General features: G+C 34.2%; 15 protein-coding genes, 3 long non-coding RNA genes and 2 pseudogenes across 27 annotated transcripts in view; 10 read left to right on the top strand and 10 right to left on the bottom strand.

The window, feature by feature from the left end:
- Positions 1-1,903, top strand: part of LOC125848438 (probable LRR receptor-like serine/threonine-protein kinase At4g36180) — a 3,856-nt gene extending 1,953 nt beyond the window's left edge. Inside the window, exon 1 of the mRNA XM_049528299.1 lies at positions 1-1,903. This exon is cut by the window's left edge and continues 1,953 nt beyond it. Within this exon, the coding sequence (XP_049384256.1) occupies positions 1-1,619 (1,619 nt within the window). The 3' untranslated portion in view covers positions 1,620-1,903.
- Positions 1,904-3,903: 2,000 nt separating this feature from the next.
- LOC125848445 (V-type proton ATPase subunit c2) lies at positions 3,904-6,735 on the bottom strand. Its single transcript, XM_049528308.1, has 3 exons — positions 6,480-6,735; positions 6,108-6,393; positions 3,904-4,416 (listed from the first exon to the last, which is right to left on the bottom strand). Exons 1-3 carry the CDS (start codon positions 6,556-6,558, stop codon positions 4,284-4,286), a joined length of 498 nt encoding a protein of 165 aa, XP_049384265.1. The 5' UTR covers positions 6,559-6,735; the 3' UTR covers positions 3,904-4,283.
- A 12,774-nt stretch (positions 6,736-19,509) lies between these two features.
- Positions 19,510-22,444, top strand: LOC125848442 (NAC domain-containing protein 37-like). 2 transcript variants are annotated; one of them, XM_049528305.1, is made up of 3 exons: positions 19,510-19,784; positions 20,205-20,480; positions 21,619-22,444. In XM_049528305.1, the coding sequence occupies exons 1-3, from the start codon at positions 19,622-19,624 to the stop codon at positions 22,212-22,214; spliced, it is 1,035 nt and encodes a 344-aa protein (XP_049384262.1). In that variant the 5' UTR covers positions 19,510-19,621; the 3' UTR covers positions 22,215-22,444. The 2 variants fall into 2 exon arrangements, with proteins under 2 accessions (XP_049384262.1, XP_049384261.1); XM_049528304.1 differs by having other exon boundaries at positions 19,512-19,784; positions 20,205-20,476; positions 21,615-22,443.
- A 5,938-nt stretch (positions 22,445-28,382) lies between these two features.
- On the bottom strand, positions 28,383-30,816 carry LOC125847863 (uncharacterized). Of its 3 annotated transcripts, XM_049527579.1 has the most exons (3): positions 30,692-30,816; positions 29,079-30,044; positions 28,383-28,991 (listed from the first exon to the last, which is right to left on the bottom strand). In XM_049527579.1, the coding sequence occupies exons 2-3, from the start codon at positions 29,951-29,953 to the stop codon at positions 28,571-28,573; spliced, it is 1,296 nt and encodes a 431-aa protein (XP_049383536.1). In that variant the 5' UTR covers positions 29,954-30,044; positions 30,692-30,816; the 3' UTR covers positions 28,383-28,570. The 3 variants fall into 3 exon arrangements, with proteins under 3 accessions (XP_049383536.1, XP_049383534.1, XP_049383535.1); XM_049527577.1 differs by having other exon boundaries at positions 28,383-30,044; XM_049527578.1 differs by having other exon boundaries at positions 28,383-30,044; positions 30,703-30,810.
- A 3,492-nt stretch (positions 30,817-34,308) lies between these two features.
- Positions 34,309-38,388, bottom strand: LOC125849433 (DNA mismatch repair protein MLH3-like). Of its 4 annotated transcripts, XR_007444628.1 has the most exons (7): positions 38,180-38,388; positions 38,023-38,089; positions 37,734-37,899; positions 37,583-37,642; positions 37,137-37,289; positions 34,643-34,725; positions 34,309-34,535 (listed from the first exon to the last, which is right to left on the bottom strand). XR_007444628.1 is itself a non-coding variant. In XM_049529516.1 (4 exons), exons 1-4 carry the CDS (start codon positions 38,147-38,149, stop codon positions 37,214-37,216), a joined length of 423 nt encoding a protein of 140 aa, XP_049385473.1. In that variant the 5' UTR covers positions 38,150-38,169; the 3' UTR covers positions 36,931-37,213. The 4 variants fall into 4 exon arrangements, 3 of the variants coding, with proteins under 3 accessions (XP_049385473.1, XP_049385475.1, XP_049385474.1); XM_049529516.1 differs by lacking the exons at positions 34,309-34,535; positions 34,643-34,725; positions 38,180-38,388 and having other exon boundaries at positions 36,931-37,289; positions 37,575-37,642; positions 37,748-37,899; positions 38,023-38,169; XM_049529518.1 differs by lacking the exons at positions 34,309-34,535; positions 34,643-34,725; positions 37,137-37,289; positions 38,180-38,388 and having other exon boundaries at positions 37,331-37,642; positions 37,743-37,899; positions 38,023-38,169.
- A 1,362-nt stretch (positions 38,389-39,750) lies between these two features.
- Positions 39,751-41,382, bottom strand: LOC125849434 (uncharacterized). The gene is made up of 6 exons (XR_007444629.1): positions 41,130-41,382; positions 40,800-40,936; positions 40,598-40,710; positions 40,296-40,390; positions 39,967-40,220; positions 39,751-39,824 (listed from the first exon to the last, which is right to left on the bottom strand). It is a non-coding gene; the product is annotated as an uncharacterized LOC125849434 (long non-coding RNA).
- Positions 41,383-43,820: 2,438 nt separating this feature from the next.
- LOC125848341 (histone H1) lies at positions 43,821-44,839 on the bottom strand. Its single transcript, XM_049528192.1, has 2 exons — positions 44,601-44,839; positions 43,821-44,485 (listed from the first exon to the last, which is right to left on the bottom strand). The coding sequence occupies exons 1-2, from the start codon at positions 44,775-44,777 to the stop codon at positions 44,039-44,041; spliced, it is 624 nt and encodes a 207-aa protein (XP_049384149.1). The 5' UTR covers positions 44,778-44,839; the 3' UTR covers positions 43,821-44,038.
- Positions 44,840-48,346: 3,507 nt separating this feature from the next.
- LOC125847442 (uncharacterized) lies at positions 48,347-48,724 on the bottom strand. Its single transcript, XM_049527059.1, has one exon. It carries the CDS (start codon positions 48,722-48,724, stop codon positions 48,347-48,349), a length of 378 nt encoding a protein of 125 aa, XP_049383016.1.
- Positions 48,725-54,105: 5,381 nt separating this feature from the next.
- LOC125848025 (barley B recombinant-like protein D) lies at positions 54,106-59,845 on the top strand. Its single transcript, XM_049527801.1, has 3 exons — positions 54,106-54,264; positions 57,648-57,702; positions 58,730-59,845. The coding sequence occupies exons 2-3, from the start codon at positions 57,697-57,699 to the stop codon at positions 59,624-59,626; spliced, it is 903 nt and encodes a 300-aa protein (XP_049383758.1). The 5' UTR covers positions 54,106-54,264; positions 57,648-57,696; the 3' UTR covers positions 59,627-59,845.
- Positions 59,846-60,254: 409 nt separating this feature from the next.
- LOC125848811 (uncharacterized) lies at positions 60,255-66,826 on the top strand. Its single transcript, XM_049528750.1, has 6 exons — positions 60,255-60,507; positions 60,600-60,683; positions 60,769-60,853; positions 64,783-64,871; positions 66,004-66,115; positions 66,303-66,826. The coding sequence occupies exons 1-6, from the start codon at positions 60,472-60,474 to the stop codon at positions 66,509-66,511; spliced, it is 615 nt and encodes a 204-aa protein (XP_049384707.1). The 5' UTR covers positions 60,255-60,471; the 3' UTR covers positions 66,512-66,826.
- Positions 66,827-68,196: 1,370 nt separating this feature from the next.
- On the bottom strand, positions 68,197-69,374 carry LOC125848810 (GDP-mannose 4,6 dehydratase 1-like). The gene has a single exon (XM_049528749.1). The coding sequence runs from the start codon at positions 69,325-69,327 to the stop codon at positions 68,245-68,247; it is 1,083 nt and encodes a 360-aa protein (XP_049384706.1). The 5' UTR covers positions 69,328-69,374; the 3' UTR covers positions 68,197-68,244.
- A 1,546-nt stretch (positions 69,375-70,920) lies between these two features.
- On the top strand, positions 70,921-77,701 carry LOC125847991 (zinc finger CCCH domain-containing protein 45-like). The gene is made up of 4 exons (XM_049527764.1): positions 70,921-71,206; positions 75,479-75,598; positions 75,691-75,815; positions 75,907-77,701. Exons 1-4 carry the CDS (start codon positions 71,150-71,152, stop codon positions 77,408-77,410), a joined length of 1,806 nt encoding a protein of 601 aa, XP_049383721.1. The 5' UTR covers positions 70,921-71,149; the 3' UTR covers positions 77,411-77,701.
- Positions 77,702-82,751: 5,050 nt separating this feature from the next.
- On the top strand, positions 82,752-85,833 carry LOC125849147 (uncharacterized). 3 transcript variants are annotated; one of them, XR_007444590.1, is made up of 4 exons: positions 82,752-83,245; positions 83,451-83,573; positions 85,383-85,551; positions 85,659-85,833. It is a non-coding gene; the product is annotated as an uncharacterized LOC125849147 (long non-coding RNA). The 3 variants fall into 3 exon arrangements; XR_007444589.1 differs by lacking the exon at positions 82,752-83,245 and having other exon boundaries at positions 83,343-83,573; positions 85,677-85,833; XR_007444588.1 differs by lacking the exon at positions 82,752-83,245 and having other exon boundaries at positions 83,343-83,573.
- Positions 85,834-88,113: 2,280 nt separating this feature from the next.
- Positions 88,114-89,423, bottom strand: LOC125847441 (zinc finger protein CONSTANS-LIKE 4-like; annotated as a pseudogene).
- Positions 89,424-89,608: 185 nt separating this feature from the next.
- Positions 89,609-94,101, top strand: LOC125847440 (uncharacterized). Its single transcript, XM_049527057.1, has 5 exons — positions 89,609-89,665; positions 92,149-92,201; positions 92,250-92,319; positions 92,412-92,536; positions 92,637-94,101. Exons 1-5 carry the CDS (start codon positions 89,609-89,611, stop codon positions 94,099-94,101), a joined length of 1,770 nt encoding a protein of 589 aa, XP_049383014.1.
- Positions 94,102-101,054: 6,953 nt separating this feature from the next.
- Positions 101,055-105,074, top strand: LOC125849148 (uncharacterized). The gene is made up of 4 exons (XR_007444591.1): positions 101,055-102,453; positions 102,593-102,751; positions 104,171-104,241; positions 104,329-105,074. It is a non-coding gene; the product is annotated as an uncharacterized LOC125849148 (long non-coding RNA).
- A 3,629-nt stretch (positions 105,075-108,703) lies between these two features.
- On the bottom strand, positions 108,704-111,001 carry LOC125847439 (probable polygalacturonase; annotated as a pseudogene).
- A 10,450-nt stretch (positions 111,002-121,451) lies between these two features.
- Positions 121,452-122,101, top strand: LOC125847438 (putative Peroxidase 48). The gene is made up of 2 exons (XM_049527056.1): positions 121,452-121,548; positions 121,624-122,101. Exons 1-2 carry the CDS (start codon positions 121,452-121,454, stop codon positions 122,073-122,075), a joined length of 549 nt encoding a protein of 182 aa, XP_049383013.1. The 3' UTR covers positions 122,076-122,101.
- Positions 122,102-124,628: 2,527 nt separating this feature from the next.
- LOC125847437 (zinc finger CCCH domain-containing protein 45-like) lies at positions 124,629-134,743 on the top strand. The gene is made up of 5 exons (XM_049527055.1): positions 124,629-124,685; positions 132,731-132,815; positions 132,867-132,913; positions 133,010-133,134; positions 133,234-134,743. Exons 1-5 carry the CDS (start codon positions 124,629-124,631, stop codon positions 134,741-134,743), a joined length of 1,824 nt encoding a protein of 607 aa, XP_049383012.1.
- Positions 134,744-137,305: 2,562 nt separating this feature from the next.
- Positions 137,306-142,129, bottom strand: part of LOC125849023 (peptide methionine sulfoxide reductase A5) — a 5,311-nt gene continuing 487 nt past the window's right edge. Inside the window, exons 2-5 of one of the 2 annotated variants that reach the window (XM_049529000.1) lie at positions 140,742-140,854; positions 140,506-140,650; positions 137,727-137,924; positions 137,306-137,650 (exon numbers count right to left, since the gene is read on the bottom strand). In XM_049529000.1, the coding sequence (XP_049384957.1) occupies positions 137,727-137,924; positions 140,506-140,650; positions 140,742-140,854 (456 nt within the window). In that variant the 3' untranslated portion in view covers positions 137,306-137,650. The remainder of the gene's footprint in view (positions 137,651-137,726; positions 137,925-140,505; positions 140,651-140,741; positions 140,855-142,129) is intronic. The other variant, XM_049529002.1, reaches the window with a different exon arrangement.

Genomic DNA, 142,129 nt, shown 5'->3' with positions numbered 1-142,129 from the left:
GTTCGATTCCTCCCGACTTGGGCAACTGCTCTGCTCTGGAGAATTTGAATCTTCACTCAAATTCATTGAGTGGCCAAATACCTGCTGATCTCGGGCGTCTTTCCCACTTGAGTGTGCTAGATTTGGGTAGAAACAACTTAACAGGTGAAGTCCCAGTGGATATTTCCAATTGTTCATCCTTGACATCACTCGTGCTCGACTTGAACCATCTTTCAGGGAACATACCAGAGTCACTATCCAGGTTATCAAACCTAACTGTCCTTGACCTCTCTACTAACAACTTCACTGGAGAAATCCCAGCTAATCTTACCATGCTCTCTAGCTTGGTGAGTTTCAACGTGTCAAACAATAATTTGGGCGGCCAGATTCCGGAGATGTTGGGCTCCCGTTTTAATAACTCATTGGATTATGCTGGCAACCAAGGTTTGTGTGGGGAGCCATTGGAAAGAAGATGTGAGACATCTGGTGATGGTGGGAATAAATTGATTATGTTCATTGCTGTGGCTGCCAGTGGAGCTCTTCTCCTTTTATCATGCTGCTGCTTATATACTTACAACTTCTTGAGGTGGCGCAGGAAGCTCAAAGAGAAAGCAGCTGGAGAAAAGAAGCATAGTCCTGCAAGGGCTAGTTCAAGGACCAGTGGTGGTCGTGGCAGTGGTGAGAATGGTGGACCCAAACTTGTTATGTTCAATAACAAAATCACACTCGCTGAAACAATTGAAGCAACTAGAGAATTTGACGAGGAACATGTGCTAAGCAGAACACATTATGGGGTGGTCTACAAGGCCTGTTACAATGATGGAATGGTGCTCTCAATTCGTAGACTTTCAAATGGAACACTAGGTGAGAACATGTTCAGAAAAGAGGCAGAATCACTTGGCAGGGTGAAGCACAGGAACCTAACAGTTCTGCGTGGGTACTATGCTGGCCCGCCTAACCTCAGACTACTTGTCCATGATTACATGCCTAACGGGAACCTTGCAACACTGCTCCAAGAAGCATCCCACCAAGATGGTCATGTCCTCAACTGGCCAATGCGCCACCTCATTGCACTTGGCATTGCTCGTGGTCTGGCTTTCCTTCACTCATCCTCAATGGTCCACGGAGATGTTAAGCCGCAGAATGTCCTATTCGATGCAGACTTTGAAGCCCATCTTTCAGAATTTGGCCTAGGCAAGCTTGTAGTAGCCACACCAACCGAGCCCTCCACATCAACTTCAGTTGGTACCCTAGGCTATATATCTCCAGAAGTAGCATTAACCGGAGAAACCACAAGAGAATCAGATGCTTATAGCTTTGGCATTGTTTTGCTGGAACTGCTAACAGGAAAAAGACCCCTAATGTTCACACAAGATGAGGACATAGTGAAATGGGTGAAGAGGCAATTGCAAAGAGGGCAAATTTCCGAACTATTAGAGCCAGGATTGCTCGAACTGGACCCTGAATCATCAGAATGGGAAGAGTTCTTGCTAGGAATTAAAGTAGGCTTGCTATGCACAGCACCTGACCCACTTGATCGTCCCACCATGGCCGACATTGTGTTCATGCTCGAAGGCTGTCGTGTGGGACCTGATATCGCGTCTTCAGCTGATCCCACATGCCAACCTTCACCCGCCTGAATCCCCCGAGATCCATTCTAATTCTTTTCCCTTTTTTATTATTAGCTCTGTATAAGTTGTGAGAGTAAATTTGCAATGCAATGCAACGCAGCAGTAGCTAGCTAGCAACTTAGTCGTTCAATTTCATGCTTTTTTTTTTCCTGTAGATTTTTTTAAGGTAAAAGAGAAACAACATTTCTCTTTTATTGATTCTTGTTTTATGCTATTATTCAAACACCTCACTCCCCATGGTGCCGGGATTTTTCTCCTTTGGCGTGGGGACCAAAATGTAGTGCTATCAATAAGTCAAAGAAAGCTAAAAAAGAAGTGTGTTTGTTGAGTTAATTCATTTGGACTGTTGTGCAAGTTGAATATTAAGGGCCGGCCCACAACATGGCCTCTCCCGCCCAAAACCAACAAAAAAAACCAGGAAATACCAGTCTGGTTCAATCACGTGACTGCAAACTACTTAAAAGGTATCTCTTGGGTTACTGAAAATGTAGCCGTTGAATGTATAAAATATTACTACTAGCTAAGTTTCTTGGTCTCTTCACTTTCGGTATCACAATTCATGGAATTCATATCCGATTTGGTCAACTGATTTTTGATATATTGATCGACAGACAAATTCAATTATTTACGTAATAAAAACAAAAGTAAAGGTGAACTTGAAGAAAAGAGAATATTTTGTATGTAGAAATTTCTATGTCATCTTTTTATCTCCTTCAAGAATTCTCCTTTTCTTCTGGAGCTTTCCATATATAATTTAGGTTTTATAACTATTTTTCAAATATTTGAATTATATTTAGTTGAATCTCTGCACGCGTTCCATGCATGAATCCATAATTTGAAAATTTAGATCATGTAAGGCCTGATCTCTAAATCTGCACCGTATTGGATACACGCACTTAAGTCCAAACAACTAAGATTACTAGTATATGTAAATTCTGGCAAAAATAAGAACAAATACTACTTCCAAGAATTACCTTAAATTGTGTGCATTTTATTTGACTCATCTTTCTCTCCAGTTGCATTAATGAAGTTTGAATACTACTACGACTTTGGGTAGTTGTTTTCTGTGGAGTAATAAAAAAGGAAGGAAGCTGACAAATAAATTCCTCTACCCTACCTACAGTTTAATGGCCAAGGATGATGAGGGATCAAAAGGTCAAGGGTTCTGGGATTTTGTGGGGTGATGAATCCTTTTGAATATGGCCAGGCTGAAAGAGACTAAAGGAAGAAAATGATTGGCATGGTGACCCACTAATCAATTCATTTCCAACATTTTGTGGGGTGTTTTGTTTTTATGTCTTCCCCCGTAACATAGACAAGTTTTTTCGCCAAGAGGATTCATCATCTATTATAATTTCTGGTGAATTTCCCCACAAGAGTCAAGACTATGGTAGAGGCGGACATAAAAATGATTCCCGATCAATCATAATAAAATAAAGTAGCATGCTTATGTTCGCACGAGGTTGAGATCTGTGTTAATTATATTGTTATCACTAAATCAGCTGCAGTGACCGTTAAGGCATCATCTATTTGTTTTTTTATTGTATACTATTTCTTTTACAGCAGAGAGCTACAGTAACTTTTTCAATGCTGGGAGTGCTACATATTGCAATAATGTTTATAATTACATGTTTTAGCTGATTGATCCTAACTTGCCGACATTCTGAATTTTAACATTGGGTAAAAACAATGGGGCTAAAAACTCAACAGAGACAAAAAATATGTTGCATCTGTAAGGCCAGTGTTTTCCCCAATGAAGAGCAATAAAATAAGCCATTCAATCTAGTTCGTTATTGAAATGCAAGTAACAAATTCACACAAAATATCCCTAACCTTCATGCACTGCTGCCCGCGAGTAACAGGCCTTCTGAGAACATATTCCTCGGTGTTCTTGGTTAAGATCCATCAGAGAAGCTATATGCAAAATTAACAAAATGAAGATGCCTATAGTGCAATCATGTCAATCATACACGTTGTGTCTGTCATTGCAAATATGCATATTTACACTCAGAGCTCCACTAGTGAACCAAAATAGAACACATGCAATGCAGCAAATTTCATTAAAAATTGCAAAGACAATGCTAACACTGTGCTTAGCAGGTAAAGAAAACATGAAAAGGAAAAGATGTTTTCTAAAGAAGCAATCCCAACTCGAGTTGTACAACGTCTATTCCAATGCTCTTCCCGTTTTCCATCAGACCCACACTCCACTACATCAAAACTCTGTATGCAATATTTAAAGATTCTTTCACTTGCACAGCTCATTCTACCATTTTTTATATGTAAAAGTCAAAAGTCATACACAAGAAAAGCAAAAAAGCATTATACTGCTCAGGCAGTTATACCAATGATCAAGGTGGATTTCATATATTCAGGAGGTATCAATACATTCCACCAATAATAATACAATTGTATCAGCATTCAAGCAACAAGATGCTCCTCATTATTGCAAAATACAGTAATGGAAAAATTGAGAGAACGTTCTCTTGGTCACATACAGGGAAAAGGCAGTTCCCAAATCTACAAACACCAGTGGAACACACAATGTGTGATGGAAAAGAAAAATGAAAAGGAAAAAGAGAAGATGCACCTAACAACTAGCATCGATTATCAAGCTGCAAGCACAGTGATGAAAAAGATTCCATCATAAACCTGAAAACACATCATTTTCTTCTATTCTGCTCTAGATTGGCCAGCACGGGAAGAAAGGATGATGCCGACAATCAGTCCATACAAAGCCAACGCCTCAGCAAAAATAAGAATCAAGATCATACCAACAAAGAGTTTTGGTTGTTGTGCATTTGCTCTGTGCGAAATTATAATAATGTTAGTATATAGGACTTGGAGACATTAAATATTGCATATGAGAAAGATGCAACTACTTTAAATCATCACTTTAGATCAAGCGATGACAGGTACGAGATCTAGCAATCAAATAAACGGTACTCCCCTGCTAAGAGCATTATATATAGCAGCAATGATGGAAATACGAACAAAGAAGCATTTTGTTTTACAAATTACAATGATACTAAACTGTTTAGAGTCGATGCTTTTCACCTTCCTAAACATTTCTGAATGACAATAATAGTTTGCTATGCCAAAACTGATTTCATGATGACATCATATTTATGTTGCACACTCATTTCATAATGACGGTCATATATATATACCTTGATTTCACATCAAGAATAAATTCTGCAGCTTTTATTTCCTAATAAAAATAGTATCTACTAGTTCTAGAAAAAGTGGAAACAAAATCATGTGCAATTCCTTTAATGGAAAGAGATCAGCATATGTGGGGAAAATGGAGTGATATCTTCCTAAAGGAACTGGTAACAGTAAATTATGTTTTTCCAATTGCGCTAAATATTTCATATGAAGGCAATAAAAGGGTCCTCCACTTCATATAAGTTAACGGCCTGCTTTTTGGCATGCTACAATGTCATCTCAGAATCAATTTCATCTCAAATAGGTGGTAAATTTATGCTAGTTTTAGGATTTCACACTTCAAATTTGAAACATCCAAGCTATAGGGTTAATCCTTCTAATGTCACTACCGCAGAAATTAGTATTAGGTTGCAATTTGATTTATCAAATTTATTCAGTGAAGTCAAAACCACTTATCAAGAAAAGAAGAAAAAAAATCAGAGAACACAAAATTTTTTGCTTGAATTGGAAGTTCCAACTAAATTCGTTGGTGCAACTATGTGTAAAGTAGAACGATTATTATTGACTACATTCAGTATTTTAAAAGCAATAAGCAAAAAAGTGACAAGACTTAAGAGTCTTTAAGCGAGACACGGGACGAGAGAAGGAGAAGGGAAGCGTTTACTTCTTAGAAGTAAAACACATAATTTATTTTACAAATACAAAAAATTACCTAACACGTGAGGTCCTTATTTGAGAGATAATAGTAGAGTATGCATTTTCCATACGGATACTAAGTAAGCAAAGAGATTGATGTTTTCTGGTTGCACCATCTTGAAGTAGAAAGTTGACTCATAAACAGATACAGCTTTCACACAACAAAGTCACTCTTTTTGAAATGCTAAAAAAAATTGTTTCTGTTCTTACAACAAAGCGTTTACTCAACTAACACGGAAGAAGAATCAGATAACATTCAAAGTTCAGACTTTTCTATGAAAACCAAGCACTTTAAGCAGCAATAGCGACAAAGAGAATCTAATGTAAAAGGTAGAGCGCCTCGACAAACATCCCTAAACAGAGTCAATTTACTACACAGTCAAATAAGATGACATTCATCTAAGTTCTAAAATTCTTAGATGACATTGGAGGTGACAATTATTTCATTTAAGGAAAGATCCAAATCAATTCACGTCAGTTGGGATGAACTTACCATGAAAAAGTTTCTATAGTAGTATAATTTTGCACAAAATACATTACAGAAGCCAATCAGTTCCCAATCCATTCAGGTGCAAACTAAGGAAAAGTTTGTAATAAGTTATCTATCAAAGAACCAGGAGACTGAGAATTTACCTAACACCAGCATCACCAACAATTCCAATAGCCATTCCAGCGGAAAGTCCAGCGAGACCACAAGCCAGACCGGAAGAAAGGTGCGCATATCCATCAAAAAGGTAATACGATTTGGTCTTGGGGTTAATCCCGGTACTGATAATGACTGCAATAATCAATCCATAAATACCTAACACACCAGCCATAACAACCGGCACAATTGACTTCATCACAAGCTCTGGCCTCATTACTCCCATGGACGCCACTCCCACACCGCTCTTCGCCGTTCCATAAGCAGCTCCCATACCTACAACGAATCCACAATTTTCTATTACTTCCTATTCATTGAATCGGAATAATAAACGAAAAGTTTGATTTTCATATGAAACTTACATGAGAAAACTAGCGCTGCAGCGGCGCCAAGGAAACCGAAGAAAGGCGCAGTTTCATCGCCACTGAAAGTTGACGCCATTGTTTACTCCCACACAGATTTCAGCGGTAACCGATCGGAATTTGGAAGAACAACTTTCTGATTGGCGAGAGAGAATTATTGTTTTTGGATTGTCTGGTTCTTTGTAGTCGCTCTCGATCACACGTTCTAATTTCTCAATTCACTGGACACGTCGTGCTGGCAACTTCTTCGAAGCTTCCATATTATGGGCTTTATGTTCATGGGCCAGATCTATGAATGACTTTAATTGGGCCGTCCGCTGAAATCTGGACCTTGTTCTTCTGTTAGTTGAATGGGCTAAACTTGTTGTTCATAGAGGCTTGGGCTGTTAGCTTGTGAATAGTTGGCGAATTGTAAATAAAAAACAGTTCTATATTTATTTATTTTTACAAAATAATGGTTGAAATGTTTAAATCAGAAAAAAAAAACTAATCAATTGGCAATGGGTACTGGAGACTGGAGAGAGGGTTAGAACTTAGAAGTGATAGAGAGAGAAAAGTGAACGTAAAGAATCATTTTATTCGATAAAAGAATATGAAATTAACATAACATAACATAAAAGAAGATCGAAAGCTATCGTGAGGAAGACAAATGAATACTAATCTCTTTCCTAAAATTTATGACCTACTAAGTTATACGCACATCAGTATAATAACTTGTTTACACTATCAAGTTAGACATTTACAAGCAAACTTTGTTATATATAATGTTGATTTGAAAATTTAAAAATGAGACAGGTTATCCGCTATAACAAATCAGTATTATCTAATTAGTATTCAAATATTCAATTGTGGTAAAATAATTAGTAGCGAGGAATGCATGGTTGAAAAAGCAATTGGAAACTCATCATCAACACAATTTAAATTAATACGCGCTTTTATATACGTGAAAACTATAATCGAGTGCTAAACACCACATAGTTTAGTTTTAGTTTTATCATTTTTATAAATTATTGTATACGTACATTACCACAATATATAGCATCGTCTTATAGTTGATTAAAAAATTGACAATTTTGAATAGGAAGAAGAAGTTAGTGAATTAAACACTTGAGAGAATTTGAAACCTTTGCTTGACATGCAAAACATTGCATTGCAGTAATTAATAAGTGGTGGATAAAAAAGGCATGCATATATCCCACTTAATTATTTTATCACTTTTCATCATTAATGTATTTATTACAAAAGCTCCACCCGCACGGCCAATATGAAAAGCTTCTATATTACTCACATTTTTCCCCATTAACACCAAAGATTAATTGTAACAACCAGCACTTGAAGGTAATTGATGAATATTCTCATGCAACTTATGTAAGACAACATACAGAAACTAGTCTAAAATAATGCAAGAATTTAATATTAACATAGCCGAAATTAGAATTTCAAACTATATGAATTCTAAATTTTATAATGAATATATTTTTAAATAAGTTCTAAATTTAATATTTATATTAACAAATTTATTAATATAAATATATTATTTAATAAAATCTATGATCGAATTCACATGTGGACTACTAGCTCCCTTGTGATCTGTTGATATTATAGCAGAAGTATACAGAAGAAGCATCACACCCACGTTCAACTGAGATCATGAAGTGCTTCTCAAGTCATTTTTGTGGGGGGCTGGCCTGGCAATATTAGAATCTCTCAAAAGGACATTAATCAGCATCACTAACAAATAATTTAATCATAAATTGCACAGTGGCATATACAAAATTTTATGCGAGCAGTATCGTATCAGACAATTGGATTATTATCAGTTATCACCACTAGATTATACTAATTCATAGTTTTAAAAAAAAATTATATAATGATGTACATTTAATTAAATTTTTCCACGACGACGAAGCAATGTCGGATGACAAACGATCCATATTATGTGTCTCCGCCCTTATTGCCAAATTACAATTGGTTTTTTTTTTAAAAAAAAAACAAATTAGTGTTGGTGTAGAATCTAACGAGAAAAGCGAAATTGAAGACAATAACAATAAATTTATAGTCAAAATTAAGATTTTTAATTTATGAATTCTGAATCACAATATTATATTTATTTATTGGGTTTAGGGTTTGAGTCAAAGCTATAAGTTGGCTCCACCTCTAAAATAAGGAATGACTATTAATACATTATTTTTTTTTGAATTTAAATTTTTTGTTTTAGTTATAACTTTTGGTAACTAGAATTTCAATTATATATCCTACTAAAAGAGTATAAAATCTTTGATATTAATTGAAGTTAGGTTTTCCAAAAATGGTCCATGAAAATGCCAGCCAAATGGTTCACAAAAATCATGGGTAATAATACTAAAGATACCTTATCGACCAACCTAGATATACTTGGCAAATGGCAAGTTTAAGTAAGTAAAGATTAAGATAGAAAGTTAAAAAAGAATCACAACTTTTGACAAAAAAAAAAACAGGAGAGAATAAAACATGGATTTGTGAAGGTGCAAAAGAGAAATGTACGTATCTACAAACCAAAAAACAATAAAGTAGTAATAAAGAAAAAGAGAGAAACACATTTCTGTCTGATCAATGCAAGCAAAAGAAGAAAATAGATGTAATTAGTCAATTGGGAAGTGCTATCATTGAGGAACAATCATTTTTTAGTTTTGTTTTTTGTTTTTTTGGACCCCCCACTTATAATCTTGAAAGAAACTCTCATTAACACGGGGCAGTGTTCGAGCCATATAACCATACTGTAATCAACAACGACATTCATCATTATATTGTTTATCGGAGAACAAACGAATCTATGATTTTGAGTTTATAAATTTCAAATTATATAGAATGCAGTTTATTGCATTTCAAATAAATTAGTTATAAATACTACATACATAAATTATTTTATACAAATATGCACTATCTAAATTAAAGTTATTAGGTTTAAGCAAACTGTTAGCTCTTATTTCACCCTAATTTTATACACGATGGAAAGAAGAAAAAATAGCTCTCATATGACCATCAATGCTTTCTTTCAATTCTTTCTCATTCAGAATTGGCCCAATTCCCAACACTTTGTGTCAGGACATTCCCCCTCGAAAAGAAAAACATAAAAAAATTACCTTGTTTGTTCTTTGAATCTTCTTTTTTATTATAAATAAATAAAAAATATCACTCCCACAAATTTTTCAAATTGACAATATGTATTGTTCCATCAAAATAGGTAATATGGAACATTCCTTGTTGAAAGTGACAAGTGACGAAATCCAATTTTTTAAAAGGATTTCTTAAAATTTCCCTTTCTACTACTAGGTTGTACCTACCTAGCTATATAATAATCACATTAGTTCTCAATTAGAATTAAAAAGAATAAAGGAAAAGAAGTAATTAAAATTTGAACAACTTTCATTTCTTTTTACAGAGGTCTACCACCCAAAAAAGAAAAGAAAAGAAGAGCTCTGCTGAATACGTATAGGAGTTACGTCTAATCGTATACCATTTCGACGAATATCATATCTAAGTTAGAAAAAAAATTATTACATGTTTTTTCACTAATTGCCTATTTACGAAATGCATGCTCACTTGTTAAGACTTTATTTTCTTTTCATTTTGTGATAGGAATCAAAACGTAATATCAAAATATTTTCAAGGAAGTTTGGCTTGTGCTTCTATATACAGTGATGATATACACATGACAACATCTATATGGTTATCAATCAATCAGTCACTAACAGTAACTTGGTAACTTTTAAATACTATTATGGTCCATTAATTAGGCACAGGATTTGTCCACTTTAATTTTTAACATGATGGTCAATCATCAACATCTCATTTCTAGAGGAGGCAAGTAACTCCAAAATATAAATTCAATATATTTTATATCAAAATTAATTCTAGTGATGCTAAAAAGACTACTCTCTAACAATTACTACTAATTATAAGGTGGTAAAAAGTGCTTAAATATTTAATTATGAGTTTTATGGTAAGATGTTATAATCGCGAAAAGTGATATGTAACAATTCTTTTGTAAAATGACATATGTAGTATTTGCTACCTAGAAGAGTTATGTAATCATAATGCATATGCTCCCCCCATCCCCCCTAACCCACCCACCCCAACAATGAAAAGAATCTTGTTTTTCACACATCTAAATATAATAATTTACAAGTATAGTGAAGAGGGAATGGTCGACCAACCTGGTTTATGGTGTTGTAGTGGGACTACTCTGGATCACTTTTAACCAGAGGTCTCGGGTTCGAGCCTTGAGTATGAAGGTTGGGGCGCCACCCCCGAATGAGACCTATAGTGTGCAATTCAGATTTAGTTAGGACTTCAATTCAAACTTTGAACACCGGATTTAATTTTTTTATATTTTTTTTAAAAAAAGGGAATGATCATGGAAATAATGGTGAAGTTTGTTAGGACCATTGATTTAGAGATTGATTTAGAGACAAATAGAGTTTTTAGGAGAGTGATTTTTCTTCTTCACCAACCACCAAGTAACCATAAGTCAATAATTTCACTTAACTAAAGGGTAAGATGTTATGTTCTTAATTAGTACAACTTCATTAATTTATTAAATCCCATTATATTATCCCTAAGGGGGGGGGGGGGGGGGGGGGGTTTGGAGGAAAGTCAATGTCAAATGTATGTCTAAAATCTTGAGAGGACCCCTCTCAAGGATATTCCTTTTGCTCTTTACGCTAACGGGTATTTTTGCATCATAGCTACTTACTTTTTTATACACTTTGTATTGTTATCGAACAGATGTTTGACAGAGAAATGTTAAATTTTAAGTATGTGTTTATTTCATTTAAAAAGTTTAAAATTTTAGATGACATATTTTTAATTAATTAATTACAATTTCAAGATGACTCATGTAGGTTTGATTTTTTTTTTTATGAGTTAAGTATGTGTTTTTTTAAAAATATAATAGGTGACAATAAAATTCGAATTTAGAACCTTTGTTTACTTTGATATCAGACTACGTACCTCGTCTAATAAAAAAATAAGAAACTAGAGAAATCACATTTATTTACTTAATTAATTAAGATTATCAATAAGAAAGGGAAATTTTAAGGTTCAATACATGTGGACAAATAATAATAAGGAGTCGTTTGGTGTAAGATATAAGGTATAATAATCTCAAGATAAAATATAAAATTATTTTATCATGTACTTAATTGGAGATATTAGATTGTCCTCGAATTATTTATCCCATTATTTCCACCATAATGATGTGATACGTTATTACATATTCATGATAGCATAACTTATCTCGAAATTACCTATGCTGAAATAACTTATTTCAGACCAAATGACTTAAGATCGAAGAAGAATAATGTGACATGAAAGTTGATGAAATAAGTGAAAAATATATAAAATTGAAATATTAATTATATAAAAATAAAAAATATTAATTTTTTTTTTATTGATCTAAAATTTAGTTTTAAAATTATTCGATATTTATACGGATGAACGTAGAGAAGAGGGAGAAAGAGAATTGGGTTTTGAGGTGGGGATGTTGTGGACCATGGAGTCGAATGGGGTGAATGATGAGGTCCGCCGAATGATGGGAGGTCACCGCCGACCGAACCCCTTTGACGTCAACAACCAATTAGTCCACATCACATACTAGCCGCCCGATTACTTCTTTCCCTTCTCCTATCCTAATTACAAAAATAATTAGTAAATACATAATTATTAATTTTTAATATATAAATTTGTAACTTTTTCGATTAAATTTTCTACTGGTTTATCTGAATTCAATATATTTTTTATGTGAATCAAATATTTATATATAAAATTTATAATAATAAATAATAGATATGAATCGATACTTTTACTTAAAAATCTTAGAGATTTAACTCACAAAGATCGAATTTTGAATATATATGATTGTCAATAAAAGTAGAGGTGACAATTTCTTTTTTGGTTTTCCACCCGATATTCAATGTTTGCATTAGAATTCTGACTAAATTTGAATTGCGCACTGCAGAGCTTAATCGGGGGTCTCCATAACCGATGTTCGAATTAGAAACCTTTAGTTAAGAGTAAAATAGTCTCACCACCTGCACCACAAATTATATTTGTATAGAGGTGACATAATCATTCTTAACCTCGGACCTCTAGAGCAACACCTAGCGCCGTCCTAATTAAGGAAATTTGGTTAATTTTAAAGTGCGATTATACTTTAGCCACAAACTCTACGTTAATGGAAGCCAGCTCATATGATTTTCAACTCCTAATTGCTTCTGTACAAGTACCACAAACAACCAACAATATACAACAGTACTATTGACAACCGGGAAAAAAATATTTTTTTTCTTTAGTTTACTATAATACTTTACTTGTTGACTTGTTACTTTCTAATGGAAACTTTGGCCGACCATATATATAGATTGATAGATATTGCTTATCATCCTTTATCCTAACAGTAGAAATCTATTTTACCTTTCTTCATCAAAGCTCATGCTCTACTATTTAAGGATACTGATTTAGAATTTCAAATCAGGCAGTATGTAAAATTATTATAATACATAAAAATTTATTTTTTATAATTTATCACCGTATGATGGTGTGATCGTTATATTAATGAATAAAATTACAAAGCTGAGGGGAGCTTAAGCTCGACCTACGGTTCTAGATCACCACCAATAATAGATGCATAGCAAAATATAAGGCTCAGATAAGAATTATACAAGTCTAGCGTGAGACAAAAAAATTAATACCTATAACATCTCTACCGAATCAAGTCTACACAAAATAATTCTTCCTCCGCTTATGCCCTAGGAATTCCATTTGTATGAGATTAAGTCTGTAAGGTCCAATGACTACCATTGATGGAATAATAAATGAAACTTAGTAGTAAAAGCTTATATTATTTCAAATCTAGAAAAATGGGTATGATTATATACCAGCTACGGTTGATATACTATTTACTTCAGCACTTGTTCTTGCGTTTCATTTGGTGTACTAGCTACGGTTGATATACTATTTACTGTTAACGTTTTTTCTAGCGTCTCATTTGGTACGAATCCAAATTAGTTTAACAAAAATATAGAAACGAAAAAAAAATCAGTTGGCCTTTATCACTCGAGTTTCCATCAAGTTATTCTAAGGAGCACCTTATTAAAAGTAGATTGAAAAAAAAAGCAAACAAGTTTTTCAAATATCTCAAAGATATATACTCGGATTAATTATTTTCAAATATTTTTTTTTTATATATATATATATTTAGACTGGAGTAGCTAGCATAGGGAGCTAAGTTATTTTCCTTGTATGTTCCTGGGAATTACCAAACAGTTAGCCTATACTTATTAGCTATGCTGTTTAAGAAAGTCAAAAGGTTAATAAGCCGAGTAAATGGACAAAAAGTGGTCCACCAATCTATATGTATATAATAATAAAGCTGAATATGAAAATAGTGACGTGACGCTCTCTAAGGACTTAAATCGTATTTATCTTTTTCTTTGTGTTTTTTTTGTCATTTTTTAATTTTAAAAGACATAAAATTTTACTTCAATATTCTACCAAACATTAAAGTGCCATTTCTAATTTCTATCGTCATTAAGGCTATTAATATCTTTTCCTAAAATGGAGATTTACATAATGTTGGAAGTCAGCCATATTTACTTTGTTTCATTACGTTATCTTCCCTTTTTTATAATAGATTTCTTAATTTCGTCTTTTACGCTTTATTTATAGTATTTATATCATTTCCTTAAATCACTTCTTTTTCTTTATTTTGTTTATGTTATTTATCATATTATTTTCTTAAATCACTTCAATTTTTTTTTATATTTTTATTTATTCAATGTAAGAATTCTTTATATAGTATAAAGTTATTTCTTTTATCTTCTTCATTTTTTTCATTTATTTATTTTTTATGTATCATCTCCATAACTTATATCTATTAAACTTCTTCTCTTAATAATATCATTAATTCCATGATTTTTAAGTTTTCATATTCATAACCCCCAACTATTAAATTATATAATTTAAGATATCTTATGATATTTCTTCATTTTTTGTCTATATAAATTCACAACTTTATGTTTCATGAAATTCTAACTCAAAATTATTCTTTGTATTTCATTGTTTTTGTATAATACTATTACACTATCAAATTCATGTTTTAGCTTAACACGATGAAGAAGTCTCTTGGATGTTGATTAGTTTGTCAAAGGAGGTGTCGGATAAGAGCTAAAAAAAATTGTGCACTAATTTTGTATTCTTATTTTCATCTATTTTCTTATGATTATGGTTCAAAAAACGATGTGTATGTTTGTGTTATCTCCATCTAACTTCTTTAGTTTGGAATTTAGTAAAAAAAATTTATCATTGTAAGCATGTATTTTTATTTAGATGCCAATTAGTTATTGTAACTTTGTGGGGAATAATACTAACTACTAACCAAGGTTCAAGAATACTATTGTACGGTGAATTATTTATGTTTTCTTTAAAGATTCATCCATCTTTGATAGTATAAATTTATAATGTTGTATTTCATGAAACCCTTCGTCAAGATTATTCTTTTTATTTCATATTTGAAGTAGTGTTTCCTTATGTTACTATTATAGTATCAAATTCATGCTTAAGCATAACTCTCTGAAATAGACTCTCGGATGTTTATGTAGTTAGCTAGAGAAAATATAGACATGAAGAGCTAAGAAATTGTGCATTGATTCATTATTTTTTTTTCATGTATTTTCTCATGATCATGGTTATAAGAAAGGTATGTACATTGTGTTCTTTCTATGTAATTTCTTAAATTTGAATTTTTATAATTTTTGGATTTTCGCAAGTTTATACCTTCATTATACAAAATTAGTTATTCTAACTTTGTCAGTAATATGCTAATTATTAATCAAATGCTACTATTAATAAAGATTAAATATACATTAAAAATTGAAATACAAATTTTTTAATGATGTTTTCTATGATATGAAGAACCATTTATGATTTCCTTAAAGATTTGTTCTTTCTAAAATTAAAATTAAAATTAAAAAAAAAGATAGTAAAAGAATTGACAAGGATAAATATATATTGTACTCTAATTTTGTATTTTTTACAATCAAGAATTATTCATAAATAGAATAAAGGAAAGAAAAGAGAAAGATTAAAAAAAAAAACAATAAAAACGTATAAAACAAATATTACTACAATAAATCGTAGAGATAAAAATATGTTTACTTATAATGAATGGATAAAATATCAAAACGAAAATGTTTCTAATTTTTTTCTCTCCTAAGAAACTTGCATAAAATTAAGTTACATCTCCTTTTCTTTGGCCTGATATTTGACCTAAAATAAATTTAAATATTAAAAAAATAATCCCCCTTAAATTATATAACACAAATAATACACATTTAAAAACAAATAAAAAGTTATATATTTTTGTGAAAACTTATATTTGTTATATACATGTACATACTTATATGAGTATATTTTTTTTAAAAAAATTATATATATATATATATATATATATATAAAATAAAGAAATCATGTATATATACTCTCACTAAAGGCTCAACCCTAAAAAATAAAACTATTTTTTCTTATCCAAAAAGAAAAGAGAATAGTTTTACCAATATAAGAAACATATTCAGAGATGATTTAAAATTGCAAAAAATATAAAATTAAGATTCTTTGTAATAAAATTTAACACTCAATAATTTTAAAAAATATTTTATTAAATTAATGAGGTATTTTATAATCGCGCGAAGCACAATCAAATTCACTAGTATATATTAGTATAAAATAAAACACTGAGTTGCTTGTAATTTTGTATTGTTATTGGTAGAATAATAACATATTTAATGTAATTTCGTATTATAAGCAGTTTTATATCTATCTTTTGGCTCAAGTAAAGCACAATAAAATCACATTTGAAAAAGAATGTGAATAATAATAAGAATGAGTAGATATCGCTGGACTATCTACTAACTTTCTACCTTAATTCTCGGTTTAATTGGTGTATAGTATAAGTATTCTTGCAATATAATGTCAGTGCATACAATGATACAATAAATCAATTAGTATGATTTATCTATTTTTGGAGTATTTATGCAAGAGGAAATGGGAAGTGGAGTCCAACCTTTGAGTATAGTTGTTCATGATATATGAGTAAAGGCTGTTGCTGTGCATAAGATTTTTTTGGAATATTATACATTATGATATCGTATTCCTTTGTTTATCTTCTACGGAAAGTAGAACAACTTATACGCATTCTGACTAATGGGTGATAGCCACTTTGATTTTCTCCAAAAGCCTATTTCTCTGCTTTCCCTTTTTCCTTATAGTTCCTTCCTCAAAATACTTGTCCATTTTAATCATTTGGTGGAAAGAAAATGCCCCTTGATAGTGACAGCAGTGAGGAGTCACGGGTCGCCAAGTCAAAAATTTCGTTAAGATTGTCCAAAATTTAATACTTGACCTATATATTTTAGGGAAAAAGGTCTGAAAAATACTCTAACTTTGGTCGAAATTATTGTTATGATACCAAACTTTATGGAAGACCTTTTACCCCTGCACTATTTAATAGTGTATTTAAAAGGTATATATATGTTCTCACGTGGACACATTATTATTTAAAATGATGCAATATTTATTGATGTCCACGTAGGCACATATATTAAATAGTACAAGAGATAAAAGGTCCTTTCCAAAGTTTAGTATCGTAACAACAATTTCGACCAAAGTTGGAATATTTTTCAAACCATTTTCTCTATATTTTATATAATTTTTTGATGAACGATGTTCAATTGGCCACTCTAGACTATATATTGCTACGCCACACCACTCTTTGATCACCATTTTCATGAGAATATTTATGGAGCAATTCAGTGAACTCAACGCGGCTGCAAAATTATTCATCAAGTCACATATTACAAAATTAATCAAACTCATTGCACTGACTATACCGTTTCTACGTACTAGAAGACTAATTGGTTGGTCGGTTAATTATTAATTGCCTATCAAATTCTCAATCTCCTGAAAATGACCCCCCTTCTTTTATAATAAAATTATGCTCCATGAATTTGAATTAATCGAATGGTTTTCAAATAAGGAGTTTGTGACATGAAATTAGCTACACAATATATCGATAATCCTTATTTAATTTATTACAAAATATCTCCTAGCTATTTGAATTTTAAGATTATTTATAGCTAAATAAGATTAACATGAAATTTTTACTATTTAACTACAAAATTCTGTCCCTAGCTAATTGCTTGTTGCTTTTCCTACGGTACCAAATTAAAATCTTAAATTACAAATAATAATAATATTGCCTCCACCTGAATTTATGTAGTTATATTTGGCATAAAACTTTTTTTTAAAAAAAAACCTTTTAAACTAATTGTAATCTTAATAAACAAGTTATAAATATTTTTGTGACTATTTTCATTTCATTAAAAGACGAAGGATCGTTTGGTATGCATGATTATACTCTATTTTGTTGACAAAAAATTACAGTCCATAAACTATAAACTCAAAATAATTTAATCTCCGTATCAAAAGAGAAATTAAGGAGGTTTTTTTCTCTGTGGGAAGATAGGCAATGACGTCAACAATGGGGACAACTTTCAACCCATGCGCAATTAAGCGGTCCACCCCTCTAATCCCCCACCCCCTCCCCCCACCCTCCTCCCTCTTCTCCTTCTCTTTTAATACAGTACTTGCTTTTATTTCAATCTGTGGAAACTTCACTTCTCTCTGTCTAGCTCTCTCTTACAATATTCTTTCAGTTTTTTCTGTCTTCTTCTCCATTTCCTTAACCCAATCATTAGCTACTACCTTCGCACTGATCAAGCTAACAAAAAAAAAAAACACTGCAGGTATATATAAAAGCTTTTTACATCACTTATATATATGCATTTCATGCAAACATTAAAGTAGAGTCCGAATCAATTTACGTATAAATTGAATCCCCTATCTTGCATCATGGACTACTATAGTTAGGATTGCATTATTTGTAAAAAAAATATTGTCAGCGTTATGTTCTTGTGTTGTGTGACTCTGCCAAGTTTTGTTGTCACGATACATTGAGATTTTCGCTCTAACTCTTCGAAATTGCTTAAGTTAATGAAAAATATGGTCCTGCGTATTAGAGTGCACCTATCAAAGAAATGAGTCAGAAAGGTGTCAAGTTCATTCTAGACAAACAGACAAGTGGCTCAGATTATTCCTTCTTTGGGATGATACATTATTTTCTTCCTTCAAACATTCAAAATTTTCACACACTACCTATATAGCTAGTGGCTTTTCGTCTTTTTTTTTCCCCCTTTCTTTACATGCCCTTTTTTGGCAAGCTTGAATATATCCCATAATACACACTATTCCTTTTTGCCTCCTACTCTTTTTTTTCTCCTTTCAAACCAAAGCGTGCCTAATATTAGTATTGTTTAAAGTCATCCGATTGTTTATATCCAACCAGATAATAAACACTTCATATAAAGTGAAACGAAAGAAGTATTATTACATGTTTTTTTCTTTGACAAGCAATTTAATTTTGACGACTTTTTTGTTTATCCTGTAATTGATGTGAACCATTTTGTAGGGTAACGGTGTTATATTTTTATACTAATATATATATGTAGAGGCCGTTTTTGATCCATCATTCAACTAGACAAGACAGCATCATTAGCTCAAACTTTCACTTGTCCCGTTTCCTTCAATTCTAATGAAACGTGAAATATACCAAGAGAAAAAGAGTGACTCTTCATCTCCCTCGACAGCAAAGCTTCATCATTTCGTTTTCTTTTCTTTCCTTTTCATCTCTTCTTCTTTAACCCCACCATTAAATTAAAATCATATCATCCTCAGAAAAAAAAATATTTTTTAAAAAATAGTACTAGTAACTTAGTAGGTTTTATTAGTCTAACACGCGCTCATTTGACCACCAAATGGTTTGATGATTACATTTGTAGGGTTCATAATATGCTACATTTAAATAGCTTTTCATAGATGTTACATTTATATGGTGGCTAGTGTTACTATTTGTTTCATGTCCCATGGGTTATTATTGGCTATGACTTTGTAGTAAAAGAGGTGTAATTATATAGATATATTCATGTGTTTAATGATCTTGTCTTTTGGTGCTGAATTTTATGCAGAAGTTATAAATTAAAAGAGTGATCATGGATACAAACGAATCATGCGTTCCACCTGGATTTCGATTTCATCCAACAGATGAAGAACTTGTTGGATACTATCTTAGAAAGAAAATTGCATCACAAAAGATTGATCTTGATGTTATTAGAGATATTGATCTCTACAGAATTGAACCATGGGATCTTCAAGGTATGGTCTTCTTCTTCTTCTTCTTCTTTTTTCATGTTAGGGTTTTTTACACCACAAATCTAAAACAAAACTGAAATGAACCGTACGGTTGGATTTTCACTAGAAGCTCAGTTTAGAGTTGATCGATGAATTCCCTTGAGCTAGCCTTAGTGGTCAATAAATATAAATAGTGAATCTAAGCGGCGCTCTCCCTTCTATCTATCTTTAGTTGAATGAATGAACTTTTGGATTCATTTATGTCCAATAAACTTCAAATAAAAAGACATTAAGATACCAGAGTACTTGAACAAACAAGTGCGTAAATATCACAAGATATATACGGTTTTTGCTAACAGTTTAAACTTTTAGATAAGAAAGTCGTATACTAGCTCAACAATACGACTACATAATATTTAAAATTATATTTTTGATTGTGAGCAGATAAATGCCGGATTGGGTATGAAGAGCAGAATGAGTGGTATTTCTTCAGCCACAAGGATAAGAAGTATCCAACAGGGACCAGAACTAATAGGGCAACAATGGCTGGATTTTGGAAGGCAACAGGAAGAGACAAAGCTGTATACAATAAATCAAAACTTATAGGCATGAGAAAAACACTTGTCTTCTATAAGGGTAGGGCACCTAATGGACAGAAATCTGATTGGATCATGCATGAATATCGTCTCGAATCTGAAGAGAATGGTCCTCCACAGGCAAGTTCTTCATCTAATATTCTTTCTTACTAATTCAATTTCAACTTCTCTTCTTACTATAAGTTATATACACTGTCATTGCTCATAACATGATAGTAAATTAGTAATCTGTCTTATTTTCAAGCTTACAAATTCCACATTTTAAAGAAGTTTACATGTACTCTCTTCATATCTTTTTGAAGGATCTGATCATGATAGTGTGAAAAGAATTTTATACTGACGATATATATAACTTAAATTTTTTTTATGGAAAAGCAAATTTTATAATGACAATTCATTAAACAAAAAGATTACACAGTCAAAAACAGCAACAAGAATTAATCCTTTGTTCTTTACATGCACACCACTTTTATTTAGTGATCTAACTATAGTAGAGTACATACTAAAGATAATTTCCAACACCTTCAAAAGTCAAAAGACATAACTTTTTGAAGCAAATTACAAGTGTGCTTTCCTTATTAGTCCCTTTTTGTTAGGTCATTGAGCTTTCACTCTTCCAAAAGAGATTTTCCCATATATATATATATATATATATATCTTATTACCTACAACCCCTTTGACTAACTTCTTATATCTTTACCACACAATTCAGATATGTACTCCACTAAAACAAAGAAAAAGGAAAAAAGAAAAAGAAACCTTTAGATATAAACTTTACGAACCTTCTTATAACCACCTAGTTAAAAGGAAATCACATAGAAAGATAATTAGATGAACTATCATATCACTGCTAATTACTATAATTAACTGAGTTTAACTTTTTTACACAAATTGAGGTTAACTAATTTAAATTATAGGTGTTAGAGAATATAATTAAGTAATGAATTAATTAGTGTGCTCTCTACAATAATAGGTAACCCATCCACAAAAATGGAAGTAGTAACCTTGAAAATGAGATAAGTTATAACTTGTTACTCTCTCCGTTCATCTTTATTTGTTCAATATACTAAAAATAGTTGTCCAACTTTACTTGTTCAGTTTGAAAAATCAAGAGATAACTAAGTATAATTAATAGGGATGATATATATCAGATCAAACATGGATAAGTAAAGATAGATGAAGCGAGTATAGCAAATTAAAATGCATTGATATAGTATGCAAGTTATTAAATCCAATATACTTTATTGAACTGTTGCAGGAAGAAGGATGGGTGGTTTGTAGAGCATTTAAGAAAAAAATTACAGGACAAACAAAGACTAATAATATGGTTGAAGGATGGGAATCAAATTATTTCTATGATGAAGCAACTACTTCAGTAAGCTCAATAGTGGATCCTCTTGAATACATCACAAGACAACCTCCTCTTCTTTCAAATAATAATTTCAACATGCTACAAAATAATCTACTATGCAAACAAGAAACATCAATGGAAGCTGCCGAAAACAATCTCAACTTTTCTTATACAAATTCAGATCAATTCATACAGCTTCCACAGCTCGAAAGCCCTTCACTACCACTCCTAAAAAGGCCAATTAGCTCCATGTCTCTCGTCTCCGATAATAATCATGAAGAAGATGGAAGCAAAAATGTAACGGCTGATTGGAGAGCACTTGACAAATTTGTAGCGTCTCAATTGAGTCATGAAGAGACAACGTTATACGAAGATGATCAGCACAATTGTTCCGATTTGGGAATGTTGCTATTGCTGAGTGATAGAGGAGAAGGGCCTAAGCTGAATGAGATCTTGAGTTCGAGCTCTGAGGATTGTGATATTGGCTTTTGTTTATTTGATAAATGAAGAAGAAAAATGATCCATTTGAAACTATTATACATATATATATATATTATATTATTATATATATTATGTAAGTAAAAGTTATTATTTGTGAAATTATTAATGAGTGAAGAGAATTAATCATCCATTGTACGTATTGGAGTTGATTATATATAGAATTGCTAGGAGTTAAGAACTAGTACAACTAATAAAAAACTTTATACGTGCATGTGATATTTATGAATTTCGATCGTGTTTAACCATATTTTTACCATATTGGTATTCTACTTCTTCTTGTTTGCTTTTTTACATCTTCCTGTCACGTAAAAGATAATTACAAGTAATTATTTTGCAAAAACTCTCACTTCAACTTTCTGTTGACCCTCAAAACTAGTGTATTTATCACACCTTTCTAGTTTTGCAACTCAAGTTAGCTACCCTCAATCGATCGAGTTAGTCACATCTGTTTTAGGAGTAGAGTTAGAAGTCTGGATATTGGTTAGGCCGAACGCAATAATTTTACTCAAATATTATTTTTGTATGATGAAATTTCTCAAATATGTACAAACATTAAGTTTAGAGTTCAATTATTAACACTTGAGTCATAGTTTTAAAATTTGAAACTCGTGAAATTAAAATCATAGCTCCGCCCGCTCGGCGCTCCGCATCTGATCTATATACCATATACGTTTAGAATAAATCCAAAGATTCCATCTTTAAAAAAGGAATTGGAGAACATAAAGTAGTATCCTTCTTCATTTTTTCTTCTTATTTGAGGAAACTATTTCATGCAAAGGAATAAAAGAGAAAAGAATATTTGACAAATGTATGAGAATGGTAGGACTATTGAAAATTGACCAATGGGGAAATGTTTTGTAATGGTTTAAAGGGGATATTAGATTGATCATGAAAAAGAGAAAAGCATAATAATAAACATGGCATGTAGTAGAAAATATTACCAAAGGCAAATAAGAAGAAGAAAATATATGCTATAGTGGGCCAATGTGTTGGCTAGCATGCGTTGTATGCACCATCGCAATGGCTTCTATTTTGGCATGCTTTGTCTCTTCTCAAAAGTAACTATTTGGACAATAGTTGATTGAAATACAAATAGTATAAAATGTAGTAACCAAGTTCAAAAAATAAAAAGTACTCCCATTTTCTAATTTATGTCATAATGTTTGACTGCTCACGAAGATCAAAGAGAAATCAAACTTTCAAAATTTATGATATTGAAGGATAAAATTATAAAATAATTATTTATCATTTTTTCTGATCAATTTAAAAAGAAAGATTGTCACATAAATTGTCTTCGCGGGTTGTTTCTTGTGTTGTCCTGCTAGTGACGTACACATGCCAAGTCCAAACTTAAAATTTTGGCATTTACTAGTTTGATACCAATCAGTCTTTTTATCATGGAAATTGGTGTCCGACAATAAAGTTTAGAACAGATTTTGTATTTGTCGAAATCTAACCAATTAGTTCAGGCCCTAAATTTTTCTTCTAGTTTTTGTTTCATTCTTTTTGTTAGAGGTGGAGAATTCAAACTTTTTTAAAAAAAAAATATGTTCATGATCATATTAGGCTTGATAGTCGTAAAAGTTACAAATATTTACATTTTTCGAAACGTTATTTTAAAATATCTCAGATGTTTGGTTACTGCTCATGAACATATTGGACAAATAATTAAGTTGTTTGTCAATCAAACTCAATTAAAAACATCCACATAAAAAGGTAATTACCGTAGAAAATGATTTATCCCACACAAATTAAATTCTTATCAATTCACCACAAGCTTGTTGATCCGTGAGTAGTTAGCTTCCTCTAAATATCAAGTAAATAATAATAAATAAATAAAAAAACAAATAAAAATAATAGAATAACTACTAATCTCAATCCAAATAAGTTGGATGAACTATATAAATCCTTACAACCATGTCTCTCTCTATTCAAGTAGTAACTAAAAGACAGAATATTCACCTTTCGTTTTTCCTTTTTGTTTCTTTCAAGGCTACTTTTAAAGTTTTTATTTTTATTTTTATTTTCTGATATCCTCATTAAAATTTAATTAATTTAAATTCGAACCGTTTAAAACTCCATTCAGAGGAAAACGTTCCCTACCAAAAAAAATCTATATTCAGAGATTGAGTCCAAAATATCTAATTAAAGAAAGGAACAAATTCATCAACTACATCACATCTTTTAATGGTACTACTTAGAGAGTTACATTTCAGCTAGGTATACTTTTCTTTTTCTTTTACAAATCCTCACATTGGGGGGGNGGGGGGGGGGGGGGGGGGGGGGGGGGGGAGACCAGAAACAGTAACGTATGATAATGCCTCCTTCAACGGGGTACAAAAAGTAGTCACGCCACAGGTGAGATGGAGAGGTATGTTTTATCATATAGTACTAATGCTTCCCTAATTAATTAATCAAATGGGACACATTACAGCTTTTCTTTTTTTCCCGTAGAAAACCCAATTGCAATCATGAGTTACCCTAAATACTATATGAATATCTAAATAATTTTATTACTATATATTAAACTGCTCTATCATATGTTGAACAATGGGGAGGAAAGCATGCCTTATTAACAATTTATATCTGTACATTAGTTATCTAAATTACTCAGACAGGTACCCTACTTTTTATCATTAATTATTTAGTATATGTGCATAATAATTTCACCATCTTCCACGCCGTCCTCTACATAGCTATCTTGCATCTCCAAAACTGTCACAGAAATGGTTAATAAACAATTGAGAATTTGTTTAACACATGTTCAGTTTTCCACATGTTGTGTGGTCCAAATATCATCACCTTCAGTCCTGCAAAAAATGACAATCACTCATGGTGACATAAGTTAGGCAATAAAACAAGTAATATTTTGACCTAAAATGGGCATTGCTTCAGCGGCGGAGTTACTATGCATTGCAATGTAAGCTATAATGACAACTAGTAATTGAGCCAGGATTTTCACTAAAGGGACCCAAAAAAACAAAGTAACAACACGAAGAAACCAAAGAAAAGCACCATACACAATAAAATAATTCGATAGGGAGTTTGGATAACCCCTTTAGCTCCGACCCCTGATGGCATTCCCTTAGCTATAAGTCTATAACCATACACGTAGATAAAATTTTAAGTAGCAGCAAAGGAATAGTAATATAATCAAAAACTTGAAGGGGAGAAAAGTGGAATAGCATGACAAATAGGGCATAGAGTGTAAGGGTGATTGAAATTTACAGGTTCTAATGGGGGAAACAAGTACAGTGGTCATTCAATTAAAACTTTAGCTCATTTAGCATTTTGAGTGGGTCATTAGCATAAATGAGTGCTCAGGAGCTTATGTTAATGAACAAAGATCAAGAACCAGGAAAAGATGCATCAAAATATTCCTATCTCAAGGAAAAGAAAAGCCATCCAAACTAACTCTAAAATCCATAGGGCCAACATATAATCAACTATTTATATTTTTGTACAACTCAAACTTCATCACTGGAGGGCTGTAATGTTTTCATAATTGTCAGTAGAAAAACATGTCACACTACTATCAACCATCAAAGAAACATGCAGCAATCAATCTATGAATTGCACATGAAACATGAAGGAAGTGGGGAACAAGCTGTGGTGATAGTTAAAAGGGATATTGGCACTTTGCAAAGTGACTAGCTACCAACCATACTAAGATGCAGGCATAATGAAACTAATCAATGCAATCCGTTCCAAGTATACAATTACCGGAGAGTGGTTAACATTACCGCTTCAAACAAAACAAAACTCTACCAGGGGATACATGGCAATCCAAGCCAAAACACAAATACTTGAAAAACCAATGCCTGCAAAAAATTCCACATTACTTGAATCGTCAATGCATTAAATGTTACTCGACACACTTTCCATTTTAGTCCGTCCCAAAAAGAATGACACTTTTTCTTATTTAACAAATATTTAATAACACTGTTAGCATTTTACCCATGTTGAATCCCATTTATTTGGCAAAGAAGTCCACAAAAATGTTTTCTTTTAAAAAAAAATCATATATTTTAAAGAGTAGTTTTGAAACATTGCAAAGTCTCCCCATATTTCTTTAACTTTATTCCTAGTCACACTACATCACATAAATTGGGGTGGAGGGAGTAGTACTCAGCCACCAACAGCTTATTTGTAAGAATAAAAAAAAACACTTCCATTCCAAAAAACTTAGAAACTTCACACCAAATTAGAATTGAATAGTTTAGGGAGTGGGTTGGAGTGTGGGGGTTACATGCTTTACAAGCATCCAAAGTAATTGTTCAGCATTGTAACAAGTCTTATCCCAGTTATGGTCTGTCCCTATTCACTAACCTTAACCATCAAGCTTCAGGTGAGCAACAAAATAGATGGGGTTAGGCCTCCATCCACATATGCAGTTGGACCACTAGTGTAGAAGAGATCCCTAGCACTTGAGATGTTTGGCCAAATCACCAGTAGCATGTGACTTCCACTAGTCCTTCGGAGTGCAGGAATAGAAAACAGAGTAGATCTCTTTATCGAGGCACCAAACCGTTGGTCCCAATTTATGTCAAATAAGAATACCTGCAAAGTACATTGGATTTTTCTCCACAGCTAAAAGAAACACATCAATGGAAACAACAAACAAGATGAAAAGACAGAAAAATAATACACAAAATACAGAGAAAAACTAAAACAATCTGACAGCAACATAAATCCAACTTTTAAGCCCAAATAGATGATGTGACATAGTTAACAGACATACTGAAAAGTAAATTACCATCACAAAAGGATCAATGGATGCAAATTCATCTAGTTTTTATCCTAAAGAAAGACATTGATGATTCAATCGATGTAATAAGATTCCCAATAACCAAATTCATCTGTTATTCTAGTGATATTTTTTTCAACTTTTCTTTGTCCTCTTACAGATTGATCCTTTCTTGTGATCTTGCTGCAAAGTTCAACACTTTCAAGTGTTCCAATTCCAAGAACCTTAAATTTAGTAACAGTGAGCAACTACAAATAATATCTTCATCGTTTTCAGTTCAAGCAACTCAGATATTTCAACTAACATGAAAATATTATAAGTTCATAAGACCTACAATCAAATGGAAGAAAATTATCTCAAAAGACCTACAATCTCTTCGAATCCTTGCAGATTTGGCTAAAAATAGATCCTGATAAAATAAAAAGATCCATGTAGACAACAGAAATTAGTAGAAAATGTAGAGAACTTGTAATGTTAGAATCTAGGTTATTGAACATTGGCATGAAACAGGTGCAGATGAAACAAAGTAGAAAGTGGGGATTCATATAACCAAAACCAACCAGTTTGGGATTGAGGTGTAGTAGTTGTTTATAAAGAAAAAGGGGAAGCATCAAAGCAACTATGAAAAAAAAAACCAGTCAAAGGCACAAACAAATACCTTTCAAAAAGATCAAAGGCACTAAAAGAAATCTAACATTCATATGAAAAGAGGGCCCCAAAAAACCATATACATACAAAAGCTAAAAATTGCACCACATATATGCACCACGTGCTTGATTCAGCTCCTGAGTTTTCAATGTCAAGCATTAATTGATATATAAACGTGAGAAAACTGAAGTCAACAATTTGATTTTTTTTCAGATGTATCAACAATGACATAGAACCCTACTCATCAAGGACAACCAGTATATCGCCAAGGTTGCGCTCTCAAACAGAACAAGTAAAGGCCTCTTTGTGGCACTTGAATTGCACAAACCAATTAATGAGTAACCTCAAATCTACCAAAAAAATGGAAATTGAAGAAATCCCTATTGCCATCAAACTTCAAAAATAGAACAGAGGAAGCTGGATGACAATGGTGAACGGAATTAAGCAAATAAGATAAAGAGGATTAACAGGCACGAACAAATAAGTTACCTTAAAGGGTTCCACAGACCAGGCACTAAAAGTAAGCCTGAGGATCATAAGCTTAGTGCAACATTTGGAACTATTGGGTTTAATTTACTCCTGACAGGTGAATGAGGAATCTATAACTATGATATCCAGATTCTTCCAGTGGTTGGTGCAGACTTCCTTACAGCCGTGTGAACCAACAGTGATATCACAATACAAAATTAATCAGATCAAAAGCTAACAGCACAAACTCACAGCTCAAATAATTAGCCAGCCACCTTAAAAACATTTTTTTGCACATAACAAATTCACGATTTCAGTTACACCAAGTATATTTGTGGCGAGATGAACACCAACATACTTAATCTGACCTTGATCCCACAATAATCGCTCAGTATGATAATAGATAAACAGTGTGATCAAAATGAAATACATGTGGATTACATAAAGTGATTCATTATGGAAAAACTCTGCAGGAACTTCATTAATTTTTTCAACCATTTTATCGCCGAAAAGCATTGCCTTCTGAAGCTTCAGCTCTCTGTGAATAATGTGTTCGGCGACGAACACTTTCCTCAATTGTGGAGCTTCCTCCCTTTCCAGCACCATAAACACTTCTTTGAGCAGCATCCAGAAAATTCCTACCACCAGACGAGCCAGCATGTACAGCTTCCTTAGCATCTTTTTCCTCTGCCTTCTTAAGTCTTTTCCATCTTTGCTCCTCATGGACCTCAGCATCTTTCTGCATCTCCCGTAGACGGGCAGCTCTCTCTTCTTCAGAAAGCCTAACAGGCTTGCGAGAGTTATGACGCGACTCGTGCCTTGGAGGATCGGATCTTGGCTGCTCACGAGAGTTACGAGGGGATTCGTCCCTTGGTATATCAGATCTTGTCTGCTCACGAGAGTTACGATGGGATTCGTCCCTTGGTATATCACGAGAGTTACGATGGGATTTGTCCCTTGGTATATCAGATCTTGTCTGCTCACGAGAGTTACGGTGGGATTCATGCCTTGGTATATCAGATCTTGTCTGCTCACGAGAGTTACGATGGGATTCTTGCCTTGGAAGATCAGATCTTGCCTGCCTCTCATGTTTCACAGCTTCATTATCATTCCTAATCTTAGTTTTTTCTTTGTCAAAATCATTGCCTCCTTCAGGATCTCGTAAGAGAGACAATTTCTGATCATTAATCCTCTTGTCCCTGCGAGACTCTCTCTTTCTCCTGGAATCATCTTCGCTCGAGTATTCATCTGGATCAAAGGTTTGTCTAGGTGAAGAATTCCTCAAATGCTTCGATTTCGAGTGGTGATGCTTTGATTTCTTGTCTCGATGTTTATGTCTGCGTTCATCCTTCTCTTTCTCATCATGCATCTTATCCTTATTTTTCATTGTTTCAACAGATTTACGAATCATGGCCATCTGGACAGGGTTGTTCTTCACACGTGCCAGGGCTTCTTGCTCTCGCTGACGAATCATAAGCAGGGGATCAGAATGGAGTTTTCTCCAAGCATCATTGGAAGATTGTGGCTTGTCCTCAAATAGAGCTCCTGGCACAGATGCTTGCGGTTTGGCAGAAGAATCGGAATCAGCAGCTGTTACAGGTTCAGCCGGCTTGGACAAAGATTCAAACCCACTAGAACTTCCCTTTCCAACAGCTAATCCAGAATCATAAAGAAATTCCAGCCTCTCTTGCCTGGTAACCAAGCCAGCTTGTTCCTGGAGTTGGCGAAATTCACTGCGCTCACGCTCCTCGTGGATCTGCTTGCGGAGCTCCTCCAACTTCCTCTGTTCGGCGTCATGCTTCTGCTCTGCTTTCCATACATTTTCAATGTTCCGAAGACTCCCCGTGTGCCATCCCTTCTTATTCAGAAACTTCAGAGCCATCAAAAATCCACAAAACTTAACACTGATTCCAACTCCCAAATAAGACACACTATCAAAGGACGGAAATTTCTCTCTTGCTTACCCTTAATACCTGCAAATAAAAGCAACCAAATGGGAGAGTAAGTCAGGAATGAAAATAAGTACAAACAAATTTCGTTACCAATTTGTCTAAATCAACTAAAGAGGCGATCTGGAAGCTAAATAATAGTTTGGATTTCCTAGATAGATAGATAGATAGATAGATAAGAGATTCGTTTTAAATTCTTAGTTGTTAGTTGCAGTACATCAGTAATCAAAATTGTTAACTTGAATAATTAGAAGGATTTGACAAATACTTAGATCTGTGACTTCCCCAAAGTGCTGAAACTCCACAACCCCAAATGAAAACACTCCATCTTTTAGCCTCTGATTTCACGTTTTCTGATTTAAAAATCCGCAGAAAGTTTATTGGTAATACTTCAAGGGAAGATTAGTACCCACAAACCCGCCTTGAAGCAATTACAACATCGAAAGCATATAAGAACCCAAAATCAACTTGAAAATAAAAAAAGCACTGTAGAAAACGGATTGAAGAATTTCTATCTACGATAAGAGTTGACAAAGAAAAAAAAGCATTAGAAACAATTCAAACCTAGATAAACTTTACCAATTAACATAAAGAAATCTATTTGAGTTAGGGTTTTGGAGAATATCTAGAATAGGAGATGAAAAAAGGGAGAGGGAGATGAAGAAACTTACAGGTCGATTACCGCCGAGAAAGAGATTCGTACGTCGCCGGTGGAAATTTGACGCCGCCGGATATAATAATAGTCTATCGAATCAACCCGTCTGATATTTTCTTGATATTTCCTTTTCCTAAACTATTTATTAGTTATTACTACTGTATTATCTTACTACAAAATAATAATTGCATTAAATTTGCAATAATCATTTACTAATATCCATATATTATAAATAATAATAAAAAATAGGTTCTTAAAAAAAGAAGAAGAAAAAGTTCAGAATTTTTGTTGTTTTAAAATGAAAGAAAATCTCTATATTTATAGACAACAAAGGGTAGTGTGAACAAATGTTTATTGTGCCTTATTGAAGAGGTCACAACTCTTTGGAAAAGTCACAACACTTCAGAAAGGTCATGATTTTTCATAAACATCACAACCTTTCATAAAAGTCGCAACTCTTCATAAAAGTCACAACTCTTCATAATATTCACAACTTTTCATGAAAGGAGAAGGCTAGTTTTGGAAACAAATTAATTAAAAGGGAATCATAATTTGTGGTGGTGCCACGTATGCGGATTTAGGGTTCTCTTTCATATATATATATATATATATATATATATGATTACTCTCTCCGTCATTTATATTAAAAAAAATAATTTCTCAAATTACTTTTCAATTTGAAACATCAAAATACAATTAATTATATTCTATAATTTATTTTTTTAATTATAAATAAATTTGTCAAGTTAAAAAAAAAATCTCAACATGTAAATTAGTAAAATAAATAAATAAATTAAAGTTGATGACTTTTAGGAAGGATGTAAAAAAATGGATTAATAATATAAAGTAAAGAGGCTGCTATTAATATGTTGGATTTTTAGATGTTATTATAACTTATAAAGACAAATTATTCCTTAAAAAAAGATTAAACTTTACCTAACCATTGGATGTGCATAACAAGATTCCCTTCATAAAATGAGCAAGACAATTAACCCCTTGAATTCAAATCAACAACCAAAATATTTTGTAATTATTTCAAAAAGAAAAAAAAAATACTATTTCTCAATCCAAAAATAACAAAGCAGTTTGGACATAATTTCAGATTATATCAGCGATTTAAACATTGATTTAAAATTGAAATTTTATTTGCCTGTGCAACCTAAATTGCTTAAAACTACCCACGGTAGGATTGTGCAAAAATCGAACCGATCAATAAACCGAACCGGAAAAGGTGTTATTGATTTATGTTGGGTTATGAAGGGTGATTAGGGCGTCATGCGGAAGCTTACAATTGCAAATAATATGATTGATAAATTAGATGACAAAAACTTATACTAAAAACTAATATTATTATATGAAAACTAATATAAATAAAAAATATTATAATTGTTGAGAGAATAAATCTCCCCATAAACAAGACTCTTAAACGACTACATTGTGAATTCTATTGTTATGTGTTAGAAGAAAACAAACCTATATTTATAGAGTCCTAAAACCTTTTTTTACTAGAAAAAGAGTCCTAAAACCTAAGAAAAGGAGTCCTAAAAGGAGAGAATAAGCCAAATATAAAATAATATTAATATTTTCCTTTCAAGAAAAGTAAAAACATTTATTGTAATGTTTTGTTTTTTCTTTAAGGAAAAATAAATCTTAAATTATGGTAAGAAAATAAGGACAAAACCCTAACAAATCTCCCCTTTTGGCTTGAACTTTCTTGCATCATAATCTTGATCCTCTTTCTTCACACAATCTTTATGTATCACTGCTGCTTACCATGATTTAAAAATTGATATGGGTTAAAATTGAAGCCCTGTGTTAAAAGTGATGAACAGGGTTGAAAGTGGAGCTCATGCGTTAAAAGTAATATGCATGAGTTGAAAGTGGAGCTCATGCGTTAAAAATAAGATGCATGAGTTAAAAGTGGAGCTCATGCGTTAAAAGTAAAGATACATGAGTTAAAAGTGGAGCCCGAGCATTAAAGTTTGCAGGGGTTGAAAGTTGGAGCCCATGCTCTAAAATAAGCATAAGTTGAAAATTGATTTTGTTTTAAACGATGGAGCAGCAGGATATTATTGAAAATATATTTGAATTTTTCTCCACATGTAGTAGCACAAAAATCTTCATTATCATCACGTTGATTACAAATTGATTTGAAACCATCTTGAGCCTGTCTTCAACCTCATTCCATTGGACCATTGAACCATGTGATCTTTGAACCAGGTGCTCTGATACCACTTGTTGGTTATGAAGGGTGATTAGGGCGTCATGCGGAAGCTTACAATTGCAAATAATATGATTGATAAATTAGATGACAAAAACTTATACTAAAAACTAATATTTTTATATGAAAACTAATATAAATAAAAAATATTATAATTGTTGAGAGAATAAATCTCCCCATAAACAAGACTCTTAAACGACTACATTGTGAATTCTATTGTTATGTGTTAGAAGAAAACAAACCTATATTTATAGAGTCCTAAAATCTTTTCTTACTAGAAAAAGAGTCCTAAAACCTAAGAAAAGGAGTCCTAAAAGGAGAGAATAAGCCAAATATAAAATAATATTATATTTTCCTTTCAAGAAAAGTAAAAACATTTATAGTAATGTTTTGTTTTTTCTTTAAAGAAAAATAAATCTTAAATTATGGTAAGAAAATCACAACAAAACCCTAACAATTTATTGTTATTGGATTATTGGAATAACGGACTTTTAATGGTTTTATAAAAAAAAAATTATTGGGTTATCGGTTCTGTATTGGTTTTTAATATTGAATTATTGGGTAAACCGATAACCCATTAAGCCTAGTAATTTACTACATTTACTTGTACATAAATATTATATATTAATCTCAAAACTTTACTAGTTACGGTCTTTATCCTTTAGTAAGAACTCTATTCCTCTTAATTTCTCTTTGTGTTACATTTGTATAGTTTTTTACTTACATTATTGTGTTGTTGCGTCAAATTTATTAGAGAAGTCATATATTTATTTTATAAGTATCTTCTTATTGGTTAAACCGAAAACTGAACCATTAAGGACCAAAACAGATAAAAATATCTTATTGGTTTGACGTATTTAAAAATCAAAAACCAATAAACTTAACTGATAATACATAAAACCGAACCGAACTGACCGATGCACACCAGAGTAAGAATAATTTCCTACTCATTTATTGTTCAAAGAGATTTTTAAAAGAAAAGAAACAAAAAATGAACTTTTAAATAGCGATATTTTTATTAGGAATAGAATATGTTTATAAAAAAGGAAATAAAAATACTGGTACTGTAATATTTTTATTAGGAATTCAAAAGTATGGATCACGTAATTCTTAAGATTATAGAATTCAAAAGTACCTGAACTATAATCATATCCTCTCTAAAAAGAGCATTAACAATTACATCAAACTATGCAGGATTTGGGAACAAGAGATTATGTTCCACGTTTCAAAACTTAATACTGACAACTTCATGTTTAAGAGAAGTTTCAATCCCAAGTAAGGATTAACATCTTGAAACCTGGTCCCGAGCAAAGGATCTGGTGGCAGAGGAGACTGGACTAAAAGATGGCATAATTTTCTATCTGTTTAACAGAATACATAAGATTTTTCTGACCTGAAAATTTTTTTAACCTTGCTCTGAGTTTTACACCTGGAGAAGTTTCTCAAAATATATTTCCATTTCCATGCCTCTAGGAGACCTATGATTTAAGACATGGTTGCTGCTACTTCAAATTCAACACTCTAATCATCTTCAAGGCCATTTTGTTTATTTCTGCAGTTACTTTTTTCAAACTTAATATCTTCATCACTATCAAAAGATGATCCATCATAAATCAGGCTTCTGTGCATAGAAAAGCTCCTGCATAAATGGTTTGAAACCCAGCATGGCTGCAAGCATCAGTTTGCCAATGACAGAGAGAAGAAAGACCAAAAAATGGAACTTCACACAAAATCTGATAGACCCACCTGAATCACCGTGCCAATCAACAGTTCTTTAGCTCAACAGGTAACATGTTTGATTGAACATCGATGGATGAAAACCTTCAAATCTTCATTGTATATAAAACAGAGCAGAGTGAGTACTAGGAAAAACAAAAGAGGGAGTACACATGTAACCTGTCAAAAGCTTAGAAACCAGTCATGGCTGCAAGCACTAGTTAGCCTTGTGATATAGAGAAAAAACACCAAGAAATTGAACTTAATCCAAAATCTGACAGACCCACGTGATGCCATGCCAAGCAACAGTTTTCAGCTCAAGAGAAAACATGTTTGATTGCCATTTTGAGTTAATATCAGAAATAGTACTAAAAATAAGAAAAATGAAAGGTAAAGTGTAAATTCACCAAAAGGGTGGTTTGGTAAGAAAAAAAATTGAACTTTGCGAGGCAAAAACACAATTAGCTCAAAAGCATTGAAATCAGTCGTGGCTACAAGCATCAGGTAGTCGTATGAGATGGAGAAGAAACACCATGAAATGGAAATTTAATTTCAAAATTTCATAGACCCACTTGAGGTGTCGTGCCAAGCAACAGTTTATTCAGCTCGGGAGAAAACAAGTTCTACTAATTTCCACGGAAGACAAAACCTCCACTTCCTCATGGTTTATAAATGGAGCGAAAAAGAGTAATAAGAATAAGAAAAGAGGAGGTCATGTGAAGTTTCACAAAAGTGTGGTTTGGGGAGAGGAAAAGGAAACTGAACTTTGCCAAGCCAAAACACGAATCAACTCGAAAGCTATGAAATATGTCATGGCAGTAAGCATCAGTTAGCCTTATGAGACAGAGAAGATGCACCATGAAATGGTACTTACTCCTAAATCTCATATATCCACCTGAAGTGCAATGCCAAGCAACAATTTTCAGCTCAAGAGAGAACATGTTAAATTGCTTTTGTTGAATTTTACAAGAGTGAGTAATAAGAACAAGAAAAGTAAAAGGTCGTGTAGTTTCACCAAATGGATGATTTACCAACCCAAAAGAATGAACTTTGCGAAGCCCAAACACGTTAGCTCAAAATCTTTGAAACCCAACATGGCTGCAAGCAGCAGTTTGCCTAGGAAACTTTTCACAAAATCTTATAGACCCATGAAGTACCGTGCCAAGCAACAATTCTTTAACACGATAGACAACATGTTTGATTGAACATTGATGGATGAAAACCTCCTAATCTTCATTGTGTATAAAACGGAGCAGAGAAAGCACTAAGAATATGTTAGCATCCCTTTAGTCTACCAACGGTTTACACATGGGAGATTTAAGGAAACTAGAAAGTAGATTACTTTAGCTTATAAGTTAATTAGTTGTTCGCAGTAGATTACTACAGCTTTTAAGTATTTATGTTTTCATTTTCTGTGTAGCAGTTGATGCAGTAAGGAGGTTATTCCTTGTTTTAGGCAGTAGGCAGTTATTTTCCTTGTTTTCAGTGTTGTATTTAATGTATTTGAATTCAGTGAAATGTAGTGCAATGTTATGCAGAAATTACCAAGTCTTTGAGTATTTCAAACTCAAGAGATTGCAGGTTCCCTCTTAATGAACCATCACCATAGGTCATAGGGAAGAAAACATTCGATTTCACACTACAACGCCCCATAACCAGATGACCCATATCAGGGGCCATAACAACTTGGTATCAGAGACGGGTGTTATGGGAGATCAAATTCAACATCAACTAACACAATTGGTGAACTTATTTCAAGAGGAACGTGCAACAAATATAGCGAGACAGGAAGCAATAAATGCTCGCTTAGATGCACTCGCAAAGGATCTAGCGAATTCGAAGGTTAATTCTGAATCAAATACCAATCAGAATCGAAGTTGGAAAGGTAAAAGTGGAGTGGTAGAAAGGTCAAAATCAGATGCAGGAGGAAGTTCCATCATTCTTAGGTATACAAAGTTGGATTTTCCACGGTTTACTGGCCAAGGGGACCCTTTGGGATGGCTGAACAGATGTGACCACTTCTTTCAACACCAACAAACTTGTGACATGTTCACAATCCTATTTTGAGTCCTCATCACTAACCAAAGCCTCGGGATAGTACAACACAAAACTGATACTTAAAGAAACAATATAAATCCCATGATTGCCCCCAAGGCCTAGCTCGGGTTGCAAATACAGGTTCAAGCCCCACACCATGTAAAGCAAAGCCCGTTATTTAAGTGGAGAAGGGTAAAGGGGCAGGCCCATTATCCACCGAGTTTAGAAGGTTGTTATTGGTCCAAAGGTGGGTCATAGACGGATTTCTCGATTATAAAAAAAAATATACATCCCATGACTGTGAATAGACAAATATTCTTCTCGTGGTGCAATGGAAAAAATATCACAAACTTATTAACAACCGTGACCGATGTATGCAAAAAGTTTCTATTAGGAATTTCAAGAAAATCAGAGAGGAACAAGTAAGTGTAGAAAAGATGGTTCATCACATCTCTTTATATATCAATTTGGGCATGTATACCTTCACTGTCTTCACTGTGTAAACATCAGGACCAGAGATATATCCTAAAAGCTTGAATGCACCAACGCTTTTGTTAAGGGAACTCAGATGAATCCCAAACCCACTGGACAACAGCAGCAAGGAGAGGGAGAAGCACGTGTGCAAAGCAGGTCATCTTCACTGCTGGCTTTTGACTTATTTTTAAACTTTTTGGCCTAAAAATGAGTGCTTAAAAGCACTTCTTAACCTTTCCAAACACATCCAAAAATAAAAAAGTGCTTAAAAGTCAAAAGCGCCTAAAAATAAGCTAATCCAAACGGCACTGAAAGTACTTGAAGTGCAATTGCTTCCTTCGAGCTGGTTAGTTGTAAAATACATCACAAAAAATTACTTCAAAAAGGAAAAAAACCAAGAATTTCCTTATTAGGAAACAGCAGTCAACTCCTGTATCAGGTAGGGTTATACATAATTACATGTTGTACAATCATCTTGTCTACACTCATCAATTCCAAGGTACAAAAACACTTGCCGTCCTGTAAATAATGGCCAGAACAAAGACCAGGTTAGTAATTTTATACCCATCCTAATGGATACTATACTTACTAAAACTCTAAAGAACTTAACCTTCAAAACCTTACGATATCCATTTGGCCTCTCATGAGTTTTGGTATCAATTCCAACAAATAAACATCAGAAATAGAGCTCGGAGCCTCTCCTTTAAAGCCAAAGCTTGCTGGGAAAGCATGCATATCATCTGAAATGGCTGTATTTTGATGTCGCTGATGTAAAGCTAGCATACAAAACCATAGTTAAAATGGTCAGACAAGTAAAACCACAAAATAATAAAATAAAACAAATCTGTAAAAGGATATTAATGAAAACAAACTGTCACTACATTTTGCAAAAAGATTACCATATCTTTCTCCCATCAGCAGCACCAGTCCATCTCGTGAGACACCAGATCCCAAAAGAAAGTACAACTTCATGTGATGAAGTAAAATAACAAAATTGAGCAGAACTTTTTGCACATCAAAATGCATTATATCAATGTCAAAGAAACTAATACTTACCATTGTCATCCACCTTAATATAGCAGGTCCCAATGCCTATAGTAACAGATACCTGGTGGAAACTGGAAACTGGATTAAAGTTCAAACTAGGAGTACACAACTTATAAGAATAACAAACATATATGGAAGTAAATCTCATGGAGAGAAGAAATATTGGTTGTGTTATAATAATATTCATTTGGAAGAAAAAATTATGCTACTAGAATTGAGAATCAATTTTAATATAAAGCATATGCCCTCGTCATCAGAAGTAGCAAAGAAATGAACATAAGAATCTATTAAAGAGCCTCACTGGTCACTGCCGTTTATGAGGAGGGACACTATCTTGGAGGAAAAGGATGGGAGGAATATGTAGCTAAGCACAAGTTGTTAATTCTTGACACCATCTGTATTGACAAGGTAACCGTGAACGACAATGAGTTAAACTCATGTGCAGAATGTATTTGGATAAAGGTCACTGATCTAAAAGGCAAATTAGATGTTCAGTTTGTCAATAACTCCTATTACTATGAAATCACTCATCAGAGAAGAACCATTAAACCCCAAAAGAGACCAGTACTGTTATACAAGGCGACGGAGGATAGTCGGCACCTGACTCTACTACACCAATTGGCAAAAGTAACAACAAAGGTAAAGGTGTAGCCATTCAAGAATATGATAGTGATGACGACTACTGGCTCTCATACGACGATTGATTGTAATACATTCTCACCCATCAAACAAAGCAGCAGTTTCATAGTCATGCTCAAGTTTTACATGTTAATCAGCTGTACTCTCATTTTTGTCATGTTCTTGTACCTTATCCTCTAAAACGTTTCTGCAATATCAGGGACCATGCAATTAACATCTATTATATTTTCTCCATTCTTTTTGATAGATCGCAGAGCTTCACTTGGGAGAAAGTTTAATTTGTAGCTGAAACCTTGCTCTCTTGAAATGTTTATTGTTAGTGTTTAATGAAGCGAATTCAAGATTTAAAACTTTATGAATTCAACTTCTAAGGTTACTAAGTAATGAATTTTTACATGTAAATTGATACTCCGTGTGGGGTATATTGGATTCAGGTAAACTTGACTCTATAACTCTAAATACATCAGGTCAGGAATAATTGGGTAAGTAAAAAATCAGAAGACTAAGTTCAAGTTGGGAGAATTGTCAGTCTTAGAAGCAGCAAACACATTGTAATAAGAAATATGTACAACATGTCCTTGTTAACATTGGCCTGTTTGGTTTTGCAACCAAAAGAAGCTAGAAATGTGGTTTTGCATTGTTGTCAGATAACAAACGGAATATTATTTTGATCTCTGGGAACAGCTGTGACACAAGGGCATTGCCAAACCAAGTCTTACAAAACAATCTCTAACACAAACTCAATTCTACAACAATAAATTCAAAGACTCACACTCGTTTCCCAACCCCAAAAAAACTAAATAATAAATGCCAACAAAAAATTCACCTTAAATTCCACAGAGTACATTGAAGGCTCCAACGTCAAATCATATAACGATATTGGGCAGTTTAGGTTCAACAAAAACAGTGGATATATCTGAGATCGACTTCGCTGCTCATAGACTGCCAAAAGTCATTGCGATCTTATTAAGTAATTTATGTCTTGGTCCTTTGGAAACAAATCTTGAATTGATATCTGCATTATGAGGGTCAAAGAAAACAAAAACGCTGTCAAAAACAAGCATCCGATATAGAAAATGCTAATCTAAGATTAGTTTTCCATTTTCTTTGTTCAGGAAAATATACTGAAATAAGTGGATACAAAAATATTCAAGGACCTGCAAATTAAATAGTGGTTGTAAGGGAACCAAAGTATAGAAAAGATAACTTATCACACCTCCTATCCATCAATTTGGGCCTGTATAGCTTTCACTGTGTAAACATCAGGCCCTGACCTGAGATGTATCCTGATAGTTTGAATAAGCCATCACTTGCATTCAATTTTATAAGGGAACTTAGATGAATCCCAAAACCACTGGACAATAGCGGCAACGGAGGAGGAGAAACACGTGTGCAAAGCAGGTCATCTTCACTGCATGCAAATGAACAAAATCATAAAAAACCAGACAGGAATATCCTTAAGTTAGCTGGAATAACAAAGGCGGACCTTTCAATATCAACAAAACTGCAGGAGACATTGGGATGCACAAGGGCTATTCTTAGTAGGGACTTTTTCAGAGAATGCAAGACACCCACTTTGGGCTTCCAGATTATATATGCAAACCAAAAGATCAATCAGGACAGAGTACAGCTTTAGAAGTAAAGTATGTAAATCAATATTTTTTATTCGTTTGAATTGTGAGAGAACTAGAAGTACTTGGAGTGCATTTGTTTCCTTCGAACTGGCTGGTTGTAAAATACATCAAGAACAACAAATGTAAAAAGAAAAATCCCAACAAATTTCCTTACTAGCAAACAGCAGTCAAACTAGTCAACTCTTGTCTCAAGTAGCCTTATACAGAACTACCTGTTGTACTAACATCTTGTCTACAATCATCAATTCCAAGGTGCAAACACTTGCCCTGTGAACAATGGGAAGAACAAAGACCAAGTTAGTAGTTTTATACTAATCCTAATGGATACTACCAACTAAAACTCGAAAGAACTTTACCATCAAAATTTTCCCATGAGTTTTAGTAACAATTTTCAACAAGGAAACGTTAGAAGTAGAACTCAGAGCCTCTCCTTTAAGGCCAAAGCTTGCTGGGAAAGCATGCATATCATCTGAATGGCAGTATTTTGATGTCGCTGGTGTTAAGCAAGCATACCAAACCATAGTTAAAATGGCCAGATGAAAAGGAAGCATTACAGAATAATAAATAAGAGAGCATCTTTAAGAAGATACATGCAATCCTATAGACTACAACAACCACTCCAAGTTATGAACATCTAATTTGTCTTTTAAATCTACAAAAGAAATTATGTACAGTAGCATCAATACAATAGAAAAGATGATGTCAGTCCAGCATTTTGCACAAAGATTACCATATCTTTTCTCCCATCAGCACCAGTCCATTTTGTGGGACACCAGATCCTTCAAAAGAAAGTACAACTTTCAAGTGATGAAATAAAATAAAAAATTGAGCAGAACTATCTGCACACCAAAACGCATTGGATCAATGTCAAAGAAATTACAATACTTACCATTGCCATCCACCTTAATATAACAACAGATACCTGGTGGAAGTGGGAAGTGGGAAGTGGAAACTGGAAACTGGAAACTGGAAACTGGGTTAAAGTTCAAACTAGGAGTACACAATTTCCATGAAATTTTGCACCCATTTTTCTGCATTTTATGTAATGCTTTTCCGTTTCTGTTTTTGGGCGTTCAACAGGGCATGGACAGCTTCAAAAAGGCATCAAAAAACCAGTTATTTCAGGCCTGAAACAGCCTTGAAAATGATCCACCACCAACCTTCTTGACCTCTCCAGTGACTTCGCTGAAGAAAAAATTGAGCAATTAGACGAACACCCAAATGGATTTAACACCCCAAACCCATCCTCTGTTTCAACCCAGAAGAAAATGGAGGCTGAAAATAAAGAGTCTCACCGGTCACTGCCTTTTGTGCAAGCCACAGACAAATTCACAGGTGCAATCAGTCTAAATGATTAAAACTGCATGAAAGCACGGCTTGTTAACTATGATGTTCTCGGCAGAGCAGACCACCTTTACTGATCCTCAAATGAAAACATTAACAAAATCAGAAACAATCAAAGTCGAAAAGTCTAGACCATGTAAAGGAAAATGGTCAGTGAGGGCGTTTACAAAGTCTGTCTGTCTGTCTTATAATTAAACTACTTAATTCAAAATACTACAAATACTACTAATCACAACTTCTTATAATTAGAGTTGTGCGAAGAACAACTCCACATCTTTCCATAAAGAGTATTGAAACTTTGAAAGGGTAAAGAATAACTTTGTGGCACCAGCATAGAGCTGTTGAAAACCAACTCCGCACCAACCCTTGTGAAATCATACAAGATAACAACATATCACATTGAACTCCAAATAGCCTTAGGCATTCGCTTAGAAAAGTAAAAACAAATTCTTGAACAACCTTAACACACACGGCGAGAATAATAACATAATTTTTTTTTGAAAAAGAAAAGATTTCTTGAAGATCCTTGATATTTGTAATACCAATATATTCTTGAAAACTTCAATTTCTTTGATTTCCTTAAAATATACGTTAAAGAATACCAATGTAGTAATTTTAGAAAGCCAACAAGTTCTTGATTTTTCTTAAATCAAGAATTCCAATTTAACTTCAAAAAGACAACAATTTCTTGGTTTTTTTTTTCTTAAAAGAATGTATGCAAGAATTCAAAGATAATCGGATAATTAAGTTCTCGAATTTTCCTTGTCTCCTTTTTCAATAGATAGAAGGATACCGGAATCATCGGGGATTCTAAAATTGATTTGGGGTTTAGGGTTTTGATCGGAATCGTCACTGGGACAGCAATCCAGTGGAGAATTCTTGATCTTGATCGGCCATCGTCACCGGGACAGCATGCGTGAATTCCAATAAACTAGAGTTCTCGAGATTTTATGGATGGAAGAATACCAAGATCCGCCATCGTCACCGGAGAGCAGTGACGCGGAGTAGTCTATGTTACGCTGTGAGTTCTAAAATGAGCGACTACCTTTATTTATAGTTTTCATAAACGCGGGAAAAAAAACCTACGTATAGTTAATACAAAATATATTATTTTTGTTTTAATAATAATAAAAAAAAAAGTTACTATTTCTCAATCCAAAAATATTAAAACGATTTGGACATATTTCAAATCGTAACTTTGAATTAGTAATTTAAATGTTGATTTTGATTTGCATGGCCAAAATTTCACAATTTATGAAAATTATCAAAAATTCTTCCATGCTTATACATTCTCAACAAATAAGTAAATTACAGTTGATACAGGGTATCAAAATATTTAAGACACTATATTAATTATCACACATCTCAATATTTTGTATATCAATAATTATTTGTGATAATATATTACTATTAAAAAAAATTAAATACACATAATTTTATAAAAAATTATTAATCCAAAAAATCAACAACAGTTCCAACCCGTGATTATTTACATAAAATACGGATAATCTAATCACTTTAATTATAAATACTTTTTAAGCAAAACTTAAAATTATGAGTCTTTTTCTATACAATATAAAATAAACTTAGAGATTTAAGTTGTACATTTTATAAAATTTTGAGATCAACTTCCAACTTTTTGGGATATGAAATTAAAGTTAAAAATTTGTGTACGTATCATAAGTAAGCCTTGAATTCAAATTACATATTTTAAAATTGGGATTGTAAATTTTGTGATCAAAATGAATTACTTAAAAGGAATTACAGGCTTTCGTATGGTGAACTATTTTTGAGTTTGCGTCTCTTACCACCGATAAAAAAAAATTATATACATTATAAATCAATTATGAAACTTGAAAAATGTATTAATAAATATATTTTTTATCATTCTTCAATGGAATTGCTCGTGTAAAGTTCACAAAATCTTGAATTTGTTATACAGGCAATTGATTATCATCGATCAACCAATGATAATACAACGCCATTAATGATCATTAGAGAAGTAACTCGGCAAATTGGGAAAAAGTGTTGCAGATTATTAACAGAACAACGCCTTAATTTGCAGAGACACAGAGCGTTCATTAACCAAACTTCAGTAAACCCAAGAAGGGGTTGTGATCCAACCTACACTACGGTCTACGAGCTAGATGACTGAAAGTAAAAGCTAAGCTTCATTTTTCCTATTCACAGAACTACAAGAAGCAAACCATTATTCCTCCTATATACACACTGTATTATCCCACCGCCATACTTAGACTGCAATCTTCTTGGCCCTTTTAGCAGCAGGAGACTTGATAGACTTTGGCTGCTTTGCCTTCGCCGGAGTGGACTTCCTTGTCCTCTTGGCTCCAACCTTCTTCGGTTTTGGCGTCGCTTTTGCTTTCTTCGGCACCTCTGTTTTCTTCGCTGCAGTTGCAGTGGCCCTGGTGCTTCTAGGTTTCTTCTTAGAATCGGCCTTGGGGAGCTTTTTGGTAGATGTTTTTGTTGTAGTCTCCTTCTTTCCAGCCTCAGATAGTTTGTATGAAGCCTTGATTTTGATTAGCTTCCCCTTTGCTGCAGAATTCTTCAATTGAAGACCTAGAATTTTCCTGAAATTTGCTGGTAATTCATCCTTGTGTTTGTCTTCCATGTATTTAGCAATTGCATACGGACTCGATCCACCTTTCTCGTTCAGAGCCAACAAAGCTTCCTTAATCATCTGCAAGAATTCCATACCAAAAACTTAATCAAGTTGAAATTTGCAAGTTAAATGAATATCGGCAAAATAATAATGAAAAGCACAGCCATATAGATCGATGAATTGATAAAAATACCTGAAAATAAGGAGGATGAGTAACAGCCTTGGCAGATTTAGGCTTCTTCTCTTTGGGAACCCTAGGTTTCTTCTCCTTAACAGGCTTCTTCGTCGCCGGAGCCTGCTCCTTAACCTTGACAGCCTCTGTCGATGGCTGCACAACGGCGGGGTTCTCAACTTCTCCGATTGCCATCATCTTCTCTATTCTCACAATCCTCAAAAATATCTCAATAACCGTTTGCTGTGATCATTCTGTAATGCAACTTACGCAATTTATATTAGAGTAACGATCCTGGTTTCACAACTCTCTGCATTTTGATTGGTCAATTTAAGGGGACACGGATCGAACTTTTCTGAAGAATTAATCAGATGCTCACACGTGGATATTATCTAGACGTTGATTTAATTTGTATTGGATTAAGAGCTGTTATTCTTATCGTCTAGTATAGAAAGAAAATACTGTGTGCTGTTTTTCTTTACTTCATTTTTATTGTGTGTATATTAGGGGATGTGTTTTCTATTTAAACTTGGGATTAAAATTTTAATCATAAAGTTTAAATCCTGACATGGAACATTTTTGGGGATTGAAATTAAGAAAATGCTGAATCTAATGTGGCTGGAAATAGGCAAAATGAAGGTCATTTGCATGTATTTTAAAGTCATTAAAGAAATATAATAATCATGCCATTTTCTTTCACTTGTTTACTTTAAATTTTACACTCTCCTTAATAAATAATTACTACTCTTTTTGTCCATCAATATTTGTCCACTGTAATTTTACCATATCACCATTTTTTAGTAATAAATATAATGTCTTGAAAAATGTAATAAAGAAATAACTATAATTAACGACAAGAATAAATTATGAATTAAGTGTAAAATTATCCATTGATTTCAAAAAGTGTCAAGTATTGTTAGACATCCCAAAATAGTATGGTGGACAACTATTATTGAACGAGGGGAGTAATTAATATAAATACTTTATACCAATATCCAAAATAATTAACATAAAAATTTAAAAGAATAATTACTTTTAAAAATAATTTTGAACATTTTTTAACATAATACACAAACAGGCATTGCCAAGCATTTTTTTTTTACTATAATTAATCTAAATAGTAAAATACTGGTAAAGACAATGGACAAATTATAATTAATTTATCTTGATGATAAGTAGCTTAAAGTAATTATAACAAAAGAAAATTTAAATAAAAGAGATATAGATGTAATTTAATATCACAAATACAAAGAATGTTGGTGTTATGAAATCAAATTTAGAAGGAGATTTTTGAAACTATTCATATATACTTTCTTACAAGATTTTTTTAGTTTAAATGTCTTGTATTATCTATATTTTATTGTATATACCAAAGTTTCAACGGATCGTTCAGTTTTACTCAAGGTGCCTTTACAAGTATAAACAATCCTAGCAAGAATAATGAAAGCTTTTACTATCTGGGACCGCCTTAAACGCCCTCCTGGCTAACGGGTAATTCAACGGATTCCTTCATCAGCCTTTCAAAAATCTGCCTAGATCATTTTAACTTGACCTTAGTAGAACTATTTGATTTGTTCAAACAATAGACATAATCGCCATTTCTTGTAGTAACTTAGTATGTTATAGTTCAACACAAATAGTCTAGCCTATCATTTAGGCTAATCACATAAAGAAAAAACAAGAATTAAAATAGTACCTGGAGTAGAACTCCACACAGGATGATGTACAAACCAAGCTGAAGACTTTTTATTATTCAAACTCAAAAATTTACAGAAGAAATATTACAATACTAAAGAGAGAGATAGAGAGAGAGGGATTCTAAGGCCTGCCTCACTAAAGAAAGTTTCGCCTCTTTATATAGAGGTCGAGAAATCTAAAATGATAAGATAAGGTGGCCCACACAATTTACAATGGCAAGTAAAAAAATGATAAGACCGACAAATAGACGTGATCTTTCCACTACGAAATATGGCCGACATATTATCCTGGCCTGCTTTATTAAAAAAAATTGACTTATTACCCTAATTATTTAATTTGTGGGGCCTTCTTGCCTTACGTCTTTCCTTTTCCTTTGCAAGCAGCAACTAGAAGATTCTTCCACTTGGTCTTGGAGTCTTTGGAGAAGAGTATCAATGTCAATCTCTTCATTGCTATTAGCACTCCGTGCTTCTCCTGCCATGCATGATTCTTCATATCATTGGTGTGGCTAGCTGAGGTCATGGATATATCATCTCTTATATCTATATCGAGATTTTTCATTAAATCACTGATGATTTATGAAGTTTTAATGATAGAAACATCTTGATATGCAATCCGATTTCAAAAGGAGTTCAAAAAGAAGAGTCAAAGAAGGAAAACTTTGAAGCAAGAAAGCAAAGCTAAACAAGGGAACAAATAAAAGAGGAAGTTGTGTACTAACAGGATTTGTAATAAAAGGTCAAAATAAATTNTTAATTTGTTCCAAAACTTTGTATAAAAAGTTCTCTGTAAACATGAAAATCCTTCAGAGGTATTATCATCCTCTACAGACCATCTCATAATCCATGGGATTGAGAATTCTATAAAGAAGTACATTAAGGACATATCCTTAAAGAATATATTATCTTGTTCTAAACTCCTGAGTTTAGGGGATGACATCCACCCATTCAGAATATAATCTCTTGTAAGGTTCTGGTAAAAGTTTTTCTGAGAGACCATATAAAATCCACCATTGGCAAAACCAATTTGGAATGGATTGGTTAAAAACATGAGAACATATTTTTATAAACTAAGAATGCTTTTTATTAGCATTTTCATATAATAAAGCTTTATTAAAACTATCCATATAGTCCCAATAATTGTATTTTACTGCTATCTTTTGCTCTAGATGGATATAATCCCTTTCCTTTAAGGGGCTCATTCCCCATTCTTCTAGAGCCATAACTCTTTTTATAATAATTTTTGAAAAGTTATAAACTTTTTTTGTACTGGCTGGATAAAAAATGCTGGCATTCACCAGACCATGTTGCTGAGAGTATCATCTCATAATGCATTTTGTATTTGTAAGCATGTGTGGTATAAGAAACTGAATCCAGATACCTTGACATTATTTGCCACGTGCCATTTTTTCATCGCAAATCAGTATGTTCTAGAAGAAATATGACTTCTTTCTTACCATTTTGATCAAATATCTCTGTGCCCTCTTCATCTGTGAGAACTGTGGAATATGATGGAGAAATATTATCCTTTCCTTGCTTTGATTGCATGAAATCCAATAATTTCTTGTACATTGAATGGTCTGTATTAAGACCACTTGTAGAAGCAATATTTGCTGCTACCAATCTTTGGTTTCCCATTTGAGCGAAGATATTACCTCGTCCAGTTCATGTTCTTCCTCTTCCCCTCTTTGAGGGCGGAGGCCACGAAGGTCTCATTCTGTTATAAAAAATAAAGATTAGTTTAAGTATTCTCTCGTAAGAAAATTAGGCAAACTATTATCTAAACCTTTTTTATAACAGATATCAAAATCAAATGGTGCTAATAAATCTTGCCATCTTGCAAACATTTGTTTAGAAACATCATGCTTACAATCTTTATTAAACATGAATTTAGCTGCTTGACAGTCATTTTTTTATCAAAAACTTCTGGTTATAAAGATCACCTTGGAACTTTAAAACACTTTTAACTATTGCCAAAATCTCTTTTGCTATAGTGGCGTAACTTTTCTGAGCATCGTTTCATTTGTCAGAATAGAACTAAATAATATAATGACGTTTATTATCCGGACATTATTCAGTCAAGATACCTCCATATCCTATGTCCAAAGCATCTATCTCAACCATTTCTTCCCAATTTGGGTTGGCTAAAGTAAGACAGGAAAGGTTATGAACCTTTGTTTTAATCCTTTTAGCTGCTTCAGAATGTTTAGCAGACCAGGCTTTAGAATTATTTTTTAGCATGTCATACAGAATAGCAGTATCCTTGGCTAAATCCTTTATAAAAGGAGCAACATAGTTAAGACTTCTAAGAAATCTCTGTAACTGAGTTTTATTAGTCAAAATATCAGGGAATTTGGATGCAAATTCAATACTTCTATTAATAGGGCTAATGTTACCCCTTTCAATATTATGACCCAAAATTCTAACATTTGTTTGAAACAAAGCCATTTTAGGGCTGGATATTACCAAGTCGTTTTGGATAATAATTCTTTTAAACAGATCAAGGTGTTTAAAATGAGTTTCCACATTTTTGAAAAATACAAGAATATCATCTATATAAACTATTATGAAATTACTGTAAGGCATGAAAATATCATTCANAAGTTCTCTGTAAACATGAAAATCCTTCAGAGGTATTATCAACCTCTACAGACCATCTCATAATCCATGGGATTGAGAATTCTATAAAAAAGTACATTAAGGACATATCCTTAAAGAATATATTATCTTGTTCTAAACTCCTGAGTTTAGGGGAGACATCCACCCATTCAGAATATAATCTCTTGTAAGGTTCTGGTAAAATTTTTACTGAGGGACCATATAAAGTCCACCATTGGCAAAACCAATTTGGAATGGATTAGTTAAAAACATGAGAACATATTTTTATAAACCAAGAATGCTTTTTATTAGCATTTTCATATAATAAAGCTTTATTAAAGCTATCCATATAGTCCCAGTAATTGTATTTTACTGCTATCTTTTGCTCTGGATGGATATATTCCCTTTCCTTTAAGGGGCTCATTCCCCATTCTTCTGGAGCCATAACTCTTTTTATAATAATTTTTGAAAAGTTGTAAACTTTTTTTGTATTGGCTGGATAAAAAATGTTGGAATTCACCAGACCATGTTGCTGAGAGTATCATCTCATAATGCATTTTGTATTTATAAACATGTGTGGTATAAGAAGCTAAATCCAGATACCTTGACATTATTTGCCACAGGTCATTTTTTCATCGCAAATCACTATGTTCTAGAAGAAGTATAACTTCTTTCTTATCATTTTGATCAAATATCTCTGTGCTCTCTTCATCTGTGAGAACTGTGGAATATGATGGAGGAATATTATCCTTTCCTTGCTTTGATTGCATGAAATCCAAGAATTTCTTGTACATTGGATGGTTTGTATTAAGACCACTTGTAGAAGCAATATTTGTTTCTATCAATCTTTGGTTTCCCATTTGAGCGAGGATATTACCTCGTCCAGTTCATGTTTTTCCTCTTCCCCTCTTTGAGGGCGGAGGCCACGAAAGTCTCATCCTATTATAAAAAATAAAGATTAGTTTAAGTATTCTCTCGTAAGAAAATTAGGCAAACTATTATGTAAACCTTTTTTTATAATGGATATCAAAATCAAATGGTGCTAATAAAGCTTGCCATCTTGCAAACATTTGTTTAGAAACATCATGCTTACAATCTTTATTAAACATGAATTTAGCTGCTTGACAATCAGTTTTTATCAAAAACTTATGGTTGTAAAGATCACCTTGGAACTTTAAAACACTTTTAACTATTGCCAAAATCTTTTTTGCTATAGTGGTGTAATTTTTCTGAGCATCGTTTCATTTGTCAGAATATAACTAAATAATATAATGGCGTTTATTATCCAAACATTATTCGGTCAGGATACCTCCATATCCTATGTCTGAAGCATCTGTCTCAACTATTTCTTCCCAATTTGGGTTGGCTAAAGTAAGATAGGGAAGGTTATGAACCTTTGTTTTAATCCTTTTAGCTGCTTCAGAATGTTTAGCAGATCAGGCTTTAGAATTATTTTTTAGCCTGTCATACAAAATAGCAGTATCCTTGGTTAAATCCTTTATAAAAGGAGCAACATAGTTAAGACTTCCAAAAAATCTCTGTAACTGAGTTTTATTAGTCAAAATATCAGGGAATTTGGATGCAAATTCAATACTTCTATTAATAGGGCTAATGTTACCCCTTTCAATATTATGACCCAAAATTCTAACATTTGTTTGAAACAAAGCCATTTTAGGGCTGGATATTACCAAGTCGTTTTGGATAATAATTCTTTTAAACAGATCAAGGTGTTTAAAATGAGTTTCCACATTTTTGAAAAATACAAGAATATCATCTATATAAACTATTATGAAATTACTGTAAGGCATGAAAATATCATTCACGATCTTTTGAAATTCAGAGGGAGCATTTTTTAAATCAAATGGCACAACGTTCCATTCATACTGTCCCATAGGGACATTAAAAGTTGTTTTGTACCTGTCTGACTCAGCTATCTGAATCTGCCAATAACTTGATTTTAAATCAAATTTTGAAAATATAGATTGATAATATTCTTCAAAATCCTAAATTACAGAATAAGATTGCCATTTTAAAAAATCAGTTCTCCCTTAATATTTGTGGGATCATCCAAATGCTTTCTGGAAAAGAAAAAAGCATGTTGTTAGCCTTCCATATGAGGATAACTTTATTGAGGATAATATTCCTACAAAAGCAAGACCTTGCTAGATGAACTCGAATTATCTGGAATTATGCAAGAAAGAAATTGACTCCTTGCTTCAAAAAGGCCTTATAAGACATTCTAAATCTCTGTGGTCTTGTACAACTTTTTATGTTAATAAACAGAACAAGAAAGAGGTATGCCCAGATTGATAATTAATTGTAAACCTCTTAATAAAGCTTTAAAATGGATTATGTACCCTATCCCTAATAAAAAAGATTTATTGGATAGAGTTTATGATGCCATTATATTTTCAAAATTTGATTTAAAATCAGGTTATTGGCAGTTTCAGATACAGTTATCAGACAAGTACAAAACAACTTTTAGTGTCCTTATGGGACCGTATGAATAGAGCATTATGCCATTTGGTTTAAAAAACGCTCTTTCTGAATTTCAAAAGATCATGAATGATATTTTCATGCCTTACAGTAATTTCATAATAGTTTATATAGATGATTTTCTTGTATTTTCCAAAAATGTGGAAACTCATTTTAAATACCTTGATCTGTTTAAAAGAATTATTATCTAAAATGGCTTGGTAATATCCAGCCCCAAAATGGCTTTGTTTTCTGATGATATTAATAAAATCTCAGAAAAATATGCAAGAAAACCGATCCAAAGGATGTGCTACTATCCTAGACCTACTCCTCAAGATGTGCTCTTGGAAGAGCATGAACATGTTATAACTATTAGTTATAATGGAAAGGAAATCTATGAATGGAACATAGATGGTTACACAGATAGACAAATTTATACAACTGTACATAGAATGCATATGTACAACACTATCTGTAAGGCTAACAAGAATAATGATAAAACTATTGTTGATATGATAATAATGTTATAAATATATTGTATTGATGATGCCTTTTTAAATACACAATTTTTTAATAAGCTTTCAATTGAATAGGTGTGCAAGTTTGCAATCAAACAACTATTTGAAAAGGCTCACAACAATTGTTTTTTCTCCTTCTATAAATATAAAGTCAATTCAGTTTATTTATAGATCAATTTGAAAGATGAATAAATGATCTCTCTCCCTTTCCAAATTACAATAATGATTTAACGAGACATGTTATCCATTAATGAACATTCAAGAGGAAAGTGATTACATATACACCATTTATGATGTCCATTTAAGTTCATAAATTTGTGAATGAGCTTGCAATCAAACATGTCGTTGACAAATATCTTATGCACACAACATCCTGAAAAACCATGCAATAACTTATTTTCATCCATAAATAGGAAACTAATACAAATAATTTATACCATAGTTTGAAAAGAAATAAAAACTACTCTATCTCCTAATTATTCAGAGAAAATTTTACAAATAGTTTATATAATAGACATAATAAGGTTTTATAACTATAGTTTTAATAATTGCGCTCTATAGCTATAGTTTTGTTTGTTATGGAGACTGCGATTTGTATATTTCTGCTTGTTTGTATAATTCACTTGTGAATATACAAATATGGTAAGTATATACAAATTCTATATTTGTACATTTAGAAATATTTTCATAACTCTGTTTGTATATTTCGTTTGCCAATATACAAACATGGTAATTTATTATGAATTTTTCATAAATCGTATACGAATAGCTAGAGTAACCATATACCAATATTCTGAATTTATACAATCAAGAACTGAATTATACAAATTATGGAATTATACAAATCATGCGAATAATAAGAATTAGAGAAAATGTAGCCGCAGAATTATAATACCTAATATAGGCTAAATGTTCGTTATTCTACATCATTTTCTTATTAATTTATCTACTAGGTACAAAAGCTCTGGCAATCCCGGGCCCAACATATATTAGTTGGAAAAATTACTGAAATACACGTCTTATGTTTCCCTTATTTCTAATATTTCCTTCTATTTCTAAAAACCTCTAAAATTCCTTATTTCTCTCCTAATTCTAAATTATTTTATAATGTATTCAAGCTAGTTTTTAATGTATCTGAGCTACATATTATGTATCCGATTTGTTTTACTTTTTCAGGGATTAATGTAATTATAAACTAAGTAGGGATAAATTGTAATTTCATATTAAAACTATGTGATTCATAAAATTTATACTTTAATTTATATGATACTGATAAAATTAGAAGAGTCACTTANCTCTCATAATTCTAAATTATTTTATAATGTATCCGAGCTAGTTTTTAATATATCTGAGCTACATATTATGTATCCGATTTGTTTTACTTTTTCAGGGATTAATGTAATTACAAACTAAATAGGGATAAATTGTAATTTCATATTAAAACTATGTGATTCATAAAATTTATACTTTAATTTATATGATACTGATAAAATTAGAAGAGTCACTTAAATTTTTAAATATTTTTTATTGTTAATTATATTTATAATAGTTGTAATGTACTTTTTGAATTATATTTGTGGTACATGTGAATTTTGAGAGTTCATTAATTTTGTAATATATTTTTAAAAATATTTCCAGTTGTTAATTATTGTGATCTATGTGACTATGTGACACATGTGAAATTTTAATATTTTATGTACTTAATTTTTAAATAATGTATGTTACTTCCTTGTTTCAATTTACGTAGCACATGTGAAATTTTGAGAGTTAATCAACTTTTTAATATGTTTTTAAATACTCAAAATTGTGATTTATAATACTCTTAACGTAATTTTCAAATAATATATGTTACTACCTTTGTCCCAATTTATGTGACACACGTGAAATTTCAAAAGTTAATCACATTTAAATGTTTTTCAAATATTTTAAGTTGCTAATTATTATGATTTATAATACTATCCATGTAATTCTCAAATAATATACGTTATTCTCTTGATCTCAATTATACAATATGGATCAAATTACGAAAAAGTTAACCAAGTTTTTAATATTCTACCTTGATTTTTAATATACAATATGTTACTCTATTCTCTTGATCGGTAATGCCTGCAAGGCTGAAACGAGTCAAATCACCAAAACGCCGTAGTTTAGTCATTCAAAGCTAATAAAACGACAGTGTTTCGATACCGATTCTGAGATTAGACAGTGCATAAGCATCTTCTCTGAATCCATCAGTTGGACAAATCGGAAAAAAGAAGAAAAAAAAAAGAAAAAGAAAAAGAAAACAAAGAGGAACAGATAAAGAAGACAACAAAAGAGGCTTTTGGAATCGAACCTCTCACCTCTGCATCGGTTCTAATCAATTTTCTCGCTTAGCTCTTCTCCCCTCTCCCTCTTGTAAGCTTCGTTCCAATGGCGTTCTCAATTTCATGTTTTCGTTGTTTGATCTCTTCTATTTTGATACTTCATTTCGCTAATCCGAACTGCATTTTTGTGTTTTCTTCTACTTATTCGCTTATGACTTGTATAAACCCCAGCTTTCGATCTTATTCTGTGTATACCATTTGATCTATGTTGTTTTAGCTTGTGTGCATCCCTAAGAAGTGACTTGTAGAAAGTGTTCTTTTTCCAAAATGTAGATTTAAAAGGTCGAATTCGATTAGATTTACACTTTGTACATATCACAATATGATGAACTTTCTAGGTTCGAAATGATCTAATTGCTTTCACTGCTTGTTGAACCTTAGTGTATGCGAGATGTTGCTTGGACTTTGCTCGAGGAGAATGATGTAATAAATGAAAATGAAGCACATATAGTTAAAGTTGATAAAGTGAGGAATGATATGAGGGGTGCTATGCAATAATAAGATGCTTAACTAAGTAAAGAGACTAGCTCTATAGAACGCTAAGAACAATAATGTTATATGAAAGTGAATATTGGGCAGTAAGCCTATACATATCTGTTAAGAATTCCCACATCGGAAAAGGGATGGGAATTCGGTCTCCTTATATGGACTTGGACAATCCTCTCTTCATAAGCTAGCTTTTGAGGTTGAGTTAGGTCCAAGATCCATCTTTACATGGTATCAGGCCCATCCCAATTTCTTTGTTCACCGATGTTGGGCCCCATACTATAGTGTCCACGCTCCAGTTAACGAGGTCTAGCGTGCGGAGGAGTGTTAAGAATTCCCACATCGGAAAAGGGATGGGAATTTGGTCTCCTTATATGGACTTGGACAATTCTCCCTTCATAAGCTAGCTTTTGAGGTTGGGATGGGAATTTGNTTTCTTTGTTCACCGATGTTGGGCCCCATATTATAGTATCCACGCTCCAGTTAACGAGGTCTGGCGTGCGGAGGAGTGTAAGAATTCCCACATCGGAAAAGGGATGGGAATTTGGTCTCCTTATATGGACTTGGACAATTCTCCCTTCATAAGCTAGCTTTTGAGGTTGGGATGGGAATTTGGTCTCCTTATATGAACTTGGACAATCCTCCCTTCATAAGCTAGCTTTTGAGGTTGGGTTAGGCCCAAGATCCATCTTTACAATAGCTAGAACATGAGTGTCACAAAATTATTGGACAAGTTCCATATGTGAGGGTGCAAGTATTAGACGTGGAAGATGTAATAAGAGAAGGTCGCCTAAGATGATTTGACCATGTTCTACTTAAACCTTCATGGATACATTGAAAGGTGTGATAAGTGACGAGGTAGACCTAAAATTAAATAGTGAAAAATTGTCTAGGGAGACCTATAATGTGTCAGATTCAATGTGTATTAAGCTAAGGACAGAACACAATTGAAAGAAAGGGGATTCATATAGGTAATCCTGATCAGTTGGGATAAAGGCTTACTTATTGGTGTCATTCTTACCTTACTTTTAGATTAAGGGGATTCATATAAACGAATATTGTTTATAAGCAAGGTTGTAGTGGAATGATTTAGTGCCTAATAAACTGGAGCGGTCATAGAGTATTCAACATGTGTCATACGATGGAACTTTGGGAGTGAGTGATAGAACATAGACTTTCACAAGGTGTCAGAAAACCATTTTGGGTTTATGCTTTGTACAGCGACATCATATGCTGTATATTTGCTAAGAAGATTGATGAAAATTTATAAGGAATGGAAGAATGATCTTTCACCTGATGTTTGTTTATCTAGAAATAGAGTATGTAATTGAATGTCAAGCAAGTCTTTGCTGAATGTGTTGGTGGGTATTGGCGAATTTAAGGATTCTTACCAGATGTACATAACATAAATGATATGTATAAAGGAGTTGCCACAACTGTGAGAACATTAGGAGGATATATAGGAATTTCTTGCAACTTATTGCAATTAGTTTATGATTGAGGCTTAGTTATTACTACTGTTGTTGGTTATAGAGGATAATGTAGCCTAACTCAACTTTGTTAAATGAAGCATAATTGCTTATTACCTAAGTTGTTCGGACTCTTCACTTTCAGTGCCGCACCTGTGTCGACACGATGTGGGTGTGGGATTCGTACCCAATTTGGTCTGCCGATTTTGGGTATTTTGACCAAATTCGAGGGAGAAATTTTGGACAAATTCAATGATTTGTGTAATCAAAACAAAAACTAATGTGAAATTGAAGAAAATGGAATACCTTGTATATATAAATCTCTATTGTCACTCCCTTACCTTTTATCTCCTTCCAGGATTCTCCTCAAGTTTTCCATATTATATCTCATTATTTAGGTTTTATAACTCTATTTTTAGATATTTGAATTAACTTTAGCTGAATCCCCGCACCCGCATCCATTACATGGATTCATGTCCCCGAATTTTAAAATTTAGATTATAGAGGATCGGACCTCTACATTCTGCACCCGTATCGTACACCCGCACCAGAGTCCGAGCAACTTAGCTTATTACTATATCTACAACTGATGATTTTATATTAGTAATAATCTGTGAGTGATATGGTCATACTAGAAAACCATACTATAGCTCTGTTTGTCCTTTGTACATAGTTAGAGTTGTAAAAAGAGAGAAAACTACCTTTGGTTTGGGGAAACTTGTGTTTGCTTCCTTGGTTTCTTTGCATAAAATTCAGTAAACTTGTGTCAATCTCATAATTTGTAGGGGTTGAATATATAAATATTTTGTATCCATTCTACTCCATTCAAGTCTATTTCATTCTGATAATATATGATTTACCCTCGGCAGATTTGTTGAACCCTGCTGCAGGTAAAAGCTTGGTATTTATGTGGAGAAAGGTAGAGAGGCGAACCCATCATATACCGAGTTTCAATTTGTGCACCATTGGTCCTTCACCACCCTCATGGATTTCTTGGTTATAAAATAGTGATTTGCTTTTTTAAGAAAAATTATCAGTTCTCAAAGTTTCAACTTTTAGTACACTACTAACTAACTTAATCTCAATTTGAATCGATGTTTTGTATTCATTTTTGTTCTATCCCTAGCTAAGTCGCCTATAGAGTTGGGAGTTGGAGTTTGTTGGTCCTTCTTTACGAAGTCAGAGATGGTAAAAGAAAGGAACTGCTTTTTGTGTGGAAACCTGTGTTTGCTTCCTTTATCTTTGCATATGGACGGACTTAATCTTGAGAAATATTAGATAGAATAGATGGAGATAAGATAAAGTCCCTGTCTCTGGGAAAGCTTGAATGAAAACAATAAGTATTTAGGGTTTGTGACTGATGTGCAGCATTCATTCATCTAGCACTTTGATTGCTTTGAGATCATTAGATCATGCTTTTAGATCACTACATAAAGTATGTTCTTTTGTATTTCTGCAGAAATGGCCACATTGAAGATGGGTTTTTAGCATCTGCTTTCCCCCCCTTAATGATGGTATGATGATGTACTTATATCTTTGCTTTTACATTTTTCTGTATCAGAATATCTTGTTCAGTAAAGGTGGTTTGTTTTTCATTAGAAACAGAAAAATTTATTAGTACTTTTGTGAGAAAAGGCCCAAAATAGTCCCTCATCTTTGGGTTAAGACTCAAAGTCATCCTTGAATTTTCACATGGAGCATTAATAGTCTCTCATGTTTGCAATATTGGTGCACTTTTGGTCTTTCAAAATTTTGTCTATTTTTAAACATTGATTTTATTCATAATTTATGTATGGAATGTTTAATCGTCATTTTATATATTTAGTAGAAATAATAACTCCATGTGAGAGATTGTGAGATTTAAAACACCTTGTTTTGTTTAGTAGAAATCATATTGCAGGTAAAGTCAAGAGGTTCATCACGATGATTTCACATGCAATAGTACAAATTTTTCTTTTCTTGCAATGTCATATGTTAATGTTTTTAGTTTAGTTGCAGCAATATTTATACTGAACAGAACAAGGTGTTCTTCTCACCTTCTCTCACATAGAGTTATTATTTCTACTAAATATATAAAAAGACGATGGGACATTCCTTACATAAAATTATGAACAAAATTGATATTAAAAAATAGGCAAAAGTTTAGGGGAGGACCAAAAGTGCACCAATATTGCAAACACGAGGGACTATTAGTGCTCCATGTGAAAACTCAATGATGACTTTGAGTCTTAACCCAAAGATGAGGGACTATTTTGGGCCTCCTCTCTACTTTTGTTTAAGGAACTTTAAATATTATCTTAGCAGTGATTATCAGTTATTTATTTGAAATCTCTTAGACTGGGTTTCATTTACTGCAAATTAATGAGACCTGATTGAGCTTATTCTGTATAACCACCAAAAAGATAACTTGTAGAATTTACTCATGGATAATCATTGCGTTAATTAACTGGCAACTAAATTAATTTTCCTGAACAAGCTACTGCATTAATCTTTAATTGATTTGATTTTGTATGTGCTTAATAATTCTCTCTTTTAATAAAGGACCACAATAACTTTACTATAAAGACTTACATGGCCATCATGGCCGAGAGGGATGCTGCCATCCGTGAACGGAATATGGCACTAGAGGAGAGAAAGAGGGCTTTTGCAGAGCGAGACATGGCAATGCTTCAGAGAGATGCAGCACTTGCAGAGCGTAATGCTTTGATTCAAGAAAGGAACGATGCCATTGCTGCTCTTCGATTGCAGGACAGCTCTACAAATGACAACAATATGGTTCCAGATTCACCAGGAAATGGAACTGAAAGTGGTGCAAAGCACATTTATAACCAACAGCAAATGTATAGAACCACAGCTGAAGCTGCTCATGGTTCAATGGAAGATCCCTCAGCTGGCTACTTGAAAGACACAGATACTTCTGAAGCAAAGATTCCTAAAAAGGTCAAGCGACCTAAAGAGAGCAGACACAATAAGCAAGCCAAGATTCCAAGAGTGGGTAAAATTGATACAGATAGTTTAAGCATGCAGGTCATAGCCACAACATCAGATGATTGGGCAAATCTGCAAGAGATGGACAGTGACAAGGAAGGAGATACACAGCTCACATCATGGAAAGATAATTTGGGGTTCCAAATCAATTTTGATGAGTCTGCCATGCCAGTGCCTGTTTGCTCCTGTACTGGGACTCCACAGCCATGCTATAAATGGGGTCATGGTGGGTGGCAGTCAGCTTGCTGCACAACTACCATATCTATGTATCCATTACCTCAAATATCAAACAAACGCTATTCCCGTGTGGGTGGAAGAAAGATGAGTGGTGGTGCCTTCAGTAAATTGCTTAATCGTCTTGCTGCTCAAGGTTATGACCTGTCTATTCCTCTTGACCTGAAGGATCATTGGGCTAAACATGGCACAAACCGCTACAGCACATTGAAATAGCTTCTGTGTGCACGTTGGATTGGGACCTCACAATATAGAGAAGGCATCGTCGGAAAATGTGTGTTGTGGATGAAAGAAAGTGTACTTTAATACCGTGCAGGAGATATACCGCTAATAGCTATTCATTCACATTTTTTGAGCTCTGTATCTGTCTCAGAGTTCCAATTCATCTTATCAGAACGGCCATATATTATGTACTGTACTTTTGCTTTCTTTAATATATGTTTAATGAATATGGTGATTCGGGTGTCAAATAGCTTTGCCTAGACAGCGTAAGTAGCAATTTGTGTATATCATTTGTTTTCTCACATTACCATAGCAAACTTCATTTATTGCTTCATCTACAGAAAAAAAATTCAATGTGGTAGAACAGGAGCAGTAAATAAAAAAGATGTTATTACTTGTGGTTCAGCTAAAGCAATTATTGCTGTTTGACTCAGAAAATAAAATTTAAAAAATCCATTTGGCATAGTAAATAATGTCTTCACATTTAAATGAACAAAAAAGAAATGGCACAATGTATTCTCAAATAAATATAAATTGGTTTTTATTAGGAAAAAGGAAGAAAGTTATAAGAGGACTATATCTCTCTGCAGTTTTCACCTATGGGCTATGGCCTATGTGGCATCGAGCATTTTGACCCATCTCAGGCCCATTTATGAACAGCCTCTTGACACACAGCTGCTTCCGAGAAAAAGACAGGTTACCGGGGAAGCTTTAACCGTTACAAAATTCTGATTTTCTGTTCTTCCTCCGGCGAAAGGATTTTACTCTTACTACTCGGAGAAGTTCATCCCTGTCTATTCATCGGGCTTTAGCACGCTAATCGCTTCTGTACCCATTCAATGGGTGCATCCGAATCAGTTCTCTCCGGCTCACAAGTAATTCTTCTTCTGCTTCATTTTCTATGAATCTCAGTTTAAATTGTTCGCCTTTTTGTCTTTTATTATTTTGAATTTTCTCATGAACGAAGGGGCCAATCGATGAGATCACCACAGTTTCTGAGCGTGTAGAAGGCGTTGATCCTATTTTGGAGAGGCTAAAATCTCTCAAAATTGTAAGTTTTCTTTTCGCTAACTTCACTATATTGGTTTTGAATAGCTATTAAGCGATCACTTATTGTATGAAATTTGTATGACTAGGCTGCTCCAATACTGAAATCGCCGCCAGCTGAGAGTAGCTTGACTGACATTCTGGTGAGGAAAGCATCCTCCACTTCAAATAAAGGTAATTTCCATATACTATAAACAGTTTCCAATACCTTCTGGCAATGCCATATGCCGTATTGAACATTTTTGAACTTAGGATTTTATGTTAACCTTGAAAATTCTAATTTAAACTTGTTTCAAGTAATTTATTGTCTAGAGCTTACATAAATATCAATTTAGGTTATCTGGTTTGTTTTGATCCTTAGTACGAAAGGTGTTGGGGATTCAAGTCTAGTTTAGACCTTGTTATTTTCATATAGCAATAGGTGCATATAAAACAATTATTATAAAAATTGGAATAGATTCATTGGCAAGGATTCGAACTTGGGGAAAATGCTGCATCATAGTGGTGCTGAACCAACAAGCCGTGGAGCTATTTGCGTTAAGTAGTGTCACTTAAAAAATTCTATAAGTATTTTAATTCTTCAGATAATATACATATATATTATCATTAAAAAAATTGACGAAGGGGTGTAGGATGACACCCCTTGTCTTAAGGTGCATCCATCCCTGCCTCCTGGACAGGTTTGTAGGGGATGTGAGAAAAGTTTAAAGAGATGATATCACTTGCAAGTTTTGAGAATATGCGTGCCTGTTAATATTTGAAGTGTTGTGATGCAAGCGGACTGTGGTGGTGTTACTTGGACATAGAAAGTACTTCAGAGTTCCTCAAATGGACAGTATATCAAGAGAATATATCAAGCTTTTTCAAAAAAGGAAAAAGGAAGTAGAGAAAGGCAGTAACATTTCATCCTACAAATTACATTGAGCGTAGATCCAAACTGATGGATTCTGTCAGGCTTGTAATGTCTCTAAGTTTATGCCTTATTGCTCTCTTCAAAGTTTCACGGTGTGACTACTAAGCTCAATACCACAATAATCCACATCTTTTAATATATCCTCTATTGGCTTATATCGAGTTAAGTTACTCTTTTTTTAATGTAACATTAAGTAACTTGGTTAGACATTTTAGCCTTTTACAAACTTGTGTTGGGATACTATTTGGACCACATGCTTCTCTATTCGTTATATTCTTCATGGCATCCTTTACTTCAGAATACCGAATTTATGTGCTTCAGCTTCTAAGTCTTATGCTTCCGTAGTTTCGTTTCATATCCAGGTCCACAATGTATGTTCAGTATCTTCCGAGAACTTAGTGTCATTTTCCTTGTTTATTAGCGTAGGTACTATCATGTTAATTTTCTCTTTTCCCACACTATCCTAACGAGATAATAATCATGTCGCCAATTCTCTTCAAGGGTGGTGTACTTTCTTCTTTACCCTCATCCGTCCAGGAAGATGTTGGAGCTCTTTCCTATCTAACTTCACATCTGGGTGCCAATGTATGGGGTGAATGCCTTAGTCACACCATCCATGATGTGACAACCCTTGGTTATGCTCTCTCATCCCCTGGATGCAACATGGTGGAACTTCTTGGTTAAATTAAAGTTACACCCCTGCATCGATGTAGCATGTTCCAAGAAGACCATGACCGATATAGTTAATATGAGGGTTCATTATAACTTTAACTATTTTTTAAATGGCCTTCAACTAATGCAATGTTCTCCTTTCTACAGGATTGGATTGATTGTGCTCTGTGAGCATAGGTAGAGTTTAATGAATCCTAATGATAACCATTTCCCTAGAGTTTCAAACCTACACTAATGAACTGTGATTATTTGTGCAAATATTTAAGAAGTGCTTGAAACTTGAACTAGCCTCCATTCACAATGATAGTTGGTTTGTCTTAATTAAACTGAAGAAAACCAAATCAGAAAATGGGTTGTGGCTTAACTAGGAATTGAAAAGGAACTGAAAACATTGATGATCTGATTCAAGAGATGAAAATGCTAAGCAGCTTAGAGCTCACTTGGCTGCTGCTTCTGAATCTTTTCTTCTGAGAAACCTGTATTACTTCTCAAATTGACTGGCTACAGGGGCCGCTTAACAAAGTTGATGGCCTAAACAAGAATTTTTTAGAAGGCCTTATGTTTTTTTCAAATGTTATTCATATATATTTTTAAGTCTATGTTGTTAACATTTTTCCAAATCAATTTATTCTAAAAAAAGTTCAAGTGATGATATCACTAATCAATCTTTGACTGTGGATGAATGAGTAAAACATACGAAAGGAAACAACAACTGCTAATCCTCGTAAGCTAAGAAGCAAAAGGAGGAATCCGCTCGGGGGGTGGGGGGGTGGGCGGGCTCGCGTCTGATTAGCTAATTGGTGAGGCAATAGCTTACCAAGGCGATGATCAGCCACACTGGGACTGATATGCGGGCCCAAACTCCCACGAGAGGTAGTAGTGGGGATCTCTCTATTGACATCTTAGAGTGTCCATTCCTTGCAAGCAACATAAGCCCAAGCCCCGCTTCCTTCCTCTTCGGGCAAGCAACTTTTCTTCTTTTGCCCTCTCTCCTGCCGTAGAGTACCCAATGATTTAAAATAGAACAGAGATAAAGGATCCCAGCACAAGGAAACACCTTTTTAGTTGTCTTAATAACTTGATCAAATTGAAGAATCCGATTTTAAACGAGGCAAACAAAAGAGGAGGAAAAACCACTCAATAAATGAAATTGCTGAAGGAAAAAGGATTTTCCTTGAACTGTTTGAAAGTTATCCAACTTGGGTTTCTTTCTATATGGTGTAAATATATGATACCTGGCCTAACTCAATCCCAAAAACTAGCTCATGAGGGGAGGTTTGTCCAAGACCATATAAGGAGACCAATTTCCCATCTCTCTACCAATGTGGGACTTCTTAACACTCCCCCGCACGCCCAGACCTTAACTAGAGCGTGAACACTTATAAATGGGGGCCCAACATCGATGAACAACAAATTGAGATGGGCCTAGCTCTAATACCATGTAAAATATGACACCTGGGAACTCAACCCCCAAAACTAGCTCATGAGGGGAAGTTTGTCCAAGTCCATATAAGGAGACCAATTTCCCATCCCTCTACCGATGTGGGACTTCTTAACATATAGAATAGAAAACTATTGATACGTCTGATGGAAATGAAATCTGTCAATAGTAACATAGTCACACTACTTCAATTAAAACAAAAAAATAAATCAAAATAAATGAAAGTCAAGTACTCTTTTTCACATTCTACATTGCATACACTTTTCTTCGAGAATGCTGGGAATCCCACTCATAATACTTTCATTTAGTTTCTAGATATGTAAATTTTATCGGAATAAATTGAAGATTCTATATCCAAATTTATACTGAACATTAATTAGTTTGATCCTCATACTCCAAATAAAGCCACATAAATAAAATCACGGGGAGTAAATATATATTTTTTAAAAATAGCTATGGAACCTACTATAAATAAAGAAAAAAAGGGGGGGGGGGGGNAAATTGAAGATTCTATATCCAAATTTATACTGAACATTAATTAGTTTGATCCTCGTACTCCAAATAAAGCCACATAAATTAAATCACGGGGAGTAAATATATTTTTTTTAAAATAGCTATGGAACCTACTATAAATAAAGAAAAAAGGGGAGGGGGGGGGGGAGTTTGTGGGGCCTAAAGCCTTTGCGCTAGTGGCTTTGGCCTTGAGCTGGCTAAGTAACCTAATCATACAAACTGTAGCCCACCAACATCAGATGGCGCACCAGAATCCGGTACTGGAAGTCCTTGAAGGGGACAGGAGCTTCAAAGATGGTAAGTGGAGAATCTAGCTTCCCCCTTAGTCTCAAATATAACCAATTAATTACAACTGAAGCTTCTCTTGAAACGTAATTGCCCAAAAATGGAGTGTTCTTTAGATCCGATCTAGGGCAAAACTTTGGAGATTGTGAATGAGATTATATATATGTATGTTTTTGATCGAATTAGCATTTGATAAACAATTGTCATCAGGAATAAGTAGGGATTTTTTCTCTTATCCTGCTGGGGAAATATTGATACTCCTTTCTTTTGTTGTTGTAGGCTGCGTAGATCCAAAAGTTCTACTTGAGCTCTTCTCTGTATATCGCCAGTGGCAAGAGGAGAAGGCACAGAAGATCTGTAAAAGACAGGTTTGCTCAATCATTATCATGTTCTTCTGGTCACTTAATACTTCAGTAGCCATTTTCCAGTGTGGTAGTGGTTCCATCCATAGAAAGTGTGGATCTAGAACAGGCTAAGATGCATATTTGTATAAGTTTGAGTTAGACTGTATGTAATTACACAAACCATTCTATTCTTAATGCATTCACTTGTCTCAAAACATGGTCGCTTGTGAGTCATTTCTTATTAACACACACACACTCACACACACAGAGGGGCGGGAGGAAGGAAATTATGAGTATCCTTTTGAGTCAAAGCTGTGGTCTGAATTTGTATGGAATTCTTGCAAGTAAATTAAGGTCAAATAGTTCAGATAACTACTGTTAGCCGTTTTGGGCCAGCAATGAGGTGGATTATCGCCCCGATCCCTCCCAAAGGAAGTAAAACATAGTCATCGTGTTCACCAAAGAAGTTGCATACATGCTAAAAGTTGTTTAGTAGTTATTTGATCCTTATTATGTTTACTATGTAGAAGTGGCTGACTAGATTGATTTGGGTTCTCTAAAACTTGATTCCAACTTTAATATGTGTAAAGGAGCAGCTGCCTCAAAAAAAAATTCTATCTGATTACTAGATATTCCCCAACTTTTCAGGCATATATATTTCCTGAAGTTAATTGCTAAAATTAAATGCCCTCTAGATCAGTAGTAGACAATATCCTTTTGAATCAGTAATTGCCCATCAATCATCATCACACTGAACTTTCAAAGGGTGGGAAAAGATTTTACAAGGTTTATTTTTGTGTTTGATTGTAGCTACATCATTATTTCACCCATCATACGTTGGTCGAGAATTGTCTTGCCACATTCCATAGTATGGCTTGTACTATACAGATGGTTGTATGCCATTTATAAAGTGTGCTTCCCTGTGACTAGAGTTTAAAGTTAATAGTCAATTTGGTGGTGGTTTTTTCGACACTAGGATTTTGAAGCTCTGTTCAGTACATTAAGTACTATGTTCAAGGTGTTAGGGTACGTATGCTAGCATGTTGAAGTTCTTCATCATGTTTACAAGCTTGTGTTGTTTGTTGTGGTTCTTCTTCATGTGAAAAGAAGAGCTCATATATCTTTTTAAAGTAGATTCCTTGGATAATTGCTGCAGGAAGAACTAGAAAACAAAATAGAAGTTGCAGATGCATTGGCTGTTAAGCTTCTTCAACGCTTCAATTACTCTGTTTCCGCAATGAAAACAACCTCACAGCATCTATCAGAAGGTATTTTAATAGCCAGTCTCGGAAAGCAGAAGAGAAAAAAAATGTCCGTCGGGATAACTAGGGCTACTGTAGTGTGGAGCTTTAGAATAAAGTTAATTGTTTGACCTTGTGATATCTGATTCCCATTATTAAAAAATCTAGCAAGCTAATGCTGTTTTTTTTACCTCAATGTTTGAATTGCACGCAGTACATGGTTTGCAGGTTGAACTTGGAGTGTTGAAAGGCAGGTTGACAGAGGTAATCAGTAATTGTGATGCATTGTGCAAGAGGATTGATGCAGAGGGACCAGAATCGCTGCGATCATCTATCAAACCATTTACAACAGCTTCCTCTGATACAGAAAGCAATAGCAGCAGCATGCATACTCTGCAAGGTAAAGCAGATGAAAAACAATAGTGCCGAGGCCTCTCTTTGGTGCTTATAAAATGTCTCTATACCCCTGGTGTACATTACTTGTTTGAGCATTAATGACCCATACTTGTATCTAGCCAACTGACTGGTAGTTCAACGCTTCAAGCACACTTGGAAATTGATTGCACAGGGAACATAGTCGGGAAATTAATTTCATAGCAAGCATGTTGATCGACTTCTCAGCTAGTATTGACTGTTCATTTAATTGTACTTGAAATGTTAAGATTCACTGTGGTGATGCTATGTTTTTCCCCTCTAAATTATGATAGATGTCCTTCCTATGGATATTCAGGAGCTGTTATGGATTTGAGAATTTAATTGTAGTATGCTGATTCTAATTTTGAGCTGTTGTTTTTCAACTTGATTATGAGAAATCGCTGATGTATATATGAATATTCGTGAAGAAATTGGGGGTATTCGGATAATAAAGTTTTAAGGGTGCGTACGAAAATGTTTTTCATGGAAAATAAGTGGGTTTTCTACTTATTCTCTTGTGTTCGATTGGTAGATAATAATAATTTAGACAAATACTATATAAGGTGGGGCGGGGAGGTAGGTGTATGGGATGGTAGGGATGAGAGCCAAGGGGAGTGCGGTGAAGATGAATTCTATTAGAGGATGGAGAGGATAAGATCAATGTTGTGGAATGTCTCTAGTAGAGTTTGTTTCCCTAAACTTTTATTAGGTGAGAAGTTTGATTTTTAGAAAAAATATTTTTAAAAATATTTGACCAATCGAAGTTAAAAAAAAATGGAAGACATTTCCTTCCACGACCCATGTTGTACCGTTCCTCCATGATTGAAAAATGACTATCGAAGGTGACTCAACTGCTAGTCTGCTACACAAGTTACTCCGCTGTTATATCTCCTCAATCTAAAAGAGACGAGGTTGAAAGGAGGAAATTCGTGAAAACGTAATTCTTTATGATTTGAATTAAAGAAATTAACTCTAGTTGAATACTCCAACTTCCGTTTTGATTATCTAGACATCTCAACTTGATGTAAGTTGACATCATAAATGATGTTCGATAGATCTAATGTGTGAGTTGCACTCACCAATAGCATGACGAAGTAACAAATAAAAAATTGAAAACATGTACGTATGTAAACTCATTGATACATGCGCGCGGTTTTGGAAAATATTAGTGCACTAATAAGTTTCAAACAATTAATAACAAGAGGACTAAGTGACGAATGAATGAAGATATATAGTCTGAAATTTGCGGAGTTACGGTGGGAAATATAATATAGCGATATACTATTAGAATTCATGTGCCTTTTGAGTAGTGGCGGAGCAAAAAAATATTGTGTTATTTAGGGTTTGAATCTGGAACTACTTCATTTAAATGGACACTCATTATCAATATGCCTATGTGTCCATGCTATGGCTACGCCCTTGCTTTTGAGGTTAGCGATTAGAGTAATGGAACAAGAAAAAGATGATAAAATAATCGTGCTTAAAAAATTAACGTCCTGAAATATATCACTCGAAATCTTTAAATTTTGAAATCGTTTTAATTCTCTTAGCATTATAAAAATAGATGAGAGAAAAATACAAAGTAGGAAAAAAAAAATGGTTACACATTAATTGAACTTTTCATCGTCGCTTGACAATACATTTTTTAAAAAAAAATACAATAAGATAAAAATAAACATATAGTTGCACTAGAACACACAAAACCAAAAGGTGGAAGATTTGGTGAAAAGCATAACACGTGATCAAGGCTGTTGTTGGGCATCAATATATCCAGCATCAACAAGAACTTTCTCTCTTTTAGCCAACTCTACATCTTCATCCACCATCATCTTCACCAGTTGCTCAAATCCCACTTTTGGTTTCCAACCCAACACTTTTTTCGCTTTGCTTGCATCTCCTTTCAGATTATCAACTTCCGTTGGCCGGAAATATCTCTTGTCAATCTCCACATGTTCCTTCCAGTTCAATCCAACGTACATAAATGCTACTTCTAGAAACTCCTCTACAGTATGTGAATCCTCCGTTGCCACAACGTAGTCGTCTGGTTTCTCTTGCTGCAGCATCATCCACATTGCTTCTACATAGTCTCCAGCAAAGCCCCAGTCCCTTGACGCCTGTAAATTCCCCAAAAACACCTTGCTCTGTAACCCGATTTTTATCCTCCCTACAGCCCGGGTTATCTTCCTCGTCACGAAATTCTCACCCCGACGAGGAGACTCGTGGTTGAAGAGAATCCCATTGCACGCGAATATCCCGTACGCTTCGCGGTAATTCACTGTGTACCAATGCGCCGAGCATTTGGAAACGGCGTAAGGAGATCTCGGGTGAAACGGAGTAGATTCCGATTGCGGTGGCGGCGTAGATCCGAACATCTCCGATGATCCGGCTTGGTAATACTTGACGTGAGACCTTCCGGTAGCGGAGATGTGAGAACGAAGAGCCTCAAGGAGGCGGAGGGCGCCAGTAGCCACCACGTCGGCGGTGTAATCAGGGATCTCAAAAGAGACGGCGACATGAGATTGAGCAGCTAGGTTGTAAATTTCATCAGGGAGGATAATATCGAGCCAGCGTCGGAGAGAACTAGCGTCGGAGAGATCAGCATAATGGAGCTTCATTTTGGCTCTGAAGGTGTTATGAGGATCGATATAAATGTGATTGATGCGTTGGGTATTGAAACTGGAGGATCTACGAATAAGGCCATGGACTTCATAGTTTTTGCTAATGAGTAATTCAGTGAGATAGGAACCATCTTGGCCTGTGATGCCAGTGATCAGTGCAATTTTAGATCTAGGAGAGTTGCCGGTGCTGCCATTTTCAGCTGCCATTTTTGTTGCCAGTTTGGATCAGGTGATTTTGAGACAAATGGGGGTATTTGTTTGACTGTAATGAGAGGCAAATTAGAATTCCAAAATGTCGCACTATATATAACACCAATGAAGACTATTAAAAAATTACTGGAGTAGTATACATAAAAGATTGAGTCAATGTTCTAAAAGAAAAAATGAGAAGTTATTTATTTTCCTTTTCCAATGTCGTGGTCCAGATTAATGAATTGAAATAAGAATTGTAAGATTTTACGTTCAAATTTGAAGCAAAAACATTATTTTTTCCATCCATTGTTATTTATTTTTCATATTAAAAATAAATATTCAACCAAAAGATATTTTATCCTTAAAGGACTATTTAATTGGGGAACAAATTATTTCACCACATGGAATTAAAATAACACAATAATGTCGTCTTTTACTAGTATAGGAAGTGTTCAATATATTTTGAGAATTTACTTTTCTTTATGAGAGGTGGTTGAATGAAGAGTAGAAAAAATTAGAACACATAGTCAATGTTCTAAAAGAAAAAATGAGAAGTTATTTCTTTTCATTTAATGAATAAAAAATGACCTTCTTTGTTCTAGCTTCCTGCTTTTTTCCCAGGAATTTTCAGTATCAGAAAAAAATAATCACATCCAATGATCTAGTGATTAACAAATTGGGTTGAAATTACGAGGTTTTAAAATTCTGATAGAAGTAAAAATATTATTTTCTCCGTCCTTTTTTATTCATCTATTATATTAAAAATAAGTATTCAACTAAAAGATAATTTATTACTTAAAACTCGTTTGATTGGAAACACGTTATCCTCAACATGGTATAAAAATAACACTACATTCCAATTTATTATTCATAGGGAGTCTTTACTTGGTAAATGATAAGGTTATTCAAAACTGAACTGAAATTGATAACCTGAATAAGGAAAAAATTATTCATTTATCAAATAATGAATTACGTATGATTTAGTGGTTTTGGTAACAATTTTTTTATTATCAGATTATCGATTCTTGACGGTTTGAAGTTTCTTCTTAACGGGTTAATCGATATGCAATAGTAAATTAATAAATTATATTTATATCATTCGGTATATAAAATCATTGACATAGAATTTAGTTTCATACTTTAATTCTTGATTGTCTTAAACTTTCGATTGTCCTACAATGTATCAGTGTTTGATTTTGAGCAATATGTAATTTGTCAATTCATGTGCCTGGTTCATTGAGTTTGTTATCTTGTTTTTAAGTGATTTCATTCTTTTGGGTCACATCTTAACGATCAAAATGATAATTAAATCGATAATGATCAATAACCAATAAATCAATATCTTAATAATTCTATAAGGATTTAACATATCACAAGCCGGTAACCGATAAACTTCAAAACTAAACCAAACCAGCGACTAGGAACTAGGAAGTGTAGTGCTTAATTTAAAAATATAAGGGGTCTATCTGCATCTAAGTAATAGTATAAGGGTATTTTAGTGTAATTAACCCTAAATGAAAAATAAAAGGACGAGGACGTAATGAGGTGTAGGCGGTAAATATGAAAAGGCGTGTAACGATCTTTCAAGCAGCAGCCAAAATACAAATATGCTTCCTCCCGCAGCGGCGCAACGTCTTCGACTCTCTTATTTTTTCCACTCCCCAAACAACGATTGCTAGGGTTTTCATTCCAATCTCTGTTCCTCCCGATTTCTACTCTCAATTTTTTTTTTTACTGAAACAACATTCCGATTCTTACTCGCATTATCAAGTTGATAATCTGAAGGCGATTTTGAGTGTTGTAGGGTAAATCAAGTGTCCGATAAAGTGATTTCTTTATGGGTTTGAAGAAAGCAAAAACGGTTTCTTGGGCTTCTGGACCTAATCTTTGTCAGGTATACATTTCTCGTTGAGTCTGTTTACTCTGTTTAGTGCTCAATTTTTTATGTTTATTTTTAATTTTTTATATACGACTATGGATTAAATTCACTGTTTCTTGTATACATAGATATAGATGTGTGTCTGTTGCAGAAAATCACAAAGATGAGTTTTCTTGCAGAATCCTACTGCATTGCCTTTTTTTTTTTTTTTTAATGGTTTACCGGTTCTTATGAGTTCTGTGATTTTTTTTGTTAGATTAGATTGGGGAAAGAAGATACTAACTAGTTTTGCTGCTTTGTCTTACCTGTATTATTTTCTGCTTGATGTTCTGTTATGAATGAGTGGCTGGAATTTAGGAAAATCTGGAAAGGGAAATTATGGATTTTGATACTACTAAAAGATTAGGACAAAAGAGTAAAGAAAAAGATTAAGATTAGGTAAATTCTGAAACCTAGCGGGAATCAGTTAATGGCCTTGAGATTATGTTTGATGAGTACCTATATGTTTCTTATATTGGATGTACACAAGAGAAACTCCAGGTGACCAAGAATTGCTTTGAACAGTGTTAGGGTTTGTAAGGGTAGCAGCCATTGATTTTCTTTTCGAGCTTTGACTTAGTTGTTTACCTTTTCGTTGAAAGGTACCTATCACGCCCTAAATTCATGTGACTGGCACACGAAACACTAACTTACATGAGTGAACCAAACTCGTATAATGCTCCCCGATCGCATTTGAACCAAATGTGGAAACATTTGAAAATTTTATACATTCTCAAATCAATCATGAAATGTTCTCAAATTTAAAACTATACATGAATCATTTCATAAGAAAAATAAATGTGTTTTTCCATGTATGTAACGTACACTCCCATTATTAAGACCCAAGTTATCTATGGAGCCTCTATACAATGGAATGTAATTAAACTCTCGGGACAACTTCTGACTAAAGAAAAAGAAGAGCATAGTAGTTAAGACAAAATAAAAGTGGAAGAAGATCATACTAGGCTAACACGAAATAAAGGCATAATGCATACATGTGCCCTTTAACTTGGCCTCATTGCACATTTATGTCTTTCAACTTTGGTGTGCATAAATAAACACTTAAACTTGTATAAAGTTGAAGTAGGCATATGAGTCCTCTGTGACATAATACACGTAGGACTCAAATTGTCATGTAGCATGCCAAGTAGGATGCGTGTGTCTATTTGTTTAACTTTATACAAGTTTAAGTGTCTATTTGTGCACACTCAAAGTTGGAGAGCATCAATGTGAGCTGAAACCTAGTTAAAAAGTATATTTATGTAGTATGCCCAAAATAAAAGTGGTGCTTTAACATGTACCTCAGGAAGAAAGTAACCTTAGCAATGTCCACTCATAACATGCCATGCCTCATTCTTAAATATGGAAAAATAGTGGGGGCCTAAAAGGTTTGAGTACACCTTCACAATACTCAATAAGAATTATCGACTCTCTTTCATTAAAAGTTGGGACAACTACTCACCCTGCAAAGAGGTGGAACCAACCAAGACCGACTGAAAAGGAGGCTCAATCCAGAGGGAGAGCGTTTGATGTGATTCCAAGAGCCGAACGAGAATCAATACCATAAAGAAAAGTCGAAGACTTTATTAGGGAATCAATTCAAGTGTTATTCGACATAGAACAAAATGCACTAAATTTTAAATCACAATATATTTTATATTTGAATTGCAGGATCAAGTGTAAATTTATTTCAACTCAACCTTATATACTTACGATTCCATTAACAAAATAATTTAATTAAATCATTAAATTCCTTTCAATTGAATTGAAACATAAGAATCACTTTCGGTTCCTTAGGCCTAAGCTTATTCAAATCTTTTATACTTTTCATGGGTAGTACTATACTAGCACCGACACAAGATCCAAAAGGTCAAGTAGGTGATCAATACTGCGAAAAGTATCATAGAACCTACTTGCTCATGTCATGTCATCTCATCGTAGTGTCACATGAATCGACTCAACCATGCCATTATAGCACAATATTAGTACTCTCCCATGAGGCACTTTGGCATAGCCCTTTACTATTAGGTAGAGTCCATGCATACACTAACACGTGTAGTTTCAAGGTGACAATCAAAATTTATCCGAAGCCAATCTCGGTGAACACAAGTAACTCCCAAAATATTTAAATATGTCAAAAATAAATATATGGCCTAGTAGCCTTAAAAGATATACTTACATCACATACTGATGTTCATAACCAATCCAACTCATTTAAATAGAATCAACTATAAGATCTTTTCCTTGAGAGAAAATTTAAGACTCAAAATATTCAACAAGTGCTATTTCAAATCATTTGGCTCTTAGAAGCATAAATACTAATGAATGTAAATTCTTTATAGCAGATAACACTTGGGTGAATATTTTCAAAATCACTCTCAGATCAATCGTGAAGCATTTTCAACTTTAAAACAATACATGAATCATTTCATAAGAATAATAAATAAAAAATAAAATAAATGTGTTTCCATGTATACACTCCCCATTATTATGACCAAGACAACTATCTATGGAGTCTAATATACAATGGAATGGGATTAAACTCTTGGGACAATTTCTATCTAAAGAAAAGAAGGAACACACGCATTACATACTCGTGTCTACTGTAGTTTGATCCACTTAGTCCAATGTATGTCCATGGACTATGTACTTTCTCATGTTTTGCCAACATTTGAATTTTACTCAAATCACACATGTTCCCAAGTTGTAAAGGTCTATTTGAGTTGACTATTAAATCTTTGACTACTACAGAATTATTTCAACACCCTCGATGCAGAATATCATATCTGTAACTCATGAGCCTGCAATTTTCGTACAAGCACTTTATTGTAAATATACCCATTTCATATGAAGGTCACCAACGATCTTCCTTTGTCTTGTTTCTGGTTTCTAGAATCTTTCTTTCTTCACCAGCATCTTAAGGTGACTTTTACGTGTCCCAATTATCCCCCCACTTAGGACTTAGGAGTAGGTCCAATTCAAACTTGTACTGTGTCACTCAGAGATTCCGCTAAGTCATCATCTCTCAGGTACTTCTTGACCATTTACATGTTCAACCTGTTATAACAAGTTATGTTATTCTGAACTAAGAAATCTCACTTTACCATTTCCATTTTCCTTCACCAATCCTTGATTTTCTACCTTTTGTCATCACAGTTGTATTGCTTTTTATTCTGACAATAAGGTACATGTGTGGATGTACGATGAGAAATGAGATCAACACTGGGAGAGGAGCAGGTTTATTTAAGTCATGTGTTTGTGCCATTTCGGCCAAGAGATTCTTTAGTGGGATGTAATAGATTAAAAGAAAGATGCAGCTTGATGCAGATCATATAAAATATTCATTAAAAAAGCGCAACTTAGAATCATATCAATTCCCAACCCACAAGGTAGTCCTTTGACAAGAACTTTCATCAATTTTGTTCTTGGTCCTATATTATCTTATATTTTGTAGAGATATCAACAACATTCCTAATAACTGGTAATGCTAGGAGGAGAGTAAGTGACTTGATAAATGTTATTGACGCTAACATGTTCCTTGCTTAAAAGTGCATCTTCTTGCATAGGTGCTTGTTCTTAACATGTTTGACATAGAAGTTACAATTGCAAGATCTGTAAACATAGTGAACATGAAGGAAAATGATGAGTTTATACTCTACGATTTCCAAAGCCTATCCCTTAGCTTGAATACTGGCTTCTCCATTTAAGCTCCAAAATTTGGCAATTTCAAGTAGAATGCCCCAACCCTCTTACTGGTTTTCCATTGTTTTGTGCTTAAAACTTCTTCTCTGTCAATTCATCACACCTAAAGGATTGCTGAGAAATGTTTCTGTTTGTTGTCTAATGTCCATAGACTCTACATGCTTCTAACTGTTAATTGCACTTTTAAACTCCATCTTAGTCATACGAAGTCATAAAAGAAATAAATTGGGATGAAGATTTAGTCACCTTTCTCCCTTTGGAGAGAAGATGAGCTCCTGATTTGGTGCCTCTTCACAAGACGCACCCAAATGTTTGAGTTGTTAATTGAAAATTGTTCCCCACTTTTTGAAGGTAGAGCAAACATGAAGAAGTGATGTTGTGTTGTTGCTGTATATTTTTTTTCCAAGGAGATATTTCTAGTGTAGTATAAAGGACATGTCAATTTGACATGCTTTCAGGTTTACTTGTCAAGAGCATTAATTGCTTTAGTTTTTTCCAATTTCTCCTTTTAACAAGTTTGCATATTTGACCATTCAACATTATCAGGTAAAACATTATCAAGAAGAGGATTGTCCATCAAAAGTCAGTAGGGGATCTCAACATCATCTTCAGCTACAAGGGAGGCTTTGTTACAAATCTTTGGCTAAATGGAAATGCCCTCCCAAGGTAATCTAAGTTTTAGATGATAGGAGGTGACTTTATATGCATAGTTTCTGCACACATTATCGTAATAACCAAGTTAATGTTGTTATTTGTAGTTTAACTTGAACGAGAAATGGCGTGTGGTTGCTGGTGAAGAAAGTAAAGAAGCAGGAGATCAGGAGCATAGGGAAAAGAGAGTGCTTGAGGTGGTTTTTCCTTGTCGATCCGCAATTCCTCCGAAGTATGTAATTTTGGACTATCTCTTTGGTTTATAGCTTATTTGTATCAATTTACTTGGGTTGTAATCCATTGTTTTGCTTATTGCCGTACAGTCCTTGCACCTCGTTGGATCTGGACCAAAATTATGATGATAACCGAACTCCAGCAATCCGAATCATTCCTATTGAAGAAGAAGCAGATGTAGAAGTTCCATCCCAAACCATCAGCAGCGAATCGCCAGATGCATGTCTACCTAACAGTGCCTCATCATCTTTCAGTTTAGTTACTTCGCAAAAGCTACCTGCTAATGAAAAATCACTTCCCCAGTCTTTATCAACCATCCAAAATCCCAGGAAACCTTCAAGCAACTCTCCTCCTTCTGCAAAATGGCCTTCTAATGTTCAATCAACTCCTCCATATCTTTCAAGATGTCGAAATCTGAAGGGATCTGACCAAACCAAAGTTTCTCCTAAACCACCAACTGTTCCCCAGTATCAGCCGACATTTAAAAATATCAGCACTCAAGACCAGACTGAAATTTATCCAGACCAATCAGCTAATCAAAACTATGGGCCCAAATATCAAAGAATATGTGAAAACCAGAATATTCCCCAGCTCAAGTCTGAAGTTTCTGGAATGCCACCTGCTAAGCACAACCCTGTCACCCAGAATATTCCTGGTTTTGAGGGTGATTTGACAGTTGCTATAGCCACAGCTGTAGCTGCTCTTGCAAAAAGTCAAGAGCAGGATAGTCTGATCGATACCAACTTATTGGTTAGGCTTCTCCTTAACCCAGAAGAAATACCAAAGCTGATGAATGAACGTGGACTGGCTACCAATGCCAAAACTGGTGCTGTAACAATTGATTCTCTCGTTGCTGCCATGTCTAGGCCAGTGGATCTACCGGTTCCCTTGCCTAGGACAAAACCCGACAAGGTAATTATCAAGCCCATTAATGAATACCAAGCTCCCCATGCAGGATCTGGACCAATTTTTGGGCCAAAGCCAATGGCAAAATCTGTGCCCTTGACGATGACTAAGCCTGAAACATCATCTGTGAAAAGTAATTTGGTTAATGAACAAAGGGCCCCTCCTCACGTGGGAACTGCAAACATTAGAGAGAGTAAGTCACTAGCTCACCCCACTTCAGACCTAAATCTGGAAAAGATTAAGAAATTGATTAACAAATATGGAGTACCTGACAATGTAGGAGGAAAGCCGTTGGTTAATTCTGAGTTGGTTCCTTCTTCTTGTTCCAAATATGATGTGGTTTCACCCAATGTTGGCCATACATCCCCTTTCTCCTCAATGACTAGTCCTACCCCTCTTCACAAGGATATCAATTACTGCAAGTCCTTGATCAAGCAACATGGAGAAATTTGTGAGTCTGCAGTTGATGATCGTTTGCAAAATACCAATCCTCGTGGTAATTATACACGGGTGCCAGGTTTGTTAATGAACCAAAAACCGATTCAGTGCAGTTTGACGCATTGTGTTTTCTTTAATAAACCTAGGGGATGCCGTAATGGTTCCTCTTGTCCCTTCCTGCATGATATATCCGGACAAAAGAGGCCTGGGGGGATTTTGGAAGCTCGGGATTTTAAGAGAATGTCGTAAAGTGAGGACATGACTCAAGGGGTATTTCTTTTCTTTTATACAGGAAACTAGTGACAAAAGGCAACTGTACAGACAGCTGTTAGAACAAAAGCACTCCCGTTTTGCCTTTTCCTTGAGGGAAATTTTGAAAAGCAGATCTTTAAAACTTGGATTAAAATTTTAGAATCAGACCTGGTTTTTATCTGAAAATCTTGAAGGAGTTCTCCTTTGAAACTTTGAAGTTGGATGAAGCGTTTTTTGCCTTGGCCAATAATTCTCTTTCGACAGGTTTTGAAGTCGTTTTTTTTTGCTCTCCTAATTGCAATTACAATCCAGTATACTGACCCCTCCCCTCACTTTAAAAATGAAAAAGTGAACGTTTGATATCAATAATGAATTGAAGATAATTTGATTTAATACTATAATTTAGTGGGAATTGACAAGGCAATGAAGGATTTCATAGACCGAAGTTTATTAAATTCTTTAAAGGTAGTGAAAATCGTACTAAATCGAATAATAATGGGATAGGGTAATGCTAAATGATCAGAAAATTTGGCTAGAATTTTTGAAAAATCTATAATATTTTTTTTATTTTAAAAGAAAATATATATATTTTTTTTAATTAAAAGACATAAAAGTTAAAATGATAAAAATGTTTATAAAGATAAAATGACATAAGTAAAATATGACTAAATTCTGACCAAAAAGATTTTTCCAATGGGATGATGTTGACATTTGACATTAAGTTTGGTTGGAGGAAATGTTGCTTGGCCAGGAAAGAGGAAATAAATAAGCGAATATAATATATAATAACAAATTATTAATTTAAATTAAATGCTATAAATATACTTTGATTTAATTGTACCCTATTACAAATTATTGCTATTTTCACCACTCTCCCTGGTGCAATCTCGCTCGCCACTCTCCTTTGGTGGCAGTCTCGCTCGCCTCTCTCGCTTTTATACAAACACAAATGTATAAAATGTGTTTGTGTTTGTATGAAGCAAGAGGAAATTGTATATATGCATATATTTTCGTTTCCCTCTCTCCTCTCTCCCAGATCTCGCTTGCCACTCTCCCAAATCTCGCTCGCCTCTCTCGATTATACAAACAAAAACGAAATGTATAAATTGCGCTTCTGTTTGTATAAAGCGAGAGAAAATTGTATATACACGTGCAAATACATATATCCTTGTCCTATACACTTATAATTATACAATACAAATATTTTCCTGCCAGTTCTCTTTTGCCTTTCTCTCTTTCTAGTTTTATACATACACAGATTATACAATTGATCTTTTGTATACAACTGCTTTCTTTTGTATATGTATAGCGAATTATACAACTGTTTTTTTTGTATATGTATAGCGAATTATACATATGTATGTTTGCTATGAAGCACAATTATGCAAACTTTGCTACAATATACAAATATGAATTTTATGTTTGCTATATGTGAAAATTACTCAATAAATAAACTGATAATGGGTGGGCACAATTTTCTACAAATTCTGAATTAATTGGAGACTCGGTCCAAAGGCAATTCCTTTATCTTCCCGACAAGTTACTTCATGACCAGAGTTTGTATTGACAAATGCTTCAACTTAAACTACATGAATTACCTGAACAGTCGAATGAAGCAAATATTTAACTGTGCTTTGCGTTGGACTTGATCGGGAAAAAGAGTGATTCATTAGGTAAGAAATAGATAGATCAGCCTTGGCGAGGAGGAGCTTGATCGGAAAAGAAAAAAGGTTCATAACTATTTTATACATTAATACAATCGAGAAAGAGATAGATTCATCATTGCTTTCAAAAGACAGCTTGCACAGATTCATTTGGAATCCCGCAATATGCAATGAACTAACAATTGATTCGGAGTTGCAAAGTAGCTTGGCCTGCATATTTAAAGATTTGACAAATTCTAAGCTATGGGTTTGTGAATTGTGACAGGTTTTACAGAATTGCTACTTTATAAAACCTGAACAACCATGTTAGTCCTCCGCCCAACCGCTTAAACTAAAATTGGCGACTATAATTCATGTATTATATGTGTATAATAATATATAGTAATAATTTTTATATATAAGCTAGAAAAAAGTAAACAGTGAATTTTACTAGCTATTGTTTAAATCATGACACATTTTCATTAAGAAAACAGAAAAAATTTCCCCGTATTACTTTTCAGTTGTCCGATAAAAGTTTAGAAGTAGACACAAAGGATAATAAGCAAATTGGATTCAATTTTTCTACAACAAAAATCAATTCTACTTGAGTCAGTTGTAGAGTACTTGAAACAAGACAAACTCAGAAAAGGGACATGGGAGCACAAAACTTTTGCTCATAAGTAGCCACAGAGTTAGATGCGAATTTCATATGTATTCAAATTCTGAATTCCATAAACTTGAGACTTAGATGCGAATTTCATATGTATTCAAATGATTGCGTAATTCATTTTCTCATTTATTTCTTTATTCGTTTATTTTTTCTCAACTTTTTTTTCTTGTTTCTTTTTTTGTTATTATTTATTTTACTCATTTCATTTAATTGTTTTTACGTTTTTATTTGCTTCCGTCTGTAATAATATTGTAACTGGTATCATTAAGATTACTTACATTCATTCATGTACAATCAATCATCAGCATTATGCAAAGTAAAAATAGAATAGGTGCACAGGAAAATAATAAAAAGTGACATCAAATTGATCTCGCGGGAATAATTTACTTTGTCCAATTTTCAAGTTTATAAAAAACATATATCTACCCCTTTCTCTGAAATAATTTAAATATGTTTGTGATCCTTAATTCTTGGAAAACTTACATATTTTTTTTAAATCACTTTATATAATTTTTATTTATAACAATTAAATAAATTTGTAGTGTTTCTATAATGGACACGGACTACAAAATAAACAACGCGTCAACTTGAGGCTGCTCTCTGTATAAATTACCACGCTGCTGTTTATTTCTCCACCCAAAAAAAACGACTCAGTTCCTCTCTGCTTCAATAATGGTTAATGGGAGTGTAGTTGGGTTCGTCCGTTTATTACTCTTTTTTCTTGTCATGTTTCTGATGATATGAGTCTAATTTCTTGATTTTCCATCATTCTAGTACTTGTTTTTCTTCTGATTTCATCAAGATTATTATCAAGATTGACACTGGTTTTTTCCTCAAGATTGATGAAGATCTTAAATTAAAAATTCAAAGAAAATTAAAGAACTTTAGATGATTTCACTTTTTTTGGTGTTGGTGGGTAGGCGGGGACGACATGTACAATATGCAGTGCCTTGAGGTTTCTAATAATCAAGATTTACTTCTTCTTGTTATGTTTCTAGTACTTATCAGTTGTTTTTTTCTGATTTTTCATCAAGTTTGACAGTGTTTTAGTCTAATACATTATTTTAATCAAGATTTAGTCAATGATTGATAAAGTCTACTTCTTCTTGTTATGTTTCTTGATTTTCTATCATTCTAGTACTTATTAGCTGTTTTTTTTCTTCTTCTGATTTTTCATCAAGTTTGATCGTGTTTTTTCATCAAGATTCTGAAATTTTAAGATTTAGTCTAATGCATTATTTCACCTTCTTCTTTTTTTTGGATGTTGGTGGGTAGGCGGGGATGACATGTACATTATGCAGTTCCTTGAGATGATTATTAAGATCTTAAATCTCTCTCTGTGTCTCATTAGTATTGGTGATTTCAAGATTTTCAGTTAAGTAAAAGAAACTCTCCTTCTATTCTCTCTGGCATTAAAGTAAGCTTCCTCTCTCTATTTCAATGGATATTCCTATTATGATTTCAAGATTTTCGGTGAAGTCAAAGAAACTCCCCTCTTTGAAACTCTCCTTCTTTTGATTGCATCTTAGGTTCTTTAGGGTTTTATGTTGGAAAATTTGAATTCTTGATGTTTCTCGATTGTAATTCTCAATGTAATTAATATTCTTTTGCTTTACTGATTTCATATGTTCTAGAATTTACACTATCTTTGTGATTTTTTACCAAGATTCTACTATGTCTTTTCTTTAGTGAAGAAAGTTGTCTGATGGATGTTTTGGTCACTACTTTTTAGGCTCTTTTCCGGGGTTGTAATTGTTTGTCGAATCTTTAATAGTGAAATACTTGGTTAAGATCATATATAGATTTCTGGGTTCTTTATTGTTTTATTTTTCCTTTAAAATATACCAAGATTGAATGGTTTCTCCTTTGTAATCTGCTTCACTTTTGCACTATCAGTAGCATAGTTATTCAACTATAAATTTTTTGTTTCCAGGCTTGTTCGCAGGCTGTTGAATTCAATGTCAAGCTGAAGCAACTCAACAAGGGGTTGTCTACATAGATGAAATTGATAAAATAACTAAAAAGGTCCAAAAACCATTATATACTCTATGAATTTGGATACTTCATTTTAAAGTAATCATTCTCATCAGTTGTCTGTGTAGGCTGAGAGCCTGTAACAAGTGATGTTGAAGGAACTGTGAATATTTATTGCAAATATTTTCATCTGTTTGTTACAATTGCCTATCACTCTTGTACATATGTTTACAAATTCATATCTCTGTAGTTCTCTGACTTCAAATGTGTTCTCTTTTGAAACATTTTTCTAGATCAATAATCTCACTTGCTGAGTTTATCTTTATTTCTTCTTCAGATTCAAATCTCTACGAGGAAAAAATGTTTGGCCAAGGAAAATCAGGTGTCACTGTGACCTATTAAACAACAAGAAACAGAACGTGTTCAGCTAGACTACACATATGTTGGGAGGGGGAGGTCAAGTGATGATCTCACTTCATATGGACTCATATCTGAATTTTTGTGTGTGTGTGTGTGNGGGGGGGGGGGGGGGGGGGTTTCCAGTTTTAGTGAGTTATCTTCACTGGATTAGGGTCATCTTGTTCAGGTTTGTCTACTCTTTTTGCCTTTTTGTGATGTAGTTTCTAGTTTCACGTTTCATGATTTAATTGACTTTCAGGGAACTCCAACTCTTGTTTTGGTTGATGACCAACTTTAAAATAGTCATATTATGATGAATCCTCATAGTATTTGCTAAGAAGATGTCCTAATGAAATTGGCCCAACCAGAGTGAATTATACCGCAATTTTTTAGATGTGGTTTTGATCGATTGATTGGATGGCGAACTTTGGGAGTTCATTCATTTTGTTTGTAGGTGCTATCGTGGACTCTTAGCTGACATTAATAAGGGAAGATTAGTAAACTCAATATGTTATGTTAAAGGTATACTCTTCCAATTTTTGCCTTTTTTTTTATCTTTCTTTGATCCTTTTTTTCATGTTGACATCAGTAAAATCATCCTCACCCCTCCAAATTTGGAGCTTGAGGTGCTGCTGCAGCGTGCCAACAATTACATCATCAAACTTCTTCAAATAAACCTCCATTTTTGCAAGTTCTTTGCATTTATAGTTTAAATCGGAAGTACTCTTGAACTTGGAGCTTATTTTTCAAATATATCATTTAAGCACCTTGACCTAGTTAAATGCTATAATCTTACAATAGTTGGTTTATACATGGATAGAAAAGCCAACAAACTTATGAAAATTAAAAGTGTGAGGCTGTGTGTTTGTAAAACGTCATTACACCTGTTGTGAAAAGTCTTTTTGAGGTTTAACTTGCATGCATTGAGAAATTATTTGTTTATGAATTTTTGACTACCAGGAGAAGGAAATAAGTATGTTGCTTGAAGATGAAAGAGGATATTTGAAGTTGATGTTCTCTTTTGTTTTTCACATTTCATATTGTTTCACACTTCCTTTTTTTCCTTTTAATTGTGGATCCTTGTTTTTGCTCTCACAGAACCCAAAATGCTATTTGCAAGAAATACAAACAATCAACTTGAATAATGTAAGCTTTTAGCTTAGTGCTGTTTAGCTTTAACGTACGATATTTCATTCCTCTGAAAAAGGAAGTTTCTGTCTTTACCCCCAACACATTCAGGGAAAGAGAAGAAGAAGAAGCCACTCTTGATAAAAAAAATGATAACTTTATTCTGATGCACTGTATCAAAATCAGTCAATTTACTGCTAAACAATTTGTTTTGATGTTACAGGTCAACTTACAGTTTACTGAGAATGCACTTCGAGTTATTGTTGAGGAAGGCATTGCCAAAAACACTGGTGCACGAGACTTAAGATCTATACTAGAAAGTATTCTGACTTAAGCCATGTTTGAGGTATTGCATGGCACCACAACTTTTTGTATTTGCGTTAATTCTGGAAGAGCTTGGAAAAATATTTCACCCATTTTACTGTTATCACATTGTGGCTACTAAAGGGACAAGATATGTCACCATTTATTTGAGAGTCATATATCTTTTGACTCTATATATGTGGGCACCTGATATCTATGAGGGTTCACCCACCCCGGTTACAGCATTCCTTTCTATTGCGCTTTGAAGTACCTGCTTTTGAGTGTTACTTTCAAAATTTTACGTGAGCACCCCATGAGTGTTGGAATGGCTATCTTTTGAAGAAGGGAAAAGGCTCAAATATGCCATCGAACTTTCAGAAAAGGCTCATTTATGCCATCCGTTAAAAGTTTGGCTCATCTATGCCATTACCGTTTAAGAAAAGGCTCATTCATGCCATTATTTTTTAACGGTGGTTTTGCAAAACCATTTTTTACACGTGGCCAATTATAATTCGGCCACGTCATTATTTTGAGCCTTTTCCCTTTGAAGAACTTAGCCTAAAATGAAACAATATGACTTTTACCTGCCTTTTGAAATGTTTCTAAATATTGGTTTCAAAGGCTCGTAATTCATTGTCAAGTAGACTACATGGTTTCTCTTTTGTAATCTGGTTCACTTTTGCACTATCAGCAGCATAGTTATTCAATTATAAACTTTTGGTGTTCATGTTTGTTTGCAGGCTTCTGACTTCAACGTCGAAGCAGCTCAGCAAGGGGTTGTCTATATTAGGGGTGGCAATTTTAGCCCATATTAATGAAATGAGTCCATTTTGCCCATATTTAATGACTTGGATCACTCATATTTTAATTGGTTAAATATGAGCTTCAAGCTATTTTAAGAGTCTCTACAAATATAGTCAAAATGGGTTAAATATGGGTATCCATATTGTTTTTTTTTTTGTTTTTGGAAAACAAAAAAAAAATTAGGGGTAGGTTGGTGTAAGGGGGGAAAAAAATGCAGGCAAACAGTTTTGTGAGAAAGACACTTACCACTTGCTATTTGGACGATAATATAGTTTAGTGCTTTTTAGAATCAATTGGATTAAGTTGGGGGTGGAAAACTAATTTCTACGAGGAAAGAATGTTTGGCCAAGGAAAATCAGATGTCAGACCTATTCAACAAACAAGAAACAACACTTCTTAGCTAAACTATGTGTTTGGGAGTGGGAAGTCAAGTCAAATACTGGTTTATATGCCTTGCAATAATTATCTACCAAGGTTGTCAAGTTGTACTCGTGTTGTTCCTGTCTTGGGACTAGGAGCTTCTTATTGACCCTACTAAAATGGTTGTAGTCTTTTTCATATTATAGATCTTGTTACATAATCAACATCGGCCTGCCAAATATTTCATTTTCCTTGTTAAATGGTTTAACCTTTTCCCATTTGTTGTTTCTTGTGTTGTTCCTGTCTTGGGTCTAGGAACGTCTTATTGACCCTACTAAAATGGTAGTAATCTTTTTTCGTATTCTAGATTATGTTGCATAATCACCATTGGTCTGACAAATATTCCATTTTCCTTGTTAAATGGTTTAACCCTTTCCCATTTGTTGTTTCTTGTGCTGTTCTTTTCTTGGGACTAGGAGCTTCTTATTGACCTTACTACAATGGTAGTAATTTTTTTCGTATTATAGATCCTGATGCATAATGTCCCTAGGTCTGTCAAATATTTCATTTTCCTTGTTAAATGGTTTATCCTTTTCCCGTTTGTTGTTTCGTATGCTGTTTGGGCTTGGGACTTAGGTGCTTCTTATTGACACTTACTAAAATGATGGTAATCTTTTTCATATTATAGATCCTATCGCATAATCACCATTTGTCTGCCAAATATTTTGAGACCAAACATGTTTGGCAATTGCACTGTTCAAGTTGTTTTGTGCAACGCTGTTTGATGGGGGAGTCAAGTCAAATACTGGTTTATTTGCCTTGCAGCAATCATCTATTACAAACATATACTCGAGAAGGTAAACATCACATGGCATGGTATTTTTCTCTTGTATCCATTTCTTACACTCATTTATTTGCAGTACCTAATTCCTAATGCTCCATCCAAATGTGCAGTTTGAGTTAGCTTGACTCCATTTTGCAGATGACAGGCAGGGACAAGGACTACAGATATATGGCAACTTCTGATTTGCTAAATGAGCAAAGAGGGGTTTAAACTAAATGTTTCTGGATTGGCAGTGAAATGGTTTGACCTTTTCTCATTTGCTCATAAGTATCCACCGAGTCAGTTGTAGAGAAGACAACTCGTCAAGCATGTCTTCTCGTCTCTCATCTGCTGGTATCTAGAATCTTTCTTTTCTTCACCATCATCTCAAGGCGACTTTCAACTGTCCCAATTCTAAACAAGTTTGCATATTTTACCATTCAACAAGTAAAACATTATCGAGAAGAGGATTGCCCGTCAAAAGTTGGTAGGGGATCTCAACAACATCCACAGTTACAGAGGACGCATCAAAGTATTGCTAGCTCATCATTTGAAGAAAGACATTGCCTGAAGAAGTAAAAAAAGAGACTTTCTTACAAATCTCCGGCTAAATGAAAATCTCCTCCCAAGGTAATCTAAGTTTTAGATGATAGGAGGTACCTTTATATGTGTAGTTTCCACACACATTGTCGTAATAGCTCTTTTAATGTTGTTATTGGTAGTTTCATTTGAACGAGGAACGGCGTGTGGTTACTAGTGAAGAAAGTAAAGAAGCAGGGGATCAGGATCATAAGAAAAAAAGAGTGCATTTATCCTTGCGTCGGTCCGCAATTCCTCACAAGTATGTAATTTATGGATTATCTCTTAGATTTATAGCTTTCTTTGTCTCAATTTACTTGGTTTTAATCTGTTGTTTCTCCTATTTCCATACAGTTCTTACACTTCATCAGATCTGGACCAAAGTTATGATGATAGCAAACTTCGGTTATCTGAACCATTGCAGATGTAGAAATTTCATTTCAATTAGAACCAAGCAATATATGCTGAAGAAGCAGATTTGCTCTTGATGGTTTGGGATGGTGCTAATTGAAATGAAACTTCTATATCTGTTTCTTCTTCAATGAGAATGATTTGAATAAGTGATCGAAATCTCAGAAACACATCTTAACTAAACTAAGGTTCTATTATCCTTGAACTAATTTTTTATTTGTAGTTTTGAACACATTTTTGACTTACGTGGCAGAAACTGCAAAAACAAGCAGTCCAGTAAACTAGATGTTCAGAGATACTTTTGCTGCCTGTAATGAATCTTTGTTCAAGAGCCAGAGAGGGAAGAGATGGGAGAGCCTTTACTTGTCTACGTGAGATTTTCCCATTATTAATAAAATAATAATAATAATAATAATAATAATAATAATAATAATAATTATTATTATTATTATTATTATTACCGTATCAAAAATAAAGGGAAACTGCTATTTTTTATTTTTGTTTTTGTCCTCAAAAAGGTTTACCCCTCAATAAACAAATAGACACAATTTTCATTAGCTTTTAATTTATAATAATCGTGGTGTTTAAATAAATTTGTGCGAACCTCAATTAGTTTCAGGAAATTCTGGCAAGTTATTACTAATAATTGGTTATATCTTATAGATAATTTATTTTCATTTTCTATTTATGAGTTTTGAATGATAAATGTTTCAAAAAATGTCTTCCCTTTTCTTAAGCAAACATGAAAAGAAAATTTATCTTCTTTTTAAAATTTCATAAAAATTAATCTGTCTTACCATTTACAATTACTTTTAATTTGTCTTTTACTCTCTCTTCATTTCTACTTGTCACAATTTGACTTGACACACCCATTAAAATATAATTATTCATATGGATATTTTATCAAACTATTCTTTATTAAATGGTGTCTTGAAAAATAATTTGGAAAATAAGTATTTAATGTTGACGGTAAAACATGAAAAAATATTATCTTTTTTTTAGAAGTCAAAAGTGACAAGTAAAAAGAAAATCTATTTTAGAAAGGGAAAAAGGACGAATTTACCCCCGAACTTTGATAAATGGTACGTCTATGCCCTCCGTTATACTTTGGGTCCATCTCAGCCCCTGCCGTCCAATTATCGATACACACATGCCCCTCTCACTAACGGTCCCCTCATCATGTACACGTGTCTTAATCCTAATCAACTACCCATTTGACCATTGTTTTTAACCCATAAACTAACAACCCGCCCCATAAACCCATACCCACCCGATTCCCTCTAAAATATCCTAAGTCAATTAAAAGACCCAAATCTTCCGGGTCTCTCGTTCCTATCTATAATGCATTGTTAAACAAAATTAAATACAATTTTAATACAACATTTATCCATTACAAATTTCTATTTTTTTTAAATAGTGTTTTGAGCTAAACTTACAACAAAAACAGTTACTGAATTATACAAAATGGGAAACAAAATTAGATATATAAACACATAGTTACGATCCTCCTCACTAATAACAACAACATGAAGAAGAAAAAAGAAAAATAAAATTTGATTTTTTCTTCGATTTTTTTTTAAAAGGGGATAATAAATAGATATAGAAACTAAAACGATGGAACGACGCCCTATGATGCATCGGCGGCGATGAGTGAATCGATTTCAATTTCAGTACGTTTAGCGAATCTCCCTTTGATTCTGGGTCGAGTCTCAGCATAAGCTTCTCTAGAAGAATATCGAATCGTCTTCTCGAACTTTCTATTCTTCCTCTTCTCTCTATACCTCATTACCCATGTTTCTCTGTCTGAACCGAAAACTGCATTCGGTACAGTGTCGGCGTCGGCACCGGCTGATGAGTTCATCACAAAAGTGTTTGAAACCTGTTAGTTAAACAAAAGAAAAATGAGATTGATTCACGTGAAGGAAGAGGAAGAAGGAAATAGACGAGAGAAGATACAGATGCATACACTTTGGCTAATGGATTGAGAGGTGAAATTGTACATGTAAGGTTTAGATCCAGCGAAATCGATTTCGTAGGTAGGGAATCCATCAACGACTGGACCTGGTAAATGAGTACTTGTTTGGTTGTTGTTCTGCACCGGCACAACTCCGTCGGAGCTGTAATGGCAGTGTTGATGCTGTTGATGATGAAGAATATGCGGTTTTTGCTCACATGACATTAGATCTATATCTAAATACGAATCCATATCATTAAACAAGTAATAAATCTGATCATTCCTTTCTTTCGGCGTCGGAAGGATCCACGACGCTGCTTCAGCTTCTTCCTCCGGTTGAGAAAGATTCTCATCAGTACTATCAAAGTACTTCTCATCATCAACAACATCAGCATCAACATCATCACCGCCGTGAAATTTTTCAACTCTATTGTGAGAGGAACGAGAGACCCGGAAGATTTGGATCTTTTAATTGATTTAGGATATTTTAGAGGGAATCGGGTGGGTATGGGTTTATGGGGCGGGTTGTTAGAGGGAATTGGGTTAAAAATAATGGTCAAACGGATAGTTGATTAGGATTAAAACACGTGTACAGGATGAGGGGGCCGTTAGTAAGAGGGGCATGTGTGTACCGATAATTGGACGGCAGGGGCTGAGATGGACCCAAAGTATAACGGAGGGCATGGACGTACCATTTATCAAAGTTCGGGGGTAAATTCGTCCTTTTTCCCTTTTAGAAATAAGTGACAAGTAAAAGTAAATCGAAGGACAATAATTACGTAGATATAATTGATAGTGGGTCATATATAAAGGATCTATCCGTAACTAAGTAGTAGTATAGGGGTATTTTGGTCTAATTAACCCTTAATGAAAAAAATAAAAAGACATGTCGCAATGAGGTGTTAGGCGGTTAAATACGACAAGGCAGGTAACGAATCTTTCCACCGGCAGGCGCCAGACATATTACAAACATAGAAAGTACATTACTCACTCCCGCAGACAGAAAGTCCATTTTCTTCACTCACCAAAACGAGAAATTCTAGGGTTCCAGGCTTCTCTTTTGTTGATAAACTCCGATCTCTGTTTTTGTTTCAGAGTTGCATTGACAGATAATCACCTTGAAAAGGCGAATTTTGAGTGTTGCATCATGACTTTGAAGAAATCGAGGAAGGTTTCATGGGCTCCTGGACCTGATTTTTGTCAGGTATACACAGCATTTCTTCATCGAGTCTCTGTTTAGTGCAAGAATTTTAATGTTTATTTTTATTCATCATAAGTTTTACATAGATATAGATGTGTGTCTGTTGCAGAAAAGCACACAAATGAATTTGCTTGCAGAATTCTATAATTTTCTTTTGCTAGTTTGGATTGGGGAATAGATGACGCTATCTAGTTTTGATGCTCTGTTATGAATGAGTCGCTGGAATGTAGAAATTAAGGATTTCGATACTCCCAAAAGACAAGGACAAAACTCAAAAGAGTAAAAAACTGAATTTTTGTAAAATTTGAAACATAGGGGGAAAGAGGCAATTGCCTTTGAGATAACTATTTGAGACTTTGAGTCCCTATATGTTCCTTGAGTTACCTTTTGGACGTCCTAAATCCACATGACTAGCATCCAACACACTAATTGATAAGAGCGAACCAAACCCGTATGATGCACCCCGACCGCAATTGAACCAACCGCGAAAGCCATTTGAATTTTTTTTATACATTCTCAAATCAATCCTGAAGTGTTCTCAAATTTAAAGCTATAGATGAATAATTTCATAAGAAAATAAGGGATCGTTTGGTAGAGTGTATTAGCAAAAATAATGCATGCATTAATTATATGTATTAGTAATCCCTTGTTTGGTGCATTTTTTCATGCTATGTATAACTAACACTCTATTATGGATTGAAGAGTGTATTACTAAGACCATAAATTTCTAGGTATTAGTAATGCAAAGGATTTACTATATGCATTAATATGGTTAAAGACTCAATTATCCCTCAAAAGTATACTTTGACATCTTTTCCACCATAATTGTGAAGGATATTTTTGTAAATAGATATTTTTATACAATGCATACTATTTTTAAAACATCAAACCAAACAATGCATAAAAAATAATCTATGCATAACTAATACACTCTATTGAGTATTATTTTTATTCACTCTACCAAACGAAAATGTGTTTTTCCATGTATGTACACTTCCATTATTACAACCCAACACAACTACCTATCTATCTATGGAGCCACTATATAATAACCACGTATAATTAAACTCTTAGGACAATTTGTGATTAAAGAAAAAAGAACATATACTAGCTAACACCACAATATAAGTGGTGCCTCAACATATACCTCAGGAATAGAGTAACCTTAGCCCTGTCCACTCATCACTAGCCACGCCTCATTCTTAAATATGGAAAATAGAAGGCCCTTAAAGAGGGTTGAGTACACCATCACAATACTCAATAAGCATTATTGACTCTCGTTTACTAAGAGTTGGGACAACCATTGGTGTTATGACCCTGCAAAGAGGTGAACCTAATCGAGATCGACTGAAAAGGAGGCTCAATTCACAGGGAAAGCGGTGGATGTAATTTCAAGAGTCAAACGAGAATGAATACTACAAAAAACACAATGAAGTGTGGAAGTCAATGCAAGGATTATTTGACATAGAACAAAATGCATTAAATGTCAAATAATAATTTATTTTACATTTGAAACGAAGGATCTAGTGTAAATTTGTTTCAACTCAACCTTACATACTTTCAATTCCATTCACAAGATAATTTAAATAAAATCATTAAATCCCATTTCAATTGAATTGAATCATAAGAACCGCTTTCGGCTTCTTAGATCTAAACGTATTAAAATCTTTTGTACCTTTCCTTGGGAATAATATACTAATACCAACACAATATCCAAGGTCAAATAGGTGATTAACTTTGTGACAAATGTCATAGAACCTACTTGCGCTTGTTCAAGTCATCTCCTCGTAGTGTTGCACGAATCGACTCAACCCTATTAGGTAAAGTCTACGTATACACCGACAAGTGTAGTTTCAAGATGACAAACAAAATTTATCTAAAGCCAATCTGGATAAACATAATGAACTCCAAAAATATTTAAATATGTCAAAAACAAATTTATGGCCTAGTAGCTACTTATAGTAAATCATAACTAATCCAACGCATTTTGATAGAATCAAATGTAAATTTTTTTCCTCAAGTTATCAAAGCATATGTCAAATGAAGATTTAATACGCAAAATATTTAACAAGTGTTATTTCAAATATTTGTCTCTGAGAGAGTTGATATTTCTAACAACTCAACTTTTGGAATATATATAATAAAGTCATTGAATTTTGTTTTGTATCAATAAAATTACTCAACTTAGACCTTTGAGATATCATTATTGATCACTAAATAGTCTTTTTTTTAATCCATCTTCAAAAGGGTTAGTGGTTGTTGAATGCATCTGATTTGCTAATTGAGCTATCGAGGCACCTAAATGCTTGAGTTACATTTGTGCTGTTACTGTATATTTCATTTCCCAAGGAGATATTCTAAGAGTGTAGTATCAAGGACATGTCAAATTGACATGCTTTCAGTTTTACTTATCAAGAACATTGATATGCTTTAGTTTTTTTTCTAAACTTCTCCTTAACAAGTTTGTATAATTTATCACTCAACAGGTAAAACATTATCGAAAAGAGGATTGCCCATTAAAAGTTGGTAGTGGATCTCAGTTAAAACAGACGCATCAAAGCATTGATAGATCATCATCTGAAAGAAGATATTGCTTGAAGAAGTCAAAAGAGAGACTTTCTTCCAAATCTTTGGCTATATGGAAATGCCCTCCCAAGGTAATCTAAGTTTAGATGATTGGAGTTGCCTTTATTTGAATAGTTTCTGTACGCATTGTCGCAATAACCCAATTTATTGTTGTTACTTGTAGTTCCATTTGAACGAGAAATGGCTAGTGGTTGCTGGTGAAGAAAGTAAAGAAGCCAGTAAGCAGGAGGATAGGAAAAGGAGGGTGATTGAGGCGGTTTTCCCTAATCAGTCTGCAATTCCTCCAAAGTAAGTAATTTTTAGATTAATATTTCTTGTGCTTATAGCTTTCATTGTCTTAATTTACTTGGTTTTAATCTGTTATTTTTCTTATTTAATTTCCATACAGTCCTTACAACTTGTCTGACCTGGAACAAAGTTATGATGATAACCAAACTCCAGTAATCCGAACCATTCCAATAGAAGAAGCAGAAGCAAATGTAGAAGTTCCAACCCAAACCATTAGCAGATGTCTACCTAACAGTCCATCATCATCTGTCAGGACAGTTACTTCTCAAAAGCTACCTGATAATGGAAAGTCGCTTCCAGAATCTTTGTCAACCTTCCCAAATGCCAGAAAACCTCCGAGCAACTCTCCTTTATCTAAAAGATCGCCTTCTCATGTGCAATCTACTCCAACGTATCATTTAAGATGTCAAAATCTGAAGGGATCTAAGCAAACCCAAGTTTCTCCTAAACTACCTGTTAGTTACAACTTTGTTCCCTGGTATCAGCCGACATTTAAAAGTATCGGCACTCAGACTGAAATATTTCCAGACCAACCAGCTAACGAAAACCATGGGACCAAGTATCAAACAATATGTGAAAACCAGAATATTCCCCAGCTCAAGTCTCAAGTTTCTGGAATGGCACCTGCTAAGCACAACCCTGTCACCGAATCTCCATCCACACATGATTTGACAGTTACTGTAGCCACAGCTGTAGCTGCTCTTGCAAAAAGTCAAGAGCAGGGTAGTCTGATCGATACCAACTTATTGGTTAGGCTTCTCCTCAACCCAGAAGAAATACCAAAGCTGATGAATGAACGTGGCATTGCTACCAATACTGCCATGTCTAGGCCAGAGGATCTACTGCTTCCTTTGCCTAGGACAAAACCCGATAAGGTAATTAACAAGCCCATTAATGAATGCCAAGCTCCCCTTGCAGGATCTGGACCAAGCTTTGTGCCAAAGCCAATGGCAAATTCTGCACCCTTGATGATGACTAAGCCTGAAACATCCATGAGAAGTAATTTGGTTGCTGAACAAGGGCCCCCTCCAAGTGTAGAAACTGCAAACACTAGAGAGAGTAAGTCACTAGCACACCCCACTTCAGACCTAAATCTGGAAAATATTAAGAAACTGGTTAACAAATATGGAGCACCTGACAATGAAGGAGGAAAGCCCTCGGTTAATTCTGAGTTAGTTTCCAAATATGGTCGTACCACCTTGCAGCCTAAGCTGTCGGTTTCACCAAATGTTGGACATACATCCCCTTCTTCCTCGATATTGACTAGTCATACCCCTCTTCACAAGGATATCAATTATTGCAAGTCCCTGATCAAGCAACATGGAGAACAATGTGAGTCTGTGGTTGATGAAAGCTTACAAAATACCAATCCTCATGGTACTACATGGGGGGCAGGTTTGTTAAAGAACCAAAAACCAATTCCGCACAGCTTGACACCTTGTGTTTTCTTTAATAAACCTAAGGGATGCCGTAATGGTTCCTCTTGTCGCTTCCTGCATGATATATCTGGTCAAAAGAGGTCTGGGGGGACGTCGGAAGGTCGGGATTCGAAGAGAATGAAGTAAAGTGGGGAACATTAATATATGACATGACTCAAGAGGTATTCTTTTCTTTTTAAACAAAAGCACTCCGTTTTGCCTTTCCATTGAGGGAAATTTTGAAACGCACACGTTCAAAACATCAGAATCAATTTTTTGTCAGGTATACCTAACATTTGAAAAACTTGAAGGAGTTTTCCCTTGAAACTTTGAACTTGGATGAAGCATTGTTTTGCCTTGACAATATTTCTATTCTGACAAGTTTTGGTATAATCATCTTTTTATCTCCTAATTGCAATATATTATAACCCTCCCCCACTTTAAAAACTAAAACATAAAAGTGATGTACTGTTGATATCAATAATGGATTCAACATGTTAATTTGATTTATACTATAAGGTATGGAAGCATTTGATAAGAACAAAGTGTATTAAATTCTTTGAAGGCAATGAAAATTGTACCAGCGAATAACAATAATAAGATGACTACATAGAGTACCTGTATAAGTTTAGTTTGGTTGGAGAGAAATGTTACTTGAGAATTGAAGCCACAATTTCCTACAAATTCTGAATTCCAGATACTTGAGACTTGAACAGGGTAATATTCTGCTTTCACATATTGTTTGATACTTAGGCCCATGGTTTTGATCACAATTCTTTTAAAACATCCTTTTACATCATTTAATCTAATTAATTTAGATTTGTATAGTATGAATCTCTTTGAAACACACTTCAATTGATATTTTAATTAAATATTTCATAAATTAATAACTACGTCATAAACGATGAAAAAAAATTCATCCTAGCAGCCTTCGTAACGTTTCAAATGTTATATAGTCACTAAGATTTAATCTTTTCTCTTTTTTCCTTTTTACCTTTTATTACCTTTAAAATATGTTTTCAAATGATTGTGTAATTGTTAAAGGACTTTATATGTTTGGAAGTCGGAAATCTCATATTGATAATACAATATTTTGATTTTGATTAATTTTTTTTTTTAGGAAAAACTAAGCTCAGGTCTCATAAAAATAAATTAATTACAAACATATATCCCCATATAATTATGTCTCCTAATTAATTACTGAAAAGGTCACATTTCCTTGTAGCTTTAGTTATTTGACTCTTTTTTTAAATTCTTTTGCTTTTTATTTCTCTATTTTTTTATGTTTCTTTATTCATTTAATTTTTTTCTAATTGTTTTATTCTTTATTTGTTTACATCATAATCTATTTTTTACTCAATATTTATTTTATATACTTCCTTTCTTCTTCTTTTTTTCTCATTTATTTTTTGATAAGTTTTTTTTTTCTCATTTCATTTAATTATTTTTACGTTTTTATTTCTGTTTATTATAATTTGTAAAATATAATTTGTATAACTATTTAAAGCTCAAATGATTGTGTTCGTATAAATTCGTTATTTAAAGTTTTATCATATCGTATAATTCTGAATTTCGTATTATTCAATTATACAAAATACACGCAAATTATACTAACGTGCCCGCGAATTATACAAACGAGGTGCGAATAATACAAATTATTGTCCTCTCTCGCTCGCCTCACCTATAGCTATGTATCGTAATTAGCAGATTATAGCTATGAAACGTAATTAAACTATTTTTTAATAGCTATATGCGAAAGTTTCCATTAAGATTTCCTATATTCATTCATGTACAATCAATTATCCGCATAATGCAAAGTAGAAATAGAATTAGCGCATAGGAAAATATATAAATATAAAAGGTGGCATCAAACTGATCTCGCGGTAATAATTTGTTTTGTTGAGTTTTCAAATTTATAAAAAAAAAACATATATGTACCCCTCTCTCTCTCTCTCTCTAAAATAATTTAAATGTGTTTGTGATTGTTAATTGTTGAATTTTTTTATTTTTTTAAAAAATTACTTATAGCATTAAATAAAATTTAAACATCAAAAAAGGCGGGGGTAGGGGTGGATTAGACAATAGTACAAGGAGTAATATTTTTAAAACTTTCTATAATGGACACGGACATGAAATAAACAAAGCCAATTTGAAGCAGCTATCTATATAAATTACCCAAACGCATTCCACTCTTTATATAACCTAAAGTCCAAACGCTGGCATTAGAGTAAGCTTTGTAAAAGAAACTCTCCTTATCTTCTCTCCCTGGCATCTTCTCTCTCTATTTCAATGTTGATTTCAAGATTTTCGGTGAAGTCAAACAAATTCTCCCTCTTTTGATTGCATCTTAGGTTCTTTAAGGGTTTTGTGTTGGAGAATTTGAATTCGTGGTGTTTCTTGATTGGAATTTCACAATGTAATTGATGTTCTTTTTGCTTTAGTGGTTTCAAATGTTCAAGAATTTACAATGTCTTTATGATTTTTCACCAAGATTCTATAATGTCTTTTCTTTAGTGAAGAAGTTGTCTGATGGATTTTTTAAAAAGATTGTATTTGTTTGTGGAATATTTAATAGTGAAATACTTGGTTAATATCAAATAGATTTCTGGGTTCGTCTGTTTGGAATTGACAACTTCTATTTGTTCTTGTTATGTTTCTTGATTTTCAATCATTCTATACTTATCAGTTGTTTTTTTCTGTATTTTCATCAAGATTATTATCAAGATTGACAGTGTATTTTCATCAAGATTCTAAAATTTAAAAGTTTAGTCTAATGCATTATTTCACCTTTCTTTTTTTTTGTTGGTTGTTGGTGGGTAGACAGGGGATGGATGGCATGTACTTTATGCAGTCCCTTAAGGTTTTTAATAATCAAGATGATTATCAAGATTTTGTTAATGATTGATAAAGATCTTAAATTAAAATTTCAAGAAACTTAAAGATTTTGTCACCTTTCGTTTTGTCAGTTTTGTTTTTTTGGTTGGGTATTGCCTTGAGATTTCTAATAGTAAATATAAGTTCTCAGGGGTGGTTTACTTGAATTAATCTCTCTCTGTGTCTCATTCGTATTGTGATTTCAAGATTTTCAGTTAAGTGAAAGAAACTCTCCATCTCTTCTCTTGCTGGCATTAAAGTAAGCTTCCTCTCTCTCTTTTTCAATGGATATTCGTATTGTGATTTCAAGATTTTTCGGTGAAGTCAAACAAACTCTCCCTCTTTTGATTGCATCTTAGGTTCTTTAGGGTTTTATGTTGGAGAATTTGAATTCTTAATGTTTCTTGATTGTTATTCACAATGTAATTTATATTCTTTTGCTTTAGTGGTTTCGTATGTTCAAGAATTTACAATGTCTTTGTGATTTTCTTACTAAGATTCTACAATGTCTTTTCTTNATCAAGTTCACAAAAAGAGGTCTGGCAGCAGATGTTTTTCGAAAATTACCTCAAATGGGGACTCCAAATCACTATCCGATCTCACTAACACGTTGTCCTCGAAAAATCTTACAACTTAGCCTTTTGGATCACCCAAATCGGTTGAGAGATAAGAGAGAGATGAGGGTTTGAAGTTTGGAGAAATGGCTGATATATCTGCAATAAATAGCAGATATTTCTGCAATTTTCAAAAAAATTAAAACTCCGACGGGGTGCTCCGATCTCGTTCGGAACCCCGTGCACACAAACGAGATATGCAACCATACCAAATTCGATATTCCAGACTCAACGGCGCAGTAGAAATTTCCATCAGAGGTCATTTCGATAAAAAGTGGGTCCCACTTCCAAAAGTCATTTTAAGTCAAAACCCACAAAAGGACTCGGAAAGATATCTAAAACCTCCAGACACAAAAGAAAGGTCAATCTAGACCAAACTCGACATTCCGGAGCTAACCACGCTGACGGAATTCTCATCCGAGCGCGTTTACTCAAAATGTTGACCAAAGTCAACCTTATGCTAAATTTCAAAGGCTAAAACGCCTAATCGCACCGACTCACACTGAAAACCTCGGGAGTCATGTCGACCAAGCTACTAGCCTAAAATGACCCTTCCGGAGCTGATGGAATCGTCAGAATTGGATTCCGATGTCATCTTCTTGAACTTTTGATCGAAAATGATCGTTCAAGGTTCATAAGCTCCAAAACACAAAAACTCGCACCAAGACCAAACAAACGACCAGGTGACCGAACTGTCAGTCCCAGCAAGTCATAAATGACTTGGGGTAGCTATAGGAACGCTCTAAACGACACACAGAAGGCAAGACACAGAAATGACCATGAGGGTCATTACCATTTCATTTTGTCAATTTTGTTTTTTTGGATGGGTATTGCCTTGAGATTTCTAATAGTAAAATATAAGTTCTCAGGGGTGGTTTACTTGAACTAATCTCTCTGTGTCTCATTCGTATTGTGATTTCAAGATTTTCAGTTAAGTGAAAGAAACTCTCTCTCTCTTCTCTCGTTGGCATTAAAGTAAGCTTCCTGTCTCTCTTTTTCAATGGATATTCGTATTGTGATTTCAAGATTTTCAGTTAAGTGAAAGAAACTTTCCCTCTCTTCTCTCGTTGGCATTAAAGTAAGCTTCCTCTCTCTCTTTTTCAATGGAGATTCGTATTGTGATTTCAAGATTTTCGGTTAAGTGAAAGAAACTCTCCCTCTCTTCTCTCATTGGCATTAAAGTAAGCTTCCTCTCTCTCTTTTTCAATGGATATTCGTATTGTGATTTCAAGATTTTTCGGTGAAGTCAAACAAACTCTCCCTCTTTTGATTGCATCTTAGGTTCTTTAGGGTTTTATGTTGGAGAATTTGAATTCTTAATGTTTCTTGATTGTTATTCACAATGTAATTTATATTCTTTTGCTTTAGTGGTTTCGTATGTTCAAGAATTTACAATGTCTTTGTGATTTTCTTACTAAGATTCTACAATGTCTTTTCTTTAGTGATGACAGTTGTCTGATGGATGTTTTGGTCACTACTTTGGTTATGGTATGGAGTACCAGAGGGGCTTTGTAGCTTTATGAAGGCCTCATCTGTTCCAATATAACAGTAGCTCTTTGAGGGATTCAGGGATGCACCATTTCACCTATTCAACAACAAGAAACAAAACGTCTTCAGCTAGACTACATATATGTTGGGAGGGGGAGGTCAAGTGATGATCTCACTGCATATGGACTCATATCTGGATTTGTGAGGCGGTTTCCAGTTTTAGTGAGTTTATCTTCACTGGATAAGGATCATCTTGTTCAGATTTGTCTACTCGTTTTGCCTTTTTGCAATGCAGTTTCTAGTTTCACGTTTTCATGATTTAATCGGCTTTTTGGGAACTCCAACTGTGCTTAGGAGGTTGATGACCAACCTTAAAATAGTCATATTATGATGAATCCTCATAGTATTTGTTGAGATGATGTCCTAATGAAATTGTCCCAACTAGAGTGAATTACACCCGACTTTTAAATGTGGTTTTGATCGATTGATTGGATGGGGAACTTTAGGAGTTTGTTCGTTTTGCTTTTCGGTGCTATCGTGGACTCTTAGCTGGCATTAAGAAGGGAAGACTAGTAAACTCAATATGTTTTGTTAAAGGTATCCTCTTCCAATATTTGCCTTTTCTATTTTTCTTTGATCTTTTTTTCCATGTTGACATCAATAAAATCATCTTTACCCTTTTAGATTTGGAGCTTGAGGTGCTGCTGCCACCTGCCACCTGCCAACAATTACATTATCAAACTTTTTCAAATGAACCTCCATTTTTGCAGATTCTTTGCATTCATAGTCTAGATCGGAAGTACTCTTGAACTTGTAGCTTAGTATTCAGATATCTGATTTAAGTATCTTGACCTAGTTAAATGGTAAAATCTTACTATAGTAGGTTTATACATGGATAGAGAAGTCAACTAACTTATGAAATGAAAAGTGTGAGGGTGTGTGTTTGGAAAACATCATTTAAACGTGTCTTGAAGAGTCTTTTTGAGGTTCAACTTGCATGCCTTGAGAAATTATTTGTTTATGATTTTTGGACTACCGGGATAAAGAAAAAAAAATATCTAGACCGCTTGAAGATGAAAGAGAAAATTTGAAGTTGATATTCTCTTTTGCTTTTCACATTTCATATTGCTTCTTGGTTCCTATTTTTCCTTTTAATTGTGGATCCTTATTTTTGCTCTCACAGAACCCAAAAATGCTCTGTGCAAGCAATACAAGCAATCAACTTGAATAATGTAAGCTTTTAGTTCAGTGTTGTTTAACTTTAACGTATGATATTTCATCCTCTGAAAAGGAAGTTTCTTTGTCTTTATCCCCAACACATTCACAGGAAAAAAGGGAATGTGAAGAAGAAGAAGAAGTCATTCTTGAAAAAAAAAATCAAAAACAAAATGATACTCCATTATGATGCACTGGATCAAATTCAGTCTTTGGATCCAAAAGTAATTTATATTCTTTTGCTTTAGTGGTTTTGTATCAAGAATTTCACGACGTCTTTGTGATTTTTTACCCAAAATTCTATAATGTCTTTTGTTTAGTGAAGAAGGTTGTCTGATGGACGTTTTGGTCACTACTTTGATTATGGTATGGAGTACCAAAGGGGCTTTGCAGCTTTATGTAGGCCTCATCTGTTCCAATATAACAGTAGCTCTTTGAGGGATTCAGGGATGCACCATTTATATTCATCTGTTCATTCAAATGGCCTATAACTCTTGTAAATCTTTATACAAATTCACATATGTAGTTCCTTGACTCCAAATATGTTCTCTTTTGAAGCATATTTCCAGATCAATAATTTCACTTGCTGAGTTTATCTTTATTTCTTCTTCAGATTAGAAGTGTACGTGAAGAGCTCGGAAACATCCACGTGGCAATACTATTCAGGTGTACTGAATTTATTTAATGCCTATTTTNTATGAATTTGGATAATTGACTTTAAAGTAATCATTCTCATCAGTCATCTGTATAGACTGAGAGCCTTAACATTGGCAGATGTATCTGAGAAGGACAATCCAACTGCCCTGCTGAAGATGCTTGAAGGAACTGTGAGTATTTATTTCAAGTTGTTTCTTCTGTTCATTCCAATTGTCTATTACTCTTGTAAACATGTTTGGGGGTGGAAAACAAATTAAAGTGGGTGTCCAACTGCTGAAGATGTTTGTTTAGTGTTTTCTAGAATCAATTGGATTAAGTGGGAGTGAAAAACAAATTTATACGAGGAAAGAGTGTTTGGCGAAGGAAAATAAGATGTCAGATACAGCCCTATTCAACAAACAAGAAACAACACTTCTTCAGCTAAACTACACATATGTTGGGAGTTGGAAGTCAAGTCAAATACTAGTTTATATGCCTTGCAACAATTATCTACGAAGGCTGTGAAGTTGTTCAATAGCTCATCATCGCTCTTTCTAGATGCTGACTGTTCTTTATATTTTTTTTATATAATAATTTGCAGATAGCAAATGATGCCCTTTTTATCTGTGGTGGAGCTTTTGTGGTTTAAAGAAGACAATTTCAGACAGGTTATGTGTCAAGCTCAATTAATTTCATGAAACACATTTAGGTTAAGTGATATATTATGGTTCAGCTTTATCATTCCTTTACTCCCAGATGACAATATTCTTCAATTGGATTTGGAGCACCTGTTCAAACTAACATGAGAATTGGTGGTCTAACTGATGCTGGAGTTACATCATCACTTCTTTTCCGGATCACTATTCTGTAAATCTAGTGATTTTATGACTCTTTATTCTCGTGAAATTCTTAAAATAAAATGCATCAGAAGCATTTGTTTGACATTGCTTTCTGTATCCCGGTAGAAAGTGATGATCTCACTGTGTATGGACTCATACCTGAATTGGTTAGGTGGTTTCCAGTTTTAGGAGTTTGATGGATATATTGGTCACTACTTTTAGGCTCTTTTCTAGGGATGTAATTATTTGTGGAATCTTTATGGTGAAATACTTGGTTAAGATCAACTATATTTCTGGGTTCTTTGTTGTTTTTATTTTTCCTTTAAAATATACCAAGAGTTGATTGCCTGTTGTTATACTGTTGGATGCTATTTTTTTCCTAATATATATGAAGATTAATAATCAGTATGTTGCTATGCTCTATAGTTAAGTCGCTACAGTGGCTTGGTCATAGCAGCTAGAACTCGGTTGTATTGTGTGTGACTTTTCCTTTTTCTGTTTCCTCACTCTTAGAGCTCTGCTTTTCCTGTGATAGACAAAGAATTATCTTCAGAAATGTTGGTTTCCTTTTGACTAGTACATTCGTGTTGGCACGACACTTGTTAAAGTTATTATACTGATTGAAACTTTACTAAGTGATTGTTGTTGTTATTTAATAATAATAATGTTATTCATTATTAATATTAATATTTTTTATTTTCATTATTATCTTTTCCATCTGCAGCCAATTAAACTGCAAATTGTTTCCTTTTGTTGGTAGAGACTAGGGAAAACAGACTTTTGGAGGACCCAAAAAAATGGCGAATTTGTCTATTTCAAACATACTCGAGAAGGTAAACATCTCATGGCATGGGTATCTCTCTCTCATTATCCATTTATTACACTCAATTGTTTGCAGTACCTAATTCATGTTGCTCCATCCAAATTTGCAATTTGACTTGGTTTGACTCCATTTTGCTGATGAAATGCAAGGACAAGGACTAGAGATATATGACAACTTCTTATTTGCTAATTGAGTTAAACAAAGAGGGGTTTCAACTTGATGTTGAGCTTGAAAGGGAAGTTATCAAGTGCAATTTTGCAGCAGCTTGATGATGCAGTCGATAATGTTTCTGGATATGCTGTCAAATGGTTTGACTTTTTCTTATTTGTTGTTTCTTATACTCATGATGTTCCTGTCTTGGGACTAGGATCTTCTTATTGACCATACTAAAATGGTTGTAGTCTTTTTCATATTATAGTCCTTGTTGCATAATCAACATCGGCTTGCCAAATATTTCATTTTCCTTGTTAAATGGTTTAATCTTTTCCCATTTTTTGTATCTTGTGTTGTTCCTTTCTTGGGACTAGGAGCTTCTTATTTGACCCTACTACAATGGTAGTAATCTTTTTTTGTATTATAGATCCTGTTGCATAATCACCATAGCTCTGTCAAATATTCCATTTTCCTTGTTAAATGGTTTAACCTTTTCCCATTTGCTGTTTCTTGTGTTGTTCCTGTCTTGGGACTAGGAGCTTCTTATTGACCCTACTACAATGGTAGTAATATTTTTCATATTATAGATCCTGTTGCATAATCACCCTAAGTCTGTTATTTCGTTTTCCTTGTTAAATGGTTTAACCTTTTCCCATTTTTTGTTTCTTGTGCTGCTCCTGGCTTGGGACTAGGTGCTTCTTATTGACCCTTACTAAAATGATGGTAATCTTTTTCATATCATAGATCCTATCACATAATCACCATAGGTCTGCCAAATATTTTGAGACCAAACATGTTTGGCAATTGCACTGTTCAAGTTGTTTTGTGCAACTAGGGGTGCGCATCGGTCGGTTCGGTTTATCGGTTTTCGGTTTGTAAATACTTCAAACCGATAACCAAACCAATAACATATTTCTTATTGGTTTTTGGTTAATCGGTTTATGATACTTAACGATTCGATTTTCGGTTTAACCAATAAGAAAATACTTATATATATTATATACACGATAAGAAAATTTTCAAATAAACCATATGATTTTTCCAACATTTGGCATGAAAATAATAATCATAAAGTAACAATCATTTTTCTTGCAAGTTTAGACACTAGACACATTCAAAGGAAAAAGTGTGAAAGTAACAATCGTTTAACCATTAACAAAAAGTGTGAAAGTAACAATCGTTTAACCATTAACAATAAGACTAGTAAATTTAGTATAGTCTTATTGGGTTATCGGTTTAACCATTAACAAAAATTATAAAATCGGAAACCGAACCAATAACCCAATAAAAAAATTTGCAAAACCGTTTAAAAACCGTTAGCCCAATAACCCAATATCAATAAACCAATAGTATTTTTTTCGGTTCAATTTATTGGTTAAATCGATTTTTGCACACCCCTATGTGCAACCCTGTTTGATGGGGGAGTCAAGTCAAATACTAGTTTATATGCCTTGCAGCAATCATCTACGAATGATGTAAAATTCTAACGAGCTGGACAGTACTTGTTCAATAGCTCATCACTGTTCTTTCTAGATGCTGACTGCTCTTCATAATTTTCCATATGCTAATTACAGATAGACACGAAAGATTTCCTTTTTATCTGCGGTGGTGCTTTTGTTGGTTTAGAGAAGACAATTTCAGAAAGGTAATCTGTCAAACAAAATTAACTTCATGGAACACATTTAGGTTAAGTGGTATATTATGGTTCAACTTATCATTCCTTTACTCCCAGATGACAAGATCTTTCAATTGGACTTGGAGCACCAGTGCGAACTAACATGAGAACTGGCGGTCTAACTGATGCTGTAGTCACATCATCACCATTGGAATCTGTGAGGAGATCCCTGTGAAAATTATGAAGAGCATAGTTCTATCATTAGCTATTTTATTCTGGAAAAGAAGGAAGCAACAAAAGAAGACTTGGACTCGGACTCTGAGGCTCCAGCAAGAGCCTTGTGCTTGTGATCTAAGTGTCTGTTTCTTTTCAAAAATATTTTGTGAATTCTTGTATATAAAGTATTAGAAAACGTGCAAAGCTAATTGGGGTTCCTTGTTCAAAAGAAGGCTTTTTTGAAAACCTAGATTTTAAAACTCCGAACCGAATGTTTCTATTAGTTCCCCACCGCCTTTTCCGCAGGACACCTGATCCAATCCATTTTGATTTCCAGGATGGTGCTTTATGCAGTTGTATTTGTACAATTCCTCCAACATCCCCACCCCACCCTACCCTCCCAAAAAAAGGGGGAGTTATCTCTTGTTATATCATGTGAACTAGAGATTCAATATATTGTAATGGTACGGTGAGGTTTGCTTTGATCTGCTCGCCCTCTTTATTCCTTTTCTATGCTTCAACAGGAGATAGATGGTATTTGCATGAGTTGGACACAGCATTCTGCAATCATAATAGAACATCAAGGTTCCTCTGAGGAGATTAATCAAATCTTTGGTTATGACAGTAAAGTTTTTTCATGAAAATACTTGCTCAGAGCATCTTTGGTTATTCCATTTTCCTTGTTAAATGGTTTAACCTTTTCCCATTTGTTGTTTCTTGTGCTGTTCCGGTCTTGGGACTAGGAGCTTCTTATTGACCCTACTACAATGGTAGTAATATTTTTCGTATTATAGATCCTGTTGCATAATCACCCTAGGTCTGTCAAATATTTCATTTTCCTTGTTAAATGGTTTAACCTTTTCCCATTTGTTGTTTCTTGTGCTGTTTGGGATTGGGACTTAGATGCTTCTTATTGACCCTTACTAAAATGATGGTAATCTTTTTCATATTATACATCCTATCGTATAATCACCATAGGTTTGCCAAATATTTTGAGACCAAACATGTTTGGCAATTGCACTGTTCAAGTTGTTTTGTGCAACGCTGTTTGATTGGGGAGTCAAGTCAAATACTGGTTTATATGCCTTGCAGCAATCATCTACGAATGATGTAAAATTCTAACGAGCTGGACAGTACTTGTTCAATAGCTCATCACTGTTCTTTCTAGATGCTGACTGCTCTTCATAATTTCCATATACTAATTGCAGATAGACACTAAAGATTTCCTTTTTATCTGCGGTGGTGCTTTTGTTGGTTTAGAGAAGACAATTTCAGAAAGGTAATCTGTCAAACAAAATTAACTTCATGGAACACATTTAGGTTAGGTGATATTTTATGGTTCAACTTATCATTCGTTTCCTCCCAGACGACAAGTTTTTTCAATTGGATTTGGAGCATTGGTTCGAACCAACATGAGAATTGGCGGTCTAACTGATGCTGTAGTCACATCATCACTATTCGAATCTGTGAGGAGATCCCTGTGACTTGAGCATAGTTTTCTTTTCCGTATCACTATTTTGTAGATATAATGACTCTTTGTTCTCGTGAAATTCTAGAAACCAAATGCATTGGAAGCATTTATTTGTCATTGCTTTCTGTATCTAGGTAGAAAGTGTTGATCTCACTGCATATAAATTTGTGGGGAGGTTTCCAGTTTTAGTGAGCTTATCTTCACTGGATGGAGGAGCAGCTCGTTCAGGTTTGTATACTCTTTTTGCCTTTTTGGCGGTGTAGTTTCTACTTTCACATTCTCCTGATTTGATCGGCTTTTGAAGAACTCTAACTTTGCTTAGTAGGTTGATGACCAACTTCAAAATAGTCAAATTATAATGAATCCTCATAGTATTTGTTGATGAAGCCCTAATGAAATTTGCCCCACCAATGGGAATTACACCCCGATTTTTAAATGTGGTTTTGATTGATTGATTCGATAGGGAACTTTAGTAGTTCTTCGTTTTGCTTTTAGGTGCTATCGTGGACTCTTAGCTGACATTAAGAAGGGAAGAGCAGTAAGCTCAATATGTTCTGTTAAAAGGTAGCCTCTTCCAATATTTGCCTTTTCTCTTTTTCTTTGATCCTTTTTTCGATGTTGACAATAGTAAAATCATCTTTCTCCCTCAAGAATTGGAGCTTGAGGTGCTGCTGCTGCATGCCAGCAATTACATTATCAAACTTCTTCAAATAATCCTCCATCCTTCAGATTCTTGGCATTCATAGTCTAGATCTGAAGTACTCTTGAACTTGTAGCTTATAATTCAAATATCTGATTTCAATAGTAGGTTAATACATGGATATGTATAAGCCAGCCAAGTCTTTTTGAGGTTCAATTTGCATGCATTGAGAAATTATTTGGTTATGACTTTTTGACTACCAGGAGGAGTAAAAAAGTTATAGGCTGCTTGAAGATGAAAGAGAATATTTGAAGTTGATGTTCTCTTTTGCTTTTCACCTTTCGTATTCTTTCTTACTTCCTTCTTTTCCTTTTAGTTGTGGATCATTATTTTTGCCCTGCAGGTTCTCACAGAACTCAAAAACGCCCTTTGCAAGCAATACAAGCAAATGTTTAAATTGGATAATGTAAGATTTTAGCTCAAATGTATGATACTTCATTCCTCTGAAAAAGGAAGTTTCTCTCTCTTTATCCCCAGTACACTCACAGGCAATTTGCCTTGAAATGATTTGTTTTGATATTACAGGTCAAATTACAGTTTACCGAGAATGCACTCAACTTATTGCTGAGAAAGCCATTGCCAAAAGCACTGGTGCATGAGGCTTAAGATCTATACTAGAAAGTATTCGGACTGAAGCCATGTTTGAGGTATTGCATGACACCACAATTTTTTGTATTTGGCGTTAATTCTGGAAGAGCTTGGGAAAATATCTCACCCATTTTACTCTTATCACTTTGAGGCAACTCAAGGGAGGAGATATGTGACCTTTTATTTGAGAGTTTGAAGTATCTGCTTTGAGTATTACTTTCAAAATTTTATGCAAGCACCCAATAAGTGGTTGGCAATTTGGCATAGCTATCTTATAAAGAACTTTGNNTTATAATTATCTTAAAATTTTCACCAAAATATTGTATCACCTCCCAAATATTCAATTCTCCCTCCAATTTCTAATTGGCCCCAAAAAAAACACTCAATACAAAAATAAAAACGTTTTTCCCCTAACAAAATTTTGTGCTGCTTTTTGCCTAAAGCACTACTCAAAAATTGAAACCTAAACCCTAGTTTCTCTCTTATCAATTTCACCCAAAATTTCTTCAGTAACCTTATCAATGGCATGTGGGGATTCCCTAATCCTTCTTCACTTTTGTCCTAGAGACGGGATAAACAATTCGACGAACTTCAAATTTAGAGGAATCAGAGAATCTACGAGCAATGGTGATGGAGATAGATTCAGGTACACGGTGACTATGTCAGCCTTCTTCTCGTTCTTTGTTATCACTCTGTTGGATATCAATGAGGAGCCTGTTTGTCCTAGGCCTTTCAATTTTGACTTTGAGCAGCCATCTTTTAATGAAGAAAATATCAAGGAGCTCATTTGGAGGGAATCTGTGAACTTCAATCCAGATCCAACTCACTGAGAGAGATGTTGCTTTATAATTTCTGTTGTTTCATAAATTTTGTAGGGTACTTATCAAACCTCTCAATGATCCTTGGAAAACATAGATCAAATGCAGTGGAGGCAAGTTCATGGCTCTGTTAGTAGCTTATGTTATATTTGTCCTATTAGTCTTTTAAGGTGATCAGAATGTTCCAAGTACCAATTCCCTCTTGTTACCAGATTCTCTCTGGCTGGTAGAACTAGGAAATCCTAAGTGATTACTGCTTGTTATCCTAAAAATTTGACCTATCTTTACTTCCAAGTGGTTTGGCAGTAGTTGTATGTATTTTTCAGTCTGGATGCCCTATGTGATTGTAGATTTGTATTCTTATGAACAATCACCTAGCTTTCTTTAGTGTTTCTAAATTCTTTCTCAGCTACAAGGTGATATCCAGAAGCGTGAATTTGCTATCTTAAATGTGTTGTTCACAATTCCTTACTGGTAAATGAACTTTGAGATTTGTTTTTCTTAGATTTGTTGATAGTCACGGTTTGTAGAATCATAGTTTTGCTTCCTATAGTGTAACATGAAATCATCCATTTTGGAAAAGAACACATGAAGTCCTTATATTGTTATATTTGTAGCGTAATGTTGAGGGTATTCTAAAGTAGCCATGAAAAGTATGGGTACTTAAGTAATAGAACTATTATATGTATGGAAAGCTTATCAGAGATTCAATCTATAAGAACATCTTTGCATCTCTATGCTATATATGGGTAAACTTTCTATAGGAAAAGCATTTCTTTGTGCCCTGATCAGCTAGCAACTTACAAGGTGGAGGTTGCACACTACTGCTAATTCCTTCAATATTAGTGCAAGCCTATGGATTTTTCTTGGACTTTCCTGCTAAACCAATTGTTACATTAGACATGCAGATTCCAGTGAAAGGATCCCCGGATATCCAATCTAGCTGGCCAGCCATTGACACGTTCTCAACCACCACATCCCGGTAATTGATTCCTTTTATCTCTGGTAAGGCTTTAGGATCCCAGTGAGTTTCAACATGTGAACCATAATTGTCTGTCATCCAAAATACCCATTTCATGGTGTGCAGTTTCATCCCCTTGACATATATATCTTTGATGTAGCCCCCTCGCCCCACGCCAGTCTTGATCCTTATTCCTGATTCTGTCTAGATGGTTGTAATGTCTTGAATTCTCACATCTTGAATTCCACCTGACATTTCACTTCCTAATGTTATAGATGCACTGTATAGTGAAATGCAAGTGAGACGTTTGATGATCAAATGACTTGTTGGCTTTTCGTATTTTATACCATACTTATTCCAGCCATTTTTGACTACTACACAATCATCTCCAGATACAATGTAGTTGTTCTCTAGTTTTCTAAGTTATTGTTAACTATGTTCTTTGTTCTTTCTGTTTGTTGGTCCTGGTGTTACAAATATAAATCGATGAATATGTAAGCATTTGATTCTATCTTTCTTAGAAATTACTGGTTTTGATATCTTCATTCTACTTCTGAAGTTCTTAAATTTGTACTTCGTTTTCATTCTACTTACAAAGTTCTTGAATTTATACTTTGTTTTCTTTTTTGGTGCTCTTAATATCTTTATTAAGTTTGAGGAATTTGATTATTTGATAAGATTCCTCTTATGAGAATAATTCATTGGCGCAGGTTCTTTTTCATGTAACTGATATGCCCATAATTCTAAAGATCAAGAGGTACATTTTCTATATTACTGCTAAACAATATTAATAAACAATATATCGTAATAGTAAAAATGACTTTAGATATAATATTCATTTCCTTTCTTGAATATTTCCATTTTGTAATATCATTGTCTAATACCTAAGACTAATCCACCATAAAAAACAAAAGAGCTTACAGAGAACAATGAAGAAGCTACACAAATATAGCACCGTAATAGTTTGCTTGCAAAATTTTCTAAGAAGAAGGCAAATTTTGGAGGGCCTAGGAAGATTTTTTATGTGCACTGTAATGCAGTCAAGTTGTTTGATGATAAGCTTGAAGAGTTGAAGTAATATATTTATTGCTTCTCTTTCTTTCTTCACAGGAATTCTAGCGCTTACACATGAACTTGATTATGTTTGGTGAACATATAGTCGTATACATCCTATAAACAAAAATATATACAGCTATGTAAGTTCTTATATATCAGTTGTGGCAGTAAATATGTGAAGAGACATGTTTCTACATAACCTATACCAAATCTCTAGAGTATAGATTTCAAGAAACAAGCATCTCCAAGACAATATAGCAATCTAGAAGGAGCTTACATTAGCTTCAGGTCTGTTTGTTGTCAATTGAAGTTAAAAAGCTCCCATGCTAAATTTTAGATAAAGAATATTGAGGAGGTATAGTATTAGTTGAGGTTTGCTAAATTCTAATCATCAATTTTAATCAATCTTCTCAACTGTCTTATTATTGGAATCTCTCTGGTTTCAGGCACAACACATCTCTTCTAGTGAGCATATCAAGGAACTCCAAGGTATAGTAATTTGTGTTGGGACATTTAAGTTTGACTTATGAGCAAGCGAGGCAAATTTGAGTGTGGTTCTAAAATTTTCTGTGACATTTTATTTGATTCTGTTGACGCACATTTGCTAATCTTTTTTTGAGTAATTATATCTTTTTTGTTTGCATTGATTCTGCTGTTATTTAGTATGAAAAACTTTTGATTCGAGTATTAGCAGGATTTTCTCTTAAATTTGAACTCATATTTGAAACCAAGTGAAAATCCTTAAGGAAGTTCCTTCTCTTGTTTATTAGTCCTCTTAGTGTTGGTAGTTAAAATCTTGTAATACTGTTTTTGTTAGGAAGGAAAAAGAGGTGACAAAAGGAACTTCAAAGCAAGCTTCTACTGCTTCACTTTCTCTCTCTAGAAAAGTATAAGCATGAGGCAGTTGAGCTAGGTCGTGTGGCGTCTCGTGCCTTTATTACTCATACACTTCCTCAGAATCCACTTTACCTTAATTCCATCGCTTTCGTTGACGTCTCTTGTTCTTAACGTGAGTTCTGTACTATGTTTTCTCTGGTAACATTCACTTTTCTAGGTCTCTGTTGGTTCTTCTACATTTATGGAGTTTATACCTTTATATGATTTGTGGATGCATGTTTCAAATTTATACTCTCTCTATTTTCTTTTACCCCAAAATTGAAACATTATATGGCTACAAACTATTTGTATTTTGTTCTATTCTTTACTTAACTTAAAATAAAAAGATTTTAACACAAAATATTAAATTTAATTTGGGTATAGTAGAAATCCTTTCTTCTCCTTAGATATAAGTTTTTAATTTTAGTTGTCCACTGTCCAATTTTTAACACAAATCAGCTCTAAGATTGTAGGTATAGTGAAAATAAGTAATATATGTATGTTTTGAAAGAAAGATTAATGACTAGCCAACATTTAATGACTTAATAGAGAGATGCAATTTTGGAGATAATCCGCAATTACACTTCTCCTTTGGTGACTGTACCAATCGGAAATTATATGCAAGTAGCATATCTAATTTGGAAAAGAGAGTCGCAACACGAATAATTCACACATCCTCATAAAAATTTAAAAGACGTGATTATAAATTTGAAAGGTGCCTATTCTGCTGTTGTCATACTTTGTGCTTGCCATTGTCAATGCATGTTGCTAAATTCCATACATTTTTTTCCTTGTGTTGTGAGATTATTCTGCAATAGTGAGTTCTGGATTAGTTCTTGGGATGTAATTTGTTTTGTTTCAATTTGGACTATCAAATATTAATTATTAGCCATCTCTCTTTCCTTCTAATGGGTTCTGTTTTATTTAAGAATCAAATATTGAGGAAACTGAGCAAGCATTGAAAGGAAAGGATGAGGTGATTGCGGACAAAGAGAACATAATAAAAGGAAAAATAGAGATGATCAAGTCACTGTCAACTGAAATTGGCCTCTTTACAGGTGAGTCCCTCAAATTAGCAAGTTCGTATGCTATTTTAGTTTAATGAAAATGTCTTAGGATTGTTGATGTAAGTCGTAGCCTCTTCAGTCATATTGTTTTGTATAGACAAAGGGTTCCTTTAGTTGACAACAAGTGTTTCATACTTCAGAGAAGATCGTCCTATAAATTTAGATACTCGCAGTGTTAATACCTAAGTAATGATCCATTAGTTTTCTTCTCTCTAGGGCTATAGTTTTTTTTTGGCCGACTTCAGGAATAAATAAGATGAGCCATTATATATTGTTATACTTCAAGAATCTGTCTTTGATTTGTACTAGAACAAATTGATGATTGCTATTGCACCAACTTATTATTTGTCATCAGGTTCGGGATAACCCGGCAGCGCTACTTGCTTTGTGTTGGTACTGGGATACTCATGGAGTTGGATCCAAGGTGTGGTTCACCTTCAGCTTTGCTAACTGGTCATCGTTTCACCGTAAATTTAGTTTTCTCTTTTTCTTGTTTCCAGCTATATTCAACAACTACGAGAAGGTCTGCACAATTTCTTTGCAACATTTATGGATTTTATTGTTGTTACTTACTGTCACATCTTATTAGCATATGAAATACATGTTTTAATAGCAACTAAGAGTCCTATTTTTCATGACAGTACCCCTACATTGGGAAGGGGCAGGGAAGTATTGTTAAAAATGACTAGTATTGAGCATATTAAACACATAATTTATTTCACTAACTTATACTTTTATTTTGAATGACTAGCATTGAGGAATTTGCAAACCCATTATGTAAATATATTAGTTTTTATGTAGTTTTAATAAGCACATTTTAATCAAAAAAAAATTCTAAACCAAGAAATCTTCACAACTATTTCAGGTTTTACTGAGAGGAAATTAATATTTTGCAGACACCAAAATCAAGGTATTTCTGATCTTTTAATAGTAAAATGACTATATTTCATCCTTGAAATAATGACATACATTTCTGTAGTTATTATTATGTATATATTAGAAACAAGAATGGTAACAAGGTACTCGAAACTCACTATGAATCTGATCATCTCATAACACATGATTCTGATTCTGATGACATACATTTCTGTAGTTAATGATTTAATGATTGTTACTGAAAGATTAACTATTAATATCTTCTTCTAGGAATTCAAATATCCCATCCAAAGATTGGATGGATTTAGCAAGGTATTAGCAAAAAGTATATTGTTGGTGTTGAATCATTCCTAGATTTTCCTTACTCTTATGGAGATCCTCAAGGATATAACCTTGCTTCACCTGTTGATGCAAGTAGCGCACAAGTCACAAGAGGCACAAATCTTCCACATTCTTCAAGGTCAGAACATAATCCGGTTCTTCAAAAGGTATTTTGTATTTAGCATTCTTTGTTAATAGTCTGATTATTGTTATCGATATCCAAGGTAGTTGTCATTTTGTTGCTTATGTTTCTCCTCTTATTGTTGACTTGATTGATGTTCTTCTGAAACTGTCCAATGTGTTGCCTTACATTTTTTGTTTTCCTTTTTTTCGTTGTATGGTTGTGGAATGATTCTTGTTGGGGGAAGAATCTGGGCTCCTGGTTTGACATAGTTGTCCTCTGTAGTGATATAATAATTCTTGTTAGAATAGGATTGTGTATACCTAAAGAATTTCAGTTGTCTAGCAGTGTTCCTGAGCTCGTTGATGGTGTGTTGAATCTTCCATAGAGTTTTGGCATTGTTGTTGAGCCATTTGGTTAATAGCTCTGAGTCGACCTCCAATATCTCCTTGTATCCAAGTTGAACACACCAGTCCAGTCCACGTAAAGCTGCCTGACTTTCAGCCTGTTGTTAGTGTCAATTCTAGTTGTCTGCATCCTTCTATCAACAACATCAACTCTCCCCAATTGCAAGGCCAATTTATGTAGGGATAGACTATCATACGGAGTCTGCTAGTATCATTAAAGACCAGGAATTTGACTTTTGCACTGCTAGACTTTTTGCCTTCATATTTTGCATATCACATGTTCTTCTAAAAGTTCCAACAGATGATAATAGGGCTAGAGTTTGAAGAATAAGTTTTGAAGAATATGTAGGGATAGATTGTCATACGGAGTTTACCTACTGTTTTCTCCCAGATTTATTTTATCATTCATATTTGCCTACTGTGATAGTCTTGGAATACATGCACTATTGTTTTCTCCCAGATTTTATAGTTTTTGTACATGTTTGGGGTTCATAACTATGAAGGGGTTGGGAAGGGGCTGGGAATTGAACAATATAGTGAGCAAATGAAATATTTGATTCTCTAACTTATAATTTACTTGTGAATGTGCAGGAAAATGTCGCTGATTGAATTTGATGAATAGAGGACAAAAGTAAACTCGATCTATTGTAGTGAATGATAAAGAGTTTTTGTACTATATATTATCATAAATGTTGTTTGAATACATTTGGTTTTGTGGAATGTATTGCTAGTAGAGATCTTTAAGCAATTGCTTTCTATATGTATGGGACATGTTCTCGAAGTTTATTTAATTTGAAATATATATTTCGAATTATTTATAAGCAAATTTTGTGCTTTATATCACTTATATATATTTAATTGTGATTATTGATTATATGCAGACTAAATTTTATCGTAAGTGTGGCTACAAAAATTCTACACAGCATTGCAACACTTTGAAAGTGTGGCCTATTGTTTATAAATTTTATCTTGTACATAAGAAAAGTTACACTTTATAAGTGTTGTTGTAGGTGAGATAAAAGGCTGTACTTTTAAAGTGTAACCATTAACACCACAAAGGTAACACTTTTAAATGTAGTATAATCAGATAAAAGTGTTGCTAATGAAATACTCCAAAGCGTGGCCTTTATACCTCTTTGGCCACGCTTTGTAAGTGTTGCTGCTTTGGCGACACTTCAAAAGTGTGGTCTAATGTCAAAGGTTACGCTTCATTAGGCCACCCCCTAAAAAGTGTTGCCTAAAGTCAAAAGTGTGGCCTTTTATGAAAGGCCACACTTTTTGCTAGTTTAGGCTACACTTTACTGGGGTGGCCGTAGGCCTAAAATGGTGTAGTGAGTATTCGGACTGAAGCCATGTTTGAGGTATTGCATGACAGCACAATTTTTTGTATTTGGCGTTAATTCTGGAAGAGCTTGGGAAAATATCTCACCCATTTTACTCTTATCACTTTGAGGCAACTCAAGGGAGGAGATATGTGACCTTTTATTTGAGAGTTTGAAGTATCTGCTTTGAGTATTACTTTCAAAATTTTATGCAAGCACCCAATAAGTGGTTGGCAATTTGGCATAGCTATCTTATAAAGAACTTTGCTCCAAATTTCCAAAATGAACCTAAATATGACTTTTATCTGTCTTTTGGTATGTGCCTAAATATTAGTTTCAAAGGCTCCAAAAGTTCTATCATTTTCCACTGAAACCTTTATGACTAAATGTATTTTTAATCATGTAGCAAATACTTGAAGAATTGTTTTTTCATGTTCAAACACTTCACATTCTCAAACAGTGCCTCAGTGAAACATGTTTTGTCAAGTTTGTCTCTGATTTCAATGCAGCCTGTCCGTTTAAAAATTGACATCTTGACATAACTCTCGTGCTTGTGCTTTTTCGTCCACATGGCACTCAGAGGATCCTTTGTGCATGCAACAACTATTCTTATAGACAATATCCTGGAATATTGTACACAGGTTTCTGTAAGCAAGCCAGGCGGGAATCTGTAGAGGTTTTCTTGGTTGATAAAGAGGCTGTCGGAACAGCTGATACGGTTGGATGTGGAGCAAATGTTCTTCGTGATAGCAGTGGGCTGGAGAATATTCCCCTCCTGGATCAACAATGACAATGGTAAGTCTCCTTTCATAGATAGATACACATTTTAAGAAAACTTGCCATCAACCCCTCACATTATATATCTGAGTATCTGCAGAGATAATTTCTACCAATTATAGAAATCCTTGTTTAGGATTGACCATAATGATCTAGAAATACAATTCTAGCTGATTAGATGTTCCATTCAGCAAGTTTTATAAAAATTTGACTTCAATGTGTAATCACCTATGGTTTGTGTTTGATGGGTTAGTTATATGAACAGTTTGCTTTCTCTTCTTCTTTTAATCATTAAAGGAAATTCACTTTTCTGATATTACAGAAGTATAAACTGCTAAGAAGCTTGTTTTGCCCCTTATTAACCAAATTTCTCTTTAAACTTGATGCTTGAACGATCAAATATGGAATTGAGATATGAATGATTTGCGTTGATATTATTTGCTTTGTCTATAATCAAACGAAAGATCTAAAGACACTTGATTTTTAAATTGGGATTTTCTGAACCAAAATAAAGAGATGTGTTTATTGCCTGTGTCATCTGTCCCCTGCATCACACAGATGATATTTCTTCTTGTATACAAGGATTTTGTTTCCTATAAGGATTCAGGAACATTATTATTATTGGCTGTGTTGTATTTGTATGAACATATTGAATCTTGGCCGAGAAGTGGAGAAATGTGTGAATCAAAGAACTGTTTGCTCAAGATTCTCCAAGTTTTCTAGAAGGATTACAAAGTGTAAATTTCTTGAGTGATTAGCTATTTTATTCTGGAAAAGAAGGAAGCAACAAAAGAAGACTTGGACTCACAGTCTGAGGCTCCGTCAAGAGCCTTGTGCTTGTGATCTCAGTGGTCTGTTTCTTTTCAATTTTCTTTTTTTTTCATGAATTCTTGTATATAAAGTATTAGAAGGATTACAATTTGTAAATTTCTTGAGTGATTAGCTATTTTATTCTGGAAAAGAAGGGAACAACAAAAGAAGACTTGGGCTCGGAGTCTGAGGCTCCGGCAAGAGCCTTGTGCTTGTGATCTCAGTGGTCTGGTTCTTTTCAAAAAAAAAAATCGTGAATTCTTGTATATAAAGTATTAGCAAACGTGCAAAGCTAGTTGGGGTTCCTTGTTCAAAAGAAGGCTTTTTTCAAAACCTAGATTTTTAAACTCCGAATGTTTCTATAAGTTCTCCTCCGCCTTTTCCACAGGACACCTGACACCTGATCCAATCCATTTTGATTTCCAGCACGGTGCTTTATGCAGTTGTATTTGTACAATTCCTCCAACATCCCCACCCCACCCCACCTACCCTCCCAAAAAAAGGGGGAGTTATCTCTTGTATATTATGTGAACTAGAGATTCCATATATTGTAATGGTATGATGAGGTTTGCTTTGATATGCTCGCCCTCTTTATTCCTTTTCTCTGCAGCAATAGGAGATAGATGATATGTGCATAAGTTGGACACGACATTCTGCAATCATAATAGAACATCAAGGTTCCTCTAAGGATATTAGTCAAATCTTTGGTTATGACAGTAAAGTTTATTCATGAAAATACTCGCTCAGAGCATCTACCTTTAACTTTTCAATACCAAGGAATTGAGTGCATGAGCTCAGTCCGAATTCGGTTATAATAATCTTTCCCCATTTAATGAGAAGTTTCATTGTCAATACTGTAGTATGAGGTAATGTGTTCTGTAGCGAATCATTCATGGTAAAGGTATAAACCAATCATGTCAATGGCAAGGAATAAATTGAAGTGCTTGCTCAGAAAACAAAATGCAGCATATACATTGAGTTTACATATTCATGTTAAGCATTTCTCATGAATACAGTTATTTGCAGTAGCTATTTTCAAGTAATTAGTCACTTGAGGGTCAGAATGGACCTCGCTTGGTTCATTGCGATACATTAGTGACGTCTTATTATGATCATGTCCAACAGGCGCTGCTGAAGAGTGAAGATGCTTGAAGGAACTGTTGAGTATTTATCGCAAATTATTTCAGTTGTTCGTTCTAATTGCTTGTTACCCTTGTTAACATGTTTACAAGTTGATGTCTGTAGTTCCTGAATTTCAAATGTGTCCTCTTTCTAAGCATTTTTCTGGGATCAGTAATCTCACTTGCTCAGTTTATCTTTATTTCTTCTTCAGATTGTAAGTGTACCTGATAATAGAGCATGGAAGCATTCACGTGGCGATGCTATTCAGGTATACTGGATCTATTAAAGCCTCTTTTATCTACTTTTTCTTTTTTAAGAATTGCAGGTAAACAGTTTTGTGGGAAAAGCACTAACCCCTGGCTATTTGGATGGTAAAATATAGTTTAGTGAGTTATCTTACCCAGAGATAAGGATCAGTGTTTGTCTACTCAAATCGCCTTTGGTGATGTAGTTTCTAGTTTCACGTTTTCCTGATTTAATTGGCTATTTGGGAACTCCAACTGTGCTTAGGAGGTTGATGGTATTATTTTATTTTTCCTAAAATATATGAAGATTAATAATCAGTATGTTCCTCTGCTCTATAGTTAAGTAGCTACAGTGGCTTGGTCATAGCAGTTAGAATTCAGCTGCATTATGTGACTTCTCCTTTTTCTGTTTCCTCACTCCTAGAGCTCTTCTTTTCCTGCGATGAACAAATAAATTTTTCGGTGATGTAGGTTTCTTTTTGACTAGTACATCCTTGTTGGCAAGACACTTGTTAGAGTTATTATACTGTGAATTGAAACTTAGCGAATTTGCACATGATTAGTGATTGTTATTATTTAAAAATAATAATGTTGTTAATTAATTTATTAGTATTTTTGTTATCATTATTATCTTTTCCATATGCATCCAATTAAACTGCAATTGTTTCCTTCTGTTGGTAGAGACTAGGGAAAACATAAACTTTGGAGGTCCCCAAAAATGGTGAATTTGACTATTACAAACATACTCTGAGAAGGTAAACATCTCATGGCATGGGTATTTTTCTCTTGTATCCATTTCTTACACATTTATTTGCAGTACCTAATTCCTGTTGCTCCATCCAAATGTGCAGTTTGGCTTAGCTTGACTCCATTTTTGCAGATGACAGGAAGGGACAAAAACTACAGATATATGGCAACTTCTGATTTGCTAAATGAGTTAAGCAAAGAGGGTTTTAAACTAAATGTTTCTGGATTGGCTGTGAAATGGTATGACCTTTTCTCATTTGTTGTTTCTTATGCTCGTGTTGATCCTGTTTTGGGACTAGGAGCTTCTAATTTGACCCCCTACTAAAATGGTTGTAATCTTTTTCATATTATAACCATAGTCCTGTCAAATATTTTACTTTCCTTGTTAAATGGTGAGCTTTTCCCATTTGTTGTTTCTTGTGTTGTTCCTGTCTTGGGATTAGGATCTTCTTTTTGACCCTTACTAAAGTGATTGTAATCTTTTTCATATTATAGATCCTGTTGCATGATCACCATAGGTCTGTCAAATATTTTACTTTACTTGTTAAATGGTTCAACATTTTCCCATTTGTTGTTTCTTGTGCTGTTCCTGTCTTGGGATTAGGATCTTCTTATTGACCCTTACTAAAATGATTGTATTTTTTTCATATTAAAGATCCCATCGCATAATCACCATAGGTCTGCCAAATTTTTTGCTTTCCTTGTTGATATTTTTCTTAGTATTGAGACCAATCATGTAGGACAATTGCTCTGCTCATATTTTGCTTTCCTTGTTGATATTTTTCTTAGTATTGAGACCAATTGGGTTAACCTGAGTCAGGACCAGAACATGCCTGAATCAAATTTGATCTGCAAATCAAATGAGAAAGAGATAGATCAGCCTTTGTGGAGGAACTGGATCAGAAAAAACAGGGATTCATTACTGATTAGGACTTGGGTTGACAATTCAAACGAGAAAGAGATAGATCCAGCATAGCTTTCGAAACAAATTGCATAGATTCATATGGAATTGCGTAAAAACTTGCATATTTGTTCTGGACATATAAAGAAGTCAGATAATCGATAATGTCAAAATGCAACTAGTAATTAGCTAACCTGACACATAAAAAAACAGGTTACACCGAAAAATGCAATGAACTACATTTGATTCAGAGCTGCAAAGTAGCTTGACCTTGCCTACTTAAAGGCCGCGGCGGATCTGGGGTATCAGGTTAGGGTTTTCAGGAATAACTTTTGGGCAAACATTATATTTATACTGAGAAATCTATTAAATATATAATAAATATTTGTTGAGAACTTACTAACAAAGCAGTCACTTGGTCCCGTGTTATTATTGAAGAAGACACTTATAGTTAGCTTACCTTTTTGTATGGGGTTCGATTCGCCTTGGACACATATAAAGAAGTTTTGCTTTTAAATTTGTAATTATTGGGAATTCATAAATTGAACTAGAAAGGGGTAGCACTTAAGCTCAAATTTCTGAAAAATGGACAATAGTGATTTGTTAATATATATATATACTAGTAAAATTATCCACGCTTCGCGCGGGAATTTAATATCATGGAATTTATAAAATAATACTTAAAATCTATCCGTCATTAATAATGTAAAGGATAATGAAAATTATTACATCTTATCATTTATCCTTAATAACATAAGCATAAATTAATGACTGTAAAAATACATAACAGGATTTGTAATATAAGCAATGGTGTCAGTGAGCCACTCAACAAGAGCAGAGTACACAAATATTTAATTGTGAAGAAGAAGAAGAGGAGGTTCGGAATTTTCGTTGTTTTAAAATGAGAGGAAATCCTCTATTTATAGACAACAAAGGGTAGTGTGAACAAATGTTTATTATGCCTTATCGGAAAGGTTACAACTATTTGGAAAAGTTGCAACCCTTCGGAAAGGTCACAACCTTTCATAAAAGTCGCAACTCTTCATAAAGTCTCAACTTTTCATAAAAGTCACAACTTTTCATGAAAAGGGAAGAATAGTTTTGTAAATAAATAAATTAAAAGGGAATTTTGGTTTGTGGTGGCGCCACATAGATGGACCTAAGGTTCTCTTTTATATATATACTAGACTAGAAGCTTAAGTTAATCTCAAATTAAATGAATAATTTTTTCAAACTCATAAATTTTATATTAATCCAATTTCACAACAATATTAAAGCATTTATTGGTTGCTAATCGAACTTGCACTTAGATACTATATATAAGCAGATTTCTAAATTCAATGAAGTTAGTCCAGTTATATTACAGTTTTCCAGAAAAAGACTTGAAACTTGAAACTGAGCAGGGTCGAACACAAAACCTCAAGTAACATTACCTTTGTTTCTTATAGTCAAGCATCTTAAGTTCCTTTGCTGATTTCTTTTTTCTTGCTCTTAGTGCTTTCTATTTTACATGGCATATCTGTCTCAGTGTTCCTTGTTCAAGAACTAATTAAGAGAATAGAATTTGGCTTGGTAAATAGATGTAACTCATACACTTGCATCTTTCCATAGTTCCGTTAAACGATCTTGTAGTGCATATTTTGCACCTTCCAATGGAATCATATGTTAACAACACAGTTCTGAAATTATGGGAATATTCATATACTGTGCATATTATATTTTTAATATCTCGCCTTCACTCTCAAATGCTGATTTCCTACCTTTTTTAGGCTGGTCAACCATATTATCCTGTGCGTACAGGCAGAAGGGACAGTAAGGAGTCATTCTTTGATAAGGCGATGGCTGAAATTCCACGACCAAATGGGAATATCATTGAAACTCTTAAACTATTGTCCCTCAGAGGATTTGATGAGAGGGAAACAGTTGCCCTCCTTGGTAATCTTTCTAATCCCGCTACTTTAATCTTCATTCACTGCACCTTTTTTGGAATATACATATCCTGAAATTCTATTATTTTTTCTTCTTTTATCGCACATAATATTGGGAGGATTGGTTGTCAATTTATTCGGCCCAGGCTCAGTAATTTCACGGGGACAGGTTTACCTGATCCAACAATTCCTCCAGACTTTGTTGAAGAGTTGAGGCGGAAGTGTCCAGACGACAACAACACCATCAGCAATATGTTGAATGATGAAGATACAGATAAAGCTAGGGGTCTGAGTGTATCAATTGGGACATCATTAGATAATCACTACTACAAGACTTTGATGAGAGGGAGAGGGCTGCTGTTTGCTGATCAACAGTTGATGGCTAATGAAAAGACTGCTGCAGCAGTGACAGATTACGCTATTGATGATGGCATCATATTTAGGACAGAGTTTGCTCATGCCATGGCTAAACTGTCCAATTTTGGTGTTCTTACTGGATCCGAAGGAGAAGTTCGGCACAGTTGCTCACACTAAATTCGTAGATTAGATAAATTCATGACTTTTCCTAGTGCTTGGATCATGGCACACACATGTACAGAGTGAATTGTTTGTTTGGATGAATGCTTAGATCACTATCTGATTTTTCTCATTATTGCATATCTTTTGTATGTACATCAATCAACAAATATGTGTGTCTGAGGAATTGCACTAAGGTAAATCAAGAAAAAGAATTGTTTAAATCAAGAACTTGTCAAGATTTGATCAAAAGTCGATTATATTATATAGAAATAATGCTGTGAGCCCTTCTTTTCCCCGAAGCAAATACTACAGGAAAACCTAATCTGTTGGTACAAGCTAAGTTGATGCCGCCAAATTGAACAAAAGAGCGTAAAGATTTTCAAGGTAGTTGTAAAGATTATTATAAACATGAGATTATAGACGACACAATTGGATTTAACAAATATGTATGTATGTCAATATAGTATGAAACAAGAATATAAACAAGATCATACTTGTTTGTTGAAGAAAGTTAATTCAATGAATTGAAATAAGATCTGAGGAGGATAGGAATTGAAAAGAAATGGCTGAAGTTGTTCTTCTTCATCTATCTCAATTTCCTGGTATCAATCCTTGAAATTATTTTAAAATTCTTGATACGTCCCGTAAGTCCCTCAAATGTGGCTTCAAACAACGAAATTCTTTCCATATACCTTGTCCGACCATCTCTATTTATAATACTGCAACAAAACCTATAAAAAAAAAAACTATTTTAATTTGGTTTCCTATTCCTATTTATCTAGGAATCCCACTTTTTCTTGCCAAAATATTAAAAAACATAAAAGACTTTTTTTAAAAAATATGCGGGAATATATATTTACAATTAACTTATGTTACAAACTACAGGATGTATTTAGTATTATGTATAAACAAAATTGACTATAGGGTACTTTAAAAAAAAAAAAAAAAACTATAGGATACTTTAAATTTATATTCTTTTTAATTTATCTTTTACTAGTAAAATTATTCGCATTTGCGCTTCGCGCGGGAATTTACTATCACGGAATTTATAAATTATAAATAATACTTAAAACCTATCAGTCATTAAAACTAAAACATTATATTATCTTACATACAAGATTACATAGTAACAAACATTAATAATGTAAAGGAAATGAAAATTATTACATCTTATCATTTATCCTCAATAACATAAACATAAATTAATGACTGTAAAAATACATACCAGGATCTGTAACATAACCAATGGTGTCAGTGATCCACTTAACAGGAGTAAAGTACACAAATATTTAATTGTGAAGAAGAAGAAGAAGAAAAAGAAGAAGAGGTTCAGAATTTTCGTTGTTTTAAAATGAGAGGAAATCCTCTATTTATAGACAACAAAGGGTAGTGTGAACAAATGTTTATTGTTCCTTATCAGAAAAGTTACAACTATTTGAAAAAGTTGCAACCCTTCGGAAAGTTCACAACCTTTCATAAAAGTCACAACTTTTCACAAAAGTCGCAACTCTTCACCGAAATCTCAACTCTTTATAAAAGTCACAACTTTTTCATAAAAATCACAACTTTTCATAAATGTCACAACTTTTCATGAATGGGGAAGATTAGTTTTGAAAATAAATAAATTAAAAGGAAATTCTGATTTGTGGTAGCGCCACGTAGGCGGGCCTAAGATTATCTTTTATAATATGATATATGATATATGATATGAGATGCTATGATTTATTTTCATTTTCTGTTTATGAGATTTGAATGATAAATATTTCAAAAAATGTCTTCCCATTTTTTTTTAGTCAGACATGAAAAGAAAATTTATCTTCTTTTTAAAATTTCATAAAAATAAATCTGTCTTATAAACAAAAGAAAATTTATCTTCTTTTTAAAATTTCATAAAAATAAATTTGTCTTATTGTTTATAATTACTTTCAATTTGTCTTTTACTCCCTCTGTTCGTTTTTACCTGTCACAATTTGACTTGACACACCCATTAAAAAAATAATTATTCGTATAGATATTTTACCAAACTATTCTTTATTAACTGATGTCTTGAAAAATAAGTATTTAATGCTGAGAGTAAAACATGAAAAAAAAATTATTTTCCTTTTTTGATATGTCAAAAGTGATAAGTAAAAATAAAAAAATATTTTAAGAATAAATGACAAGTAAAATTGAACCGAAGGATAATAATTACATAGATATCATTGATAGTGGGTCATATATAAAGGATCTATCCGTAACTAAGTAGTAGTATAGGGGTATTTTGGTCTAATTAACCCTAAATGAAAAAATAAAATGACATGACGTAATGAGGTGTTAGGCGGTTAAAAGTTAAATACGAAAAGGCATGTAACGAATTTTTCCTGCGACAGACAGAATTCAAACATAGAAATTACATTTACTCACTCCCTCCCGCAGGCTGCAGCGGCGCATCCCTCTTCATTCTTCGTTTTCTTCACGGCTTCTAGGGTTCCAGGCTTCTCTTTTGTTGATAAACTCCGATCTTTGTTTCTGTTTCAGAGTTGCATTGACAGATAATCAACTGAAAAGGCGAATTTTGTGTGTTTCATCATGACTTTGAAGAAATTGAAGAAGGTTTCATGGGCTACTGGACCTGATTTTTGTCAGGTATACACAGAATTTCTTCATAGAGTGATGTTTATTTTTATTCATTTTAAGTTATACGACTATGGATCAATTTCAGGTTGGTCTATGTTTCTGGTATAGATGTGTGTCTGTGCACACAGATGAATTTGCTTGCAGAATTCTATGATTTTCTTTTGTTAGTTTGAATTGGGGAAAAAATGATGCTAACTAGTTTGGATCCTCTGTTATGAATGAGTCGATGGAATCTAGAAAAAAGTGGAAAGGGAAATTAAGGATTTCGATACTATCAAAAGACAAGGACAAAACTCAAAAGAGTAAAAAAAAAAGGATTTTGATAAAATTTGAAACATACCGGGAAAGAGGCAATGGCCTTTGAGATAACTATTTGAGACTTTGAGTCCCTATATGTTCCTTCAATTGGATGTAGACAAAAGAAACTTTGGGTGACCTTTTGGTTGAAAGAGTACTTAACACGTCTTAAATCCACGTGACTAGCATTTTACACATTAATTATATGAGCGAACCAAATTCGTATGATGCACCCCGGTCACATTTGAACCAACCGCGAAAACCATTTGAAATTTTTTATACATTCTCAAATTAATCATGAAGTGTTCTCAAATTTAAAACTATACATGAATAATTTCATGAGAAAAATAAATATGATTTTCCATGTATGTCATGTACACTTCTATTATTACAACCCAACACAACTATCGATCTATAGAGCCTCTAATGATATAATTGAATATAAATATAAACTCTTGAGACAATTTCCGACTAAAGAAAAAAGAACATATACTAGCTAACACAAAATAAAAGTGGTGCCTCAACATATATCTCAGGAAAAGAGTAACCTTAGCCTTGTCCACTCATCAATTGCCACACCTCATCCTTAAATATGGAAAATAGAGGGCCCTTAAAGAGGGTTGAGTACACCATAACAATACTCAAATAAGTATTATTGACTCTGGTTTACTAAAAGTTGGGATAACTATTAGTGTTATTACCCTGCAAAGAGGTGGAACTAACCAAGACCGACTGAAAAGGAGGCTCGACTCAAAGGGAGAGCGGTGGATGTGATTCTAAGAGCCTTACGAGAATGAATACCACAAAGAAACACAACGAATTGTCAACCGACTTTGTTAGGAAATCAATGCAAGTATTATTTGACATAGAACAAAATGCATTAAATGTCAAATAATGATTTATTTTACAATTGAGACGGAGGATCTAGTGTAAATTTGTTTCAACTCAACCTTATATACTTTCAATTCCATTCACAAGATAATTTAAATAAAATCATTAAATCCCATTTCAATTGAATTGAATCATAAGAATCACTTTCGGCTGCTTAGATCTAAACATATTCAAATCTTTTGTACCTTTATTGGGGAGTAATTTACTAATACCAACACAATATCCAAGGCCAAATATGTGATCAACTTTTTGACAAATATCATAGAACCTACTTGCTCATGTTCAAGTCATCTCCGCGTAGTGTTGCACAAATCGACTCAACCCTATTAAGTAGAGTCTACGTATACACCGACAAGTGTAGTTTCAAGATGACAATCAAAATTTATTTGAAGCCAATCTGGATAAACATAATTAAATCCCAAAATATTTAAATATGTCGAAAACAAATCTATGGCCTAGTAGCTACTTATAGTAAGTCATGGCGTTCATAACCAATCCAACTCATTTTGATAGAATCAACTGTAAATTTTTTTCCTCAAGTTATCAAAGCATATGTCAAATGAAGATTTAATACTTAAAATATTTAACAAGTGTTATTTCAAATATTTGTCTCTCAGGAGATGATATTTTTAAAGATCACTCAGCTTTGGGAATATATATGGTAAAGTCATTGGATTTTGTTTTGTATCAATAAAATTACTCAACTTAGACGTTTGAGATATCATTATTCACTAAATAGTCTTTTTTTAATTCCTATTCTAATCCTTCTTCAAAAGGATTAGTGGTTGTTTTTTTTCCCTCCAAAACAGAACCCCTTTTATTATTGCATCAACGGAATACATAGTTTAAACATATCTTTCGCATCCTGGATGATCCAACTTGGAAAAACTTCTCCCAAGAGACTTCCTTCAACAAAGAGATGGAGTATCTAGCTAAACTATCAACTATTTTGTTCACGGATCTAGAAATATATATAAATTCTACATGATTGAACATGCTTGAAAGCTTCCAAATGTCTTCACACAACACTTCAATCTCCCATGAAGTTGTTACTCGTTTCTGAATCATATCAACAACATTTTTAGCATATGATAAAATCTTCACTCTCTTTCATCCCTTACTGATAGCATATTCAAGAGCTTTCCCAATAGCAATTGCTTTATCAGTCATGACTTTCCTAACAAATTGGATTGGGGATCCATGGGCATGAAGCATGTTCCCAAGGCTATCCAAAGCCACAATACCGATACTTTCCCCTCCATCATCATTCTGCAATCCTCGCATCTGTAAACAATAAAATGCCATCTTGCAATTTTGTTAGTTTAATCATAGGATGATTTATAGAGGAACAAGAAAGATTTTTTGTTAGTAACTCTTTATATTCTTCATACTCCAACATAGATCTAGAAATAATATCTCTTGGTTCTAACCTTTCCTGATTAAACAAGCAACTATTTGCCACATAATGTTACCGCTCAAGTTTAACAAGTCAATAGATTCAGAAAAAGATTTGGTATTTAAGAACAAGTCATACCACCAGATAGAAAAATCAGTAATATTTCCTATATCAAGCCAATTTATAGGACATTGCTTCCAGACAAGTTGAGACCGAGGACCTTTGAATAACATATGTTCTATATCTTCAAGTCCAAGACCACAATTCTTACAAGTCTCATCCACATTGTGTAGTGTTTTTGCTAAATTACTATGGATGGGTAAAGAGTTGAGTACACATTTTCTCAAAAAGTGTTTAAGCTTATTTTTAACTCATAACTTCCATAGGAAGTCCCAAAAACATTTTGGAAAAGAGTGACAACTCGCTTGAGCTTCCGAATTTTTCAATGTCTTACCGATCAAATCCTTTGCGATGTAGTAACCTGACTTAACTTCATACTTTCTTGTTTTTGTATGGTGCCATACTAACCTATCATTAGAACCTGCAATAGAAATTGGGATAGACAATATAGCATTAACATCTTCAGCTTCAAACAATGGATTTAGCTCTTGTATTTCCCATGAGTGCATATTCTTATCAATTGAATTAGATACTACTAAATCTAAATTATTTGCCCATGGATACTCTTAGGGATGAAGCCATTATTATTTGGTATCCAAGGGTCAATCCAAACATTAATATTTTTCCCATCAGAAATCCCTTAATCCTTTAGTCAAAAGATTTCTTCCCCACAAAATACTCTTCCATATCCAAGAACCAGAAGATGATGTTGAAGCTTTAAGAAAGGTTGAGTTTGGAAAATATTTGCTTTTAAGAACTCTTGCTATTAAAGAATCTGGTTGTGATAGAATTCGCCAAGCTTGCTTAGCTAATAGAGCCATATTAAAAGTTTTTAGATCTCTAAAGCCTAATCCTCCGATTGATTTAGAATCACATAATCTATCCCATTTCTCAAAATGCATCTTTCTTTTCTCCTCTGTTTGTCCCCACCAAAAATTTGAAAAGGGGATGTAATTTCCTTGCACAGACCATCAAGGAGTTGGAAACAAGACAAAGCATATGTAGGGATCGCTGCTAGTACGGACTTAAGCATAATTTCTTTTCTCCAGATAGCTGATTTATTTAGATTAATCACTTGCCCAGAGCTTCGTTCATATTTCTTTAAGATATTGGCTACACAACTTGCATTTTGATTGTTAGTTGAACAAAATATAAATGAGTCATCAGCAAAAAATAAATGAGTCATGCTCGGCCCATGTCTATTCAACTTTAGCCCTTGGATTTCATTTTGTTCCTCGAATATGTGCAATAAGGTAGATAAACCTTCAGCACATATTAAAAATAAATATGGTGATAGTGGATCCCCCTGTCTTATCCCTCTAGTAGGTTTAACCGATCTAACTATCTCCTCATTTATATTAAAACTATAAGCAGGTGTAGAGATGCATTGCATTATCCATTTGACAAATCATTTATGGAAACCCATTTGTAAAAGCATTTCTTGTAAATAAATCCATTCGACTCTGTAATAGGCTCTCGACATATCCAATTTCATAGCCATATATTTTTGCCTACATCTGCGTTTGTTTTTTAAAACCTGCATAAATTCATGAGCTAAAGTAACATTGTCAGTTATTTGTCTATGACCGATGAAAGCCGCTTGAGTAGGGGATATCACCTTAGTTAGAACACATTTCATTCTTGCCGCCAGAATTTTTGCAAAAATCTTGTACAAGGTAGAACATAAACTTACAGGTCTAAACTGCGAAACTAAGATTGGGCTTTTAACTTTGGGGACTAGAGTTATTAAAGTATGGTTCCATGTAGGAAGTAGATATCCTGTACTAAAGAAACTTTTAACAGCATAACAGATTTCCTTTGATAAGATATTCCAATACGTTTGAAAAAATAAAGGAGTCGTACCATCAACACCTTCAACACCTGGTGCTTCAAGAGGATACATCGCAAACACCGCATTCTTTATTTCCTCATCATCAACTTCCTTAATTAAACTCTGATTTATAGAATCACTAACAGTCATTTTAACATGATTCAAAATACAGTCCAAGTCTGTCGGGTTAGATGTAGAGAATAAATTGTTATAATATTGCTCAACTTCTTGGATTATATCAGTTTCAGTAACCTTAATTTACTCCAGTCAAAATTACTAGTGTTGTTCCTAAGGGCTGTAATCTTTCCCTTAATGCCAATAATTCTCTTTCTTGCATTACCATTACCCCCCCCCCCCCCTCCTTAGCCAAGCTAACAAAGATCTACGACAATGTATGATTTTAAAGCTAACTCGAGATTGCTCAAAGCCATTACAATCATACTACCAAGCTTTTGAAATAATATTCTGAACTCCTTCATGCTCAATCCACCTTCTATCAAAGCAAAACCGTTTTTTCTTCCTAATTGGTTCCGCATCAAAAGACAACATCAAGGAAGAATGATATGATGCCTCAGTTTCAATATGTTGCACATTCGCATTCTCGAATTTAATTTTCCAATTAGGATAGACTAAGACACGATCTAGCCTTTCCTGGATTATACCCTCATTTTCCCTGCAACACCACCATGTCCAAGGTTTTCCTTTATAACCTAAGTCAATTGCACCTAAGTTCCATATAAAATTCTTAAAGTCTCTAAAGGTCCAAGTATCTCTACTTCTTCCTCCTTGTTTTTCCGATCCATCAATAATATCATTAAAGTCACCAGCTATGACCCACAAAGCACCCCAATCTATGCATTTTTTAACTAATTCTTGCATCTGATATTTACGAGTGACTCTATCTGTACTTAGATACACAAATATACACCAATATTTGCAATCAGCTAAGCCATCTTGTATCAAAGTTGTGATATAAAAGGAGAAGAATGTGATTCACATACCTGGATAGTGTCANAATCTATGCATTTTTTAACTAATTTTTGCATCTGATATTTACGAGAGACTCTATATGTACTTAGATACACAAATATACACCAATATTTGCAATCAGCTAAGCCATCTTGTATCAAAGTTGTGATATAAAAGGAGAAGAATGTGATTCACATACCTGGATAGTGTCATTCCAAAATAAAGCTAGACCTCCTAATAATCCCATCGGCTCCACAGTTACAGTGTGCACCATATTTACTTGTCTTTGTACCCTCTTAACCGTGCCTTCTCTAATTTTTGTTTTACTTAAAAAAATCATACTTGGAGAGGGAAGACGCATTGTCTCCTTCAAAAAGGGAACTGTCAAGGATCCCACCAGGCCTCGACAATTCCACACCATCGCCCTCATTGTGAAGAGGGAAGCCATTTAGGGCTGGCCTCTCGCTCCGCCATGATTTTATTCTTTTTTGTTGCTATATCAATACTCAAAGCATTACCATTCTTTCGTTTATCCCCTGTAGCTTGTATTCCTTCCTCTATAATAAAAAGCTCACCACAATTTCCGTTAACAATCTTTCATTTTGTATCCTTATTTAAACTATTAGAAACACCAACTAGTCTAGCCCTCCGTTTCCAGTTTATCCTTTTTTTCCCTTCATTTTGATTGTCATTCCTTAGTTACTTAAACTTATTATATTCATTACAATGTTCAAACGCTAACGACTGAGATAAGCACTCAGAATAAGCTTCAAGAGCAAAAGTACATACCTGATCTTTTGTTCCAGCTTGTATGGTATTGATTCCTTTATGGCCTTCGATTTGATTAGCGATTATGATACCCTAGTTAATGTTTCTGTTAGATCTTTTGTATTCATCTGGGCAGCATCTTCATTTTCATTTGTTGTGGCGCCATATGTATTCTTATCATGTGGTAGTTTTGAGCACTTATCCTCCTCCCCCAATCCAATATCCAAAATTTGGGTTTTATTAGCAACAGAAGTTCCCTCTTCTGATTCATAAGTTGCTATCTCCATAAGCTGCAATTGGTTTGATTTTTTCTGTGCAAGGAATCCTCGTCAGTTCCCTTAAGACCTGCAGTTTCTTTGCATTCATTTTGACATAATTTATGGGCATTATCTTTCTTTATACCTATATGTGTATTAGTCAAGTCAACTCCTTCTTGTATGTGTATCAAGCTTTTTCCAGTTCCTACATCTCTTTTCCTCTCAATCAATTTGGAATTTTTATTTTTCATCAGATTATGCCCCTCGGTACTATGTACTCCTTTATGTCTCTGATAATTTGTGGAAGCCACACGATTCTCTGCTTTTAGCCATGCCCCAAATTGATCCTTTTTTAGTGTGTCTGATCGTATATGTTTGGCTCTTTGGACACAAGTTTACTCATTGAGTCCTAGTATACCGCAATAGAAACAAACACAAGGAAGATTCTCATATCGTAGTTCAACCCATGTAGTGTCCCCTCTTAAGTTGATTAATTTACCTCTAGGCAGTGGCTTGGAGATATTCATCATGACTTTAAGTCTCGTTTATCGTCCCTCCTTTCTCCCATTTCCAGGGATTACAACAGCAATAGTTCCTCCCAACGCTTGCCCTATTTTGCGCCCAACGTCCCCTGACATCCGGTGTAAGGGGACGTTCCAAACTTGAACCCACATATTACATTCATTAAACACTACGGAATCACTCTTCAATCGTAGTTCCCAAGGATGAGCATTAAGGAGGTATCTATCATATAACCATGGTGTACCCAATCTCATGCTGTCCATACTTTCCTTATCCTTAAAACTAAACTGAAAAAAAATTATATCCTATTTCCTTTATTTTCAATCCTACTGGGTTTCCCCAAGCCAAAGGTATAGTGTTCTTGATTCCTTGACAGTTAACCTTTTTATCCGATATCACTTTACCAAAAAGACTTACCTCACACTCCTTCAAGCTTGACTGGATGTCTGGAATTTCATAGCTACAACCTCCTTTTCTTCCTCCGTTAGAATAAATTGATGTAGCCGTTCGGTAATCTCCTCCGTCATCATCCGAATTGTAGGGTTTACTCTCCAATTGGAGTTTGTTGAAACGCTGATGTAACCCAGTAAAGCCACAAAGGAAAACTCTTGATAATTTTAGATTGATTTGAGATTTTGCAGATTTTGGTAGCTAATCTTCAAAAGAAAAGAACCTCCCTTAAAGAGGAAGAAACTCTCACAGTATAGACCGGAAAGAGGAAAACCCTCAGTCGGTGACGAGGGAGCTTAAACCACCTATGTTGGAATATAGTGGTTGTTGAATGCATCTGATTTGCTAATTGAGCTATCGAGGCTCCTAAATGCTTGAGTTACATTTGTGATGTTAGTGTATATTTCATTTCCCAAGGAGATATTCTAAGTGTGTAGTATCAAGGACATGTCAAATTGAGATGTTTTCAGTTTTACTTATCAAGAACATTGATATGCTTTAGTTTTTTTCCAAATTTCTCCTTAACGAGTTCGTATAATTTACCACTCAACAGGTAAAACATTATCGAAAAGAGGATTGCCCATCAAAAGTTGGCAGCAGATCTCAACAGCATTCTCAGTTAAAGCAGACACATCAAAGCATTAACAGATCATCATCTGAAAGAAGAGATTGCTTGAAGAAGTCAGAAGAGAGACTTTCTTCCAAATCTTTGGCTATATGGAAATGCCCTCCCAAGGTAATCTAAGTTTAGATGATAGGAGTTGCCTTTATTTGAATAGTTTTTGTACACATTGTTGTGATAACCCCATTTATTATTGTTAATTATTTGTAGTTTCATTTGAATAAGAAATGGCTAGTGGTTGCTGGTGAAGAAAGTAAAGAAGCCAGTAAGCAGGAGCATAGGAAAAGGAGGGTGATTGAGGCGGTTTTCCCTAATAAGTCTGCAATTCCTCCAAAGTAAGTAATTTTTGGATTATTTCTTATGTTTTGTAGGTTTCATTGTCTTAATTTTACTTGGTTTTAATCTGTTATTTTTCTTATTTAATTTCCATACAGTCCTTACAACTTGTCTGACCTGGAACAAAGTTATGATGATGACCAAACTCCAGTAATCCAAACCACTCCTATAGAAGAAGAAGCAGATGTAGAAGTTGCAGCCCAAACCATCTGCTGCAAATCGCCAGATGCATGTCTACTTAACAGTACATCATCTGTCAGGATAGTTACTTCTCAAAAGCTACCTGATAATGGAAAATCGCTTCCAAAGTCTTTGTCAACCTTTCCAAATCCCAGAAAACCTCCGAGAAACTCTCCTTTTTCTAAAAGATCCCTTTTTAATGTGCAATCTACTCTACCATATCATTCAAGATATCAAAATCTGAAGGGATCTGAGCAAACCCAAGTTTCTCCTAAACTACCTGTTAGTTACAGCTCTGTTCCCCAGTATAGGCCTACATTTAAAAATATCGGCACTCAGACTGAAACTTTTCCAGACCAACCAGCTAATGAAAACCATGAGCCCAAGTATCGAACAACATGTGAAAACCAGAATATTCCCCAGCTCAAGTCTCAAGTTTCTGGAATGGCACCTGCTAAGCACAACCCTGTCACCGAATCTCCATCCACGCGTGATTTGACAGTTGATGTAGCCACAGCTGTAGCTGCTCTTGCAAAAAGTCAAGAGCAGGGTAGTTGGATCGATACCAACTTATTGGTTAGGCTTCTCCTCAACCCAGAAGAAATACCAAAGTTGATGAATGAACGTGGCATGAATACCAATGTTGCAACTGCTGCTGCAGTAGCTGTTTCTCTCAATGCTGCCATGTCTAGGCCAGTGGATCTACTGGTTCCCTTGCCCAGGACAAAACCGGATAAGGTAATTAACAAGCCCATTAATGAATGCCAAGCTCCCCATGCAGGATCTGGACAAAGTTTTGGGCCAAAGCCAATGGAAAAATCTGTGCCTTTGACAATGACTAAGCCTGAAACATCTGTGAAAAGTGATTTGGTTAATGAACAAGGGACCCCTCCTCAGGTAGAAACTGCAAACATTAGAGAGAGTAAGTCACTAGCCTACTCCACTTCAGACCTTGATCTGGAAAATATTAAGAAACTGATTAGCAAATATGGAGTACCTGACAATGCAGGAGGAAAGCCCTTAGTTAATTCTGAGTTGGTTTCTAGATATGGTCCTACCAGCTTGCAGCCTAAGTTGTCTCTTTCACCAAATGTTGGCCATACATCCCCTTCCTCCTCGATGACTAGTCATACCCCTCTTCACAAGGATATCATCAATTACTGCAAGTCCCTGATCAAGCAACGTGGAGAAAAAAGTGAGCATGTGGTTGATGAAAGCTTACAAAATACGAATCCTCATGGTACTACACGGGGGACAGATTTGTTAAAGAACCAAAAACCAATTCCGCGCAGCTTGACACCTTGTGTTTTCTTTAATAAACCTAAGGGATGCCATAATGGTTCTTATTGTCGCTTCTTGCATGATATATCTGGTAAAAAGAGGTCTGGGGGGAGATCGGAAGGTCGGGATTCGAAGAGACTGAAGTAAAGTGGAGAACATTAACATGACATGACTCAAAGAGGTTTTTTTTTATATATATACAGGAAACTAGTGACAAAGGCAGTTGCACAGTTGTTTAAACAAAAGCACTCTGTTTTGCCTTTCCCTTGAGGGAAATTTTGAAACGCAGACTTTTAAAACTTTAGAATTTATCTGAAAAACTTGGAAGGAGTTTTCCTTTGAAACTTTGAACTTGGATGAAGCATTGTTTTGCCTTGACAATATTTCTATTCCGACAAGTTTTTTTGAAATCATTGTTTGCTCTCCTAATTGCAATTGCAATATGGTATAGGCTATAACCCTCCCGCACTTTAAAAACGAAAACATAAAAGTGATGTACTGTTGATATCAACAATGATTAAGATGATAATTTGATTTATAATATGATTCAATGGGAATTAATAAGGTATGGAAGCATTTGATAGAACAAATTAAGTGTATTAAATTCTTTGAAGGCAGTGAAAATTGTACTAGCGAATAATAACAATAATGAGATGATTACATACCTGTATAAGTGAGAAATGTTACTAACAATGGCTTGCCACAATTTCCTACAAACTCTGAATTCCAGAAACTTGAGACTTGAGCTGGGGAATATTCTGGTTTTTGCATATTGTTCGATACTTGGGCTCATAGTTTTCATTAGCTGGTTGGTCTGGAAAAATTTCAGTCTGAGTGCCGATATTTTTATATGTAGGCATATACTGGGGAACAGAACTGTAACTAACGGGTACTTTAGGAGAAACTTGGGTTTGCTCAGATCCCTTCAGATTTTGAATGCTTATATGGCAACTTGATGCCCCTTTTCTGGAGAAATAAAGTAGTCGGATCACCGATAAGGTCACCAACGAAACTAGTAAATAGCTCACCGCAATATGCAAGAACTGCAGTTGATTCAGATCTGCAAAGTCGCTTGGCCATCATACTTAATGGCAGCGGTGGATCTAGGGTATCGGGTTAGGGTTTTCGAGAACAATTTAAGTACACATGGCCAAGCCGGTGGATCTCGGGTATTGGGTAAGGTTTTCGGGAACAGTTTAAGCATGAATGGCGAAGTCGGCGGATCTAGGATATTGGGTAAGGGTTTTCGGGAACAATTTAAACATGAAGGCCAAGCCGGCGGATCTAGGCAACTGGGTTAGGGTTTTCGGTAATAGTTTAAGCATGGCAGCCAAGCCTGCGGATCTAGGCTATCGGGTTAGGTTTTTTGTTTTTTTATGACAAGGAAAATCAGGGGCCGCTGTAAGGTAAAATCTTGCTCCTATGTAATAACTCACAAATCACACAATTTAAACATGAAGGCCAAACGATCTAGGCTACCGGAATCAAACGAAGGTCGAAAGACCATTCGATTCATTAAGGGGCATAGCGGCACCCTCACCCGGCGCCATTTCCGAACCTAGCAGCAGACAGGCGGGCCGTGCCTGAATTCCGGACAAATATGTAGAGATCTTTGTGGGACCGTGAAGGGAGTCTCAATCGATCTTTTCTAGGATTCCTTATCATGCCACACATGAAGATCTTTCCATTGATAGATCAGAGGGTCCTCCCTTGAACAAATTCTTAAAGGTTATGTTACTACTTGCTTCTACGGAAGAGGTTTACTTTGTACCGCCCGGAGGTCATATAGATCGGAATCCGGAGCGATAAGAACGAGGTTAGGGTTTTCGGGTACAGTTTAAGCATGGCGGCCAAGCTTGCGAATCTAGGCTATCGGGTTAGGTTTAGGTTTTTTTTTTTTATGACAAGGAAAATCCGCCGTTGTAAGGTAAAATCCCACTCCTATGTAATAACTCACAAATCACACAGAAAAGGTAACATGCACTAGGCAAGCCGAGGTTAGGGTTTTCGGGAATGATTTCTGTGCAAACTTTACATTTATATTGAGAAATCTATTAAATATATATAAAAAAAATATTTATTGAGAATCTACTAACAAGCTAATCAATTGATCCGGTTATAGGGAAGGAACTCACTTAAACTTAGCTTGCCTTTTTGTAAAGACTAAAGAGGTTTGTTTCCCCTTGATACATACTTAAGGTATTTTTCATTTTTATTTGAAATTATTGAAAATCATAAATTTCAAGTTTTGAATTCGTCTTATCTAGCAAAAAGCAAAGTTTCAACCGAATATTTGGGACGTTAAAGATTTGACAGATTCTAAGCTATGGACTTGTGACAGGTTTTGACAGAATTGCTACTTCATAAAACCTGAATAAATAGAAGCACTTATAAATTCCCTCGTATTCCTTTCCAGTTGTCACATAAAAGAAGTAAACACAGAGAATAAGTAAGCGAACTGGTAAATCGGTTTGACAGAATTGATTCAACTTTTCTACTAGAATAATCTCTCTGCTGCTGGTTCTGTTCATCTACGGACAATCAAATCTTAACTTCTACAGCATTTCGTTAGCCAGCAGTTTAAGACAGGTAAAAAGAACATTTAACATCTGTTAAATTCTTAAACCCTCCGAAAACTGGTCAAATTTATAAAAAGAAAAATCCAATCAGCTAAATGTGATGCCTGATTGTAGATAAATAGTAGTATATGTATTTGCAAATTGCAATTACTACAACATGAAAACGGGGTAGCCAAGCATACATGAATTATAAAGTGCTACAACAACATGATTTTAAGGTCCCACAGCCTTGTATCACAATAATGTTCAGTTTTGGTGCAATTTACCTATACAGAACATTCAGATAGTACAAAAAATTTTGATTAATCCCCGCCAAAAAACGTATCTGCTCAGTCTACTCCAATCAACCTATTCTGATTGTACAAACAAATTTTGATTAATCTCTGTAAAAAGGTCTCTGCTCGCTATTCAGACTTCAGAATCTTTAGTGTAGGATGAATTTGCATGAAGGTATTCTGTCATCTGCGAGACATTACTTCAGCAAAGGAAACTCTCAGTTTCTACACATTAACAAAGGTCTGCAGGATCTCATATAACCTTAAGATGTATACCTAAACTTCTTTGAGAATGGGCCAACCTTTCTTGATAATATCATTGATCTTTGCATCAATCCGCTTTTGGATTCTTGATGAACAAAGCTCTGCTGCATAGCCATTTAGTTTTGTAGCCAGTGTTGATCTCTCAAGCTCCTCCTCAGGCAAGTTTCCCATCAATTGAAGTAGGAAGGGGTTCCGCTTGAGCTCAAATTTCTGAAAAATGGACAGTAGTGATCTGTCAGTCATGTACTTCAAATGATCATTGGAGCAATGACAGTCGAATAAAAAAGAAGAATTTATAAACATGAGGAAAAAAAAAAGTCCACATTATTTGTGAATCAATAAATGATAAATCACAAAATCAAGGTGGCTCTGTTTCTGGGGAAGTTCTGGGTCTTCTATTTCAGAGAAATAATTTTTCTCGTTTCCTGATTTCACTCCTAAAAAATAATTAAAGAAATAAACGTTTGGCAAGAAAAGGTCTTTCTTTTCCAAGTGACTAAAAATCTAAATGTTGTAACAAACTGCGAAACCAAATGGTCCAGTAAACTAAAAGTTTAGAGACACGTTTGGTGCCAGTAGTGAATCTTTGTTGAAGAGCAATGGAGGGAAGAGATAGGAGAGCCTTTGATGGGGAAGAGAATAACTAGTGTCTTTTTGGTGCACCCATGAGTTTTTTCAATTAGTGAAGAAGAGTGGGTATCATCTGTAAAGAATCATGGTTTGATGTAGATTCTCTACCATTTGGTAAACTGCTCGTCTACGGGAGATCTCCCATCATCAATAAAATTATTTACCTAATCAAAGAAGTCCAAACCCACTTGTGGTATTACACTGAGTATGAGTATGTTGTTTGTACTTTGTACCTTATTAAAAAAAAAGGTAACCTACAATTTCTTTTTCCTTTTGGGTTCTCCTGTAGTCCTATAGCAACTTTTTCTGAGAGTTAACATTTTGGCAGTTCCTCACAAAAAGATTTCCCCTAAATAGACAAACATGTTTCCCATTTGCTTTGCTTTCACGTGAAAGAAAAATTGCAATAAATATTGTCTATATACCACATCATCTAGCCTGCTTAGATTTTTTTATCCCAACTTTTAAAGCAATCTGGGTACCAAATTCCTTGGAGGTTAGAATAAAGGATCAAAATAACATGAGAACAGGGAAATAGGCCAATATGGTGCAAGTCCCTAAAAATTTTCCTTGAACCATATATCTGTTATAAATCAAATATTTTATTAAGATACACCAAGATAGGGTTAAATACACAAGTATTCTATTATAAATATACTTTCATTTCCCTAGATGATTAGTTAGCTCTTCTAACTAGAGCACCCTAACCCCTGTAAGTATAATTGTTAATTTTTTTTACTTGGTTAGATCCATGGTCTTGGCATAGTTTACTCATGTAGTGAGCCAACTACATCTCTTTTGCATGTATTGCATCTTCTTGATGCCTTATTAATGGAATCTTCTTACTTCATTCACATTTTTTGTTGGATGTTCCAAAGAGACTGCAGTCATGACCTTTGTTCACATTGGAAACGGATAAAAGGGGAAATTCCGTGGTTTAAGGAAGAGTCGTCAAATGAGACTCCAGCCAGAATAATATATGATTCTTGATTCCAATTTTTTATTAAGAACCCTACGAATCAGGATAAAGCTTATCTACATAATCTCTTTTACACACTCATAACTGATGATGTTTTGACGTCATCTGGAAAACAAATCTCTATGTTGACTTATCCAATAGAGCTCAAGAATTCATCCAATTGAAAATAGCTAGTCTCCCAATGTCCAAACCCCTATTTCTGATTGGCATTGTGACACTCTTCTAGCAGACCAGATGTACATTTTAACCGTTCCATTTCAAAGGAAGTACTCATAGATTCTCAAGTTTCTTAGATATTGGATGGAATGGAGAAGAAAAAAATAGAATATATAGGAATACAAGAAAGATTCTTTATCAAAGCTAATCCTTTCTCAATCGGGTCAAGGGGTAAAAGGCCCCTCAAAAGCACTTAGTAAGGTTCCTTGAATTGAAAATTCTCCTCCTATCACTAGATATAATATCCTGTCTATTTGGGATGTATCCTTCTATTCCTCCACATAAAGTTCGCCGGCGATGGGGAAAACCGATAACATTTGGTTGGACATGAATTCTGTGAAGTCCAATACATTTTTCAATGCTTTGGACTCCACTCCTTCTTTCTGCAAATCAGGTAGATTAAGATCCCGTTCAGATGTTTCTGTTTCCTGCTTACCTCATATAATTCTTCCTAAAGGCACAATACATTTTTTTTGCAATCCTCATAAACTCCAAAAATAACAGTACCAGGGTTTTGGTCTAGTCGTGAGAGTCAACTTGTGATGTGTGGTTTAGGCAGACGTCACGAGGTGAGAACCTTATTGCACACAAGTTTTATACTTAAGTGGAGAGAGGTAAAGAGATGGGCCCATTTTCCACGGAATTCCAGACCACGTGCCAGCTGACACTCAAGGATTTTTCAGTTACACTTGAGCAAATATATGTGTACATATCACTCCAGATAAAACCCATTCTATTTCTTCCCCTTTGCAGCTGAACTGTCAAGAGAGGCATTGCATCAATGGAATCTCCTGAATCCCCACCATGTATAACTATGAATTTTATGGAGGTAAGAATCAACCATGGCAGGAAACTTCAGTACTAAACCCTTTTTTTGATAAAGAAAGGAAGTGCAACAAACATTCAGTACTAAACCCCTTAGAAATTATGATTAATATCAGCATAATATAGTTATGGATACTAGACCTGATGTTCAGGCTCTGCAGGATAAAAAGCTTCAAGCTGTTGAATTTGAGTGATAACAACGCTGCTCTTTGACTTTGATTGTTCTCTTTCTTTGCTAACAGCAGCCAATCTGGATTCCTCAGTGCCGCTTGTGAAAATAATAGACCTGCACTAGGCAGATTTATAACATTGCTCTTCATATGTTTGTCTTCAGTCTCAAGTAAAAAAGGAACCCAGGTTGAAGTCAAGGATCATACCTGTACTGGTTACCCACATCAGGACCTTGCCCAAAGACTTGCCTGGAATCATGGCTAGCCCAAAAGACCTCCAATAGTTGTCTGAAACCAAGTACTCGGGGGTCATACTCGACCTACAAGAAATTAAATTTAGTACATTGAACAAATTGAATAGGAGATAAATGAAACATTCAAATTTTTTTAATGTAAAATTCAAGATAAGAAAATTTTAAAATGCCACTCAACCTATAATCCATTTATTTGAAGCAATTGGGAACAAACCATGGGTATACATTTAATTACTCCATACAAGGGATGGGAAAGCTCATTCAGAACCTAAAACATTTTCAGGCAAGACTAGAATGTCAACGAAATGGAAACTGCAAAACAAGATTACATCAACCACTATCCACAAAACTCAAAGAATTAGATTTCAAAAGTATACATAGCAGCAACTAAAAGCTTTAAGAAAAAATCCGACAAGATATATATCAAATCCAAAAAGGCACAAAACGATATCATATCTAGTACACACAATGACATGGACAGAAACAGGGGAATTTCAATTAAAGCACTTGGAATAACATTTAAACCTATACCTTCATGTTCATTCCGTTCGGTAAGTAGCATGTGAACAATATGCTAGCATGTTACTGCAACCCCTCCATTCACATTGCAATTATACAAGACAAAGACAAAAGGTCTGCAACTACAAGTTAGAATGGGACTAACCGGTCATTGAGATATTAATTAGGTTTAGCACTTTAGCTTGTGTTAACCCAGCTAGACAGTAAAAATGAGTAAGATATGTATTAGCTGACTCTTCTATCATATTGTTTGGATTAGATAACCACAGATTAGAGTACTGTTTGCTCATTTCCCACCTCAGCTAATGTCACTCCTATCATTTCATAGAAAGTGCAATTCAAGCTGTTAGCAATTTGTCCCTCATATACATCTTTGCGACTAAATTTTGATCAAACTTGCTCCTGGATTCGGCATACTCTAGTTTATTGTATAACCACAAAAAGTTTATACTCCCTATAGCCTAGTCTTTCTTCAAAGATGGTCATTGGTAATCATACAAAATAACTTCCATACTCCACTTTATAACCATAGATGCTTCCACAATACTTTTTTCTACCGAAAATTAACTACTAGTAGTATTTATGTACATAACGAAGATACAAGGCACTGGTTTGGTCTACGGTCTACCCGAAAACCTAATTGTAACTGTCAATTTTTCTTTTCGCAATGGAGTCAACATAGCTGAAAATGTTCCAACAGATCACAGCAAAGGCTTTTAAAAGAAAAGCTGGCGAACACATTACATTAGAGTAATGTCAATTACAGGCGATTAAGGCACAATTATGATGTGGCAATCAATTTCAGTTCTTAGTCTACATAAG

The sequence above is a fragment of the Solanum stenotomum genome, chromosome 12 (assembly GCF_019186545.1).
Source record: "Solanum stenotomum isolate F172 chromosome 12, ASM1918654v1, whole genome shotgun sequence".
Classification (NCBI taxonomy): Eukaryota; Viridiplantae; Streptophyta; class Magnoliopsida; order Solanales; family Solanaceae; genus Solanum; species Solanum stenotomum.
This window is presented reverse-complemented; position numbering and strand designations above follow the sequence as displayed.

Coding starts and splice junctions, on each gene's coding strand:
- LOC125849433 (XM_049529516.1), bottom strand. CDS start 38,149: ATGCATTTTGATGTGCAAAAAGTTCTGCTCAATTTTGTTATTTTACTT. Junction 37,643..37,747: donor TGAGAGGCCAAATGGATATC/GTAAGGTTTTGA, acceptor CATTATTTACAG/GACGGCAAGTGTTTTTGTAC. Junction 37,290..37,574: donor ATTGTACAACATGTAATTAT/GTATAACCCTAC, acceptor AAAAGCCAGCAG/TGAAGATGACCTGCTTTGCA.
- LOC125847438 (XM_049527056.1), top strand. CDS start 121,452: ATGGCTGAAATTCCACGACCAAATGGGAATATCATTGAAACTCTTAAA. Junction 121,549..121,623: donor GGAAACAGTTGCCCTCCTTG/GTAATCTTTCTA, acceptor CCTGAAATTCTA/TTATTTTTTCTTCTTTTATC.
- LOC125848341 (XM_049528192.1), bottom strand. CDS start 44,777: ATGATGGCAATCGGAGAAGTTGAGAACCCCGCCGTTGTGCAGCCATCG. Junction 44,486..44,600: donor CTCATCCTCCTTATTTTCAG/GTATTTTTATCA, acceptor GAATTCTTGCAG/ATGATTAAGGAAGCTTTGTT.
- LOC125847863 (XM_049527577.1), bottom strand. CDS start 29,953: ATGGCTCTGAAGTTTCTGAATAAGAAGGGATGGCACACGGGGAGTCTT.
- LOC125847437 (XM_049527055.1), top strand. CDS start 124,629: ATGACTTTGAAGAAATTGAAGAAGGTTTCATGGGCTACTGGACCTGAT. Junction 124,686..132,730: donor CTGGACCTGATTTTTGTCAG/GTATACACAGAA, acceptor ACCACTCAACAG/GTAAAACATTATCGAAAAGA. Junction 132,914..133,009: donor TATGGAAATGCCCTCCCAAG/GTAATCTAAGTT, acceptor AATTATTTGTAG/TTTCATTTGAATAAGAAATG.
- LOC125848442 (XM_049528305.1), top strand. CDS start 19,622: ATGGATACAAACGAATCATGCGTTCCACCTGGATTTCGATTTCATCCA. Junction 19,785..20,204: donor TGAACCATGGGATCTTCAAG/GTATGGTCTTCT, acceptor GATTGTGAGCAG/ATAAATGCCGGATTGGGTAT. Junction 20,481..21,618: donor GAATGGTCCTCCACAGGCAA/GTTCTTCATCTA, acceptor TGTTGCAGGAAG/AAGGATGGGTGGTTTGTAGA.
- LOC125848445 (XM_049528308.1), bottom strand. CDS start 6,558: ATGGCGTCAACTTTCAGTGGCGATGAAACTGCGCCTTTCTTCGGTTTC. Junction 6,394..6,479: donor TGCAGCGCTAGTTTTCTCAT/GTAAGTTTCATA, acceptor GATTCGTTGTAG/GTATGGGAGCTGCTTATGGA. Junction 4,417..6,107: donor GTTGGTGATGCTGGTGTTAG/GTAAATTCTCAG, acceptor AATTTCGCACAG/AGCAAATGCACAACAACCAA.
- LOC125847442 (XM_049527059.1), bottom strand. CDS start 48,724: ATGGCTTTGTTTCAAACAAATGTTAGAATTTTGGGTCATAATATTGAA.
- LOC125848810 (XM_049528749.1), bottom strand. CDS start 69,327: ATGGCAGCTGAAAATGGCAGCACCGGCAACTCTCCTAGATCTAAAATT.
- LOC125847991 (XM_049527764.1), top strand. CDS start 71,150: ATGGGTTTGAAGAAAGCAAAAACGGTTTCTTGGGCTTCTGGACCTAAT. Junction 75,599..75,690: donor AATGGAAATGCCCTCCCAAG/GTAATCTAAGTT, acceptor TGTTATTTGTAG/TTTAACTTGAACGAGAAATG. Junction 75,816..75,906: donor CGATCCGCAATTCCTCCGAA/GTATGTAATTTT, acceptor ATTGCCGTACAG/TCCTTGCACCTCGTTGGATC.
- LOC125848811 (XM_049528750.1), top strand. CDS start 60,472: ATGGGTGCATCCGAATCAGTTCTCTCCGGCTCACAA. Junction 60,508..60,599: donor CAGTTCTCTCCGGCTCACAA/GTAATTCTTCTT, acceptor TCATGAACGAAG/GGGCCAATCGATGAGATCAC. Junction 64,872..66,003: donor AGAAGATCTGTAAAAGACAG/GTTTGCTCAATC, acceptor TAATTGCTGCAG/GAAGAACTAGAAAACAAAAT.
- LOC125847440 (XM_049527057.1), top strand. CDS start 89,609: ATGACTTTGAAGAAATCGAGGAAGGTTTCATGGGCTCCTGGACCTGAT. Junction 92,202..92,249: donor AAAGTTGGTAGTGGATCTCA/GTTAAAACAGAC, acceptor ATCTGAAAGAAG/ATATTGCTTGAAGAAGTCAA. Junction 92,537..92,636: donor CAGTCTGCAATTCCTCCAAA/GTAAGTAATTTT, acceptor ATTTCCATACAG/TCCTTACAACTTGTCTGACC.